We start from the raw sequence: 144,179 nt of genomic DNA on the forward strand, positions 1-144,179 counted from the left end.
CTGCAGAAGGTTGGGTGGGTCGGTCTACGGGCCGGTTGTCGAAGCTGTTGTGGATGTCAGCAATCTTGTTGTAGAAGAATGAAGCTAGGGAGTAGCAGAGGGCTTGAGAGGGGGTAATGTCGTTGGAGTTGGCTGAGGGGTTAGTAAATTCCTTGACGATGTTGAATAGTTCCTTGCTGTTGTGGGCGTTATCTAGTCGGTCCTTGAAAGCGGCTTTCTTGGCATTCCTGATCAGTTGGTGGTGTATACGGGTGGCGTTTTTGAAGGCATCCTTGGTGCTGTTGTTAGGGTCTTTTTTCCAGGCCTTCTCAAGGGAGCGACAGAGTTTCTTAGATTTCTTAAGATCATCGTTGAACCAGGAGGCCTTCTTGCTGTTTAGTTTGGTTTGACGTTTTTTCAGAGGAGCTAGGATGTCGGCGCTGTTGGATAGCCATTGGGTGAGGTTAATGGCAGCTTGGTCGGGGTTTGAGGAGTGGGCAGGGGGGTTTTGAAGAAGCGATGAGGCGATCTGGTCGATGGTGATTTTGTTCCAGTTTCTTTGCAGAGTAGGTTGGGGATGGTTGTTGGTTGTGGTCTTGTTGTAGGTGAAGTGAACGCAGCTGTGGTCCGTCCAAAGGAGAGCAGTGGTGTGGCTGAAGGAGACATGTTTGCTGGAGGTGAAGATGGGGTCGAGTGTGTGACCTGCGACGTGGGTGGGGGTAGTGACAAGTTGTTTAAGTCCGAGGTTGGCGAGATTGTCCAGAAGGGTGGTGGCGTTGCGGTCGTTGTTCTTTTCAAGGTGAAAGTTGAGGTCTCCCAAAAGAATGTAATCCTCGGAGGGGAGGGCGTGTGGGGTGATGAAGTCCGTGATGTCCTCACTGAATTGTGCACGGGGTCTTGGTGGCCTGTAGAGGAGGGTGCCTCTAAGTGTGGTCTTGGGGTCGATGTGGATCTGGAAGTGAAGGAGTTCAGTATTGGCGAGATCGAAGTCTGAGCTGGTTGAGATGCGGATGGATTTCTTATGGACGATAGCGATGCCTCCTCCTGTTTGGTCGGTACGGTCCTTACGGATGATCTTATAGCCTTCCGGGATGGCAATGGTGATGTCAGGGGCTGATGTGGAGTTCATCCATGTTTCTGTTAGGAAGGCGACGTCTGGGGAGATGGTGTCTAGTGGGTTCCAGAGTTCGATGGCGTGCCTGTGGACTGAGCGGGTGTTGAGCAAGATGCATTTTAGGTGGTTGGAGTCAGATATCTGTTTTGTGTTCGTGGATGAGGAGTTGTTCTTGGTGCTGTCGAACTTGCAGGAGTTGCAAGAGAAGGGTCCATGGGTGTGTCGAGGAGCGGCTTGGTCGCAGTTGGGGAGTCGGCCGGGGTTAAGGGCTAGGAGGGTGGAGGCGTTGTATGTAATGCGGGAGGGCTGGGCATTGCACGGACCAGGGGGTCTGGCGTGGGCGCGGTCCAGGCGCGGACGGGCGTAGACGGGCTTACCTTTGGCGAACCTTCGGCGTGGCCGTAGCGCGTGGACGCTGCGCGTGGGCGCATCTGTCATTAAAGCACTTTGAGGGGGGAGGGGCGTGGGAGGGGCAGCAAGGAGGCGGGAGAGGTGCGAGGAGGAAGGGCTCAGGGAGACAACAACAAACAAAATGGAGGTAGTGAAAAGTCGAGTGAGGCTGGGGCACTGATAAAAAGTTCACAAGCGCTTTTAAACAGGCAGCTTTAATGTTAACAGATAGAGCGCAGCTCCCTTTCCGTCGTGCTGATTAAACATAATAGTCTTAAGAATTCAGAATTCTTACTTTGGCTCAATGTATTTTTCCTGTTATAATGAACTTTAGCGATAGGTGCATTATTTGGGGAAGAGTGTAAAGTTTACTAGGAGCCGTTTTCACTTTTTAGGCCTGAAACTCTAAAGTCTACACATTCTTCACAATACGCAGAGCGGTCTTTTGCACCTATCAGGGTAGTATTAATTCCCTCTTTGATGTATCCTTTCCCCTTCTATTAAATGCTTCCATTGCAGTGCACAAAGGACTGTTTTACATCTAAAATGTAATTGTCACTGTTTTTTATCTCATGATGTATTGCATACAGAAAATGTTAGTTTTTTTATCACAGTAGTCTTTTTAAAATATTTTAATCGGTGCTCAATGTGCGAGCCAGGTCTATTGCCTTTGTCAATGCTTATTATCTTTGATAACAGCATATACTTTGTCCAAACTGGTGATAAACTGAGTGTTTGGATTAATTTTTATTGCTTGGATGTTAAAGGATTTAAATCAAAATAACCTGACCGATGGTAGAAATTGATTGCAGCAAAGAATCAAACGTGTCTATTTAATGTTACTCTTAAAACTTACCTCTCCGGTATGTCCCTCCGCTGACATTTTCAGCTATTCCATCTTTTATGTAATCCTGGCCACTTTAGGCCACGTTTAAGACCAAGATGGTGTTCCAGGTTTCGTGTTGTGCACATCAGCAACAATGTAGTTAAAAAAATAAAAATAAAAAAACACCGGCTTCAGTACTTCCGTATGAACTAGTCACACCCTAAAATCATGAGTCCAAGGAATACGCATTTCTGGAATGAGTGATTCTAAAACTGAATTGCTGGCTGTTGCTTCCAAGCTATGCTACTTCCGGGCTAGGCCACAAAATGACAGAACATACCCTTTGTTCAGACCAAATGTATGTTTCAGCGCTTTGGCACAAATACCCCTTCACCATCTTTAATATGATGCTGGTTAAGATACCTGACTGGTTTTCAGCGAGGTGCTCCTGTTTATGAAGAACTGAGGCAAGCGTGACAGATGGCAGGCGCAATTACTTTAACTTAAAACAGTCCTTGTATGTTTTTGGTCATTGATCATGCTCTGCCTAACTTCAAGCAATGGAAACCATGTCGAGGATGCGTGACTGGATTATTGCCTTGCTCTTGATTCTGTAAAGCGCTCGGATACCTTAGGGTCTAGCCAGCGCTATATAAAACTCATAAATAAATAAATACCTGATCCATTACATTCTTGTGTCCCTCGGTAGCTGCCTTAGGAGAAGATACTATAATCCTACAAACTTTTTGCTCATCTTACAAATTGTTGTTTGTCTTAAACCCTTGGCATTAGAACACTGTTGTTTATAGCCTCTTAAGTTGTATGACTTGAGCACCTTCAAGCCACTAGGATCTTCGATACATAGACACCTTTTACCAGGCAACATTGTATGGTGTAGAAATCTCAGACGATACAGCCCATATTGAAGTAATATTATGCCATACAAATTACACAATTTACAAAAAAGGGTAGTGATGGGAAACTGATCGCACTTCTTTTCACATGTGCAAATTTAAGTAACATTTCGATTCATTTGTATTTTTCACGGTGCAGTTGGGTACATTTGCATCCAACTACCCAAAATGCAAAACCCACTTGAGCAATGCCTCTTGTGTTACACAGAAAATCTAGAGACCAACGCACTCCTGTAGAAAAACTTAAAATAGTCAAACATACATATGTGTGATGCAGTCTGTAGATAGTTCAAGTTCAAGTACAGAAATTTGTATAGCGCACTACTCACCCAGAGGGTTTTAAGGCGCTTGAGGGAGGGTAGGTGCTTTACTTATCGAATAGCCAGGTTTTTAGTTGCTTTCTGAAGGAGAGGTGGTTCTGTGTAAGGCGGAGGTGGCTGGGGCGACAATTCCAGGTTTTGGCCGCTAAGTAGGAGAAGGATCTTCCCCCCTGTAATGGCTGACATTTTCTGGCTCCTTCGAGAGGGAGAATGATGGAGAGTGACTCCAGCCTATCACCTATCACCTATAGCATAGGGATTAGGACTATAGATAGGGTCCCTGTCTCTTATATAGTAGAGTATTTTCGTGTCCCTTTCCCTAGAGTAGGGCTTATGAATTTAAGTTAGGGGATAGATACATAAGTATTAATCATGGTTTGCCCATTTACTAACGTGTTAGGATATTTTCCATGGAGTTACGCATATTGCGGGCCCTGTAGGCCTTAAACGAGACAGACTCCATCTTGCTCTTTGCCTGGTAGCTCGAGAGGCCCTCTAGGTCAAGTGTAATGTTTTAGTTTCAAGCTGTTGTTCGCTTGGAGAGAACCGGCTCAGGCTGGCCCTTATCGAAGGAATGTATTTTTCTCCACTCCGAAGACACAACTTCAGGCCGGCCGGCTGGGAACGTGTCCTTGGTACGGGGAGGTACAAGAATTTGGTGGGCGGCAGGTTGCTGGCCGTAGCTTTCCATGAAGGAACAGGCTTTGATATTAGCGAAGGTGTTAGTTAGTCGACAGTCAGTTCGTAGGCGGCATCTAGCCGTTAGCATCTCTGCCATTAATTATTCCATGGCGGACAGTCGCCATCTTTGAAGTCCGAGAAAGATTTAAGACCGAAACTCTCTGAGAAAGACTGAAGGAGAATTAGCGCGGAGCGCACTGAAACAGAGAGAGAGAGAGAGACGGTAGTTAATAACCAGCAAGGTTCCAGTGGCCTGGAGGGAAGCAGACGAGGTTGAGCCTAGCGGTGCAGACGTGTACTTGTGACGGCTGGGGTGTAACTGCGAGACGAGCCAGGACACAGAGACAAGAAGGGAACCTAGATGACTGCCGAGTCCCGACTTCACGTTAATAAGGTGACATCCGTCCTCTTTACGATAAGCGCGCATTCTAACATTTACCTTTTCCTTTTCTTTGCATAATTTGTGTTGCATAGTATTGTGTTATATGTGATTGACAATAAATACCCTAGTTCTTAGTGAACTAATATGTGCCGTGTATTCTTGTTCAATCTTGGTAAACAGTGCTTCTAGGTGATTTTCGTTTATATGAATGGACGAGTAATCCCAATCAGGTAAGTGGTGATCACATAAGTAGGGAGTAAAGTGGACCTTCGATGCAAAGGATAGTAGGCACATTGAACTATTTGGAAACCGTACTAAATTCTATTATTATAGGTTTATCCCAAGTAGACAAAGGAGAAATTGTTCCGATAAGTGCTCATAGGAATGTGGTCGTCGTTGATATGCGGCGTTAGTGAGAACGCTGGGTTGGATTACCAGCGTGTATACCCACAGGATTGTGGCTTGTGTAAGTGAGAGCGTCAGGGGGGATGCTTGGCGTGTAGGTTTGCCGGATTGTAAACCGTTTGGAAAAAGAGAGCATTGGGTTCTGCAGGCCCATGTGTAGACGCACCGGATTGTGTGTCATATCTGCCCTGGGGTAGATCAGTCTGGGTCGGAGTGGCCGCGAGACTAACTGATGTGAATAAGATATAGTAGAAAATCTATGCATGTTTATTGCTATTTCCCCATTCTTAGGTACGACCTGTATATACATATATATATATATCTGCCCTGGGGTAGATCAGTCTGGGTCGGAGTGGCCGCGAGACTAACTGATGTGAATAAGATATAGTAGAAAATCTATGCATGTTTATTGCTATTTCCCCATTCTTAGGTACGACCTGTATATACATAAATATATATATATATATATATATATATATATATATATATATATATATATATATATATATATATATATATATATATATATATATATATATATCCATATCCATTGTGAATACGTTCTAAGGAGGGAGGTGAGTACGTTTTGGCTGGGTTATAGGGGCCCCTAGGCGCTGATCCCATCTAAGCGGAAAATCCGGCCATTACACCCCCCATGGTGGATCTATGGATGCGCGGAATTGCGGCAAGGGCTTGATTGGACGATCGTAGTTGGCGGGTGGGGGTGTAGAAGGACAGTCGTGTGTTGAGGCATTCGGGTCCTAGGTCGTAGAGGGCCTTGTGTGCGTGGGTGAGGAGACGGAACGTTATTCTCTTGTTGATGGGGAGCCAGTGGAGGTCTTTCAGGTGACCGGAAATGTGAGCTTGGCGGGGGATGTCTAGGATGAGTCTGGCTGAGGCGTTTTGAATGCGTTGGAATTTTTTCTGTAGTTTGGCTGTGGTTCCGGCGTAAAGGGTGTTTCCGTAGTCCAGTCGGCTTGTGACCAGTGCATTGGTGACCGATTTTTTTGAGCATGCGTAGGATGTTGAAGCATGATAATGAGACGGCGTTGACTTGTCTAGTCATCGAGAGGGAGGAGTCCAGGATGAAGCCCAGGTTACGTGCGTGATCTGTCGGTATGGGTGCTGTACCCAGGGCCGGTGGCCACCATGAGTTGTCCCAGGCAGAGGGGGATGATCCTAAGATGAGGACTTCCGTTTTGTCAGAGTTAAGTTTAAGACGGCTGTTCTTCATCCATTCGGCTACTTCTTTCATTCCTTCGTGTAGATTGGTTTTGGCGGTGTTTGGGTCTTTGGTGAGGGAGAGGATCAGCTGGGTGTCGTCTGCATAGGAGATGATGTTGAGGATGTGTTTTCACGCGATGGATGCGAGGGGACTCATGTAAACATTAAAGAGGGTGGGACTGAGTGATGATCCTTGTGGTACACCGCAGATGACTTCGGTGGCCTCTGATTTGAATGGGGGGAGGCAGACTCTCTGGGTTCTTCCGGCGAGGAATGAGATTATCCAGTCCAAAGCTTTTCCTTGTATTCCGACGTTGCTGAGGCGTTGTATAAGGGTGTTATGGCAGACAGTGTCGAAGGCGGCGGAGAGGTCAAGTAGGATGAGGGCAGCTGTTTCTCAGTTGTCCAGTAGCATTCGGATGTCGTCTGTAGCTGCGATGAGGGCGGTCTCGGTGCTGTGTTTGGCTCGGAAGCCGGACTGTGAGGGGTCGAGGGATTTGTTGGATTCGAGGAAGGCGGCAAGTTGACTGTTGACGGCTTTCTCAATGACTTTGGCAGGGAATGGGAGGAGCGAGATGGGGCGGTAGTTCTTAAGTTCAGAGGGGTCCGCTGTGGGTTTCTTCAGAAGGGCACTGAGTTCGGCATGTTTCCAGATTTCCGGGAAGGTAGAGGAGTTGAAGGAACAGTTGATGACATCACGGAGATGGGGTGCGATGATGGAGTCTGCTTTGTTGAAAATGTGGTAGGGGCATGGGTCGGTTGGCGATCCTGAGTGGATGGAGTTCATCAGGTGGATGGTGCCTTCAGTAGTGATTGGGTTCCAGGCGCAAAGGTTGTTGGAGTGCTGTATTGGTTCGGAAGTGGGTGGAATTGACTGGTCTTCGGACTGATTTTCAAAGCTGTTATGTATGTCGGCGATTTTGTTGTGGAAGAATGAGGATAAGGAGTCTAAGAGGTCTTGGGAGGGAGTGATGTCGTTGGTGCCGGCGGTGGGGTTGGTAAAATCTTTTACGATGTTGAAAAGTTCCTTGCTGTTTTGGGCGTTGTTGTCAAGTCGATCTTTGAGAGCTGATTTCTTGGTGGACCGGATCAGTTGGTGGTGTTTGCGGGTGCGTTCTTGAAGGTGGCCAGGTTGTCAGTGGTTGGGTTTTTTCTCCAGGCTTTCTCGAGGGTGCGGCAGAGTTTCTTGGATTTCTTAAGGTCATCGTTGAACCAGGGGGCTTTTTTGCTACCTTGCTTGATTTGATGGTTTTTCAAGGGTGCTAGTTCGTCGGCGCTGAGGGTGATCCATTGTGTGAGGTTGGTGGCTGCTTGGTTTGGGTCCGATGATTTGGCAGGAGGGTTTAGGTGAAGCGAACAGGAGAGCTGGGCGGTGGTGATTTTGTTCCAATTTGCTCTGGGGATAGGTTGTGGGGGGTTGTGAGACATGTTCTACACTGCAAATTCCAATGTTATTCAGATGTTTATGTATTTCTCTTAGCTGGTACAAGCAACAGTTGGCATGTGTTTCGTCACAACAGTGACTTTTTCAAGGCTAGATGGTCACAGTAACAGAAGCTGGTTCACACCTCTCAATAGTTCTTTTCACCCCATCCTTTCCTGCCGTGCTCCACCCAGCTATCAGAGCAGTGTCCGTGTGCGCTAATAAGTGCCTTCAGGACCAGGGCGTGCCAAGTGCGGATAGAATTATGGAAAACAAGCCAGCATCCATCAACGCCAAAAACAAAAAATGCCACAGCATCACTCAACGACACAAAAACAACAAAAGCCACAGCATCACTCAACGCCACAGCATTACTCCACACTACAGCATCACTCAATGGCACAGCATCACTCAATGGCACAGCATCACTCAATGGCACAGCATCACTCAGCTCTACCACAGCATCACTCAATGCCACCACAGCATCACTCAGCACCACCACAACATCATACAGCACCACCACAGCACCACTCAGCACCACCACAGCATCACTCAGCGCCACAGCATCACTCAGCGCCACAGCATCACTCAACGCCACAGCATCACTCAACGCCACAGCATCACTCAGCGCCACAGCATCACTCAGCGCCACAGCATCACTCAGCGCCACAGCATCACTCAGCGCAACAGCATCACTCAGCGCAACAGCATCACTCAGCGCAACAGCATCACTCAGCGCAACAGCATCACTCAGCGCAACAGCATCACTCAGCGCCAACACAGCATCACTAGTTCAAATATGTTTTCTCAATGTTTTAAAATTTATTCGAAATGTCAAACTAAATCTTAAAAATTCACTTCTGTTCTTGGATTTTCGCCACATTAAAATAAACATAATCTTCACTAAATATATTTAATAAACTTTAAGCTATTAGCAATATAAAATACAATCCATTTTATTTACGTATTAATTATTAAAATAAAATTAAAGCCATTGATCTTTTTTTATATCAATACATATAAGTCACGTTAATACAAAACATGTTGTTTTACAAATGCTAGAGGTGTCACATTTACAAAAATTATAACTATTGGCTTTGTAAAAGAGAAAGCTATTAATTTAGCTATTTAGAAAAAACAACACAAATAAAAAAAATAACACCTATAGCTCTAACTTTCCTACTGCGAGACCTATTGCATTTCCAATGCTTGTTTCTCCTGTATGTGTTCGCTAATGGTCCTTAAGTACTCATGACCGATTAAAGGTCTTCCCACATTCACTGCATATGTATAGTTTTTCTCCAGTATGTGTTTGCTGATGATTCATCAAGTTTGATAAATGAGTAAAGATACTTCCACATTCACTGCAGCTGGATGGTTTTTCTCCTGTGTGGGTTCGCTGATGGATCTTTAGTTTTGATGACTGACTAAAGTTCCTTCCACATTCACTGCACAAGTATGTTTTTTCTCCAGTATGTGTTCGCTGATGGTTCTTTAGTGTTGATGAACGTTTAAAGGTCTTCTCACATTCACTGCAGCTGTACGGCTTTTCTCCTGTATGTAATCGCTGATGGACCCTTAGGTATGATAAAGTATTAAAGCTCCTCCCACATTCACTGCACACGTACAGTTAGTTTCCAGTATGTTTTTGCTGATGATTCTTTAGTGTTGCTGAATGAGCAAAGGCCTTCCCACATTCACTGCAGCTGTACGGCTTTTCTCCTGTATGGGTTCGCTGATGGATCTTTAGATTTGATGACTGACTAAAGTTCCTTCCACATTCACTGCACAAGTATTTTTTTTCTCCAGTATGTGTTCGCTGATGGCTAGCTAGATTTGATGAATGAGAAAAGGCCTTCCCACATTCACTGCAGCTGTACGGTTTTTTGCCTGTATGTAATCGCTGATGGACCCTTAGGTATGATGAAGTATTAAAGCTCCTCTCACATTCACTGCATACATATGGTTTTTCTCCAGTATGTGTTCGCTGATGGCTCGCTAGATTTGATGAATGAGAAAAGGCCTTCCCACATTCACTGCAGCTGTACGGCTTTTCTCCTGTATGTAATCGCTGATGGACCCTTAGTTCTGATAAAGTAGTAGAGCTCCTCCCACATTCACTGCATAAATATGGTTTTTCTCCAGTATGTGTTCGCTGATGTTTCTTTAGGTGTGATGATTGGGTAAAGGTACTTCCACATTCACTGCAGCTGTAAGGTTTTTCTCCTTTATGAGTTCGCTGATGTTTCCTTAGGTCTGATGATTGAATAAAGCTCTTTCCACATTCACTGCACACGCATGGCTTTTCTCCAGTATGTGTTCGCTCATGGTTCATTAGTGTTGATAAATGTGTTAAGGTCTTCCCACATTCACTGCAGCTGTACGGCTTTTCTCCTGTATGTATACGCTGATGGGACCTTAGGATTGATAACTGGTTAAAGCTCCTCCCACATTTGCTGCACTCGTATGGGGTTTCTCCTGTGTGCATTCCCCGATGAATCATTACAGTAGATGAATTACTGACACACTTTGCACATTCACTGCACGGGTGTGGCTGCTGATGCGTTAGGCACATATACATTTTTCCTTTTGGTGTTCACACCCCTAAGTTGAGTATGGTTTTGACATGTGCGAGGCCTTTCACTGATGATTGGTCATCGTGGCTGATGAAACGTAAAGCTAATTCCAGAGTCATGGATCCCTAAACATGCTAAATAAAATAACAGTAGAGTTGAGATATCACTAATTTATTGTCACACCGTGGTCATCTTTGCCTCTTCACTCCTGGTCATCTTTACTTTTCTGCAGTATGATTTTAAGTATGTGTAGTTTGTATTTCACAAACCTAGCCAGAGCCAGCAGAGAGTTGTTAGGGTAAGAACTAACTACATTGAAAAATCAGAACATGTTAGGCCAGCACCCCTTCCTTTCAATCATCAGTTCTTTGGCTCACAATTTACTTCTGGTTATGCCATGGACCAATTTCTCGACTTTCTGTGGTTTGAGCTTAACTGGGACTTGCTTCTATCAAAACCACACCAGAGGATAATTATATAAATAAATGTAGGCAAGTCAGTGGGTGGAGTATATCTGGGGTTCAGATCTGAGTAGACGAAAAATCCAGTCTTTGTGTTGAGCGGATCTGGTGCACCTTGTAATTTCAGTATGTCATCTTCAGGTCTCAGGGCAATAGGAAGGGTGCTCCAGAGGCAGGATGTCTTTTAATAGAGACGTCTGCAACCAAATTGTTGATCCTCAGTGGATAGACGGCGGCATCAATATTAATTCTTGGAGCAGAGTCTTAGCTAGGCAGCCTTGCAGGGAAAGCTCTCTTCGATCATGAGCTGCTATAGCAGCCAAGGGCAAGAGTAAAGAGGCTATTGTGTCTTTAATCAAACTGAGGCAATCAGCTGTGTTTTTGGATAATTTCCCAGTTGCCAAAGATTTTCTTGGTAAGCCACTTTAGAATGTCGATGCAACAATCGAGGTGTGATGACTCTGTGAATTTTGGACGGCGCAGTAGGAAGAAGAGGATCCTCCTGACGCAGATATAGAGGGTGGAATATGCATTTAGTCACTGTGTCCACATAAAGGATGAAGAGACCATTGTCGTTCCATCACATGATGTCTCTTTGATCAGACTCTTCATCCCGTGGGTTGGTCTTGCCTTATTTCTTATTGAGTTTTATCTGCTGATGTGTGATATCTCTGCTATTACTGGCTTCAACAGTCTCTGAAATATTGAGTCTTTATCTTCAAGATCTCTTTTAAATACTTGCTAGCATTTTAGTATTTTCTTCATTCTTCAGGACTTTTTTGTGTGTTGTGTGTTTATAAGTCAACTCCCTGTTGGATAAAAGAGATCTGAAATCACTCAAGCGTAAGTGTGTGGAGTAAAAATAATATTTCTACAAAAACTATATAAAATACTTTTAATTAAATGTAATTAATTATATTTATATTGCAATATGTTTAAGAGCTCTCAAACATAATTTAACTAGATTCTTTTGAATTAAACAAGACAGTATTTGTATTACAGTAAACCACTCCCCTCTGTACTCTGGATCAGAAAAACCTAGTACAAGCATCAACAAATCTCCACGACAAGAAACAAAGTCCAGTGGCAAAGCACAGAAAAGCATAGATTGTTGCTTGGAATGTTATTAAATGGCTATACGGAGGTTAAGGAACTACAGCATAGTTCCCAAACCTGTAATAAAGGAAGAGAGCTATACTATTGCAGAATACTGAGCATTGGCATCCTGGAGCCTGCACTCAGACTGAGTGAGCTTATTTAGAACATGTCTGAATTAAATGCATCCTGGCAATGTTTACTTAAAGATCTGAAGAGCTGGCAGGTCATCTATACATCAGGCAATGAGGTGATGCATCTCACTCAACTATAGAAGGGTATATCCAAATCACCAAGCAACTTCAGGCAAATAATAGTAAAAAACATTTTAAGAATTAGAGGATAGGCGATGAAAGAAAATACAGTCGGATCAGAAAATGGTAAATAAGTAGACAATAGGTTGCAGAAAAGATGTCCATGAATGCTAGTTTTGGAACCTGTCGCTAGGGCTCTCCAGTGTAATCAACTTTCATAATATAGTTTCTAACATTTCTTTTTAAAGTTCATTTTGTGGCAGTGAGGATGTCATTTATGTATTAGCACTCTCACTTTTGCAACTCTTTGATGTCAGTACCTTCAGCCGACAGCCCACCAATGACGGCAGTGCTGCAATGAAGGCCAGGCGAGGCACTTTCTTATAACTTTAAAGAGCAGAGTCTATGTTGAGCAACAAGCTCTGTCCTCCCGACAACATTACTCTGTTTCCATGCTCGTACAACTTCTTGTGCTGCTAACAACAAATATCTGGAGTGTGAGTAATTCTGCCTCGATATACAAGACACACGGCCAACTCTATTGCATTGCCGCCATGGCACTAAATAGGAGAATTGCATATATTTTTTTTTTCAAACATATTTTATTAATTTTCATTTTTATCACATATTCATACAATGTTCCTTTCACAAGTTATTTCTGTTTCATGCAATCGTATTACACAATAACCACTAATAATATTCCAAGGATCTCCGCCAGTGTCAACATAATACCTGAACTTATTACATTCCCAACAGTTGAGTGGAACATGGAATATGTACTCTTCTTGATAACTTTCAACCCTCGTAACTTCCTCCCTCCCCAAACATCCCTGGTCACAATTCCGTTTTTACATTATCCCCGAACCATTTGCACCATACCAAAGTCTCAATTTGCATGCGATTATATATACAGTATCTCTGTATTACACATTGGGTTGAGGCATGGGCATGACATGTTACCAGTTGGCACACAACGCAGTTAAACATCTACATCTATATCAGTGGACTTCAGCTCTTCTAACATAGTCTCCCATTCTAGTGCTATTGGTGTCTTGCGCAGTACTCTTACTTCTTCCCTATGCAACGCTGCACCCTCAGCACAGCTCCAGCATAGAGCATTGCACATATATGTATACATTTTTTATTTCATTTCACTGCAGTATGTTCAAACAACAGTATTACAGAATGTAATTGGACGTATTTCTTGATTACATTAATTTACTTTTCAGACGTGTCGATATTGCATAAGCCTTAGAAATGGGGGTCTCTAATTGGCAGAGGAGGTATCTTTGTACTAATAGGGACCCTTGCTTCTAGTCAAGGTAAGAGGGTACACACTTTAGTTAACCCCTACCTACCCCCTTGGTAGCTTGGCACCAGCAGACAGACTTATCCCAAAGACAATGTGTAAAGTTTTTGTACCAACACTCGCAGTAACACAGTGAAAACACCACCAGTTTAGAAAATTAAAGTATCTTTATCTAAACTAAACAAGACCAACACAACAAAAATCCAACATACACAGTTAAATATATGACTTTCAAAAGGTTTCAAGAAGTTCTCAAGCAGCCGCAGAGTATGAAAACAAAGAGATGAGACTCTCCTGGGCGATTGGGGAGGTGATGCGACAGTTCAGCGACAAGCAGAGGACGAGTTGCGTCGAATCCGGTCTGTATGGGGGGGCGATGCATCAATTCTTTATGATGGTCCCGGTTCGCAGGTGATGCCCCGGGAAAGCGTACCGCACAGGTATGATGCGTGGGAATCCGGGATACATCAGCAATCGATGTGGTGGCGCCGATTTGAGCTGCGTCGGTCCTATTCAGCTGCGATCCTTCGATGCGTCGATTCTTGCAACAGTGACAGGCGCTGCAATGGTTTTCGCAGCGGCACGGCGATGCATGGAAATTCCTCTCACACCATGGAGATGCGAAGAGAAAACAGCTGCAAGAAGACCGGTGCATCGATTTATGTAGTTCTTCACGCTTCTTCTTTCTTCCAGCTCCCAAACAGCAACAAACTCCAGAGGCCCAAAAACTGGCACAGGCACCTCAAGGCAGGTCAGAACAGCAGAGTTCAGGGGAGCTGGGGGTGAAGTCTTTGTGTCCCTGAGACTTCTGAACAGGAAGCCAGCTCACTTCAGGCCCTTGGAGATCTCCTTCAAGCAGGAGACACAGCACACAGCAAAGTCCTTCTCCTTTCCTTGACAGAAACAGCAACTGCAGGCCAACCACAGACACACAGCAAGGGCAGTACTTCTCCTCAGTATCTCCAGCTGTTCTCCTTGGTAAAGGTTCCTCTTGAATTCCAGGAATGATCTAAAGTCTGTAGTTTGGGGTCTGATACTTAATACCCCATAATTATTTGTTCTCCTTGTGCAAGGGGCTCTGAGCCCAGTTCAAACCAGTTCTGGGGGGGGGGGGGGGGGGGGGGGGTACAACAACATCCATTGTCAGTGTGAGCCTTGGCTCCAGACACACCTCAAGGGGGTGGAGCCAGCATTGTGGAAGGCATGCACAGCCCTATTCAGCTACAGGTGCTATTCCTCCCACCTCTTCAAATGCAGATCAGGCCTATTCAGCCTAGTGCTGCCTCATCCAGTCGCCTGGAGCCACTGCACCACCCCAGCCCCTGTCACTCCAAAGCCAGACAGTCAATCTACAAACAGGCAGAGGCACACAGGATGGTTGAACAAGAAAATAGCCACTTTCTAAAAGTGGTATTTTCAAACACACAATTTAAAAACCATCTTTACTAAAAGATGTGTGATCAAATCTGAGTTAAGAGATACCAAACTCAATTTTTCTATCTTATCCCTATGGGAAGATATGCTTGTAAAATGCCACAAAGCATTCCCCATTCTGTCCTGTGGGGCAATATAGCCTTTGAATAGTGCAAAATTAAATTGCCAGTATTTCACTATCAGACGTTACACACACCAGTACGTCATACCTTTCACTTACACTGCACCCTGCCCAGGGGATACCTTGGTCCTACCATATGGGTGCCCTATTTGTAAGAAAAGTGATGGTTAGGGCCTGACAAGTGGGTGCACTTGCCAAGTCAACATGGCAGTTAAACTGTGCGCATGTAATGCAGTGACAGACCTGAGATCTTTTCAGGACTACTCATGTGGGTGGCACAATCAGTGCTACAGGCATACTAGTAGCATTTAATTTACCAGCCCTGGCACACTTAGTGCACATTAATAGGGACCTACTGGTAAAACAAAGACGCCAATCATGGATAACCAATCACAATAACAATTTACAGAGAGCATATGCACTTTAGCACTGATCAGGGGAAAAACCTGCAAAAAGGGCCATTTCCAACACAACCCCCTTCCAGCCTACAGCCAGGGTAGACCAATCAATACTGCAATGGGCTTCCCGGCTTGGGGTGACAGAACATGGAACCTGGCCAAAACAGCAGGGTCTATTCCTGTTCTACGCCTTCCTGAACCCAGTTGTATCCCTCTATTCATACTCTCAGGGCCCACTAGGCTAACCCATGGAGGAACCTTCTCTTTACCCGGGGACCCCATCTGTGCAACGCCTAAACTTATTTTGCTCACAGAGGTGTCCCAACAGCTAGACAGTACCCACATGGCAAACAGAGTGGTTTGGCCCAGTCCACTACCAGGACAACCAGCCACCGTGGCCACTGCCAGCTGTCAATAACAAGAGCAAGGCTGCATGCCTTTCAGGCCTCAATAACCTCTGTGGTGTCATAAAGTGGGGGGGGGGGCAGTAGCCCCAGGTGCCTGGCACCTTTTCTCCACTCTCCCTCGAGCCAAGTCAGGTATGGCATCCTGACACTAGCCCAGCGTCTGTTCCCTGCGGCTTGACAAGAGACTAGGGTGGGCTCTCCCATACCCGGTCTTCCTCCCTGGGGCTCTGCACCCTTCCACCTGTAACGGTACCCCCAGAAAACAACTTGGTAGGGGCGCTGTTAGCGGTCACCCCTTCTTCCAGATCATGGGGGACACCCAGAACCTGGTCCTCCAACCCAGGCTGTGCCTGGCAACCCAGGGCTTCCGGGGGAGTACAAAACCCCCCCTCCAAGGGAAACACACTCCTCATGAGTGGTGAGAGAGTCTGCCTGGCGCAGATCTCCAGCCTCCTGTCCACTTAACTGAGCATGAAGACCCCAAGGCCAGAAGTGGCCTCACCAGGGTCAGTCAATGGGTGCTCTGACCTCAGAGCTGGCATCTCATGACCCATTGGTCATTCCACTTGGGACTGCGTCACCCCTTACCCTTTTCTCTGGACTCATGAACCCTCCCCACTGGAGCTGTGCTGCCAGACACCAGAACTGGTGGGATGCTTGTTACAGCAGCCCCCCCTTGTCCACCAGACACTTTGGGATCCCCCTCAGGAAATGGCCTAACGGCACAGACTAGGCCCCACTTCGGGTGTTCACTTATGGAACCAACCAGGTCCTGGGACTGGGTTTCGGCCACCTTGGGACACAGCCCACTCCTTCTCCTCTGAGACAGGGCGTGGGAACCTACACCCCTCCCACTACACTGGGACCTATCTGGGCTACCACAAACCGCGCCTACTTCACTTGGTTGGGAAAAAACTGAGCCACCCCCTTCCCTTCAGGATCACTCCCAAAAGCTTCTTCAGACTCTCTGGAATCCACCAAAATACCCGCCTCCAGTGCAAGCTCCCTGGGGTCAGAGAACTTCACCAAGTGTTGGCGTAGCTCTGGAAAACAGGGACTTAAAATATGCTCTCCAACAACTGAATCACACAGCCCCACAGAGGTGTTAACCAAGCTACCCTTTGCCTAGCCATCTAGTGCCTCACACAAGTACTCCACATCACTCTCCTCAGACTAGCAAGACTGTGTCTGACTGTCTCTGTCACTCAAGCCACACTCTTCTGGGCGGTCCCCGCACATACATACCAGGACTTTTACCATGGGGGAACCCCTCTCCCTGCACCTCTAATCTAGAGTCAGTAGAGTGTCCCTCCCACCACTAGGAACATGATCCCCTATGCCAGTTCCCCTATTCCCTTCAGGGACACTGCACACCACTGGAGCTACATCATAAACCTGAACTTCCTGGTGTATGTTAACCCCTTCCCTCAAGTCAGTGCCACATCTCTGGGTGTGTGTACTTCTCCATCAGCACTAGATATCACAATTTTGCTGCTGCCATTTGAGCTGGACTCCACCTCCAAACCAGCCAAGCTCCCTTCCTGAGCTACATACATCTCTTTTTGCTTGGTTGAGACACTCAGGGCCTCAAGCCTCTCAAACTCCACATTGAGCTCTCTCATTCTCAGCTCATATGGCAAGATCAAAGTTGTTAGAAATGGGATTTCTGGTTGGCTAAAGCTTGCGCCAAAGCCAGGCAGAAACCGCCACTCTAGTCATGGCAAGGAAGTCACCCGCCAAAGATAACCCCTGCTCACCCCTTTGGTAGCTTTGCACGAGCAGTCAGGCTTATCTCGGAGGCGATCAGCGGGAGCGCCGGATCTGCGCCGGAGTCGTGCCAGAGTCCTGCCCGTCTGCGCCCGTCCGCGCTGAGGACGGGCTGCAGGGCGGGCTGGACCCGGCTCACACTCTTGCGAGTTGTGGCTCTTCCGGACGTTATTCCCATTCCGCCCTCCTGGCCCTCCGTCCCGTATCCCTGCCTTGCTCCCACCGTTTCTCCCCTGAGGGGATCTTGCATTCCCACAGGTGCTGGGCCTGCTCGGCCTCCCTCAAATTCTCGAAGGTTGTCGCTCCCTATGCACCCCTCTCGTGCACACAGCCTGTCCAACTGCGGAGATCTGGCTTTCTAATAAATGCTCGCTCTTTGATCAGGCATAATGTTGCATTTCACGACTTCGTCGACAGTCGACAACCAGACTGGGTATTCATTACGGAGACCTGGGCCTCTGACTCCTCCGGACATGATTTACTTATGGCTATACCCGACGGCTATGCCCTTTACAGGCAGGATAGACAACTACGCAGAGGGGGTGGCATCGCCATTCTGGTAAAAACTTCCTCTCTCTGTGTGATTAAACCTATATTTCTACCCCTATCTCGTGTAGAAGCACTCTATTTTTGCATTACCCCATCTCCCTCAATTTCTTTCTCTGGGATCCTTATTTATAGACCCCCTGGCACCAGGGCCAGTTTTCCTTCTGAACTTATGACTATTCTTGAACCGTATATCGGAAAAACAGCCTTTACCATATTGGGTGATTTTAATTTTCACCTCGATGAGACCAACTCTAAAGACACTATCTCTCTCGTCGAAACCCTCAAAGCGTGTGACTTCATCCAGCACGTAAACAGTCCTACACATAAGGCAGGACATATTCTTGATGGTCTATTTTCCAACGACGACAGGCTTTCCACTGGCGCTCCATTACAGGTGGTCTGGTCCGATCATTTTGCTGTACCATTTGATCTTGTCATCCCCGTCACCTGTTCCTCCAATCACAATACCACTCCCTTTATTCTCAGGAGAAACTTAAGGAATATCTCTGATGACACTATTGCCCCTTTGATTTCCACTTCCGAACTTTTAGCTGTCACGGATGCTTCAGAGGCAGCCCAGTCTCTGACTGACTCCATCTCCAAAGCAGTGGAAAATCTTGCCCCCTCATCTCTTTGCTATGTAGCACGCCTTAAACCTACGGCACCCTGGTTCTCTGACCAGCTCAGACTTATGAGACAGGGCTGCAGGAGTAGTGAGAGGAAGTGGAGGAAATCTTGGGACTCTAAAGATAGAGAGGCCCATAAATCCGCACTACGTGCCTATAAACACCAAGTGATAATCAAGAAACAGGAATATTTTTCAAATCTGACCAGCTCTCTTTCTTCTTCAAGGGAACTCTTCAAAATCGCTGACTCTTTATGTTCCCTGCAACTTCCCGATCCAGTAGTCAGTTCCCAACAACTCTGCAACGATATCTCTGACTTTTTTCACAACAAAATACATGACATTCACGTCTCTCTCGAATCTCACCGTCTTGCTCTTGATCATAACACTCCCCCTCTCATATCTAATCTTGATGCACTAGGCAAGGACCCCCCCTGCCTACTCACAACTTTTCCCTTCCTTTCCCTTGAATCTCTGAATTCACTTCTTGACAAAATCAAATCGGCCTCCCCCCTTGATCCGATACCCCTTAAGAAACTGAAAGAGTGTAGAATCTGCCTCTCTCCCCTTCTGCTTGACGTCTTAAATAAGGCCATCGCTCAAGGCTCTTTCCCTTCTATTTGGAAGAAGGCAATAGTCAAACCGCTACTTAAGAAGCCGACTCTGGACCCGGCCATGCTGAAAAATTTTAGGCCTATTTCGCTTCTTCCTGCACCCGCGAAGTTGCTTGAGTCGCACTTGAATTTCCATCTATCTGCCTTTCTCGAATCCTCTGAATACCTGGATAACACTCAGCACGGTTTCAGAAAACACCACAGCACAGAGTCCGCCCTTACCTATGTGGTCGATAACATCCGACGCAAGGTGGACTCTGGCCAAACCACGGTCCTAGTTCTGTTGGACCTCACGGCCGCATTCGACACCCTCTCCCCCGCCATCCTGTCATCTCGGCTAAGGGAGGCGGGTGTCACTGGATCGGCCCTGAGGCTCCTGAATTCCTTCCTGACCGAAAGGGAACAGAGAGTGATGCTTGGGAACCACCTCTCCCCTGCCAAGTCTCTGCAATGTGGGGTGCCACAAGGGTCGGCCCTAAGTCCGACCCTTTTTAACATCTATGTGGCCCCCCTTGCAAGACTTATCAAATCTCAGGGGATGGAGGTGGTATCCTATGCAGACGACACGCAGATTATGGTCTCTCTTGCTCACACCTCGGTTAGTACATCTGCCGCCAGCTTCAGGGTCTGCATGCAGTGTGTGGCAGACTGGATGACTATAAATTCCCTGAAGCTGAATGGTGAAAAAACCGAGGTGTTGATATTTGGGAAGAACCAGAATCTGTGGTCGAGCGAGTGGTGGCCCACTTCCCTTGGCATCTGCCCCACTCCCTCCCTTTCTGCCAGAAATTTGGGAGTGATATTTGACACCTCACTCTCTATGTCCCTGCAAGTCAACAGGACCGTTTCCACCTGCTGTGGTGTGATCCGGGTACTCAACAAAATCCGTGGGTACCTCTCCCCCCAGGCGCGTAAACAGGTTGCTGTCGCCCTGGTGGGTTCGAGACTGGATTACTGCAACTCCCTCTATATGGAAGTTAACAAAGGGTTGATCCACCGCTTGCAGACTCTTCAGAACTCTGCAGCACGCTTTGTTTTGAATCTCCCCAAAGCCTCTTCTGCCACCTTAGCCAGGAAGGAGCTTCATTGGCTTCCGGTACAGCACAGAATCGCCTTCAAAATTCTCTGTCTCACCCACAGAGCACTGATGGATGGTCCTGCGAGTGCCATTGGCTCTCTTCTCTCGCGCTATGTCCCCATAAGAAACCTGCGCTCTGCGGGACTCTGTCAACTAGCTGTCCCCCGCATCAAATTAGTCAGATGGGGAGCCAGAGCCTTTTCTGTCGTCGCTCCGCAATTGTGGAACTCCCTCCCGATGGAGATAAAAACTCTCCCTTCCATCGACTTTTTCAAAAAGGCTCTAAAAACGTATCTCTTTAAGAAGGCCTACTCATGATTTAACAGGACTAGGTAGGGTCTTAAGTTGCTATATTTAATCTAGGCGCCTTGACGCCCACTGGGCTAAGTACGCGCGGTTACAAGAATCTCCTCATTCATTCATTCAATGTGTAAAGCATTTGCGCACGCACCCCCAGCAACAACATCCCAGGCCCCCCACAAAAGGAACTCCACACAAGGTTATATAAAAATAGCCTTTGTATTATACCAAACACATTAGATAGGAAACACACACTTTACAGTGTGCCATAGGCACGGGCGGAATTTACAGGGGCTAATATACATGGGACAGGGCCACATGGACCACTGTCAGGAATAAGCACTTTTAGAACTAGCACTTGGTAGAACACAGGATACTTGAAGGAATAGCGCTTAGAACATAGGACAATAATCAACCAGTAACCACTGGTAACAGGTAAGTACCACCTACGCAACCCTAACCACCTTAGGACAATATCACGCAGGGAACCATGAACTCACTAGTATAACCTATACTATGAAAAACAACCACCTGAGCATAAAAATACATTTAGGGGTATAGGCCAGAAACTTCACACATGATGCATAAAAACACATTCAGAGGTGTCAGAACACGGGGTGCGCAAAACGTACTACACACAGTACATTTCCTAACACCCAAAGCGTTAGTGCATAAATCATAATATCACATAAATCACATTTAGCTCAGAAATCACATGTAGCACATAACTCACATCACAGTCCAGGTTGCGCCACTGCACCAAAACTTAAACGTAGCAGCTGTCCACTACTTGCTGGGCAGCTGAGGACAAAACTGCGACAGGGGGGGCTCTCGCTAGCCCTCAGGACAAAGACTGCGCATGTGGGAGCCTTCCAGGCTCTAGAAACACAGATTGCGCAACACGGTGGAGCCCTCTAGGCTCTAAACAAATCATGTCAACTGGGGGGAGTGGCCCGCTGCCAGCCGGGGTCACTCTACCTCCCGAAATGCCCCCCCTTCATTGGGGGGGGGCCTCAAGAACTCATGCGGCCGTGCTCCCCCTGCCCAGCCCTCACTTACCGGGCTCGGCAGGATTCCTCTTCCTGGGGCGGCGGTAGCGCTCGGTGGGGCTCGCTCTCCTCATGGGAGCCCCGCCTTCACCATGCACCCGCTCTTCACCCGGTCCCCCATCTCAGGACCGGGACTCTATGTGGAGCCTTCGTGGCTCCGGAGCAGCAGTTCCCTAATCAGACGGGAACCAGCCAATCACAGCGCGGCGGCGGGCAGAACTTCCTTGCAAAACCGGAAGTCCTGCCCCGAGTCAGGCACTTCGGGCCTGACTTCCTATTTTTGCGGCGTGAGGGCCACGGTGGTGGTTTTAACGGGGAACAGAGAGGGGTAGGCACCCTCGAAAGTCAAAACAACCGTAGAAACGGGGTGGGCACCCGTTAAGGCGCATTTGAAAAGGGGTGGCACCCTTAAATAAAAATATAACTGCAGCCATAATCGGGGTAGGCACCATAGTTTTAAAAATACAAATGCGGGCATACAAAGGGCAGGAGCGCTTCCCTCTGAGGGAAAACAACAGCGCTCTGCCCAGAAAGGAAAAGTAAAGCGCTCTCAAGGCGCTGGGGAGTCCAAGGGGTCCTGGGGCAGGGAAATGGAGCAGGCAGCTCCTAGTAAAGAAAAAGTCCTCCAGTCCCCCCAGGCAAGGCAGAAGGGCCCCACAGGGAGAGAGCTTTACATGTATCCAGGATATCCAGGGGCTGGGCAGGGCCCAGGGAGACAAGCCTTCCCCTGGGCCCCAGCAGCAGCACGCCCCTGGTAGATTCCAGTCAGAAACAAGAACATTTTACAAGAGGTCAAAGCCTCTTTTTATACACACAATTCCTTTGTCTAAAGAGGCAGGCAAGGGGTGGACCAGATACAACTGGTTCCTGAGCACCTTGTTTTGCTCAGGCCCCTCTGCCTATTCACAGGATGGGTCAGGGACATCAGACACCCCACAGGGAGTGGAGCCAGCATTGTGAGGAGAAAGCCCAGCCCTATTCAGGTCCCAGGTGCACTCCTCCCCAGCCATCAACATGCAGATCTCCCATTCACCACCGGGGCAGCCCCATCCTGACTCCAGGAGCCTGGCACACCAGCCAGCCCCAGTCAATCACAAGCCAGCACATTCACTGCACAGACAGGCCAACTTCTAGAAGTGGCACTTCCACACTAGACACAATAATGCCGCACACATCATCGAGCAGCATTTAATCACACGAGTCCGCACATACCAAACTCGCACCTGCACTCCCCACGCATCAGGAATTACCATGGACACATACATTCCCCATGCATTCCTATGGGAGGGCAGGCCAACTTCACACATGCACTCAGAGAGCGCACACACGTTGCACTGCGCCACAGTGCAAAGACCAGAAATCATTATAATTATGTAATACTAAAAGGCAAAAAGTTCAGGGGTGAACCTGCCAGAAGGGCCACGTCCAACAAATGTCCTTTCTTCCAAGGCATAAGCTCTCCTGCTCTCCTCTGCCTTGGCCTGGATTTCCATTTCAATCTGCTTTGTTTTGATCCTCAGGACTTCTAGCTCCTGTGCCCTGACCCTTTGGTTCTCCTCCAGTTCCTCTGGGGAAAAACTGCTAGAGAAATGATTGCTGCCGCCCCTAGAGGCTGCTCTTCCCACAGGCAGATCCTGTGATCTGAAACCATCCCCTTGTGCATTCTCGTCCACCTCTGCATCCTCGGCACCCCAGCCTCTCTGGGCTCCCACCAGGCTCTAATGGCCTTCTGTAGCTCCTCCTTCCTGGAGCTGCTCTTCACTGGACATTCAAAGTCCATGCAGAACTGCTTGAGTTGACCTACTTTGTAACTACATAACATTTCAATATCAAACTCCAGTTCTGCAACAACTTCCTGCTGGTTTACCCTTTTGAGACATGATGCGTGGATATTTTAAGGGTTACTCAAAAATAGAACCATAAACAAAACACAGTATGTGGTTGCGTGGTGGTCTGCATTAAACTAGTGATGTGGGTCAAGTACAAATACAGGATCAAATCCTCACCGCTGACCACCGATATTAGAAATGAGGCTCTCTAGTTTATAGAGGTAGGTACTTTCGTCCTAATAGGGACCCTTGCTATTGCTTAGGGTAAGGGGATACACACTTTAGATAACCCCTGCCCACCCCCTTGGTAGCTTGGCTCGAGCAGACACGCTTATCCTAAAGACAATGTGCAAAGTATGTGTACCAACCCTCACAGTAACACAGTGAAAACAGTACTACAAGAGTTTTATCCTTTGGGGAAAATATACCCGTTTGCTATATATTCAAACAATTACACTCATTCTCTGTCACTCACACCCTCTGCATTCTTTGGAAGTGAGACCAGAGAATGCAGAGGGTGATAGTGACAGAGAAAGGATAAAACTCTTATAATACTGTTATATTATACCCTATTCCTTTGGGAAGCAAGGGGTTCCTCTTATTTTTCTAATACACAGTGAAAACACCACAAAAGGACACCATACCAGTTTAGAAAATAAAGTATCTTTATCTAAACTAAACAAGACCAAAACAACAAAAATCCAACATGCCTTGATCAAGAGCTTCATGCATTGCCTCCAAAAGGTGTGGAGCGAATGTGTTCATGTGTGGTCCAAGGAACTCCATGGGGAATCCATTGGGGCCGGGGCCGGGGCCCCGCCCTGGGCACATAGCGGCCAGCACTGCACTGAGCTCATCTGTTGTGATGGGGGCATCAAGTTTTCCTGCACCAGATCTGTGAGCTTTCCGGGAGAATCTCTCTTAGGAATTCGGCTATTAATGCCTCCGATAACTGATCTTGGCATGCGTAGAGTGAGGAGACATAATGTGCAAACTCTCCAACCACCGCCCCAGGGGACGAGCGCAGGATACCATCTGCACCTTTCAGCCACGGGATGCCCGCAGGGGACCTCACTGCCTGGCATAGCCTATGGAGCATTTTGCTTGATTTGTCCCCCCCATTGGCAAATCCGGTGCTGCAACGCCATCCAGATTTCCTTGGCCTCACCCATAAGGAGTTGTTGTATGTGTTGCAGCGTCTGAAGCAGATTACGTTGAAGGGGAGGGCTGGGATCAAGAACAAACAGCGCTTCTAGGGCCCTCTGGCGAGTTTCCAATTCAACCAAATCCGCAGAGCGTTTAGGTTTTTCTTTAGAACAAAATCTGATATCAATCCCGCGGATGGTGGGTTTTTAAAGCTTCCAACGGGATACCCTTCGATGGGGCCGAGGCCACGTTGGATTCAACATAGTCCGAGTGTGGCAATTTTAGCTTCTTGAACGGCAAAGACATTTTTTTCAACATATTTTTATTGATAATAACAGTTAGACAGGTGCATATACAGCATTGAATAGGTCACCCCCCAATCAAAACATTTTGCAAATAGTAGACATCAACAAGCTTCTGGTGTATAGCCGTTCCATTTAATACGGGTTATCTGACATGTATAATAGATACAATGCGTAAAATATCATGCAGCTCGACGGCTTTGGGTTTACCACTGTGGTGCGTGCCAATGCAATGCGTTATCCAGCCATTGCATAAAGTTTTTAAGAAGACTGTAACAGAGTGACAGTACAGGATGACCCCGTATACTTTACATTGCAGGACATTGTTCCCTCTTCAACACCCCTCTTCTACCCTTCACAGAACGTCGAGACCACAGACAGCACGCAAGAGAGCGAGGAGAGACACTGGCCCTTTAACGAGGAGACAGCAGAGGAGTGGGCGGGGCTGTATGGTGAGGCGAAGACGTCTTATACGGAGGAACGCCAGCACCAGGTGTGAAGAAGACGTGCGGAGAGAAGCTGACGAGGAGCGGAGGAGTACGGGCGTGGAGGCAGGAAGGAAGAAAGATTTGGAGTGTGAGGAAGCTGTGATCTCAAGAACGGACGAGAAGCCAGGAGGCCAACGACTTTATGAGTCGCCCCGCCACACACCCAGGGAAGGTGTGTGGCTAATTCAGGTACGCAATACTATCCGGAACTGGGTGGGACGTAAGGGCGGTTCGCCTAATCAACCCTGATCCTTCCTTGACCCGGTGTACCTTTCCCCGAGCACTTTCCTGCACTTCCAGTAGTCCGACACAAAGAATGTTACACGGCTTAATGTGTCCTCACTCCCTTCCCCCTTCACGTAGATATATGTAAAGCACCCCTCTCACGAAAGACAATTTCTGTCTGTTTAATCCGAGAGCTAAAACGGATCCAGACGTAAAGCCTCGACGGAGTCCGGAGGTATTTCGACGACTCGATTCATCTGAACGTCATCACAGGAGGCCGAGTAGAAGTAGATCTCCACGACGGAATACCTCTTTAAGGAAGAAGTGTACTGACCACTTGTACAACACAATAAAACATGTTAAAAATAAGACCCGCCTGTTGCCGATTCCTCTTGACCCCGTCACAAAGACCTAACCTCATTTGAGAAGGGTATATCTGAGGGGGTGCTTACAGTATATGTCTCAACTAATTTTACTTTCAAAAGAACTAATGCATGGCGGCCACAATAAACTACTGATCTAGAAGTAGTCAAGGTGGAGCCAGTGGGTAGAGTGAGTGGGGTCTAGGGCCTCATCTTAAAACATACGTGTCATATGGCTTCCCCAGTATAATCATGTTTGTGTGGGAGCCTGGGGGGTAGGTGTCTCTCGTACCTCATTACATTTGGGTGGAAGAGGTGTGGTGCAGCGGCCAGGGCAACTGACTCCGGAACCCGGGGGCTCACGGTTCAATCTCCGGGCCCGGCAGCAGATCAGCCCAGCACCCTGTGACCCTGGGCAATAGCTTGCTTAATCTTCCCGAGGGCCCCCAGCGCCTTAACACCTTTGGGTAATGGTTTGCGCTTTACAAATACTGGACATTTACATTAATTTACATTTGTAAAGTTGAAATCTACTATTAGCGTAAAGTCTACTCTCTGTATCGTTAGCAATGGTCTTCCCTTCTGCCAGTCACCCCAACTACAAGTGTGTGCCTCCACCGGTCTGTATCTCACCTCTGTCTTTCACACCGAATCTTGTTCAGGGTGTTGCATGGAGTGAATGACCTCCTTCCACTGCTCTGCTATGCGACGTCATCTTATCTCCCCTGATTCCTCTCTAAGTAGAACTCCTCCCTCTGCCCCTCCCCACTGAGTCACATCTCTCATCCAGGTACCTACCACAGGCCCACCAATAGACTTCCAGGCCATTGCTATCCTCCTTCTGGCCAGTAACAAGGCCAGATCAAGAAACCTATTTCCAATCTTCCGTTTGGATGATCGAGGAAAAAGTCCTAAAAGACAGACCTCAGCAGTGGAGTCAAGTGTGCATCCTAGTGTGTCACTCAGTGTTGCCAATACTGCATCCCAGAACTGATGCAATATGGTGCATTTGCAGGTCTGTTCACAAAATCTAAGGCAGCAGCGCGGCTCGCCACCATAGACTACTTGCACTTCATGGGGCGCCATGTAGGTCATATGCAAAGAGTTAAACTGCATGTACTTTAATCTAGTGTTTCTTGAGACCATTTTAGAGTAGGCTAAGATCTTATTTCACTAGGAGCTCGAAATATCTCGATCTAAAACAGTCTCCCACCGCTGGCGCAATCCTGACAGAGGTTAACTGGTCATCTCTGACAGCGAGCTATAGTCAAAGTCAAAGTCAAATGATTTATATAGCGCGCTACATACCCAGAGGGTCTCAAGGCGCTTGAAGAAAGGTGGGGAATTACTTGTCGAAAATCCAAGTTTTAAGTTGTTTTCTGAATGCTTGGTGGTTCTGAGTGAGGTGAGGTTTTAGCTGCCAGGTAGGAGAAGGATCTACCTCGCATGGTGGTTTTGTTGATGCGAGGTACAGTGGCAAGGGCTTGGTTGGAGGATCGTAGCTGGCGGGAGGGGGTGTAGAAGGAAAGACATGTGTTGAGGCATTCGGGTCCAAGTTCGTAAAGTGCTTTGTGCGCGTGGGTTAGGAGGCGGAAAGTAATCCTCTTATTGACGGGGAGCCAGTGGAGGTTTTTCAGGTGACCAGAGATGTGGTCTTTACGCGGGATGTCTAGTATGAGTCTGGCTGAAGCGTTCTGGATGCGTTGGAGTTTTTTTCTGGAGTTTTGCGGTGGTACCGGCGTATAGGGTGTTTCCGTAGTCCAGGCGACTCGTGACCAGTGCGTGGGTGACCGTTTTTCTAGTTTCGGTGGGGATCCAGCAAAATGTTTTTTTGAGCATGCGAAGAATGTTGAAGCAAGATGATGAAACGGCGTTGACTTGTCTGTTCATAGAGAGTAGGGAGTCCAGGATGACGCCCAGGTTACGTGCGTGGTCCGTCGGGATGGGTGCTTTTCCAAGGGCCTCTGGCCACCGAGAGTCATCCCAGGCGGAGGGGGAGGTACCCAGGATAAGGACTTCTGTTTTGTCTGAGTTCAGTTTCAGACGGCTGTGCTTCATCCACTCGGCTACTTCTTTCATTCCTTCATGTAGGTTGGTTTTGGCAGTGTTAGGGTCTCTGGTGAGTGATAGGATCAGTTGAGTGTTGTCAGTGTAGGAGATGATGTTGAGGTTGTGTTGGCGTGCGATGGCCGCGAGGGGGCTCATGTATACGTTGAAGAGGGTGGGGCTGAGTGAAGATCCTTGTGGCACGCCGCAGATGACTTCAGTGGCCTCTGACTTGAATGGTGGGAGGCGGACTCTCTGGGTTCTTCCGGTGAGGAACGATGTGATCCATTCCAGTGCTTTTCCTTGGATTCCGATGTTATTGAGGCGCTGTAATAGGGTGCTATGACAGACTGTGTCGAAGGCTGCGGAGAGGTCGAGGAGGATGAGGGCGACTGTGTCTCCATTGTCCAGTAGAGTTCGAATGTCGTCTGTTGCTGCGATGAGGGCGGTCTCAGTGCTGTGTTTGGCTCGGAAGCCGGACTGTGAGGAGTCGAGGGATTTGTTGGTTTCGAGGATTTGTTGACAGCTTTCTCGATGACTTTGGCCGGGAATGGAAGGAGCGAGATGGGGCGGTAGTTTTTGAGTTCGGTGGGGTCAGCTGTGGGTTTTTTCAGAAGGGCGCTGAGTTCTGCGTGTTTCCAGCTTTCCGGGAAGGTGGCGGAGTTGAGGGAGCAGTTGATGACGTCTCGGAGGTGTGGTGCTTTGATGGAGTCTGCTTTGTTGAAGATGTGGTGAGGGCATGGGTCTGTGGGGGATCCTGAGTGGATGGAGTTCATCAGGCGGATGGTGTCCTCAGTGGAGATTGTGTTCCAGTCATTAAGGATGTTCAGGGGGGGTGAAGGTGTGGCAGAAGGATGGGTGGGTTGGTCTCCGGGTTGGTTGTCGAAGCTGTTATGGATGTCTGCGATTTTGTTGTGGAAGAATGAAGCTAGGGAGTCGCAGAGGGCGTGAGAGGGGGTGATGTCGTTGGAGTTTGCTGAGGGGTTGGTAAATTTTTTGACGATATTGAATAATTCCTTGCTGTTGTGGGCGTTGTTATCTAGTCGGTCTTTGAATGCGGCTTTCTTGGCAGACCGGATAAGTTGGTGGTGTATGCGGGTGGCGTTTTTGAAGGCGTCCCTGGTGCTGGTGTTTGGGTCTTTTTTCCAGGCCTTCTCGAGGGAGCGACAGAGTTTCTTAGATTTCTTAAGATCATCGTTGAACCAGGGGGCGTTTTTGCTGCCTAGTTTGATTTGACGTTTTTTCAACGGTGCTAGGATGTCGGCGCTGTTGGATAGCCATTGGGTGAGGTTAATGGCTGCTTGGTCGGGGTTTGAGGAGTGGGCAGGGGGGTTTTGGAGAAGCGATGAGATCTGGTCGATGGTGATTTTGTTCCAGTCTCTTCGCAGAGTAGGTTGAGGATGGTTGTGGTCTTATTGTAGATAAAGTGAACGCAGCTGTGGTCCGTCCAATGGAGAGCTGTGGTGTGACTGAAGGAGACATGTTTGCTGGAGGTGAAGATAGGGTCGAGTGTGTGACCTGCAATGTGGGTGGGGGTAGTGACAAGTTGTTTGAGTCCGAGGTTAGCGAGATTGTCCAGAAGGGTGGCGGCGTTGCTGTCATTGCTCTTTTCCAGGTGAAAGTTGAGGTCTCCCAATAGAATGTATTCCTCGGAGGGGAGGGCGTGTGGGGTGATAAAGTCAGTGATGTCGTCACTGAATTGTGCACGGGGTCCTGGAGGCCGGTAGAGGAGGGTGCCTCTGAGTGTGGTCTTGGGGTCGGTGTGGATCTGGAAGTGAAGGTGTTCGGTGCTGGCAAGGTTGACGTCTGAGCTGGTTGAGATGCGGATGGAATTCTTATGGACGATAGCGATGCCTCCTCCTGTTTGGTCTGTGCGGTCCTTACGGATGATCTTGTAGCCTTCCGGGATGGCAATGGTGATGTCTGGGGCCGATGAGGCGTTCATCCATGTTTCTGTTAGGAAGGCGACGTCTGGAGAGATGGTGTCTAGTAGATTCCAGAGGTCGATGGCGTGCCTGTGGACTGAGCGGGTGTTGAGCAGGATGCATTGTAGGTGGTTGGTGAAGGCAGTACTTTATGCGTCTTGTTTTCCTCACGGCCTCCTCTCCAAAGTCCTCTGAAAGTGGGAACCAGGGCCTCATCCCCGAGGAACTGACCATCCTGTAAGCCAGGGCCTGCAACGAATTCCCTGAAAGGGACATGGGTGTTTTGTTGGTAACAGTCCCTGTTGGACTTGGCCCTTTTCCCTAAAATGTTTAGCTTTTCGCTCCCCTAATTCACGATGTTCCTCCCCTCGTAATAAAGTTGTATAGGCCCTGTGAGGTTGAGATGCCCTGTGTATTATTAAAATCAATGCTAAGGTGCAGGTGCCCTCTTCCCCCAACATGGCTGCCACTGACCCCTGCTACTGCAGCGTGGTCTTGTTGACGCACTCTAGTAGCCAGGAGCTGACTGGAACACTTAAACAATGTTGCGAAACCAGGCTGCCAACCTGCCCATAGCTAGAATGAGGGAAGCTCCTGGAACCTTCTAAAACAGGGGAGGTGACACCAACTGCCACTGCCAACTGCAAACTGTCGCTATATAAAGAAAGGGAGGGAAACTTTCAAGTCAGTTGGGGCATCACTGACCTGGGGGACCCACGCAGGAGATTTAGGCGGGAGGGCCTAGTCAGGGACCTATGCCACTGGGAGTGACAAGGCTTAGGTGCTGCCTTCCAAGTAGAGTGAGGTACCCTGAACTAGCCCATGGATCTGGCTCGGCGGTAGGGGAACCCAGGGACCATCTACAGTGACCTGCTGGGGAATCCTGTCAGCAGCCCTCAACTCAACCCCCCTTCAAGAAACAAGGAAATATTCACAGGGGCGCCAAATCCATCAAGCGCCAAGAAGAAGTCTAACTTCCACAGGACTACTGGGGAAACAACCAGGTATTGGGCTGTGTCACCCCCTGCGCTCCCTGATGCCGCCTGGGTCCCCTTTGCTGATTTGCCACTGTCGTGTGGCCTGTCCTATTTGAACTGTGATCTGCCTCCAACTTAAATAAACTACCTGTGAAGCGCTATTACTGAAACTGCCCAAGCGCTGAAATTGCCGAGTGCTGCTCTGCTTTGTGCCCTGGCGTGGAGGACCTGAAGCGCTATTAAAGAAGCTGCCCAAGAGCTGTAGCCTGTTAACCTGTTGATTGGCCAGGCGCTATCTCTACCAAGCGCTGGCCTCTCCAGACCTGCGGTGCCTCCCCACAGCACTGTAATATTCCCCCCTGCTGGGTGCTGGGCTGCGTTGTGTCCCGCGAACTGCTGTTGCGCCTGAAGCACCGTGTTCTCCAAGCGCTGGTGCCAGGACTGCCATGAGGGGCTGTGAAGCCTAACGTCCCCAGTGCTGTGGCCCTGAGGCGCTATAGCCTCCCAGGAGCTCTCCGGCCTGAAGCGCTGTGACCCCCGTAAGAGCAAAACTCACCGCCGCTGCTCTGGATTGGGCGGTGCTGGGCCCTGCAGTCATCCTGCCTTGTCCGGGATCTCCCTCGCACCGCCCCGGAGTATGAGGAGGGCCGCTGCGGGATCACGGAGAGGCTGTCAAGGCCTTGGAGGCCAAGAATACCCCCATCACGTGACAGGGGACTCCGGCCGCGTCATCGGCCGCGCCCCCGTCATTGAGGCCTACTACTGGAAGGGAGGTCGGCCCGCCAGAGGGCCATGCTGTCAGTGGCGGCTCCGGCGTGCTTTCCCCAATCACTGCATTCTGATTGGTCCTGGGCCCAGGGAAGCCTCTGGAGGCCCGGGACCAGGAGAGGGGCCAGTGCTGACGCCCCGGAGGAGCCCAAGAGCTCCCACCAGCCCCAGGAGGAGCAGCGGAGCGAGCGGGCTCCCTAGAAAGGCTCCCTCCCTCCCGAGGCCAGCTGAAACCTCAGCCCGACTACACCGGCAGCGCGGGGCCCTGTGTGGCCCTGTGTAGCCCTGCTGTGCCGTAACCGGCTCAGACAGAGTGGTGCACATCGGAGGGCTCAGGGAAGAGAACGAGCCCTCCCCCAGCTTGCCATCACCGTCGCAAGGGCCTGGGAGGGCCGAGGAGTGAGGTAACTCCTGGAGTGGGGGTTGGAGGGACTGAGACCGCCCCCCCTGCTCTGGGGAACAGTGTTGTTGGGCCCCGTTGGCCCTAATTATTTAGAGGAAACTCCCTCTGAACGGGGCAGTAGCCCCTAGGGACTGGGTAAGAACCCCAAATTCCTCCTTGAGTGACTGGTCTGTGGAAGAAGTAGTCCCTGACTGTGGAATTGTTTTAGCCAGATTGCCTCTTAACCGAAGCGGAGTTCCACGAGGGAAATACCCTGCTGGGTCAATGCCTTACCTATACTTAATGATATGACTTGCCTACTAAAGGGTTTACTTACTGAATGGAATGTCTGCCTCTGCTGAATAAGTCAGCTTAATGCCCTGTTGGCTCCTGATTAAGGAAATGTGCTTATTCCTGCCTGATTTTCTCCTTTAATGGCCTGTTTATTCTTGGGGGATGGAATGTTGGTTTACCCCTGAGATGTTTATCTTTGCATAAGGAAATGTTTATTCCGGCTAAAAAGGGATTACTGAAAGGTTTACTCCCGGATAATGAAATGTTTAGTCCTGCATAATGGGGAGGTTGCCTGATCTTCCATAACAGGTTTTACTAGTGAAAGGCTATTCTTGCCTGATGAGAAGTTGATCCATACCTAAGGAAATGGTTTTCAGGTGCACTGGAAGATTTTACTAAGGCTCAATGAAATGTTCTAATCCTGTTTAAAGCAGTGTCTTCCGGAACACCCACAGGTATATGATGAAATGTTTACTGCTGAGTGATGAAGCCTATATTCCCCTGATGCAATGCTTATTGTTACAGGTCTAACTTTGATGAAATACCTTAATGAAATGCTAATCTCTTTATGAAATGGTTACTGCAATATGCTACCTTGATTTTTGAACTGCTCCCTTTACTCCCCTCTGATGAAATGCTTCGATGAATAGAGAAACTGTGATTTTTGATTACCCTGACTCCGCTCTAGATAAAATTATTTGATTGTTTTAATCAAACTCACTGGTGTGGTCTCAGTCATTGCGTGTGCGTTTATTGTCTCGGTGGATGCGTGTGCTGTGTAGTCACTTAACACCTAAGCTTTCGGGTGCCTACCTGCTCGTGCCAGGCTACCCCCGGGGAACTGGTGACCCCAGTTCCTACAGTCCCCTAAGGACTCCAGCCTTACGCCCGTTCAGGCTGATAGCTGTTCAGCTGTGGAAAATGTTAATGGGTCCCCATGTGGTAGGCCCACTAAGGGTAAGTCTGACACGTACTAGGGAGTCCTTTTTGGCTTTACTATATTGTGCTTCCAGCACTGCAACGCAGTAGTCAGCAATAGGGTCGGACAAGCAATCTCAACTGCTCAGTTGAGCAGTCTAGTCAACAATCGGCTGGTGTGTGCTGTGATCAGTGCCAGTTCTAACTCTTCTAGCCTCAGCCCGTCCAACTACTGCACAACCCACTGTGTTTGGGAGGCTAGGAAGTATAACTCAGAATTTGGCACTCCTAAACCACCCTCTGCAACGGGGCACTGCAGAGTTTTCTAAGGAGACCCTCTGCTGGCTCTTATCCCTGATCAGCTCTCATAGCAAAGTATCTAGCTGGTGAAACCAGCAGGAAAGAACAGTCACTGGGAGGTTGAGAAAAAAAGTACAGCAAATGTGGAAGCATGACCATTTTGAACAATGATACTCGGGCCATATTCAACAGACCACATTCACTGCAGGTGGTATAACATATGTCCTATGTGTATCCTCTAATGACTTGCTAGACTTGATGGATGACAGACTTTTCCCTCATTCACTGCAGGTGTATGTTTTTTCTCCTGTACGTGCTGGCTGATGAATCTTCAGCTCTAATGGCTGAAGAAAAATCTTCTCACATGTACTGCAGCTGAATGTTGTTTCTCCATTATGTGTTCGCTGAAATTACTTGAGGTGTGATGACTGACGAAAGGGCCTCCCACATAAACTGCACACTTATGGCTTTATTTCCATATGTGTTTGCTGATGTTTCATTAGGTTTGATTACGGAGTAAAGGTCTTCTCACATTCACTGCAGTTGTATGTTTTTTTTCCAGTATGTGTTCGCTGATGGTCTTTAAGTACTCATGACTGATTAAAGGTCCAACCAAATTCACTGTATATGTATAGTTTTTCTCCAGTATGAGTTTGTTTACTTCCACATTCACTGCAGCTGGATGGATTTTCTCCTGTGTGGGTTAGCTGATGGATCTTTAGTTGTGATGACTGACTAAAGGTCCTTCTACATTCACTATTCACTACACACATGTGGTTTTTCTGCAGTATGTTTGCGCTGATGTTTCATTAGGTTTGATGATTGAGTAAAGGTACTTCCACATTTACTGCAACTGTATGGTTTTTCTCCTGTATGGGTTCGCTGATGGATCTTTAGTTGTGATGAATGACTAAAGGTCCTTCCACATTCACTGCAGCTGTATGGTTTTTCTCCTGTATGGGTTCGCTGATGCATCTTTAGTTTTGATGACTGACTAAAGCTCCTCCCACATTCACTGCACACATATGGTTTTTCTCCAGTATGTGTTCGCTGATGTTTCGTTAGGGTTGATAATTGAGTAAAGCTACTTCCACATTCACTGCAGCTGTAAGGTTTTTCTCCTGTATGAGTTCGCTGATGTTTTCTTAGGTCGGTCGATTGAATAAAGCTCTTCCCACATTCACTGCACACATATGGTTTTTCTCCAGTATGTGTTCGCTCATGGTTCTTTAGTGCTGATGAATGTGTAAAGGTCTTCTCACATTCACTGCAGCTGTACGGCTTTTCTCCTGTATGTATACGCTGATGGTACCGCAGGATTGATAAATGAGTAAAGCTCCTCCCACATTCGCTACACACGTGTAGGTTTTCTCCTGTGTGCATTCCCTGATGAATCATTACGGTCGATGAATTACTGACACACTTTCCACATTCACTGCACGGGTGTGGCTGCTGATGCGTTAGGCACATATACATTTTTCCTTTTGGTGTTCACACCCCTAAGTTGAGTATGGTTTGGACATGTGCGAGGGCTCTCATTGATGACTGGTCATCGTGGCTGATGAAACGAAATGCTAATCCCAGAGTCATGGATCCCTAAACATGCTAAATAAAATAACCGTAGAGTTGAGATATCACTAATTTATTGTCACACTCACACCATGCGTACTGCCTCTTCACTCCTGGTCATCTTTACTTTTCTGCAGTATGATTTTAAGTATGTGGCATTTGTATAGCACAAACCTAGCAAGAAGCAGCAGAGAGCTGTTAGGGTAAGAACTAACTACATTGATAAATCAGAACATGCTAGGACAGCACCGCTTCCTTTCAATCATCAGTTCTTTGGCTCACAATTTACTTCTGGTTATGTCTTGGAACAACTTCTCTACCTTCTGTGGTTTGAGCTTAACTGGGACTTGCATCTATCAAAACCACACCAGAGGATAATTATATAAATAAATGTAGGCCAGTCAGTGGGTGGTTTTACCTGGGGTTCAGATTTGTGTAGCCTGAATAATTCAGTCTTTGTGTTGAGCAGATCGGGTGCACCTTAAGACCTCTTTGTAATTTCAGTAAGTCATCTTCCGGTCTCAGGGCAAGAGGAAGGGTGCTCCAGAAGCAGGATCCCTTTTGAAAGAGACCTCTGCCACCAAATTGTTGATCCTCAGTGGATAGACGGCGGCTACAAGATTTATTCTTGGAGCAGAGTCTTAGGCAGCCTTGAAGGGAAATATTTCTTCGATAATGAGCTGGAATAGTACCCAAGGGCAAGAGTAAAGTGTCTATTGAGTCTTTAGTCAAACTGAGGCAATCAGCTGTGGTTTTGGATAACGTCCCAGTTGCCAAAGATTTTCTTGGGAAGCAACTTTAGAATTGCGATGCACCAATCCAGGTGTGATGACTTTGTAGAAAGTACTAGGGTGAATTTTGTACAGCGCAGTAAGAAGGAGAGGATCCTCCTGAAGCAGATATAGAAGGTGGAATATGCATTTAGTCACTGTGTCCACAGGAAGGATGAAGGGACCATTGTTGTTACATCACATGATGTCTCTGATCCTACTCTTCATCCCATGGGTTGGTCTTGCCTTGTTTCTTACTTGAGTTTTATTTGCTGATGTGCAAGAACTCTGCTCTTACTGGCTTCAACAGTCTCTGAAATATTGAGTCTTTATCTTCAAGATCTCTTTTCATTTAAATATTTGCTAGCATTTCAGTATTTTCTTCATTCTTCAGCGCCTTTTTGTGTGTTGTGTGCTCATAAGCCCACTCCCTGTTGGATAAAAGATCTGAAATCACTCAAGCGTAAGTGTGTGGAGTAAAAATAATATTTCAACAAAAGCGATATAAAATCTTTTAATTAAATGTACTTAAATATATATATTTTGCAATATGTTTAAGAGGTCTCAAACACAATTTAACTGGCTTCTTTTGAATTAACCCCTTCCATGCTGATGACGAACCCCAGCCGTCATGCACTACGGTGCTTGTGTGCTGATGACGGCTGGGGTTCGTCACGGCCCGCCCCTGTTCGTGTTGTTTACAGCACACCAGGGGAATCGCGGCCACATGGAAGGGGTTAAACAAGAAAGTATTTGTATTCACAACAAACCACTGCCCTCTGTACTCTGGATCAGAAAAACCTAGTACAAGCATCAACAAATCTCCATGACAAGAAACATAGTCCAGTGGCAAAGCACAGAAAAGCATAGATTGTTGGTTGGAATGTCATTAAATGGATGTATGGAGGGTAAGGAATGACAGCATTGTTCCCAAACCTGTAATACAGAGAGGTATAGCTAGAGAGAAATAATATAAATCCTAGGGAGAACCTATTGCAGAATACAGAGCACTGGGATCCGGGAGCCTGCACTCGGACGAGAGAGCTCCTTTAGAACATGTCTGAGTTAAATGCATCCTGGCAAAGTTTACTTAAAGACCTGGAGAGCTGGGAGGTCATCTACACATCAGGCAATGGGGTGATGCATCTAACTTAACTATAGAGTGGTATATCCAAATCACCAAGCAACTTCAGGCAAATATTAATAGTAAAAACCATTTTAAGAATTAGAGGATAGGTGATGAAAGAAAATACAGTCTGATCAGAAAATGGTAACTAAGTAGACAATAGGTTGCAGAAAAGATGTCCATGAATGCTAGCTTAGGACCTGTCGCTAGGGCTCTCCAGTGTAAACAACTTTCATAATTTAGTTTCTAACATTTCTTTTTAAAGTCCATTGTGTGGCAGTGAGGATGTCAATTATGCATTAGCACTCTCACTTTTGCAACTCTTTGATATCAGTACCTTCAACCGATAGCCCACCAATGACTGCAGTGCTGCAATGAAGGGCAGGCGAGGAACTTTCTTATAACTTTAAAGAGCAGAGAGTATGTTGAGCAACAAGCTCTGTCCTCCCTACAACATTACTCTGTTCTCGTACAACTTCTTGTGCTGCTAACAACAAATATCTGGAGTGTGAGTATTCCTGCCTCGATATACAAGACACAAGGCAAACTCTATTGCACTGGGTCGATGGCACTAAATAGGAGCATTGCACATATATGTATATATTTTTTATTTCATTTAATTGAAGTGGAGAGGTGTGGCTCACTGGTTCGAGGCGGCAGACCTGTAAGCAGAGAACAGCCTGGGACCAGGGTTCAATTCCCGACGCGGCAGTGTCGTGGACCAGGGGTCAACGGACTTGATAATTCTCGCCTCAGTGCCTACTCTAACCAGGGAACACACTCGGTAACTCTGGACATTAAGCTTGCCTCATCTCTACAACGGCCCCCCACAGACGCCGGGGATGCCTGGTTTCACCCTGGAGATACCCATCAAGGGACCATCTCACAGGGAAAACCAGGACGGGTTATCCAGCGGTCTGCAGCGCCAGGACACTCAGTTAGAGTAACAGTGCGCTTTACAAATACTCCACATTTACATTTGTGTTCAAACAACAGTATTACAGAATGTAATTGGACACATTTTCTAATTACATTAATTTACTTTTCAGAGGTGTCGATAATGCATAAGTCTTAGAAATAGGGGTCTCTAGATGGCTGAGGTAGGTACCTTTGTACTAATAGAGACCCTTGCTTCTAGTCAGGGTAAGGGGGTACACCCTTTAGATAACCCCTACCTACCCCCTTGGTAGCTTGCCACGAGCAGACAGACATGTCCCAAAGACAATGTGTAAAGTTTTTGTACCAACACTCACACTAACACTGTGAAAAAACCACGAAAGGATACCACACCAGTTTAGAAAATAAAGTATCTTTATCTAAACTAAACATTACCAACACAACAAAAATCCAATATGCACAGTTAAAAATATGACTTTCAAAAGGTTTCAAGAAGTTCTCAAACTAAACAGCTGCAGAGTCGGAAAACAAAGAGATGAGACACTCCTGAGACCTTGGGGAAGGTTTCAAGAAACAATCGCAGAGTCGTAAAACAGAGGTGCAACACTCCTGAGACTGTCATATAGATGCTGCTTTTTTATATACTGTGTTAAGTTAGCATGAGTTTATTAAGTGTTTAAACAACATATTTTCCTTCGGCTTTAGTTTGCACACGACGCATAATTGTTATTGTAGCTTTCAACCTAGACGAAAGATTTATTTATTTATTTATTAATGAGATTTGTAGAGCGCGAACAAAGGCCCTTGGGCGTCTCGGCGCTGTAGTATCTGCAAAATTCAACCAAGGAGGGGAAGAGAGGGTCTACTGATTAAAAAGCCAGGTCTTAAGTTGTTTGCGAAATGACCAGAGCGAGTGGCTTGATTTAATCGATGGAGGCAAAGTATTCCAAAGTCTGGGTGCTGAGACAAGAAATCTTCTGTCTCCCCATGAGACAGATTTGCTGCGTGGGACCACCAAATCATTCAGACTGGAAGAGCGTAGGGTTCTGGGCGGGTAATAGGGGGTCAGATTTTGAGTGAAAAAAGCAGGTCCCATATTATGCATGGCCTTGAACACTATGCATAAAACTTTGAATTTTATTCTGTTCCTTATGGGTAGCCAATGTAGTTCCTTGATGGTTGCGGAAACAGAATGAAATTTAGGGATTCTGCCCAAGAGCCTAGCTGCTGAATTCTTGATTAATTGCATTTTGTTCAAGACTCCTTCTTGAGCATTCAAGAACAGGGCATTGCAATAATCCAGGGTCGACAATACCAAAGAGGTGACCAATGTTTTGCCGGCAGAATCTGGGAGAAAAGGAAGGATTTTCTTAATTAATCTAAGTTTGTAGAAGGCAGCAGAAGTGATCTGGTTAGCATGAGGGAGAAAAGTAAGACGGTCGTCAAAAACGACTCCAAGGTTCCTCACCTTGCTAACAGGCTTAGGGGGAAGGCCCAATGACGCGGGCCACCAACAAGAGGACCATTCCGGTGTCAGATGACCGAATATGACTACTTCCGTCTTATCGGAATTTAATTTTAGGCAATTGGAAGCCATCCAGTTTCCAATTGCCACCATGCCATGATTGAGGTCAGCTGCTTTTTTGTGTCCATCGTTCTTAATGGCAGGACCAACTGTGTGTCGTCGGCGTAGGAGGTCAAGCTCATCCCGTGGGCACGAATGGTATTGGCCAGGTCCGACACATAAATGTTAAAGAGTGTCGGACTAAGGGATGAGCCTTGAGGAACTCCACATGGCAGCGACAGAGTGGGAGAATGGAATGATCCCAGTGTAACCCTCTGTGTTCTATTGGCCAGAAAGGACGCCAACAGTTTCTTGGCGTTATGATGGACACCAATGTTTTCGACACGGCCGATCAAGGTGACATGATCGACCGTGTCGAAAGCAGCCGACAGGTCAAGCAGAATTAAGACTGCGGTCCCCCCAGCATCCCGGATAGCTCTTATATCATCCGCAGCTTTGATCAGAGCCGTCGCCGTCCCATGATATTGGCGAAAACCAAACTGGGAATCGTCGAGGAGGTGGTGTTCCTCTATAAAGGCCGACAGTTGTAAGTTCATGGCCTTTTCAGCTAGTTTTGCCAGGATTGGAAGATTGGCAATTGGTCGGTAGCTCTTTAAGTCGTCCATGTCAAGATGAGGTTTTTTTAGCAGGGGTTTGATGAGAGTTTGTTTTAGAATGGTTGGGTAAATACCTGATGTAAACATAGAGTTGCAAATGGAGGTGATGACAGGCAGCACCACATCAATTACAGGAAGTAAAACTTTGAAAGGACATGGATCCAGAGCTGACCCTGATTTTATGGTGGATATAAGATCCTCTACCTGAGAGCTGGAAATGTCTTTGAACTGCGATGTGATTTATTTGAGAATAATATGTTATTACTCTGATATCAGTCGCGCTTGGTACACTGTCTGAACAGTGAGTGCTGAACCCTCTAAGAATAACTTAACACAAGGTTGCTGGGAGCTCTGATCCTCGCACCACTAGACATAACATAAATACAGTTGCTGCCAACATTGGGCTCTAAGCGTGTTTAAGATAGAGTTACTGAGAATGCAAAAACACACTTGATGGTGCTTCGCATGCAGAGAGCTGGTGGCAGATGATGTGATCTTCTCCTCCTGAGATTCAGAGGTATGGGCCCGCCCTGCTAAAACCCAAAAGAGACCTTCTTAGATATAATATAGTATGCTAAATAGGGAGTGCTAGAAATAGGTGTTATTAATTTCTATTGATTTTTGCACTATAATATGCTATCACCGTTTGCTTACTATGGACTAGTAACTATACTGATAACTCTGATTCTTATAATATGTCTTCTTGTATTATATAAGATACTGCGTTTGAGAACCTTGCATTGAATAATAAATATTTCAAATGTGCACGTGTCCTCTTTTACTCCACGTTCTGGTTTGAAATGATTATAGAGCGAAAGAGTGTTTATATGTTCCACGATACCTGAGGTAACCTAAGTTCATGTTCTGGTTTGTCTAAGTCATTAGGAGTTTTATTATGACCAATGAGACACTGTAGCTAGCTTGGTAAGAGGATTTTGGAAACTGAGGTAAGTTTTGGGTCACCCTAATTCACTGAGGTTCCGGATCTCTATGCACAGTTGTGTAAGAGAACTTACGTCCGTACGTTGGTGGTCTTATATCATGACACTCGAGTAGTATATCATTCAATCCTTAACCCCTTCATTCCCGTTTCCGGAAAACGGAGGTGTTGGAAAAACCTACCTATTTTTGAAATAGGTCTTTTCAAGCTTGAATCTATCTAAAACGGTTTCCTTGAATTACTACCCAGTTGTGCAACAAAGTAATCTTTGTTTTTTCACGTTCCTGTGCAGTCATGGCACAAGCCGTGGACATTCCGCAACATAGTCGCATTGCAGTGCGTGATCATTTGCGGGCTTATAATGTTCCTTTGGAAGGCTTGGCTGTGATAATGGTGGTTAGTGCGGAACATGCTTATCCATACGAATTGTTTTATTCATGGGTGACGTTTCCGGCGGTGGACGCTAATTCTGGAGTGTTCCACACATACACTGCCACTGCTGTACCTGATGTGTATACTCCGTACAGAGCGCAGGAAGTACCTATTGATGTTTGGCAGCATGGAGTTTGGTTTGGTGGCGCCCTACCCCATTCTTTGACTGCTCCGAGGTTAGGTCCTTTGTCCATTCCAGGCGCAAATTGACCTGTTTTGGCTGGATTTACTCCTCACCCTCTACACGGCAATTGTAACTTAGGTGAACTTCGGCGACTTCATGTTGTCGCTATTGCCGTGATTAGAGTGCTAGTGCACTACACAAGGCTTCTTAAATTTCGGGAGAACATACATTCCGGAATATGCCCAGCATGTCAAGCCTTTGTATGCTTTGATACAACCATCTTTTTCAAAATCATGCTGGCTGCCTGAGCATTCAGCTATTCTGCAGTCTTTGCAAGCTGATTTGCTCGCTTCTGAATATTTACAGACTTGTGATAACCAGACCAACTTGGTGATAAGAATTGTCCCTGGGAAGGTAGGTTTCACGTACCTAACTTTTAATGAAGGAGATTCAGTACCTATTGCTTACAAGTCACACTTGTACACCTCGGCTGAAATGCGATTTTCCACTTTGGAGAAAGTTTTAACGGCTGCACAAATGGCAATTCTCAAGGAACGTGCCCTGTCACAGGGAAAACGCATGTTGGTTGTTACCCCGTGTCCTGCATTGGAGGCAGTTACGAAAGCCAGTGTACCAAATTCCAAAGCTTTGCACCCTCGGTGGATTCAATGGGCTGCATCCTTGCCAGGATGTCACGTTTATTTTTGACGCCACTTTACGGTCGCAGGAGTACTTACAGTATGAATTCGTTCATCCCGCTCCTTTAGCAATGCGGCCGTTGGAGGATTTCAATTGCATCATTTACACTGATGGTTCGGCGCAGGTGCGCATGGCTCTAAACATGCCTACGTTTCCGCATGCGCCATTGTGGTCGGTGCTATGGTGCACGATGAGTTCAAGTCCAGTGTCGTGCACACGCAGACACTTGGTGACTGCACTGCACAATTAGCAGAGCTTCGTGCTCTGATGCTTACATTGGAGTACGCAGATCCTTGTGTGACGACTTTAATCGTAAGTGACTCTTACTACTGTGTTCAGTCTTACAATGAAAACTTGTTCTTTTGGATTCAGAATGAATTTCGTGATTCCAAAGGTAGCACAATAAAACATAAAATGATCTGGGTCCGAGTGGCGGAACTTAAAGAAAAGTTGCCACTCGTGTTTGTGATTCATACCCTTGGCCACCAGCGTGTGGGAGTCCACGCTGTCTGTAATTCGCTTGCTGATGAAGCGGCGAAGTCAGCAGTATCAAAATACTTAGTTGCAGCAGTTACACGGTCCAAAAGTAAAATAGATGATGACATCTTGGCGGCTGTTGCTGCCACTGAGAAGGGAGGTAAATATCCTGCGGGGTTCCCTTCGAAGTACACATACCACTTAAGTCCTGATAAGGTTCCTTATGTGAAAATTCCGGAAGTTGCCGAACGTTTAATTCCCAACTCGGATCAGAGAGCTACTTTGATTACAGCGGCTCATGAAGGTGTGGCGTCTGCGCATGCGGGCGTCTCGGCCACTGTAACTCAGCTACAACAGAGGTTCTGGTGGCGGGGACTGTACAAACAGACGCGCGATTATGTCCTTCAATGTGACATTTCCCAGCAGATTAAGCCTTCAACTGCTGCGAGTCCGCCTCAGATACAGTTGTACATTTCTAATAAACCGCTAGGTTGTGTTTATTTAGATCAATGCGGTCCTTTTTCTTCTGATACTGCGTATAAGTACATCTTAGTAGCAGTTGATTCATGCACATGCTTTGTGTGGGTATGGCCCCATCGCAGCGCTGATTCCCGGACTGTCATAAAGGATTTGCGTGTCTTTGTAGGGATTTTTGCCTGTGGTACCTTCCATTCGGATCAGGGCCCGGCTTTCGCCTCTAAGGCGTATAAGGATGCTATGGTTTCGTTGGGGGTCCAAGTCAAGTTTTCGTCTCCATACAGACCTGAGGGTAACAGTGTAGTGGAACAAATGAACCGTGACTTAAAGCAATCTTTGACAGCTCGAGTTATAGGCACTGGCAGAAACTGGTTAGCCCATCTTAATGGCGTGCAGCGTGCTCTTAATAATCTCCCTAGAAGGTCTCTGGGTGGGCGGACCCCATACGAAATGCTCTTTGGTATCAAGATGTATGTACCTGACCTCGACGGTCTTGACTGCAAGGGCCAGGCCGCGGCCTTTGACGTAGATGAACATTGCAATGTTTTAAAGGATCTACAAAAGACCAGAGACAGTCTAGCTAAGGAACATTTGCCCTCCACATCGGATGATGCGTTGCAGATCCCGGTAGTTGGCTGGCTACCCCAAGTTGGAGAACTGGTTTGAGAGAAGATCGATAACAAGAAATAATTTGGTCCTTCATATCGTGCACCGGTTCGGGGTCTTGGAGTGAAGGGCACGAGAACAGTCATATTACCACCGCTTCCAGGTCGTAAGGAAAACAGATTTATCTCAATTGACAATGTCAAGATACACAGGGTGGCCGATTCTTCATAGCATGACACTGGCGGTATCCTGTCCTTCCATGGTGAGGCATTCTGTGTTGGCCTTTACTTCTGGTGCTGAGCCAGAGGTGTCCCTCGAGATGCCTGTTATTTCCAGTCCTTTATTAAATACTTTTCCTGTTAATGACACTGATGAGCTGAACTACACCAATCCAACTGATTTATCAATGCCGGATTTGCAGACTCGTTTGGCCACAGAATCCAGATTCTCTTTTGACTCTGTTTCAGTACATTCGAAGAAACCCTCAAATATATCAATTTATGCCACTTTATTTAAAAAACATTTTTTGATTCCCCTTTGGACATACATTTGGATGATTCTATTTTCAGTTTATCTTTTTATGTCAATTGGTTTTGTGTTTTACTTTTTCCGTCTGATCGATGGCCACTATGTCAAAGAAAGAACAGGAATTCGGTACCTTAATGGAACATTGGCCCCTCTTTCCTCTTCACATTCAGCACACAGACTGAAAAGAGATTTGAATACAGTTAACATCACTGCTTGGCCTGTTCTTGATGGGATTGTGTGGGATGCAGTTAGGTTTCAAATACATGGCCCCACTGAAGTGATTAATGTTCCGAATGTGCTTAGAGTAAACATGGGGGATGTGGTAAAACAAAATATACGGTCTGATGATTGGGATATTCAGGCCGTGGAAGGATTATTCTATGATTTAAAATATTATGCTGCCTTTGATGCTGAGGATTTATACTTAGATTCTGTTAATTATGGCGATTTGTTTTGCTTTCAACATTATGGTAATCATTTTCTGCATAAAACAAGTTCCAGAAGGGGTACTGTAAATTACACACAGTGGGAACATTGCCCAGCTCCATTGAGAGGCAGCTCCAGTACATTTCTGAAAAAATACACTTATTTTACAGACTTTAATCAATCAAATCCTGAGTCATTTTATTTCAAAATGACACAAAAGTCCATGTCCAAAGTTAGACTTACCGATACAAAATTGCTGTATTCGAAGTCCTTTCTAGACAAGTTAGCTGTGGATGGCTACGAGCTATGGAAGGAAACAATTGACCTTAAATCGGTTTGGGGTACCAAAGATTGGCAGGTACAAGGCACTGAGGCTTTGCACCGTGCATGTCTCATCCCGAATCACATGTTGTTTCTAAATTCTACTGTTTCCCAAACAACATGCTTTGGATTGGCTACTTCTAAAAAATTAAATACACCAACTATCCCCGAATTTGAAGAATATTCAGGTTGTAGTAATTATACTGAATTGTCCATTCGTGAGTTACAAACTCTATTGCATAATTCATCCTTTAATGTATCCAGTTTGGATCCGAAGGGTTGGCTGATGTGGCATAGAAGTGCTGATTCTTGCCAACGTCGTTTTCTGGGTTTGACTGAAGGGTTTACACAAGTAAGGCCTGATCCCCGTTTTGAAACTGATTATACTGTCACAACTTACTCTGTGGGCAAACTGTGTCAGAATTGGTTACAACATTCCACGTTAGCTGCAGTTAAACTACATCTATCCCAGTTAAATGATAATGTGGATTTAAATGATTTTATAAAAGGCCCGGCTAATGGTAGATCTAAACAGTGGATTTATGCGGTTTACAATGAAATTTGGAAATTTTCGCAAATTGAGGCGCTAAGCGCCTAAGGGCTATTGACCAAGCAAATTTGGAAAAAGTGCTTGCAGTAGTCGATAACAGTATTAACATGCTTTCTTCCCGAATGTACACGTTGAATAATATTGTTTCTTCTGTAGTTGACATTGTGCTTAATGAGGTGTCTGTATTATACCATGGTCAAAATCAATTGCGTTCTGTAATGCAGTTTGCATGGACATTACAGGCTCCTAAGGCGGGCCGTGTGCCCTGGAGTTACATGAACGTGTCCTCCCTTTTTGCCCCATTTAATTTGACTGCTAAGCAGCGCATGCTTTCAATGCGGGATGCATAATTTTCTATGTTACATATTGAAAAGTTAGAATCTTTACCCTTTTCTGTAGCTGAAGCCGCTGCTGCAACATGGCTAATCCATGGATTAATTACATTACCATTTGCTTTGTACAAATTCACTATTGTATGCGGAATATTGCAATAGGGTGATATGAACCACTAGGCAGCGCATTCCTCCATGAGGCATGGTCTCTACCATTCACATACAGATGTCTAAAGGATGGAAAGGAAGTGAATCTTAATGGTGAAGAATGCACGCAGTAGCCTGACCGTTCATTAATATGCAGACACATCCAGTTACACGGTTCTTGTAATCAGGACCGGCCTAATTTAGCCTGTGTTTTGAAAGGCACACCAGTACTAGCGATTGTTCCCACATTTACATTATTGACAAATGGTAGTTATTTGCTTTTGAATAACGAAGAGTGTTGTGGTTTAATTGTCGGTATCGCTTATGTGGTTACTGTATCAGAACGTGTGGTGTGTTGCAAGAATGTACTATATCCTCCCACACATGGGAATTCAGATGTTTCCATCTGGTCGCGCATCCCAACCTTGAAAGCCGAGTTCAATAGTATGAGTAGAATAGGAGCCCTTTTGTCTCAAAAGGAAGTGGCCCTGAGCTCGGCCCGTGAAACTTATGTCCTTCACATAGCTAACACACGCACAGAGGTGCAGGCACTTTTAAATACTGACTTGCCGTTTCATTTCTGCGAATTAGTTCATCAAATCTTTAATGCCTCCTCCACGTCTGGCTTAGCTCATTTTTTTAAATTAGTTAGCAGTGGTCTCGTGACTACCTTTGAAAAAAATTTTGGTGTCATCCCTGCGTTCTTCCATTCTATATTTTCAAGTTTGTTTGGCGGATTCCCTGTTTTGCTGGCTTTGGCTGCAGGCATTTTGATATTATTTTGCTTCCTAAAACATGGATGCCCGTCCTGCGCAAGAAGCCGCTCAGCTCCTTCTGACACTGTTTCGTAACCGGATGCTTGATTACTATGGCACCCTGCCGCTTGCGACTTTAAGCACGGCATTTGGATTATCGTTTGATTTTCCTATTTCACATGTGTCCAGCCTGTGTTTCATTGCCTGAGCTGCGATTTCGACTGGGCCATTGATTTGTGTCTCTGCTTGCCGATATCTCCTGACGTCGATTTTAATCACATGATGGGCCCCGTAGTTGCTCACGAGTTGGTTTGTTCTGGCGAAAGGATTATGGCCTTGGCAGCGATGCATGGACTAATGGGTCAGTGGGACATACCCGAGGCGGCTCATGAGTTTCTGGCACATAGCGTTCTTGAGAACCCACCGAGCTGTCCTCTGATGCTGCTAGAGGATCCGGTGCTGGAGGAGCACGTATGTTCTTTCCCATTGCTTAATTGGATGGCTGAACTGTTTTCTGATGATGACAGTGATTTCATGTTGGAAGCTGTTGCTGACTATTTTGCATATTCTGTCCAATCATGAGATTCCTTGGAGACTTTCATTATTATGGCACGTGACTTTTTAGTATTTTTGAAAGGTGCCTTTTTCTGACGGACATTTGACTTTATATGATCTAGGCCTATAACTTTATACTTGGCCTCGAGTTGAAGACTTTTGATGAAATTTTGTTTGGCCACTATAGGCATTCGTACATATTTTTATATATTTTTTTTATATATACATTTAGCTTGGCTCAGTATTGTTGAACTCTGCTTTCATGTTATGCCTCTATTCTAGTATTGGCTTGTTTTTTTTTGACCGTCCTCGGATCATTGGGGGGGTGTCATATAGATGCTGCTTTTCTGTATACTGTGTTAAGTTAGAATGAGTTTATTAAGTGTTTAAACAACATATTTTCCTTCGGCTTTAGTTTGCACACGATGCATAATTGTTATTGTAGCTTTCAACCTAGACGAAAGATGTGATTTATTTTAGAATAATATGTTATTACTCTGATATCAGTCGCGCTTGGTACACTGTCTGAACAGTGAGTGCTGAACCCTCTAAGAATAACTTAACACAAGGTTGCTGGGAGCTCTGAACCTCGCACCACTAGACATAACACAAATACAGTTGCTGACAACATTGGGCTCTAAGCGGGTTTAAGATAGAGTTACTGAGAATGCAAAAACACACTTGATGGTGCTTCGCATGCAGAGAGCTGGTGGCAGATGATGTGATCTTCTCCTCCTGAGATTCAGCGGTATGGGCCCGCCCTGCTAAAACCCAAAAGAGACCTTCTTAGATATAATATAGTATGCTAAATAGGGAGTGCGAGAAATAGGTGTTATTAATTTCTATTGATTTTTGCACTATAATATGCTATCACTGTTTACTTACTATGGACTAGTAACTATGCTGATAACTCTGATTCTTATAATATGTCTTCTTGTATTACATAAGATACTGCGTTTGAGAACCTTGCATTGAATAATAAATATTTCAAATGTGCACGTGTCCTCTTTTACTTCACGTTCTGGTTTGAAATGATTATAGAGCGAAAGAGTGTTCATGTGTTCCATGATACCTGAGGTAACCTAAGTTCATGTTCTGGTTTGTCTAAGTCATTGGGAGTTTGTTATGACCAATGAGACACTGTAGCTAGCTCGGTAAGGGGATTTTGGATACTGAGGTGAGTTTTGGGTCACCCTAATTCACGGAGGTTCCGGATCTCTATGCACAGTTCTGTAAGAGAACGGAATCCCTGCTACAAGACCTTAGGGAAGCGTTGCGACAGAACTGCGACACGCAGAGGACGAGTTGTGTCGAATCCGGTCTGTATGGGTGTGATGTGTCGATTCTTAATGATGGTTCCAGTTCGCATGTGATGCGCCAGGAAAGCGTGCCACACAGGTACGATGCGTGGGAATCCGGGCTGGGTTTGCAATCGATGAGGCGGTGCCGATCGGCGCTGCATCAGTCCTCTTCAGCTGCGATCCCTTGAAGCGTCAATTCTTGCAACAGAGACAGGTGTTGCAATGGTTTTTGCAGTGGCACGGTGATGCATGGAAATTCTTCTCACGCCACGGAGATGCGTCAAGAAAACAGCCAAAAGAAGAGTGATGCATCGATTTGTGTAGTTCTTCACGCTTCTTCTTTCTTCCAGCTCCCAAACAACAACAGCAACCTCCAGAGGCCCAAAAACTGGCACTGGCAGGTCAGAACTCACAACAGCAGAGTTCAGGGGATCTGGGGGTGAAGTCTTTGTGTCCCTGAGACTTCTTAACAGGAGGCCAGCTCACTTCAGGCTCTTGGAGATCTCCTTCAAGCAGGGGACACAGCACACAGCAAAGTCCATCTCCTTTCCTTGACAGACACAGCAACTGCAGGCCAACCCCAGGCACACAGCAAGGGCAGTACTTTTAAGTATCTCCAACTCTTCTCCTTGATAAAAGTTCCTCTTGAATTCCAATATTCCAATACTTATACCCCATAATATCTTTGTTCTTCTTGTGCAAGGGGCTCTGAGCCCAGTTCAAACTAGTTCTGGGGGGGCACTCTGCAAGTGCACAACAACATCCATTCTCAGTGTGAGCTTTGGCTCCAGACACACCACAGGGGGGTGAAGCCAGAATTGTAGAAGGCAGGCACAGCCCTAATCAGGTACAGGTGCAACTCCACCCACCACTCCAAATGCAGACCAGGCCTATTCAGCCTAGTGCTGACTTATCCAGTCTCCTGGAGCCACTGCACCACCCCAGCCCCTGTCACTCCAAAGCCAGACAGTCAATCCACAAACAGGCAGAGGCACACAGGATGGTTCGACAAGAAAATAGCCACTTTCTAAAAGAGATATTTTCAAACATACCCAACTCAATTTGTCCACCTTATCCCTATGGGAAGATATGCTTGTAAAATGTCACAAAGCATTCCCCAGTCTGTTACATGGGGCAATATAGCCTTTCAATAGTGAAAATTTAAATTGCCAGTATTTCACTATCAGAAAGTTACACACATAAGTACATGTCATACCTTTCACATACACTGCACCCTGCCCAAGGGGTTACCTTGGGCTACCATGGGGGTGCGCTATATGTAAGAAAAGGTAAGGTTAGGGCCCGACAAGTGGGTGCACTTGCCAAGTCAACATGGCAGTTAACAAACTGCGCGCAGGCACTGCGGTGGCAGGTCTGAGATCTTTTCAGGGCTACTCATGTGGGTGGCACAATGAGTGCTGCAGGCACACTAGTAGCATTTGATTTATCAGCCCTGGCACACTAAGTTCACTTTACTAGGGACCTACTGGTAAATCAAAAAAACTCCAATCATGGATAACCAATCACAATAACAATTTACAAAGAGAGCATATGCACTTTAACACTGATCAGCAGTGGTAAAGTGCCCAAAGTCCTATAGCCAACAAATGCAGGTCAGGTAAAAAAAATAGGAGGAAGAAGCAAAATGTTTGGGGATAACCCTGCAAAAAGGGCTGTTAGACCTGGCACCATTGGCGTGGGTGTCCCTTCCATTTTATTGCTATTGCCTCATGTATTTTTACTGGTGTTAGATGCTTTGGGCACTGTGCCACTGCTATCCAGTGCCACAGTGCAAGTGCTCCCTATTGTAAATTGATGTGTTAATCCGTAGTTCCATGTTTGGCTATTTGGTTTACTTGTCAGACCCTAGTACAGTGCACTGAGTGTGCCCAGGGCGTGTAATCCAAATGCTGCCGGTGGGCCTGCAGCACTGGTTATGCCACCCACAGATGCAGCCTTGTAAAATGTGTCTAAGGTCTGCCCTTGCAGAGCCTGTGTGCAGTCTGGTACAGTCATGCTGACTGGTCAAGTGAACCCACTTGCCAGTCCCTAAACCTTCCCTTTTCTTCATATCCGTCACCCCTATAGTAGGCCCATGGGCAGGGCGCATTGTAAGTATAAGGCAGGACAAGCCCTGATGTGTATGGCATGTCCTAATAGTGAATTACAGCCATTTTCGTTTTTCACTATTGCAAGGCTACCTGTTCTCCATAGGCCAGACTGGGCTGTTATAATTATTACATTGTATAATCCTGACAGGCTCAGAGAACATGGTAGAAATTCGAGTTTAGTATGCCTAAACTCAGAATGATAAGTTATTTTGTATAGTGCTGCCATAATTGTATACACTCCTGTCTGTACATATTATCTTTTTTAGCGTATATTGTATTTAATCTCGCATTATGCCCATTGTCTGTAAATGTATGGTCCTTTTACCTTTCCCTTTTGTATTGCATTTTGCTCTAGCCCTATTGAAACACTGCTCAAAATGTACAGCTGCCAGGAAACGTATTTTGTGCGATAATTATCTTTATTCCTGTCTGTACATGCATGACCCTTATCTATCTTTTTTAACTCTTTATCATATTTTTAACCATGTATTGTCTCCCAGTGTATGCTAGTATATGTTTCCTTTTTTTATGAAATATCTCTGAGATTATTTGAGTCACTATGTTTTTAGATTAATTGTGTATGCTAGGAACTGTTTATATGTCTATGCTTGTATGATTTGTATTTTCAAATCGAATAAAAGCTTATGACTTGATAAGTTATTTTAATATTCTGTGTTTGCAAATACCACTTTTAGAAAGAAGGTATTTGCTTGTCTAACCATTCAAACCTGCCTCTGCTAGGATGTGTATTCCTTTGTCTGGTTTTGTGAGTGACAGGGCTGGGGGATTCCAAGAGACAGGTTGAGTCACCCAGTGGTGAATAGAGAGATCTGCATCCAGATGGGAGGAAGGAGCTGCACCTGAACTCTGAATAGGGCTGTGCCTGCCTTCCACACTGCTGGCTCCACCTCCTGGGGAGCGGCTGATGTCTCTACCCTGCACACTGAAAGAAGAGAAGGATTCCTGTCAACAAAGTGCTCCAGGACTTTACTTACCTTTCACAATGCTGGCTTCACCTCCTGTGGGACTTCTGATGTGTATGCCCTACACCTTGAAAGGAAAGGAGAAGTCTGGTAAACAGAGTGCTTCAGAACTGGTTTGGACTGGGCACAGGCCCCTCTCCCCTCAGAGAATAAAGGATTTCTGGGTATAAATATTGGGACCCTGATCCCATGAAATTAGATCACTTTGGACAACAAGAAGAAACCTTGACTGAGGAGAGGAACCTGAAGAAACTGAGGAGAGAATATTCCCAAGCTGAAGGGCTGCTTGGGGGATTGGCCTGCAGTGGTTGCCTTACTGCCAAAGGTAGGAGAAAGGAACTTTGTGTACTTTGCTTTCAACTTGTGAAGGATCTCCAAGGGCTTGGAAAAGAGCTTGTCTCCTTATGAAGTCTCAGGGATAACAGTCTTCACCCCTAGCTCCCCAGAGTTCTTGCGGAAGTGCCTGCTGCTGTTTTGGACCTTCTGAGGAACTGAGTGTCTCAAGGAGCTGGAAGCAAGACTCAACAAGACGCATTGTGTCGCTGTGCCTGCTGTCGCAACTCCGGAGAAAGGAGGGTGTCGTCGCTGAAACTGTAGCACTGCACCGCATCGGAGAGAAGCGTGCTGCAACGAAGAGGAAGCGTGTCGCCGTTTCAACTCCGAAGTAGGGTGTCGCCGCTGTGGTCGCACTGCACCGCATCAGGAGAAGAATCTCGCAACGAGGTCGGAGCGTGTCGCCGTCGCTGTTCCTGCCGTTGCAACTCCAAAGGAGGGTGCCACCGCTGGAACTGTCGCATCTGTCGCATTGCACCACATCGACCAAGAGCACTTCGCATCCCCCGAGAAGCGCGCCGCCGTCAGAGATGCTGCCGTCGCATCTTGGATTTCGCCGTTGTAGTCCACGCATCGAACCGAGAACTTCTCGCATCCCCGAGAAGCGTGCCACATCTGCAAGATCTTCACGTCTTTATTTCTTTGCACCTGAACTTTGCCGTATTTCTATCGCTGCAACATTGTCTGTCGTGGAAGTGCAACGCAACTTAAGGTACATTGAGGCAACGTGTTGCATCTAAGAACTGAACTAAGCTTAAATCTACCATCTTAAAGTAATCATAGGTTGTATTTTTGTTGTTTATGGTCTTGTGGTAACTCTATAAAGTCTACCTATTTTTTATATAAAACCTGTGTGGTGTCCATTTGTAGTGTCACTGGTTTACTGTATGTGGTCACAACTGCTTAACTTAAAACGTCTCTAAAATAAGCCTGGACTGCTCGCACCACGCAACCTAGAGGGTGAGCAGGGATTATTTCAGGAGTGTAATCCTCTTGTCCTGACTAGAGGAGAGGATCCCTGCTTGTCAATCAATCAATCAATCAGAGCATTTATTTAGCGCGCTACTCACCGGAGGGTCTCAAGGGGCTTGGGGGAGGAGGGTCCTCTACTGCTCGAACAGCCAGGTCTTGAGTCACAAGTGCCTACCTGGGCCAACCAGAGACCCCCAAATCTAACAAGGGCCATTTCCAACAATAAGTAATCCACATATAGAGGCAACAATTCCGCTTCACCCCGCCCCTCTCAAAACCCTCTATAACCCTGCCAGTTCACCTCTGCTCAAGTAGAATGTGCTTTCTGCTTGTCTACCCCAGTCTAGGACATTTTCATAGTCTGCCACTTTAGGCATGGTTGGGGCTCCGCAGCATTGTGCAATGTTCTGTTTAGCCACTGCTGCAGCCAGAGCCAGCCATACCTGTATTTGTTTAGGTCATGCTTCGCTCCTGGAATCATCAGTAGGAGCCATTTTGGACCGCTACTCCTGCCACCTTTGCCAAAATCCTCCTACTGCCTTCTAATAATCGAGTATTGCCAGGCATTCCCACAACAGGTGATAATAGGTACCCTCCTGCCCGCACCCTCGTTGACACAATTTGGTGTTCACATGACCTAATCAATGTAGTAGTGTTCGGGGGTAATATCGAATGCGAGAAATGCCTGCCCTCTCCAGACGTCATCTAGGGACTCCAATCCTATACGTTGACATTTACTCTGAGGTTCCGTGATTCTGAACCCGTTCAATAAAGGTCGTCGCATCTAGACGATTTTGGTATCAGCGGACCGCAAATGACGAGTACGGTATGTACGAGTGTTTTCGTCCTAATCAATCAATGGAAACACTACGTATTCAGGGATTTCGGTCGAGCCTTCGGGTTCCATTTTGTGTTCGGCAGCCATTTTGTGTGGTTGCCCTCACATAGGCTGATGAATACGGCCAAAAGAGTCCTTGGGACACGTACACCTTTAGCTGACTTCTGTGTGACCTGAACGAGCGGACTCCCTTGCCCGAGGCTGACCTCGTTGAGCCAGTTCCTTCTTAAGCAGCTGGTTAGATAGAGATCAAAGAGCAGGACATTGCTGAGTTTATGGTACATGCACACACCCTTCTATCTTGTTTCTCATCTGCTTCTGTTCCTTCCTTTATGGCTTAATTACTGATTTGGGTTGAGGTCTTTTATTATGGGTCCGTCCGGCCTGTTCGAGCAGGAATGTTGGATTTTGCTTGGTCATTTCTGGTGGGCTGGACAACCAAAAGTGGGTTTGTCGTCATGCGATATGTACGAAATGTCATCATTTGATTGGTCCGTTTGTATGTAACTGATGCTAGCCAGGAATGTGAATTTTAGCATAAAAGACGATGCTCCGCTCTATGAATTTGTGCAGTCTCTAGCGAACCACCCGTGTTGTGCTTCGTAGACCTCTGTTCCTGGTTGCAGCCAATAAAATTTGGTATTTGACGTCACCGAGAAGTATCCCGTGTCTCTGTATTCTAAGACAGGTCAACCCGAATACATCGGGCGTTTCCCCTGGCGCCGCTGGGTTCTAAAACCCGGTTCTTCAGTTGGCGCCCACGTGGGGCGACTTCAGCGGTACCAGTCCAAGCCTGAAGATCGCGAGGAGCTTTGTGTGAAAATTCTGGAGGAAGGCCTGCCACTTCATCGACCCCTGTATGTCGTCATGGTCCGAAAGTCTTTGCTGCGAGGTTCCCCGCTTTCCGACGGCTACGAAGGACTGCTGCCCTGACTGTCGCCCTGTCTTGGAGTCATTCGACGATTTGTAGAGCGAGATGATAGACGGGTCTTCTGGCAACGCCATCGACATTTCAGTCAAATATAAGTGGAGCGTCTCCCAGTCCTTAGTTTTGTTTTGGTATCCCCTTGGGATTCTTTGATTTGAGACCTGCAGGCCTCAAAGCTGAGGGACTCGTGTATTCGCGAGACTATCGTTTTTGATATTCCCTCGAAGTTTGAAGCTAGACTAGTGAGCGAAGATGCCTGGTCTTAGCAGACTTGGAAAGATATTTTATTGTGGTTGTAATAGGGATTCCCGATTGGAGGACTCGTGTCCGGTTCCTCCGATTGGAACTCCGACCTATGAGCTCTATCTAAAACATGGTGTGGGCCCCATCGCGTATAATTAAGTATGGATTAAGTATACTAGAAAAGACAGTGTCCTACAGTGGCCCCGTTACGGTAGCTTTGAAACAGAGATTTTAGACAATCTCGAAGTTAGACTGTTCAAGAAGAAAGCCCGGCCGGCAATGTTTGACTCTTTCCGCTTATGGCGAAAGGAAGCCAAACAGAAAGAAATTAAGTTAGCGAAGCGAAATAAAAGAGAAAAAGGTATGTCAATGGTGCAAGCTGCTATACAGTTTAGGGATAACGAAGAAGAACGAGAAAGCGAACAGTTGCTTAGGCAACGTAAACTGGCGGTAGACAAGTGCTATCCAGCTTTGCCGCCTCAACAGAAAGAAGTAAAGAAAGATCTTCTGAAAGATCCTTTAATGTCGCACCTATTGAGTTCTCCACCCCCTTATGTGCAGAGTGCTACAGCACCTCCGCCTCTTGTAGTTGCGCAACCTCCGGTTGCTCTGCCACCTGTGGTTCCTCAACAGCCAGCTCCTCTTCCGTTGGCTCCTGTTCCTTTGGCGCAGCCTTCTCAAGGGCTGCCGCCTTTGCTACCTTCTTCGTCTGCTACTCCTACGCCTGTATTGTCTACTCCTTCTGATACTGCTCCTGTGCATGCTTCTGCTCATCCTGTTTTTCCTCCTGTTCTTTTGTCAACTTCTCCTTCTGTTCGACAGAGAATGACCGATACTGTTGCTGGTCTCTTTTCTCCTCTTTTTGGTTCATTGGGTATGTCTACCGTTACAGAGCGTAAGCAATTGCGTAGCCATTTGCCTGGTCCCTATGAACGGACAGTGTTGGATCACTTAGCGCTAAAATGGGTTACCTATCCTTTGCACTATAATCTCGAGTGTGTTATGGATGTTTTCCGTCAATGGGGAGCACCGACACAGAGATATGTCTTTGATATGATGTGTTCTTTCCTTCGCGAAGAATGGGAAAATGGTGAGTTAGAACAAGCTACGTCTGAGTTGTTCCGTATACGGTCCGAGTTTGCGAAGGGAACTTTAGTGGGTATTAAAGTTGAGAAAGCAGTTGCGACGTTGTTGTTGTTTAGGAGTGAATCTCCTTCTCAGCGACTGTTTGAGCCTGATTCTTCAGTTAGGAGAGAGGCGCGACAATACCCGATGCTAGAGGTTCCCCCGGTTTGGAGACCGGGTGATGCACAAGCTAATCCAGCTATTCCGCCACACTTTCAGCGGGTTTGGGTACATGTTCCATGGAAGCGTGCTGAAGTTTTAGCCCTTAAGCAGACTTTGCCTGATCCACGTAAAAATCCTGCAGGGTACTATAAGGAATTAGCTCAGACTGCGGGATCATGCATTATGAATTTGGCTGATATGGCCATGTTTGGAAATGTAGTTCCACAGCCTTTATGGGGATTGATTCGTCATACGGATCATGCGCAAGAGTTAGGTGGTACATGGAATAATCTTAGAGCCGCAGATGCTAGACAAGTTGGCGGTGCTAGACCAGAGGATGTGATTGCTGACCTCCCTGGTAGGATTATTGATAATATGAAGACTTTGATGCCTGCTATGCGCGTTAATTGGGATAAGTTGTCTGCGTGCATGCAGAAGAAAGACGAAAGTGTGTCCGACTTTTTCACTAGATTCGAAGAGACGTTGGTCGACCATAGTGGTCAGGATATGACTACAGAAGGTGGTCAAAGGCTGTTCGTTGACCAGTTTGTGCATAATTTGCTTCCCAAATTGTGCACCAAGTTGAAGGATTCTGAGAGTGCTTGGGCTGTTTCTACGTCAGCGCAGATTTTGGCTACTGCCCAGTACTACGAGAATAGAAATAAGGATGAGAAAGAGAAAGCGGATAGGAAGACTAAGGAATTGAAGCCTAAAGTTCTTCTACAGCAAGCTTATCCGCCTCTTAATAATCAGCGCGATTATCAGCAACCTCAGCAATATCAGAGGAACTCGCAAAGGTTCGAGTTTTCTCAACACCGTTTTCCTGTAGGCCCTAATCAGTGTGCGTATTGCAAAGAAGAGGGTCATTTCAAGAGTAGTTGTCTGGTTCTGTTACAACGCACGAATGGTGCTTCTGGTGTGAGAGGTTGTGGTGTTCAACAAGCTCCTAGAGGTAGAGGTCGTGGTCAAAATGCACGACCTTTGCCTCCACAGAATTCTATGAATAGTTTTGATCAGCAGAATGGTGCGTATGGTAGGATGGCTCAGTACTATACGGACGATTATTATGTCGAAGGTGAGAATGTGGATTGTGATGATTGTTAGGACAGCCATAGACAAAGAGAGGGAGTTGTTTCAGTTCCAGTAGATCAGAGTGGACCCTATGTTAAAGTGATTGCATCAGGTGTGTCAGAGCCTTTTCTGTTGGATACTGGTGCTGCGAAGAGTTCTATTATGCACTCTAAACTCCCTGGTGCACCTTTGTCTGGCTTCACGAATGTTTCAGTAGGTTTTTCTGGCGCTCCGGTTACAAATCCGATTTCTAGTCCGTTGTCTATTTCGGTTGGACATTGTGAATTTGAAGCACCCCTTATTTTGACGACAGGTTGTGGTGAGAACTTGTTGGGATTAGACTTGTTGAAGAGATTGTATGAGACGCTATATTGTTCTCGGTCAGGAGTACACCTTACATTGGGTAAGAGAGTGATCTCTCCGATGTATTTATCTAATGATCGACTTCCACCTGAATTGTTTTCTCTCCCTGATTCTCTTTGGGCTACTGGTCCTAATGATGTGGGTCTCCTAGAGATTTTGCCATATGTTGTGACGCTGAAAGCGAATGCTAGATTGCCACGTATTCCACAAAATCGGATTTCCAGTGATGGTGAAAGAGCACTTCTGGTGATCATCTATGATCTGATTGAGAAAGGTCTGATTGAGGAAACGAGAGGTAATGTGTGCAATAGTCCGGTTTTGCCTGTTCTGAAAAGAACTGATTCTTCACAGCCTCCTGTATATAGGTTTGTGATCGATCTCCGCGAGGTGAATAAGATTGTAGTTCCGCAATTTCCTGTTGTGCCTGATATCACCGCTTTACTGACTTTGATTCTGGCTACAGCCACGTGGTTTTCGGTGATTGACTTGAAGAATGCTTTCTTCAGCATACCGATTGCCGTGGACACACACACACACTGCTCACCCTACACTCACACAATGTTCACCCTGCACGCTCACACTGTTAACCCTGCATACTCGCACACTGCTCACCCTGCATGCTCACACTGCACACTCACACACTGCTCATCCTGCACACTCACACACTGCTCACCCTAGGTAATGCGAAAAGACCTAGCTCTGCCCTTTGGCCTGTGTTGTAATCGTACAGTAGGTTGTGAGTAGTTGCGCTTGATTGGTCGGGGCGTCCCCTCCTTGCTGCTCCCCTCACAGAGGGCCGGCTGCCTCTATGAAGCTCCCAAGACACGTGTTCAGCTGTTCTTTGTTTTAGCTCCTGTGTCTCAGTGCACCGTGTAAGCGCACAAGCATACCCTGCTCTCTCTGGAACACTCACTCTGCAGTCACTCTCACTCTGCAGGCAGTCTGCAGTCACTCTCACTCATGCAGTCACTCTCACTCTGCTGTCACTCATGCTGTCACTCTCACTCTGCTGTCACTCATGCTGTCACTCTCACTTTGCTGTCACTCTCACTTTGCTGTCACATGCTGTCACTCTCACTCTGCTGTCACTCATGCAGTCACTCAGGCTGTCCCTCTCACTTTTCTGTCACTCAGGCTGTCCCTCTCACTTTTCTGTCACTCATGCTGTCCCTCACTCTGCTGTCACTCATGCTGTCACTCTCATTCTGCTGTCACGCATGCTGTCACTCACTCTGCTGTCACGCATGCTGTCACTCTCACTCTGCTGTCACTCTCGCTGTCACTCTCACTCATGCTGTCACTCTCACTCTGCTGTCACTCATGCTGTGCATGCTCCCCCATGCAGTATTTTTATTTCAGCAATAGACATCTTTTGAAAAGCATGAGTAATCTGTATTAGACACTGTTTCCATATCGAGAGAGTCTAGTCTCCCTTTAGAAAATAATAAGATTGTGTGTGTTAAAGAAACAGAAACGGTGAGGGTGACATTTAGTGCTATACAGCCAATGAACATAAAGTTGCACATGGTCCTTTTTCAAAGATTGTTAAATGGAAAAAAAAATCTCAAATGCTTTCCCAAATATGAGTTTTATCACCTCCATCGTGATACAGTGTTCACTGGTGTGTGTGACACACTGAAATCTCTAGCAAGCACGGAGTATGTGGGAGGGAAGAAGATGGGACATAGGCCACACACGGCACTTGCAAAGCCCTCAAGACTCCCTCTGAGGGGAACTGGGCCGCGTGGTTGCTTAGACCCGTATACTCCAGAGGATTCTGGGAAACTCTTGCTTGCCTCACAGAGCTTTTTCTTGGAATCGGCTCATGCCATACAAGCCCAAGAGCAGACATTGTGGTAGAGGGGCGGGATGGAGGGTTCAGCAGGGAGAATTTGAAGAAGTCCAAGCAATTTTTCGGGAAGGAAATTGTACGACCATTTAAGAGGGAACAGGGTTAGCTGAAGATTGGGACAGTTGCTTATTATTATGGTAAACACGACATTTATATTTCCTTGGCACCCTTACTGTTCATTTAACCAGAAACTTCTCTCAAATTACAGACTTCTATTTCTGTGCCTTTATGTTAATCATTTCCCCAGAGAAATGGTGTTTAATTGCTGCTTAATTTGCATAAATATGCATATTAACATCCACACCTAATGAATATTCATAATTCTCATTTAGATTTTATTTTCTAATCAAAAAATTCCAATGTGATCACTGTGCGGAGCAGGTTTAAGCCTCTAATACCACCTTGCGTACTAGGAAGAATTACTGCCAACTCTCCCATCTCTTACACTTCGTAGAATAAACTTTTGCTTTGCTAATGACTTATTGAAAGTAATTTATGTCTATACCCATGAATATGTCAATGGAAATAATTTTAAACACGTTGTGCACCGCTCGAGAATTTCACTGCAGTATTTGCCGATCCGGTTAAGTGTCTAGCCCGCGCAGACTATATGCCAAGGTAACTACTAAGGTGACTGAAACAGTAGCAGACGGTGCCCCGTTTTTATTCAAGCCCCATTTAACGATCTGGCCTTGCTTTTGACGACCGGGGCGATACATCAATTTTCCAACGCTCAGTGCCGGCAAGGGAGGGTTGAGGGTCCTGGGGGGGGGGGGGGGGGGGGGGGGGGGGGGGGGGGGGGAGTTGGAAGGGGGGGGGCGAACGCAGGTGAAAAAGAGGGTTGGGGGTCGATTGTAAGCGCCGACTAGGGAGAATAAACAGAAGTAAAACAAAAGTTACCTACTGCTCGTGGCCGTCCCCAAAAAGTGACGCCCGGGCGGACAGTCTCACACCCCCACCCCCGCTTGTATTTGCGTTGCAGATATTTTAAACTGTAGCTTTCTTCTAAGCCTCATTTAGCTTACGAACCTAATTAACTAAGAGCTTAGAATTCAGGTAACAAAGCAGCCGTACCGACAATAGACCATATGCTTACATATATGTTAGAAGGGGACCAGGTGTGACGACGCACCATACAGAAACGTCCATACATTAAAAAAACAAGACGTCCGCGTTTACTTGCTTCGCCCTGAAATGGATGAAAAAAAAAAGCCTGCGAGTGGTGCGCGCGCGCCACTGCGAGCATATGTCTTTAATTACCGCTGCCTTGACGCCCGCGATAATTGAAGATATATGGCCTCTGGTGTGCCTAACAGACACCAATAGGCCATAGGTAGAGCTACACGACCGCCCATGGCCTATTGCGTATTCTGTTAAACAAGCATTTGCAATGCAATAGGGCTCGCATTAGTAAAGTTTGAGGGATTAGTATTGTAAATGACAAATTTATTATTTATGTTTTTGTTTTGAAATTTTGGAAATTAATAACTGTAATTTACAATGCGAATAGTGTTAACTTGTGGAAATGTGACACCTATAGCATTTGTAATGCAATGTGTTGTCTTTACATGACTTAGATGTATTAATATTCAAATTAGCAATGGTTTTTTTTCTTCAATATTTAATAGTTAAATTAAAGATATTGTAAGATATAATGGCAATAGCTTAAACTTTTGCAAATAATTTTGTGGAAGATTATGTTTATTGTTTTTTATAGTGAGGAAAATACAAGAACAGAAGTGAAAGATTACATTTTTTTGGTGACATTTTTAATACATTTTGAAAAATTGAGAGAACATATTTGAATCAGTTGTTGTTGAATTGTTGCCCATATTGATGCTTTGTTGGCTCAGAATGATGTTGTGGGTGTGCCGAGTGATTCTGTGGTGTTCAGTGATGCTCTGGTAGCGCATATTGATGTTGTGGTGCCCCTGAGTGATGCTGTAGTGGTGCTGAGTGGTGCTGTGGTGGTGCTGAGTGGTGCTGGGGTGGAAGTGTGCACTTCCGGCTGGTGGTGTGTGTGCCTGGTGGAGGTGTGCAGTGACGGCTGGTGGTGTGTGTGCCTGGTGAAAGCGTGCACTGACGCTGGTGGTGTGTAACTGGTGCAAGCATGCACCGACGGCTAGTGGTGTGTGTGTGACTGGTGAAAGCGTGAACTGATGTGGTTGTATGTGTGGTTGTATGTTGTATGGCGGGCGTGAAACTTATAGGAACGGCCGGCTGGAAAAAAATAATGAGGGGAGGAGAAGCCCTTTGATGTGGTGTCACGGCCTGGCGGCCGTGAAAAAATACAATTAGGAGAGGGGAGAGTGGTGAGGAGAGTGAGGGTGGGAGGGGAGAGTGGTGAGAGGGTAGGAGAGAGTCAGGCCTGGAGAGAGTGAGGAGAGGAGAGAGTGAGGAGATGGGAGAATGAGGAGTGAGGAGTGGGGAGAGTGAGGAGTGGGGAGAGTGAGGAGAGGGGAGAGTGAGGAGAGGGGAGAGTGAGGAGAGGGGAGAGTGAGGAGAGGGGAGAGTGAGGAGAGGGGAGAGTGAGGAGAGGGGAGAGTGAGGAGAGGGGAGAGTGAGGAGAGGGGAGAGTGAGGAGAGGGGAGAGTGAGGAGAGGGGAGAGTGAGGAGAGGGGAGAGTGAGGAGAGGAGAGAGTGAGGAGAGGAGAGAGTGAGGAGAGGAGAGGAGTGGAGAGGAGAGAGTGAGGAGAGGAGAGAGTGAGGAGAGGAGAGAGTGAGGAGAGGAGAGAGTGAGGAGAGGTGAGAGTGAGGAGAGGTGAGAGTGAGGAGAGGGGAGAGTGAGTAGAGGGGAGAGTGAGGAGAGGTGAGAGTATGGAGAGGAGAGAGGGGAGTGAGGAGAGAGGGGAATGAGGAGAGAGGGGAGTGGGGAGAGAGGGGAGTGGGGAGAGAGGGGAGTGGGGAGAGAGGGGAGTGGGGAGAGAGGGGAGTGGGGAGAGAGGGGAGTGGGGAGAGAGGGGAGAGAGGGGAGAGAGGGGAAAGAGAGGTAGGGGAGATAGGGATTGGAGAGTGAGGAGAGAGGAGAGTGAGGAGAGGGGAGAGGGAGGGGAAAGGGAAGTGAGGGGGAGAGAGGGGAGAGTGGTGAGAGGGGATAGTGGTGGGAGGAGAGTGGTGATAGGGGAGAGTGGTATATGAGCACCTGATATCTAAAAAGTAAATAAATAAAGATTCAGACAACGGTCCTGTGAAAAATTGCCATATGAGGTTTGTGACATAATAATTTTTACAATATAGTATAGACTGGTAGGAGGCAAGCCTTAATGATAAAAGAATACAGAAAGATTTGAATGGTTCGGGGGTTCGAGATGAACATATCAACAACAAGTTAGCAGGCAGTAAGCAGCGCTGCTGCACACGTTCTAACCCAAAATATCTACAACGTGACTAAAATAGGAATATTCATATACAATTTGTGCAAATAGAAAGGACTGTGCCCTATGCACTTTTGCTAACAGGGAGTTGGACGTTTTGGGGCAGAATCACGATGGAACGCAAAAATACGTAAAAGAGTGCTCGTGTAGTACTCCTTCTCCTAAAATGCTTTTGTGAGTCAGTTACAATTTATCCAAAAGACAAGATCAGTGTAACATACGACATCTGGCGTCATCTATTTCCATAATGGGACTGTATTACTTGAAGGGATTATTTGAAAGAGATATTCTCTGGGTGGAAAGACGAATACCATAAAAGAACCTCATGATAATTATAACAAATGGAAGAAAGACATTACTGATTTTTTTAAACTCTTCAAGGAAGAAATTATGTATATAAAGATACATTGGTTTCAGATTTCATTTACCCAATTCTCAATAATCTGAGATTTTTTTAGTCTGTGAAAGATTAAATATGTTATACTAAAATTAACTAGTTCCAGTTAGTGCACAAGGATCTGGGGAATGTATGCAACCAGAAAAGAGCTAATCGAAATAACTCCCAAGGCACGGGAACTAAAGTGAAGAACAACATGTATTTATTTGTAACAACCCTAATTAGACGTGTTCAGAAAGAACCTGAAAACCCTCCTATTTTAAGCAGTCATCGGCAGCCTGCAGAAAAATCTAAGCCAAGTCGGCCGCATCACACTCTTCCAACCTTGAGCCTCAGATACTTAGAGAAGTTTTCTGCTCCGGGAAGTAATGTGTTTTGGTTTTACAGTAAAAGACTTCTGCTGAAAACTAAGAAATAAATCAAGTCAAAAAAGTTAAGGCACATGCAGCAGTCACCTTCATTCCATTACTCAAATTCTCATTGTCAGCGGTGTGTCTTCGAGCCGGGTAAACACAATCCTTCTGCCCAGGCGTTTTGAGCTGCCCAGCAGAGAGCGTAAAATGCACAGATGGAGATGTGAAAAGCAGTGCGTGAGGGATGCCGGGTGGGCAAATTCCGTAGGATAAGGTGCTGCTGTGCACGAGGATATTCAGCAGTGACTCCCGCCCGCATAGAACAGCGAGGCGTGGCTATCGGAAAGGCATGCACCATAGAAAGGACACAAAATAAACACAGTTGAACAAATGACTAACTATAACAAATAACAAACACGCATCTCTCACACAAAACTGATATTCTAAGCATTGTTTGCACACCCAGTGATGAGTTTCTTATAAAACAAAGGTGAGCGAGGCACTTACACTTTTCAATCGTTAAATGGGACACATGGCTCGTCCATAGGAAATTATACTGTTGGTGAGAATCAAAGCAGGGTTGTAAATGTGACATGTAAGACAAGTGCAACATGTAGGCTGGCCAAAGAGGGTGGACACAGATCGCATATCAGTGCAGGACAGAAAGGCAAAACAAGCTCCTGGCATTGCTGTGGGGATGGGGGGTGGGGGGGAAGAGAAATGCACGGCCGTGAAAGTGGCTCTCGGGGCGCATTCCTTTGAAGTGTCGGGTCTGATGCAATTATGCGAGGCAGGCTGGTTAGGAAGCAAATGGCAAGGGAGGGAGGCTGAGGCTATGATGTGGGCAGTCACAAGTGAAGTGAATATTTAGGGGAGGAGAGCTGGCAGGCTGATAGGCAGAAGGCTCAGGCAAGCTCGTGCACGAGGCGGCGTGCACTTCCCAAAATCCTCTGAGAGCCCTTGGTCTTAAGAAATGGTTTGACTGCATTAGGGCTTGTTTCCTATTCCTGCGGAATAGGAAAGGACGAGCCCTAAAAACAGCACTCACGCAATGGCCAATGAAAATGGATCTTAGAAATAACACGCACGAGCTTCGTGGAATTTCCAGGTCCATTTTCAAAACGCCAGGAAAAGGAATATCGCTGCGCGACACTGCATGTGCAGTGTACGCTAGGCCCGAGCCCTAAAAAGTAAGTGAGGGAGATAGATTAAAAAAAAAGTACGGGTGAGGCAAAAGAAGAATAGGTAAGAGCCAAAATGAATTAACTGGAGGGTGAAAGGAAGAAAAGAATGAGGAAGAAAATGTAAATGGTAGCATAGAAGGGTAAATGGAATGATGGATATATATATATATGAGAGGTTGGATTGGTAGATGGGGTGTCCAGATTAATGGAAGACTAGATGGAAAGGTGAAAGGGCAGCTGGCTAAATGGATTGACGTGGTGAAAGGGTGAAGGGAGGTCTCTCAAGGAGGCTTAGGTTTGGTTGCTTCACGTGCTCTGTGTAATTAGAGGCATAGTTCAAGTGGGATATATTTTAATTTTCTAGCTACTTCCCTTTGTACGTGCAATCTAATTAACACCAGGATAGCTGCTAGGAAACAGCTGAGAACTGCATGAAAACGCACAGTTCTTTAAGGAGTTGGCAAACAAATGTTGGCAAATGATGACGACGGGCACCACATGTTAAAATTTTTAAAAAAAACACACAACTCAGACTCATAGAAAAATGGAGCATAAAGCGCTTGTGCTTACAAGGAACTTGATTAAAATCTATCATTGGCTAGATTTGAAGGAGCAATAGAGACCAGGTTAACAGTTTAAACTGTACCAGCTATTATTACTGATAAACAAGACACAGCCTAATAATTCAACCCATGCCCCGAAGAATGTTTGCGTGTCTCGTTTTCAGCAATAAAGGTGGCTAACAAGGTTGGACTGGAAAACAAAAGCAGACGTTGCAAAAAAATTCAAACCAGCCTTGCTGTTCAGGAGGCTGAGGCCGAAATGGGGCCATGGGGCATCCATGTGTCATGGCGGCCCATCCACCCTAAAAGCAGCCCCCAAACGTGCAGCCTGCTGGGGACATTGGCCAGTCCAGCTCTGGCCAACAGAAGAATAACTGATGAACATTTCTGACATTTCTAGATTCCACCAACACACCCCATCCTATTGCCACACCCAGTATTTCTATTTGCAATCACAGCCTAGATAGAACTACTTAATTATTTTAAAAGTCCACCTCTGACCGAGAGACATTTAGAGAGAGTCTTCGAACTGTCACAATCCATTTGCAGAGTTGAAGAATTTGAGGAAATCTAGCTTGATTATAAAAAAATAACTAACTTGATTATACCAAAAAAATCATCTACAACTGTGACTTTCCTCTACATTTTTCCAAATTACGACTTCAACAAAAGGCCAGGTATACGCTATTTACAACATTTCCTACGCTTGCTAGAAATCGGTACCTTGCATGTGATTTTCAATTATTTCTGTTCAATTTTATGAAAATTGAGAAAATGAGCAAGGCAGCTCTTTTGAACAATCCCATTTTCTTTAGGTAGCCACATACGGCGCTGTATGGCACGAATAACAGGATGTTTGTGAAACACAGACATTATCCTTCAACTGTATTCCATTCAGCGGCTTGTCTATTATCGCTACTTTATAAAGTTGAACAAAATAATTTCATGCATGGAACTGAAGCAGAATGCGGACTAATTTTAGTAAAAAATCATATGTCATTCCAACCTCCTGAATAGATAGAAATGTGCACTTTAATTGTTCAGGAAGCTTCAACATTAACATCTGTTAAACACGTTCAACAGCTTCATCCATTGAGTGAGATACCACAGTCAAAAAATACCACAATTTACAAGGAAAAAATATAAATTCTGATTTAAAGTTTTTGAGGAACTGGGATATTTCAAGGAAAAAGTGAAATTATAAATTCATCAACAATTTTTGAGGGTGAAAAACGTATAACTTCACAAACTTCAAAAATGTAATTAAGTATAGGAAATCTACGTGTAATTGAAAATTTAAGGTAGGAGCATGCAGAATTGATGCATTTTAGATCAGCAGTTTTTTTAAAATAGCTTTTTAATGTAAATTTGTATTTTCCTTCTGTGCTTTTTTGATTTACTTTAAATCGAATAAAGCTAATTCTGATTCTAAACTTGAAGTAGTTTCCCCTTCACCAGTTTGTGAAGTTGTAACTTTTTCACCCTCAAAAACTTTACTTGCAGGTGAAAGCTTCAGCAAAAAAAAGTTGCTGAAATATTTGTGACGCAAACACATTTAGAGATGAAAAACAAACTAGAGTGTGGGAGATCGAGTCTGTGGGGACTTCATACACCCCGGACCCTCACCGAATCAAGAAGCAGATTTAGGAGATAAAACACAGTAAGTGTATATTACACTTCTCCAAAACCACTGAACCAGTGAGACATACTCGGGTATTAGCAATATTATGTGAGGTGCCGCTCGAAGTTGGGAACTTGTGCCTCTGCTCTCTGCCCACCGAGGACCTGACCACGCTCACTCCGGGCTGAAAACGCCGTTTTGGGAGCACTTCTGCAGCACGGGACTGCGACTACCACTGTGCCTTGCGGCTGACTAACCTGCCGCACCTGTGGTGTCTTCTCACCTCTTTCTATAAAGTCACTTACCCGTCCACGCACGCGGAACGCGCGCCGGGCGAAGCCCGGGCCAAGGGCGGGTCTGTTGTAGCCCGTTAAGAGCCCGGACCGGGCCCACTCTCTAACTCCATTTACATTATGCTATAAGATTTTGTGTTCATGTTCTCCTGCCCCTAGTATTAAATATTGGTGTATGGTGTTATTTAAGAAGCTGGTTGGCTTAGTATCCTCTCTCCTGTAACAATGACCACACACGGAAGCAGGAGCAAAACTGCCGCTGAAGGGGCCAGATAGTAGGCCCTTTAGATAGTTTTCTCATAAAGGCAAATTCTTTTACTGACCAAGGCATTGCTGACCTTGAACGTAGAGTCTCTCAAGATCTAGCAGTTGCCCTCCAAAAACGATCTTCCTTGGGCCATTTAGCTACTGCTAAAACATCTAATCAAACTAGAAAATCTACCTTAATAGAGGTTAGTGCTGATGTGTATAGTGTACCAAATGTGGTGAATCTATCAGCTTCGGTATGCCTATCAGACTCTCAAATTAGCCTAGAGCTGGAAAAAACTCCTGACCTATCATTGCAAACCACACCAGAGGTCACAAGACAGTTAAGAGGGAATAGGGAGGGGGCTGTTAAGAAAAGAAGGAATCAACAGAAAAATAAAAGGGCAAAAAAGACACACGAGCTAGCTATGCACCAAGGAAAAAATTTAACTAACCTGGTACAGAAGAAGGGGGAAAATAGAAACACAAACTCATCAAACCCTGCTAGCAATGAGCAACTTGGAAATACGACCACAGATGTTTTGACTATTTCAGTAGGGGGTGAAAATGAAAAAGAAAATGAGACCGATCGAGGGGTAGATAACCTATTTCTGATAAAAGTGGGAGAGCTAATTAAATCCTACCTCTCTCCTTTAGAAACTAGTTTGTTACGTATTGAAAGACAACTAGTCAAATTAGTCGGTGTTTCCAAAAAGAAAGATCCATTAACATCGGGGATTTTAAAGCAGGGGGGAAACAAATTGACCACAAACAAACCTATGGTTTCAAAGGTAACTAAAGTAGTGGCTACAGGGCATTCTATATTACCTAAATCTCCTGCTGTAGCAATAGTAGCAGTGGAAAAAACTACTGAAAAATCCAAAGACCATGCTGTGCAGGATAAGGTGATCAGTAATACCCCCTTAGCACCCACAAGGAATCACACAAGACCTCCCGTCAATCTTTCCCCAGAGGCTAGTCCCTTTGTGGTAGTGTTGACCGGGGTTCCGGAGTTGTCTGACACCACAGATGGACCTCCCTGGGCACTAATGAATAAGGTTCGACACTGGTTAAATAAGAATAGTCCTTTACCACCTTACGCACGGAGCCAGATCTTAACGGTTCGTAGAGTCCCCTGGGTGGGCTATAGAAGGAAATCGACTCAGGGAGACTGCATACTGGTTAACTCCAAGGATCCCTGCACAGTGAATCACATTTGCTCTTGGGGCCCCCGAAACACCACTGAAGGAATAGACACAAAACGTCTTTCCTTCTTTTACCCTCCTGGGACATACAATGACTCAGGTTATAGACAAAATTGGCAAAGAGTAGGTAACCGAGCACTGGACAGAGACTGGGAAGATTGGGGTGGCAACCCCATTAGATATACTCCCAGGGTGGATTGGGGAGGAAATTCCATCAGATATCCCACACAAGAACCTTCCTTTAGGGACCACTGGAGAGGATTCCCTACCACAAACAGATATAGCTGTTTGTAGATGGTGGATGGATCACCAACTCCAAAGGGGTATGAGATGGACGGTGGGTGTCAGACTGCTGGTACCTTGCCACACGGTGAAAAAACTTGCCCCCGTCAGGTAGAATCTATTCCATTGGATTTAGGTAGTAGCCCATTGGTTGTGACCCCGAAAGCTGATGTGGTAACTCAGTTACAAGCAATAACACATATGGAGGATCCAGATAGTATGACCGATGGCCACTTATTTCGTCTGATCTCGTGGAATATAGCTGGTCTTTCGCGGAGACTAGAGGACCCGGCATGGTTAAAATTTGTGGAACCCTTTGGTATTGTTTGCCTCCCGGAGACATGGAGTAGGGTATCCCCTGGTTTGGATGGCTTCCAATCTTGTAATGTTGCAGCAGAACCCTCACAATCGGGAAGAGCTAAGGGTGGCCTTATGACAGCCATCTCTGTAAAATATGACAACATAAAAACTGAGATATTGGCGTCATGTCCTTGGTTCCTATTACTTGTGTTAAAGGGTTTGTTCTTGGTCCCCCTGCTCCTAATCAACTGGTATTACAACATTTTTGACCCCCAATCTACAGTGGTTATACAAAGACTAAGGATGAGATTGTTAAAGCAACAAATAGCATATCTCCTCTTTTTATTATGTGGGCAGGTGATTTTAATTGTTGTTTGTGTAAGTTCAGTGGCTCAAGGGTTTGTGGCTTGGTAGAACTAGACGAGCAGCTGCTTGCACATTTTAAGCATACAAAGCAAGGTGAGGCCTTAAATAACATCATAATCATAAATGATCTTTGTGTCCTAGATATGTCTAGCTTCTCAAAAATGTTGAGTATTCCTACCTTCCATGGTGCGGGAGGCCAGACGAGTGTTATAGATTTTGTTTTAGTTCATCTTGTTAAAGATTTACAGATTCAGGTTAATCCTGCAAGTGATCATAATCCACTTGTTTTGACCCTGTGTCCCGCGTTTAAGAGAACGCAGACTGCAGAACATCCAATTAAGTTTAGTCAGAATAAGGGGGTTACCTTAAAGTGGGATAAGGTTGACGCCAAACTCCAGGAGAAAGAGATTTTTAAATTAAATAAACAAAGGTTCGAAGTCTGCTTAATGCAGTCAAGTGAGCCGGATCTAATAATTGCTAATTTTGAAGCTCTTTTAACAAATGTGGCCTCCCATCTGTTGGCAAATAATGGAGTCTATGGGGTTCGAGGAGCCATTGGTCACATTACTTCGCAGACTCCACGCTGCCACTACAGTAAAGATCAGATTCGACCCGACAGGGGAGATGACAAAGCCCATACCATCAACTGAGGGTGTCCGCCAGGGGTGCATATTGGTCTTAATGACCATAACTGCAAATAGCATGCAAATTTGCTTAAATGCTTTTGAGACTTTTATGCAGGGGTTAGATCTAAGGGTCAACTTTGCCAAGTCTTTTGCTATAGTCTGCGGCCCGAAAGGGGTCACATCTCACAGGCTTGCGGTAAGGGACTCGACTATTAAGAAAGTTGATAATTTCAACTATCTGGGGAACTTATTCAACAAAACCCTAAGTTGGGATCCGTTAACAAAAAGCTACCCAAACTGTTGAAGCTATCTTTCGTTTTTCCAGCAAATTGGGGCAGAGGCCGGTTGCAGAATTGAAATCCCAATACAAAGCTAAATGCATCCCGGTTGTAACATACGGTGCGGGTGTGTGGGGTACTCAATCCTGCAACAACATCCAAGTTATGGAAAATAAGTTTATAAAACGCCTCTTATGTGTCCCACCAAGCGCTTCTAATCTCTTTTGCCATACTGAGGTAGGCTTGGAATTTGTGAGTGACATTATCCATGTTTCCCCTTTGCTGCTCGGGATCAAGGTTTGGCGCTCTGACGACCTGAAACTTACTAAGGAAATTCTACTAGATTGTCTTAACCTTGAACACTATGAAAAGATCCCATGGTTATCATATGTTAGGGATACTTTCCTTAGAATAGGCTTTGCCATATCTTTTCGAAAGTTGAGACCATTGGCGCTGAAACAAAGCAACTAACCAAAGAGGCGTACCGTTTAGACTTAGGGATGTTGCGAAGCAGTGAGAGTGCGGTCTACCATAGGGGGAGGCTGTATCACCAACCTTACCTTTCATATATAGGGCAGACACAATGGCGTTTGTATTTAACTAGGTTCCGTCTGAACACACTACACTTTTTATTTGCATTCCCACAACAGGTGGGTTGGTGTGAGAGTTTACCCTTGTGTGCTTGTAACAATCAAGTTTCTCAAAACACTCTTCATCTAATACTTTTTTGTTCCCTGTACAAAGATCCAAGGAATAGATTTATTAGACCAATTCTGTTATCTCTTGGATCCCGTAATTTTAAAGAGGGATACGAACATTTACCCTCATTATCAACTCCAGTAATATGCAATGCTGTTCTTAGCTTTATCAGAGTAGCACTCAGTATTAGAAATCGATATTAATTAACTACTGTTATGGACTGTTGACCCTCATAAATGCAATTAGCTCATAGTTTGGCACCAATATTTATTCATTGTATTTGTATTGGAAAATTGTTTTTTTTAATATACATGTTCTCCCCCAAATTGACCTGTAAATGATGTATTGACAAAATTTATAATGGTCTGAAGTTAATTGTAGGAACTTTTAAACTGTACAATGCTATGTTATACTTTTACGATTCTGTTTTTATGAATCGAAATAAAGTTTCAGATGAAATGTGAGACTAAATATCATCTTCGACTAGGGCTACATGGGAAGTCTCAATGAGCAGAAAGCCCCCATTTAGAACTCTTGTGCGGGCTCCTACCAACATCCTTGGAAGGAAAACTCTATCCCACCTCTACAGGATCCCAAGAGTGGCAAGGAATCAGGGTCATGCACAATAAAGAACATCCGGATGTGGACTGTTTCAAAGCATCGGAATTGTTTTGACGTAACTCATGGCTGCTCATTACCTTCAAGGCGGTTCAGCATTTGGTCAAATGTACTTTTAACGAGTAAAGCCCTGGTAGCCAGCCTTCGGCACCAGAGATCCACCAAAAAGAAAGAATTATAGATACATGCTATGTCGTATTGCAGCTAAGTAACCACTTAGAAAACAAGGTTCCACAGGTGCAGGCAGGCAGGCTTTACAGCAGGATGCCTCTGTAAGAAGTGAAAAGGTCATTGCAGGTGTGGAAAGTGAGGTTCGAATGTCTGCGTAGGAAGCAGTCCGCCTTTGGGTGTGGGGGTGTAAGCGGGCGTACCTTTGCGCGAGTCAAGATGTGTGTCGCCAGCTTTGGTCCGCTCCAGCTCATAGTATCCGATCCGGACTAGACCTGGCCCACTGGGTGGGTGTGCCGGGTGGGGGGAGCCTCCGCCATATCTTTCAGGGGGGGGGGGCAGGTGAAGGGGGTTCCGCGACAGTCACTAGAGCTGCTGGGGTGGCGGCTCGAACACCGGGGGACAGCGGAGCCGGGATCGCGGGGACCAGGGACGTGGCCCACGGGAATGACATCAACACAGACACTTGGAAAGCCTGAGCCGCAGAGCGTCTCAACTGATAATCTGCTCATGCTCATATGGGCGTAGGGAGCCCAAGGAAAATATTTCAGTCAGGCACAAGGTCATCACCACTTCATGGAAATATGGACAGTGGAGGGGAAAAGCGCGATGGCAGTGGGCATAACAAGGGTGGTAACAACATGCCGTGAGTGTGCAGATCGGCGTGAGCTAAAGTGAAAGCGGGGGGGGGTGGGCGTGAGAACAGTCGCTGCTAACGCCGCCGTACACGCTCACAGCTTATGTCTCCAAAAGCGCGCATTCACAGTGCCTGTCTCCAATGTGTTTCCACGCTCGTGCACCTCTCCTGTCCCACTTCGCTAGGCTACCCGGCAACAATAAGCATCGGTACACGAGACCTAAAAAGGGGTACAGAAACGAGGGAAACAAGCATTTGCAATGCAATAGGTCTCGCATTAGGAAAGTGTGAGCTATTGGTATTGTAAATGACACATTTTTTTAATATGTGTTGGCTTTGAAAATATATAAATTAATAGCATTGTTATTCACAAAGCCAATAGCTTACACTGTCCTAATGCAAGTCTTATTGGCTATGGCAATGCTTGTTGGTAGCAAGCAATGACAGTGCTGTTGTGGTGCTGAGTGATGATGTGGTTGGGCTGAGTGATGTGGGGGTGTCCCAGAGTGATGTGGTGGTGTCCCCGAGTGGTGCTGAGTGAGTCTGTGGCGCTAAGTGATTCTGTGGCGCTGAGTGGTGCTGTAGCGTTGAGTGGTGCTGTGGCGTTGAGTGGTGCTGTGGCGTTGAGTGGTGCTGTGGCGTTGAGTGGTGCTGTGGCGTTGAGTGGCGCTGTGGCTTTGAGTAATTGCAAACAAAACAGGTGATGGACAGAATGTGGATCAATGTCACACATTCACCCCAGTCCAAAGATCTCGACCCAAATCCATCGTTTTTTTGCACTCCACACCACCCTGGGTTAGACAATGGCGATATGCAAATCAGCTCTGACCCTGTGCCCCATGGGAACAGTCCAGTCCGAACTACAAAAGCCATGTCCTTCCCAGAACGGAATCAAGCATCCGAGGACCGGACCGGTTTCGAGGTAACACCTCTCATCAGCCCGGCTAGCTTGACTCCAGTGGTGTGGAGTGCCTGGGACCCACGTCTGAGCATCCCCAGCGCACTTATGGCGGTAATTGCAAACAAAACAGGTGATGGACAGAATGTGGATCAATGTCACACATTCACCCCAGTCCAAAGATCTGGGCCCAAATCCATCGTTTTTTTGCACTCCACACCACCCTGGCTTTGAGTGGCGCAGTGGCGTTGAGTGGTGCTGTGGCGCTGAGTGGTGCTGTTGCGCTGAGTGGTGTTGTGGCATTGAGTGGTGCTGTGGCGTTGAGTGGTGCTGTGGCGTTGAGTGGTGCTGTGGCGTTGAGTGGTGCTGTGGCGTTGAGTGGGGTTGTGGCGTTGAGGGATGCTGTGTATGATAGCGCATTTATTCTGAGGTCTAATACCTAAATACCTGGCACTCACGGTATGATAATATTGTATTGCATTAAAGTTTCATTTACATAGAGTGTATTACCTCTGACCGGGCTTTGAAGCAAGTGCTGCTTTTAGGGTTGTTTCGTGGTCTAACATTTATGTACATCATTTTCAGAATTTTCCCCTGGGCTATTTTTATAATGGAAGAGAGAGACACGCACACAATGTGTGTATGTTTGGCTGGTTAAGAGAATGAGTCCACTTCTGCAGGTAGGTACTGTTAGGGTGTATACACAGTGGTGGCTGTGATGTTTAAATGTGTTTCGAGGACGGGCCTAAATACATACCTTGAACTGGACAAAGTGAATGAGCGAGCCCAACTCTTTCAAAGGGGGAGTTGGATGGCTCTCCCCGAATACATTTTGAAAACATAGTGTACAAATGAGTACATTTAACAGTACATTTTGCACAAGGGAAGCCACCAGGAACTTGGCGGCCATAGATTGATGCACTATAACTAGTCACAGGCCATTTGCTGGAGCCAACTTTTAGCAGCGCCTGCCTGTTTAGACATCTCACCTAGAGCACATTTTATCAACTCAATTCTGGTGTAGTCTGCTGTAAACACGTTCAGATCCCCTTGGGGGTCGCACTGCCCCCACACATATCCTTTAAAGCGGCCTCTGTCACTCAAAACTAATTGGAACCTAAAATCCCTTTGCTAAAGGTTAAACATTCAAATATGTATTGCAGACCATCACTGACTTCATCCACTTAATAGATGAAAGTCTTAAGAATATATTAGGAAAATGAAAATGGCCAACTTTCTTGAAAGTAGAGATGCATGAAGGGTTGCACACACGACTGAGCGCAGGCATCTTTAATACTCATTTATTTCTTCACGTGTGTTACACTTTTCAGTTTTGTCCTAACAAAATAAATCCAGCTCACAGTGTAAATCTTGCGGCCAAACTACACTGTGAAATACTTTCTACCTGTCTTGCACAACGAAATGGGATGTTTTCATTAAATTGCCTTGGCCTTAATGCTAAATATGGAAACACGAGCCCCCTCAAGACAGGCATCATATTATTCAAATGAGATGTTCGACTTGTGGGGGCGAGCATTTGATCCTTACTGTAGGCGTTTTAATTTTATCCAAATGACTGGTGAGGGTGAGGCAAGCAAAACTTGGGAACAGCTGAAATGTGCCGATGCTTAATCCCTCATTACTAAATTCTACTCCCTGCATGCACAGACAGCTACCTCCTAGCACATCAGACTGTAATAATAATAAATCACTTCCGAAATGAAAATGATTTCATTCAAAGAAATTGTTATTTTCGCCTTAGATTTGCCCTTGACCGAGGCAATCGGAAGAAAAGAGGTGTATGGGTTTATTTACCTTTTACGGAGACTTGTGATTGTCGCTTTGAATGAAGGCAGTACGTGCAACAGGAATGACTCCTCTCCACAGTGAGTTCAACAAGTGGCTGGAATCACTTGGTCATCACGCACACTGTCATTAGCATGCATTGACAAAGTCCCTGTGTGTTGGACTTGGCCCTTCTGGCAGGTTCACCTCTGAACTTTTTGCTTTTAATCGTGACCTGGTGATGGTGATTTTTGGGTTCTGCGCACTTTCACTGTGTCCCAGTGGAAAGTGCGTGCGCACTCTGAGTGCGTGGAGTAAGGTTGGCCTGCCCTCCCATAGGAATGCATGGGGAATGTCGGTGTCCCTGGTAGTTCCTGATGCGTGAGGTGTGCATGCTCGAATTTGGTATGTGCGAACTCGTGAGAGTGAATGCTTCGCAATGATGTATGTGGCATGAGTGTGTCTTGTGCGGAAGTGCCACTTCTAGACATGGCTGTGTATGTGCTGTGAAGGTGCTGGTGTGTGATTGGCTGGAACTGGCTGGGATGCCAGGCTCCATGAGTCATGATGGGCCTGCCCGGTGGTGAGTGTGGAGATTAGCATGCTGATGGCTGGGGAGGAGTGTACCTGTGTCCTGAATGAGGCTGGGTATTCCCCAGACAATGCTCGCTCCACCCCCTGTGGTGCGACTGATGACCCTAGACCTGCCAGTGAATAGAGTGAGGTGATGAGCACATCAAGGGTGCTCCAAAACCAGCTGCGACTGGTTTCTCCCCCACCCTGCACGTACAGACAAAGGAATGTGGTGTATAAAAATGGGGCTGTGTCCCCACAGAAATGGTTCTCTTCCAGGATCCGAAGGGGGCTGCTGCTGTTGCTGGGCAGGAGGACCGCCACTTGGATTGTCTCCCTGCCTGGAGACCCAGTGAGCTGGCTCTGGGCCCAACCTTGCCCCCCTGCCTTGCTGATGGACTTTGCCTGGACTTTGCTGGCTTCCAGCGCCTGGAAGCGCTGCATCTTGACCCTGAGTGCCTGAGAGCGCTTTATTCTGCCCATAAGCGCTTGGGGAGCACTTCTTGCACAGCCGGTGCCCACCCGGCATTTGCCCGCCTATTTTGCCGATTTTTACGCCCCTGGCGAGTACCCACCTCACCAGGGACCTTGCCGCTATTTTTTTGGTGGCCCCCATAGCGAGAGCCCACCTGGCTTTATAGTTAAAATTACCCCCGGATTGCCACTACAAAAAGAGCTTCCCTCGGGCCGCCGCTCTGCCCACGGCGACCCGGAAGCACCCCGCTGGCCGGTCAATTGCAGCGCGGCCCCGGGAAGAAGGAGCGGAAGTCCCGCCCTCCCGCTGCCAGAAACAGGAAGCGGCTGTCTCCTCCGGGGCTCCCGAGGAAGAGAGAGAGCCCCGGTGTGTCCCGCCGAGGTGCCTGCCAAGGAGACTGGACGTGTGCCCCGGGCGGAGCACGAAAGAGAGGAGTTCCCCGCCCGACGGGAGCAGAGCCAGAGGAATCTTCAGAGCCCTGGGTGATTCCCTTCGTTGTCCAAAGACCCCGGGGCATTTGTTCTCAGAGCCTGCAGGGCTCTTGGGGGCATTCTTGATTGAGTCCACGAAGGGCTTCGGCGGCCATTTGCGGTAGAGGGGGCGTCTGGGCACATTGCCCTCCTGCCGTGATATTGTTTGGGCCCCCGAGGCCCCAACTTCCGGGCACATTTCTTGAGAGCCGGAGCGGCTCAGAGGCATTTCGGAGTCACAAGTCCTGGAGGGGGGACTCCAACGTAGGGGGCAGTGTGTTTCGAGCCCTAAAAGGCTCCAACGTCGTGCAGGGGCATTCCTTCTTAGAGCCTGAGAGAAGGCTCCCAGCCCCAGCCCATATTGTTCTTGAGCCCTGAGAGAGGCTCAGCAGCGCCCCAGTTGTTTGAAGAGCCCGAGAGGCTTGTGGCGCCATTTCTTTGAAGTAAGAGCCTAGGAGAGGCTCAGGGGGCCATCTCGGCGATCTCGAGCCCCAGAGGGGGGCTCCAGCGACCCCGCATTCTTGCAGGAGCCCAGAGAGGCTCAAGGGGCACTCATTGATTTAGAGTCCCCAAAAAGGGGGACTCCAACGTTGGTGCCACATTTGCTCAAGCACAGAGAGGCTATGGGGGACATTTTATTTCTTCAGAGCCTGTGAGGCTCCACATTGGCCCCCATCGTCTTCACAGCTGCCCAGCACTTTGTGGGCAGCTGCCACGTTTAGGCCCCTGACTCTGGGACACAGGGCGTCCTAGCCCCCACAGGGCCAGTTGCCCTATGGAAAGTCACAGGTGGTGACTTATGTGAGTTTGGCGCAATTGTTCTTTTGCTGCACCTCTGAATGTGTTTTTATACGTCATGTGCCTTGTTCTTACACCTCTGAATGTGTTGTTGATGCATCATGTGTTTTCCTTCCTTACACCACTGAATGTATGTTATGCATCATGTGTTATGTGCTTATACCCCTACAGGTATTGTGATACTTAGGTGGTTGTTTTCTTGCTAGTACAGGTGGTGCTAGTGAGGTCTTGGTTCCCTGCGTGACCTGTTCCTAAGGTGGTTAGGATTGCGTAGGTGGTACTTAACCTTTACCAGTGATTACTGGTTGTGTGCTTTATGTTCTATTTGATGCTAAAGTGAATATTATTCTATGTGCAAGTGCTAATTCTACCTGGTGCTAAGTTCTAAAAGTGCTGATTCCGGACAGTGGTCCCAGTGGCCCTGTCTTGTACATATCCCCTGTAAATTCTGCCCGTGCCTGTTGGCACATTGTAAAGTGTGTGTTTTATCTAATGTGTTTTGGTGTAATACAAAGGCTATTTTTATATATAACCTTGTGTGGAGTTTCCTTTGTGGTGGGCCTTGGGTGTTGTTGCTGGGGTGAGTGCTTAACTCACATCGCCTCCACGTTTAGCCTTGCTGCTCGTGCCACGTTACCTAGAGGGTGAGCAGGGGTTATCTTGGCGTGTAACTCCCTTGCCTTGACTTAGGAATGGTGGTCTCTGACTGACTTTGGCGCAAGCCCTGGCCAGCCAGGGATCCCATTTCTAATACTGTAATGTACAGTTTGCTACCTTTTGTATTTGTTCGCTCACAATTGTCACTTTTGCCTCATGTCACTTAAAGTTTGCTTTTGTAATTGCTTCACTTGTAATTTTCTCCTCAAGTATCAGTTCTGTTCCTATTGTGAAGCACTCGGACGCCTTCGGATAGTCAGCGCTACAGAAAAACGCATGAAATAAATAAATAAACAAGCATTTGCAATGCAATAGGTCTCACATTAGGAAAGTTTGAGCTATTGGTATTGTAAATGACACATTTTTTATTTATGTGTTGGTTTGGAAAATAGTGAATTGAATAGCTTTGTCATTTACAATGCCAATAGTTTTAACTTTCGCAAATGTGACACCTATAGCATTTGTAATGCAATATGTGTTGTATTTACGTGACTTAGATGTATTGATATTACAAATAAAAATGGCTTTTATTTTTTTAATAATTAATACTTAAAAGTTATTGTAATTTATAATGGCAATAGCTTTTGTAAATAACTTTTGTGAAGATTATGTTCATTGTATTTTATTGTGATGAAAATCCAAGAACAGAAGTGAACTATTAACATATTTTTGTGACATTTGTAATGAAGCTTGAAACATTGAGAGAACATATTTGAACCAGTTGTTGAATGGTTGCAAAGATTGATGCTGTGGTGGCGCGGAGTGATGTTGTGGTGGGGACAAGTGATGCTGTGGCGTTCAGTGATGCTGTGGTAGCGCATAGTGATGTTGTGGTACCCCTGAGTGATGCTCTGGTGGTGCCGAGTGATGCTGTGGTGATGCGATGGATAGATAGAGTGAGGGTGATAGAGAGATAGAGTGAGGCTGATAGAGAGATAGATAAATAGATAGATAGAAGGGTGATAGATAGGTAGACAGATAGATAAAGTGTATTTATGTTGCATTGAGTAGAGTGTAGGTATGAGGCATGTAATTATATGGCACTGAGTGGTAATATGGGGAGTGTATATTGTATTCAGTAGAGTGTAATTGTGTGCCGTGTAATTATGTGGCACTGAGTGGTATTTGGAGTGTATGTTGCATTGAGTGCAGTGCAATTATGTAGCGTGTAATTATGTGGCACTGAGTGGTAATATGGGGAGTGTGTGTTGCATTCAGTAGAGTGTAATTGTGTGCCGTGTAATTATGTGGCACTGAGTGGTATTTGGAGTGTATGTTGCATTGATTGCAGTGTAATTATGTGGCACTGAGTGGTATTTGGAGTGTATGTTGCATTGATTGCAGTGTAATTATGTGGCACTGAGTGGTATTTGGAGTGTATGTTGCATTGATTGCAGTGTAATTATGTGACACTGAGTGGTATTTGGAGTGTATGTTGCATATAACTATGTGATTAAGGAACAGTGAGCAACCCAAAATACCCTTGAGGGCTTGGTTGAGTAAGTAGAAAGGTATAGGTGCCTTCAAGGGGATTTGTTTAAAAAAATATAATTAAACGTGATTCAACTAACTCTTTAGGACAGGTCAATGGTCCTTATTCTTGAAAGGACCATTGACTTGTCCTAAAGAGTTAGTTGAATTGCGTTTAATTATATTTTGTTAAACAAATCCCCTTGAAGGCACCTATACCTTTCTGCATATAGCTATGTGGCACTGAGTGGTATTTGGAATGTATTTTGCATTGATTGCAGTGTAATTATGCGGCACTGAGTGGTATTTGGAGTGTATGTGGCATTGAGTGCAGTGTAATTATGTGGCGTGTAATTATGTAGCACTGAGTGGTATTTGGAGTGTATGTTGCGTTGAGCGCAGTGTAATTATGTAGCATATAATTATGTGGCACTGAGTGGTATTGTGTGGAGTGTATGTTGTATTCAGTAGAGTGTAATTATGTGGTGTGTAATTATGTGGCACTGAGTGGTATTTGGAGTGTATGTTGCATTGAGTGCAGTGTAATTATGTAGCATATAATTATGTGGTACTGAGTGGTATTGTGTGGAGTGTGTGTTGCATTCAGTAGAGTGTAAATATGTGGTGTTTAATTATGTGGCTCTGAGTGGAATTTGGAGTGTATGTTGCATTGAGTGCAGTGTAATTATGTTGCATATAACTATGTGGCACAGAGGTATTTGGAGTGTATGTTGCATTGAGTGCTGTGTAATTATGTAGCATATAATTATGTGTCACTGAGTGGTATTGTGTGGAGTGTGTGTTGCATTCAGTAGAGTGTAATTATGTGGTGTTTAATTATGTGGCTCTGAGTGGAATTTGGAGTGTATGTTGCATTGAGTGCAGTGTAATTATGTAGCATATAATTATGTGGCACTGAGTGGTATTGTGTGGAGTGTGTGTTGCATTCAGTAGAGTGTAATTATGTGGCGTGTAATTATGTGGTACTGAGTGGTATTTGGAGTGTATGTTGCATTGAGTGCAGTGTAATTATGCGGCGTGTAATTATGTGGCACTGAATGGTATTTGGAGTGTATGTTGTGTTGAGCACAGTGCAATTATGAAGCATATAATTATGTGGCATTGAGTGGTATTGTGTGGAGTGTCTGTTGCATTGAGTGCAGTGTAATTATGTGGCGTGTAATTATGTGGCACTGAGTGGTATTTGGTGTGAATGTTGCATTGAGTGCAGTGTAAATATGTGGTGCGTAATTATGTGGCACTGAGTGGTATTTGAAATGTACGTTGCATTGAGTGCAGAGTAATTATGTGGAGTTTAATTATGTGGCACTGAGTGGTATTTGGAGTGTATGTTGCATTGAGTGCAGTGTAATTATGTAGCATATAATTATGTGGCACTGAGTGGTATTGTGGGGAGTGTATGTTGTATTCAGTAGAGTGTAATTATGTGGAGTGTAATTATGTGGTGTGTAATTATGTGGCACTGAGTGGTATTTGGAGTGTATTTTGCATTGTGTGCAGTGTAATTATGTTGCATATAACTATGTGACACAGAGGTATTTGGAGTGTTTGTTGCATTGAGTGCTGTGTAATTATATAGCATATAATTATGTGGCACTGAGTGGTATTGTGTGGAGTGTGTGTTGCATTCAGTAGAGTGTAATTATGTGGTGTTTAATTATGTGGCACTCAGTGGAATTTGGAGTGTATGTTGCATTGAGTGCAGTGTAATTATGTAGCATATAATTATGTGGCACTGAGTGGTATTGTGTGGAGTGTGTGTTGCATTCAGTAGAGTGTAATTATGTGGCGTGTAATTATGTGGTACTGAGTGGTATTTGGAGTGTATGTTGCATTGAGTGCAGTGTAATTATGTGGCGTGTAACTATGTGGCACTGAGTGTTATTTGGAGTGTATGTTGCATTGAGTGCAGTGTAATTATGTGGCGTGTAATTATGTGGCACTGAGTGGTATTTGGAGTGTATGTTGCGGTGAGCGTAGGGTAATTATGAAGCATATAATTATGTGGCACTGAGTGGTATTGTGTGGGGAGTGTATGTTGTATTCAGTAGAGTGTAATTGTGTGGCATGTAATTATGTGGCATGTAATTATGTGGCACTGAGTGGTATTGTTTGGAGTGTATGTTGCATGAGTGCAGTGTAATTATGCAGCATATAATTATATAGCACTGAGTGGTATTGTGTGGAGTGTCTGTTGCATTCAGTAGAGTGTAATTATGTGGTGTGTAATTATGGGGCACTGAGTGGTATTTGGAGTGTATGTTGCATTGTGTGCAGTGTAATTATGTTGCATATAACTATGTGGCACTGAGAGGTATTTGGAGTGTATGTTGCATTGAATGCTGTGTAAATATGTGGCGTGTAATTAGGTGGTACTGAGTGGTATTTGGAAAATATATTGCATTGAGTGCAGTGTAATTATGTGGCGTGTAATTATGTGGCACTGAGTGGTATTTGGAATGTATGTTGCATTGAGTGCAGTGTAATTATGTGGAGTGAAATTATGTGGCACTGAGTGGTATTTGAAGTGTATGTTGCATTGAGTGCAGTGTAATTATGTGGCGTGCAATTATGTGGCACTGAGTGGTATTTGGAGTGTATGTTCCATTGCAGAGTGTGTGAGGGTTCTGAGTGTGAGGGAATGGTGGCATGCTGCGCTTTAGATGAATATGTTTAAAAGTAAAGTGACACTTCACTGAGACAGTACCTGCTAGAGGAGCACGGCGGACCTGCTGACCTGTTGCCCAGCGGATCCTTCTTCCTGTGATTTTCCTGTACTCGGCGCCACGACTCGCCGGACCCGCTTCGCGGGTCCCGCAGCGCGTCATCTGCTTGGGGTCTGCTTCGAGGAGCTGAGGAGGAGCGCGGGGTCAGGCAAGTGAGCTAGCGGGGCTGCGAGCAAGGCAGGGGACTCCAGTGACCAGGAGCCCCTGCGCGCCCAACCAGCAACACCTGGGCTGCTCTCCCCGCTGGCCACGCCCCCCGCCAACGGAGCCAAAAGCTGCCCCAACCCCAGCGCTTGTGGGACACTTCACTGAGACAGTACCTGCTAGAGGAGCACGGCGGACCTGCTGACCTGTTGCCCAGCGGATCCTTCTTCCTGTGATTTTCCTGTACTCAGGCGCCACGACTCGCCGGACCCGCTTCGCGGGTCCCGCAGCGCGTCATCTGCTTGGGGTCTGCTTCGAGGAGCTGAGGAGGAGCGCGGGGTCAGGCAAGTGAGCTAGCGGGGCTGCGAGCAAGGCAGGGGACTCCAGTGACCAGGAGCCCCTGCGCGCCCAACCAGCAACACCTGGGCTGCTCTCCCCGCTGGCCACGCCCCCCGCCAACGGAGCCAAAAGCTGCCCCAACCCCAGCGCTTGTGGGACACTTCACTGAGACAGTACCTGCTAGAGGAGCACGGCGGACCTGCTGACCTGTTGCCCAGCGGATCCTTCTTCCTGTGATTTTCCTGTACTCGGCGCCACGACTCGCCGGACCCGCTTCGCGGGTCCCGCAGCGCGTCATCTGCTTGGGGTCTGCTTCGAGGAGCTGAGGAGGAGCGCGGGGTCAGGCAAGTGAGCTAGCGGGGCTGCGAGCAAGGCAGGGGACTCCAGTGACCAGGAGCCCCTGCGCGCCCAACCAGCAACACCTGGGCTGCTCTCCCCGCTGGCCACGCCCCCCGCCAACGGAGCCAAAAGCTGCCCCAACCCCAGCGCTTGTGGGACACTTCACTGAGACAGTACCTGCTAGAGGAGCACGGCGGACCCGCTGACCTGTTGCCCAGCGGATCCTTCTTCCTGTGATTTTCCTGTACTCAGGCGCCACGACTCGCCGGACCCGCTTCGCGGGTCCCGCAGCGCGTCATCTGCTTGGGGTCTGCTTCGAGGAGCTGAGGAGGAGCGCGGGGTCAGGCAAGTGAGCTAGCGGGGCTGCGAGCAAGGCAGGGGACTCCAGTGACCAGGAGCCCCTGCGCGCCCAACCAGCAACACCTGGGCTGCTCTCCCCGCTGGCCACGCCCCCCCGCCTATCACCAAATCAACACATAGCAACAATATCTTAAGGAGGGTAGGACCTCCGCTTCGCGGGAGCGAGCGGGAGCGACCGGGAGAAGCCCGGGACAAGGGCGGGACCGTTTTAGGCCGTTCTAGGCCTGAGAGGCCTGGGCTGGGCCACGTTATTTGGCCCTACGAACAGCCATTGCACGTGAGTCTGTTACCATTATTACACGACAAGCCACCCACTAACCATCATGTGCACACGAACCACACGAAGTAAAACCGCAAGGGGACTTGGTGGCTCTAGTGGGACATTGGATGACTTTTTATTTAAGACTAATATGGCGATTGACCACGAAATTAACAAAATGCAACATAGGGTCTCTCTTGAACTTGATGCTGCCCGCAAATTGTCTCTTAATATTGCTTCCTCAAAAAAATCGTCACTTGGGAACCTTGCCCTAGCACTTACCCCTGAGAGGACAACTGGCCCTCGCCCCCTGTTAGCCACAGCTGATATACATCACTGCCCCTCTCAGCCCTTAAGTGACCTGGTTAGGGAACCTCCATCTACTCTGGTGGAGGACGCAGTGCCAGTAAAACCTGTAGCCAGCACAAGCTCTAAGGCGAAGAGCAAATCACCTAGGGCTGCAACAAGGGCCAATACCATTGCGAACAAAAGGGCGCTGCAGCAAAAAAAGAGCTTGGCTAGATCTGCCTTTGCTCGCAAGAAGGCAAAAATCGCGAGAGCCCAGTTCTTTAATTGCCGACGCCCTTTGTCTGCCTCAGCTCATGGTGAACCAAACGATGGCACCCACACTGACAGCACTGCTTGTGCCACTACCCATGCTCCAGATGGAGCTTCGACCGTCACTATGGCGGCGGCTTCCCCTGGTTTACACGTTGAGGGGTCAATGGGGGGAAGTTCGGGTGTGGCGGAGGGGGACAATGGGGATGATGAGGCATTCATATACACTGTCTGGGTCACTCTTAAGAAATTACTCACCCCCTTGGAGCTTAAACTTACTAAAATAGAAAACCATCTGCTTGAGATGGATAAGACGATAGTAACACTTGCTAGTCTTAGCCTCAAGCAAATGGAGTCTAGACTCTCACTGGGGGGGGGCTCACCAACACAATGTCTAGAAGTAAATGCATCTGCTTCGCTTAACGAACGACCCAAACCTGTACCTAAACCACGCACAATAATAGGGAATAGCACCCCCAACATTCCAAGTGCAAAAACGGGCCCCACCAAGGTGCCCCCTGCACCGCCCAAACCCAAGCCTACTGCCAACCCCAAGCCTAGTGCGCCTCGAGCAGTGGCCGAATCACACATTGTAGGACCAAAACCTAAACCTCCAACAGATCGGCAAACTATTCAGCCAGCCCCCAATGCCCAACAACCCTCCGATCCTAGCAGACCAAACTTCCGTGGGGGTTATATAGATTTACCCCCAGAAGCTAGTCCCTATGTTGCTGTCTTAGCCGGTGTACCGACCCTTGATCCATCAACAAAAGAGGACCATTGGTCCCTCAAAAACAAGGTCATACACTGGCTAAACACAAACAGACAGCTCCCTAGCCATCAAAGAAGCCGGGTTCTAATGGTCCGAAGGGTACCTTGGATTGGACCGAGCCACAAGTCCATTCTGGGTGATTGTATAGTGGTGACATTTGCTGATCCCAATACGGCACACCATCTCTGCTCATGGTCCCCTTGTATTAATGACCAGTCGGTTGTCGTCAGACCCCTCACTTTTTTCTATCCCCCTAGGAATTCGGATAGGACAGGAGGGAGTTGGTCTACAATCCAAAAGTCTAGAAATAGGGGTTATAGGTATACTGGACCTAGCCAGAGTAGTTGTTGGTGGGAAGTTCCCACGTCTAACATGTTTGGCTGTCTGGAGGAGGTTGACTGACTCGGGGGGGACATCATTATTAATGGGGAACTGACAGTTTCTAGTATGAATGCCACAAGCGATGTTAGTACAGGCTGCCAAACGTTGACTTCACCTGACCCAATTTGTGTTTTTACTGACCACTATTCCCAGCAAGCTGATATAGAAATCCTGGCCCACCCTGCTACCCCTTGTACCGATAGCCCAGTTAGCCAACTTAAAATAATATCCTGGAACATCGCGGGTCTTAGGGGTCGCTTGGACAATGATGACTGGGTTGAATACATCTCCGCCCACGATGTCATCATGTTCCAAGAAACTTGGTCAGTAGCCCCCCTCCATAGACAAGGCTATCTTAATTTCTATAAACCGGCTATTCAGGGCACGAAGGGTAGGGCGTCAGGTGGTCTCTGTACTTGGATAAAAACTAGCCTGGGTTTTAATATCAGAGAAATAGTAGGGATAAATCCCGATATACTTTGCATCTCATTAAGGAAGGCAAACTGCAAAGAAATACTCCTCATTAATATCTATGCCAGAGGGTGCCAAGGAGGCAAGAAGCAACCAATCCTTAACGACCTGGAAGCCCTCTTGCATGAGCATAAATGCGACCAACTCACCATAGTGGCAGGGGACTTAAACTGCTCATTTGAGCCCATTATGAACCTTGCCGAAGATGTTGGTTTAGACGAGGATTCCGCATGGAATATTCCCCCGTTAGCAATTACTAAGGCAGTCAGGGGAACGGAGGCTGCTCTCCATTGGCTTGGGCTGTGTCTGGAATGGGGACTACGAGCCGTAAATGGCCGCAGCTCATCTGACAAGGAGGGGATGCCAACCTTCGATAATGGGTCTTGCGCTAGTCGCATTGACTACATACTCATTAATATCGAATCTTGGGCATCTATGGCTGACATGATTGTAGACAGTAGGCCGGAGAGTGATCACAACCCCCTCTTTCTAGTACTTAAGGTCCCTGGGATAGCACCACCTCAAGAGGAAACAGATTGTATCACATCCGACCTCGTCTTATGTGACAACAGAAGACGGGTCAAATGGTCCAAGGTGATATCTGACCCTGAGCTTGTCAACCAGATTGAAGATTTGGTTTTTAACACCAAAGAAAAGATGTTGGTACCCCCCTCCAGCGACCTGCCCATGACAAATAATGTCGATCTACACGAGGCATGTTTTGAGGCAATCAAAGATCTTCTCACTAGACCATGCCGGAAATCAAAAGCTAAGCAAAGCAAGGGCTGGTATAATAAAAACTGCAGGGAAGCCCATGCTATACTCATTGAAATGAAATGAAATGAAAAAGGTTCTTAATAAAGCGCACTGTGACCAAGCGGCTTCCTGGCGCTAGAGGTAAGAGCTGAGGGAGATGGGAGAAGCCAAAAGCTATTTAGCAGGAATATGCAATAGAAAACAAATGGGTTTTTAGGGCCTTACGGAATTGGGAGTAAATGGTGATTGATCTGATCGACAGAGGGAGACTGTTCCAGAAAGAGGGACCCAAAACAGAGAATCTGGTGCCTCCAGTTTTGGATCTACGAAACCGAGGTACATTGGAAAGGAACTGATTAGAGGAACGGAGGGAACGATTAGGGGTATAGGGAGTGATGAGAGAGTTAATAAAGGCTGGGCCAATGCGGGCCCGAGCCATAAAGACCAGACAGCCCATCTTAAAGAGGGATCTCTGAGAGATGGGGAGCCAGTGAAGTGCTTTCAGAATGGGGGTAATGTGGGAAGACTTTGGGAGGTGGAGGATAAGGCGGGCAGCCTGGTTCTGAACAGCCTGTAGGCGGCGAAGTTCGTATGCTTGAATGCCCACATACAGGCTGTTCCCGTAATCGAGACGGGAAAGAATCATTGCCAGGATAATAAGCTTAAGGGCGTCAGACGAAAAGAAACGGGACACTTTTCGGATGATTCGGAGAGAAAGAAAACAGGAGGAAACAACCGAGCTGATCTGGGCATGCATAGAGAGGTCCCGGCTGACTTTAATGCCCAGGGTCTTTGCCGAGGTCGCTGGCAAAGGAGGGGGGCCAGAGATGGAAGGCCAAAAGGCGGTCGACCAAGGGGAAGAGGAAGGGCCAGTCAGGACCAACTCCGTCTTATCCAGATTGAGCTTCAGTTGATTCCGATTCATCCAGTCTGAAATAAAGACCAAAGTGGAGTGGAATTTGGGTAGGGAGTGCAAGGGAGAAGAAAGATCAAAAACAAGCTGGAGGTCATCCGCGTAGTTATACACGGAGACCCCCATGTCGAGAAGGGAAAGAATAAGGGGACGGATATAAAGGTTGAAAAGGAGAGGGGACAGGGAGGAGCCTTGGGGAACTCCACAGGGGACCAAGCGGGTGGGAGCGGAGTAGCAAGAAAGATGTACCGCCTGAGTCCGGTCTTTAAGAAAGGAGGCGAGCCAAGAGAGGGCAGTGCCCCGAACGCCCGCTGCGCAGACACGGTCGAGAAGGATGGAATGGTCGACCGTGTCGAACGCAGCGGACAGATCGAGAAGCACCAAGGCTTGGGGCAAGTTAGAATCTGCCTTACTCTTTAGCTCGTCTAAGACGGACAGAACAACTGACTCGGTGGAGTGAGCCGGTCGAAAGCCCGCTTGGTGGGAGGCCAGGAGGTGGTTGTCCTCGATGTAAGAAGAGAGACAAGAAGTGATATAGCTCTCCAGGATCTTTCCGAGGTAGGGGAGAAGGGAAATAGGCCTAAAGTTAGAGGGGAGGGAAGGGTCTAGGCCAGGTTTTTTTAAAATAGGACGAACTATAGCAGATTTGAAATGATTGGGGACTGAACCAGAGGAGATAGAGGTATTCAGAAGAGAGAGAGGAAGATCAGGGCAATGGGTGAAGAGTACTTTCAGAATGCGAGCTGGCGCACAGTCGGCTGGGGAACCAGACTTCACTTTCTGGAGTAGAGCCAAGAAAACGTCCAGGGAGATGGGGGGAAACTGATTAAGAGGAAGAGAGGACAAAGAGGGGGCAGGAGGAGGGGGAGACGGAGAGACTGAAGGAATATTAGATTTGATCTTGGCAATCTTTTCCAGGAAGAAGTCATTAAGAGAAAGGCAGAGGTCTTGGGAAGGAATAATGTTTGAGTTGGCTCTGTCAGATGCAACTAGGCTGCGAACTATAGAGAAAATCTCCTTAGGCTTATTAGCTGAGAGGGATATTCTCTCCGAGAAGTAGATGGTTTTGGCTCGCAGAATGGCTTTTTTATAGCTCGCCAAAAGCATTTTGTATTTAGCTCGCAAAACTGGACAGTATTTGCGCCTCCAAAGGCGTTCAGAACGTCTAAGGTCCAATTTGAGGATTTTTAGCTCGTCCGAAAACCATTTTTGGGCGTCATGGGGGCGGCAGGTCTTAACTTTCCTAAGGGGAGCAACTAGATCGCAGGAAGAAGACAGCCAGTGATTCACGGCGTCTATTTGATGGTCAATGGGGAGGTTGCATAGGTCAGGGCCCGAGGAAGCAAGGGAGGCACACAGAGAGTCAAGGTCCGCCCGGTTCCAGTTTCGGGCCATGACGTTTTTAGGTAGAGGGGGCTTCTCTTGCATTCCAAGCTCAATGGAGAAAGAGATCAGTGAATGATCAGACCAAGTGCAAGGAAGGACGGTAGGGGGAAGAATGGGACAATTGGCAGACCAGATTTGGTCCAAAACATGACCGTGGATATGAGTGGGAGAGTGAATGTGTGGGGAAAAATTAAGGGACTGAAGGGTAGCAGAAAAATCCTTGGAAGAGGAGTCTTCCCTGGGGTCGCCCGGCCAATAATTAAAGTCCCCCAGAAGGAGCACAGAGGAATTATTGACGACGAGCGTAGCCAGAAGTTCCTGCAAAGCAGGAACAAAGGAAGACATGTACTGCGGAGGGCGGTAGAAGAGGGCTATAGTAAGGGGAGCCCGGAGATTTACTGAGCGGGCAACTAGGAAATCTACTCCACGAATTGGAGAATAGGAAAGAGACTGAAACTGGAGGCTGGAGCGGGTTATCATCGCCACTCCCCCCCCGGGTTTACCAGCGGGACGATCCGCCCGAAGGGCGTAGTAGGAGTCGGGGAGGGCGGAGAGAAGATCGGGAAGTGAATCAGTAGAGAACCAAGTCTCCGTGAGAAATAGGAAATCGGGAGTGTCAGTGTCCAATAAATTAAAAATCTCCAGCTGATGTCTACCTGCAGATCTAGTATTGAGCAGGTAGGCAGTGGCCGTACTAGAAGGGGAGAGGGGAAAAGGGACCGGAATGGGAAAAGTCTGAGGCCCGAGGGAAGATGGCATATGTAGGGGTCGTGAAGCTGATGGGGAAGAGATGTCCAGTGCGATAATGCGCTGAAGCAGAAGAGGGTCAATGTACTGACCTGTATTGAAAGACAGAAGTTGGGCTGGGGTATAGGTTAGGAAATGAGAAGGGTCCATGGCCCCTGGTCCCTGCCGGTCGCGGACGGGCGCAGACGGGCTTGCCTTTGGCGCGCCTTCGGCGCGCTGACGGCGCGCCCGCTGCGCCCGTCCGCTGCGCGACCGGGGGAGACACATTATATATAGACAGAAAAACGGCGGAAGGGGCGTGGCCTGTAGGTGGTGGGCGTGGCCTGTGGCCTCTGGGGAATGGCGGCGAAAGGGTGGTGTCCCGCAGCAGCGCTCGATTCAGCTGCGCGGGAGTGCCCAGAGCATGGGGGTCAAGAGAAACAAGTGCCCAGAGATGGGAAAACCAGTAAGTGCAAGAACAGTTTTGATGCCAAAAGTATAAAAGCGGGCAATGGCCTTCTCCCAGCAGTGCCTCAGGAGAAAGTGTAACCTCTGGCAGACGCTTGTAGTCAGCGTAGTTAAATGCCTTCGGTAGGGGGCGTGGCTAGCGGAAGGTGGGCGTGGCCAGTGGCCTTAGGGGATCGAGCAACTAACAAATGCCCAGCAAGGACAGAACAGTTAAAACAAAGAACAGTTAAAACATAGACCATGAGCAATCTGTTTTTAAAAGCAAGTATTCAGTTTTAGCAAAGCGTACTCCTGGCTGCGCCTCAGGAGGTGTAGATGCCTCTGGCAAGCGCTCGTTATCAGCGCCGTTAAGTGCCTTCAGTGGGGGGCGTGGCTAGCGAAAGGTGCTGCAGTCAAGTCTAGGAACTCCCCGGCCATTAGAACAGCGAGACAAGTCTATAAGCGTACCCTTTGGGAAGCTAAAAGGGACTGGGATGACTCATACTGGCATGATCTTCTTCATGCATGTGAGTCTTCCAACCAAATCAGATTCTGGGAGATAGTTAGGCGAGGAAGGGGCTTGGACACATCATCCCCTGAAAATCATGTTCCAGCCGTAGAATGGGTGAAATTCTTCTCTGCTCAATTTTCCAACCAGAATGCTCCCCAGCTGGCCGAGACGCACTCACCAGGAAACCAATCTGTATTACATGAGAATAGACTTGTCTTTAGCTGCACTGACACCAAACACGCTTTAGGATCCATCCAGTCCGGGAAAGCCCCAGGCATTGACGCTGTACCAGCAGACCTTTTCAAGCTAAATTTAGATCTGTGGGTCCCCTACATTACTATCTTAGCTAATTCAATAGCAGCCGGGGAAAAAATACCGCAGTCTTGGAAAGGGGCCGAAATAATACCGGTTTTTAAAAAGGGGGATCGATCCTTACCAAAAAACTACCGTCCAATTAGCCTGATCGACACAATCCAAAAAGTGGTAGCACGAATGGCCCTAGCTCGAATACAGGGGTGGATTGAGCAGAACAACATACTCTCCCCCCTGCAGGCTGGGTTTAGGGCAGGCACTAGCACTCTAGACCAGGTCTTTCGGCTAACCATGCTATATTGGAAGGTGGTTTTATTGGGCGGGGGGGTCATATATGCGGCCTTTGTCGACCTGCGGTCGGCATTTGATATGGTTCCCAGGGCCAAACTTTGGGACGCCCTTAAAAGTATGGATTTCCCCCCAGACCTTTTAGACCTGGTGAAACGCCTCCATGAGGAAAACTTCGCGCGTGTAAGATGGGGCAACCAGGGTCAGGTGACTCCCAACTTCCCTGTCGAACGAGGAGTCCGGCAGGGCTGCGTGTTAGCCCCTACATTGTTCCTCTTGTTCATCAACCGGGTGGTTGCTTTTTTTAACGAAATTTACACTGATGCACCCACCCTGGGAAACACTAAATATCCTCTGCTAATATTTGCGGACGATACCCTGCTCCTCTCTAGGACCCGTAGTGGCCTGCAGGCGGCCTTAAACAGATTTTCTGAGTTCTGCACACAAAACGACCTCCAAATCAATACAGACAAAACGAAATTTATGATTTTTAACAAAAACAAGCCCATCTCCAGCTCATTCTCTTTAGAGGGCGTTCCGATTGAACAAGTTACAGTGATGTCCTATCTGGGTGTAACCTTGGACCACCAACTTACATGGAAACCCCAGTTGGAAGTGACAGCCCTTAAGTTCAATCGCCTTTCTGGATGCCTGTTAAAGGAACAGAAAAAATCACTAACAAAGCGTATTACACCTGCCCTAAAAATACACGATGCCAAAGTGAATGCAGCTACACTGTATGGTGCGGACATTTGGGGGTACATAGGTTTGTCTGCCCTTACCAACGCCCAGAACAAGTTTCTTAGGATGTTAGTGGGTGTCCCCCAATCTTCCCCCATTACTCCTTTGCTTTTAGACTTAGGATGTAAACCGCTGGGTGAGATGGCCCAGTACCGTCTTGTTGCTCTTTGGCGTCGCCTTTGGACGACTGAAGAACTAAGCTTATTTTCTCGAGAGCTTGGTGAAGTTAGAGCACTGTGGGGTGCCCAAAAAATCCCTTGGCTCAGGGAGGTAAAGCGTATTTTATATCAGATGGGCCTCCCAGAACTATGGCTACACCCAGAATGCTCAAACTTCCCTTCAAAAGCTGAATTCAAAGAGCTCTACTGGGCTGCTAAAAAATCTGCTTTGGTCTCCCTCTCAGCTGCTAACAACCTAACAGGTCAGTTTCTGATGCACAAACTAACCCCTTTCTTGGAACCATACTGGGACTTGATCGGTAAGACGCTTGATCGCAAGCTGTACCATCAGTTCCGAGTGGGATCCTTACCGATCAAGTCCTTTACTGCTAAGTGGGCACTGAATTCTAGTGATAAATGCCCCTTTTGCCTCGTTCATGCAGAAAGTCTGGGCCATGTATTTTTTGCATGCCCCGTATATCGACAGCCCAGACTAAAATGGTTGAGACCAATTTGCAAAACATTAAACTGTGGGGACAGCCACACAGCCCTTCTCAAACTAAGAGATCTACGCTCTACTAAATCTGTGATTTGCGTAGCCAAATTTTTGGGTTGGATGTGGCTTATCCGTGCAAAGAATCTGTAAACTGTTTTATCAATTTTAATGTGTTATATCAAATTCATTGTAATGGGGGTCTCTTTGTATAATGTTGTTATCTGGAACTGTTGTTTTTATCTGTGTCTTTTATGAATTTTTTTTTATTCGAAATAAAGACTAATTGACTGACTGAATATGTTTAAAAGTAAAGTGTTCCATACTCCGATTGCTACAATAGTTAATTGTGGATGCGTTAACAATTGATGGCTGGTGGTGTGTGTGCCTGGTGAAAGCGTGCACCGACGGCTGGTGGTGTGTATGCCTCCTGAAAACGTGCACCGATGGCTGGTGGTGTGAGTGTGCCTTTTGAAAGCATGCACTGATGGCTCGTGCTGTGTGTGTGCCTGGCCGGCTGGTGCTGTGTGTGCCTGGTGGAAGCATGCACTGATGGCTGGTGGTGTGTGCCTGGTAAAAGCGCGCATTGACAGCTGGTGGTGTGTGTGCCTGCTTAAAGCGTGCACTGACATCTGGTGGTGTGTGCCTGGGGGAATCGTGCACTGACGGCTGGTGGTGTTTGTGCCCGGTGAAAGCGTGCACTGATGGCTGGTGGTGTTTGTGCCCAGTGAAAGCGTGCACTGATGACTGGTGGTGTGTGTGTGACTGGTGAAAGCGTGCACTGACGGCCGGTGGTGTGTATGCCTGGGGAAAGCGTGCACTGATGGCTGGCGGTGTGTGTGTGTGTGTGCCTGGTGAAAGCGTGCACCGACGGCTGGTGGTGTGTGCCTGGTGAAAGCGTGCACTGATGACTGATGGTGTCTGTGCCTGGTGAGAGTGTGCACTGACGGACGGTGGTGTGTATGCCTGGTAAAGGCTTGCACTGATGGCTGGTGGTGTGTGCGTGTGCCTGGTGAAAGCGTGAACTGACGGCCGGTGGTGTGTATGCCTGGTGAAAGCGTGCACTGATGGCTGGTTGTGTGTGTGTGTGCCTGGTGAAAGCGTGCACTGACGGCCGGTGGTGTGTATGCCTGGGGAAAGCGTGCACTGATGGCTGGCGGTGTGTGTGTGTGTGCCTGGTGAAAGCGTGCACTGACGGCCGGTGGTGTGAATGCCTGGTGAAAGCGTGCACTGATGGCTGGTGGTGTGTGTGTGTGTGCCTGGTGAAAGTGTGCACTGACGGCTGGTGGTGTGTGCCTGGTGGAAGCGTGCACTGACGACTGATGGTGTCTGTGCCCGGTGAAAGTATGCACGGACGGACGGTGGTGTGTATGCCTGGTGAAAGTGTGCACTGATGGCTGGTGGTGTGTGTGTGCCTGTTGAAAGCATGCAATGATGGCTGGTGGTGTGGGTGTGCCTGGCCGGCTGGTGGTGTGTGTGCCTGGTGGAAGTGTGCACTGATGGCTGGTAGTGTGTATCTCTGGTGAAAGCGTGCACTGACAGCTGGTGGTGTGTGCCTGGTGAAAGCGTGCACTGACGGCTGGTGGTGTGGGTGCCTGGTGGAAGTGTGCACTGATGGCTGGTAGTGTGTATCTCTGGTGAAAGCGTGCACTGACAGCTGGTGGTGTGTGCCTGGTGAAGGCGTGCACTGACGGCTGGTGGTGTGGGTGCCTGGTGAAAGCGTGCACTGCCGTTTGGTGGCGTGTGTGCCTGGTGAAAGCGTGCACTGCCGTTTGGTGGTGTGTGTACCTGGTGGAAGCGTGTACTGACGGCTGGTGGTGTTTGTGCCCAGTGAAAGCGTGCACTGATGCGATGACTGATGGTGTCTGTGCCTGGTGATAGTGTGCACTGACGGCCGGTGGTGTGAATGCCTGGTGAAAGCGTGCACTGATGGCTGGTGGTGTGTGTGTGTGTGCCTGGTGAAAGTGTGCACTGACGGCTGGTGGTGTGTGCCTGGTGGAAGCGTGCACTGACGACTGATGGTGTCTGTGCCCGGTGAAAGTATGCACGGACGGACGGTGGTGTGTATGCCTGGTGAAAGTGTGCACTGATGGCTGGTGGTGTGTGTGTGCCTGTTGAAAGCATGCAATGATGGCTGGTGGTGTGGGTGTGCCTGGCCGGCTGGTGGTGTGTGTGCCTGGTGGAAGTGTGCACTGACGGCTGGTAGTGTGTATCTCTGGTGAAAGCGTGCACTGACAGCTGGTGGTGTGTGCCTGGTGAAAGCGTGCACTGACGGCTGGTGGTGTGGGTGCCTGGTGGAAGTGTGCACTGATGGCTGGTAGTGTGTATCTCTGGTGAAAGCGTGCACTGACAGCTGGTGGTGTGTGCCTGGTGAAGGCGTGCACTGACGGCTGGTGGTGTGGGTGCCTGGTGAAAGCGTGCACTGCCGTTTGGTGGCGTGTGTGCCTGGTGAAAGCGTGCACTGCCGTTTGGTGGTGTGTGTACCTGGTGGAAGCGTGTACTGACGGCTGGTGGTGTTTGTGCCCAGTGAAAGCGTGCACTGATGCGATGACTGATGGTGTCTGTGCCTGGTGATAGTGTGCACTGACGGCCGGTGGTGTGTATGCCTGGTGAAAGCATGCACGGATGGCTGGTTGTGTGTGTGTGTGCCTGGTGAAAGCGTGCACTGACGACCGGTGGTGTGTATGCCTGGTGAAAGCGTGCACTGATTGCTGGTGGTGTGTGTGTGTGCCTGGTGAAACCGTGCACTGACGGCGGTGGTGTGTATGCCTGGTGAGTGCGGGCACTGATGGCTGATGGTGTCTGTGCCTGGTGAGAGTGTGCACTGAGGGCAGGTGGTGTGTATGCCTGGTGAAAGCGTACACTGATGGCTGGTGGTGTGTGAGTGTGCCTGGTGAAAGCGTGCACTGATGGCTGGTGGTGTGTGTGTGTGTGTGCCTGGTGAAAGGTAGAAGGAAGCGCTGTGGACTGTGTGTGAAATCCAAGAAAGAGTTCAGAATGCAAAGGCAGAGGGCAGCTCGGGTTACAAGCTGCCTCTGAAGAAGATCAGGCAGCACTGGGCAACCATGCCAGCATTCCAAGGAGCAGATGGTCGTTCACGTTAGAAGTGTGATGCCTTTAGGACATATGGCACTGTGAGGAGCCTGGGAGACACACGTAGACGCCAAGTGCCGGAGGAGATAAGGAGCGGAAGGAATTCCTTTGAAGTGTGATGCCGAGGCTCGGGAGAAAAGCGCGTGCACAGGCATATGCACTGTGCGTAATCCGACTCCCTAAGACCTTGGTTTTAAGAGTTGGTTTCAACACAATAGTTTCGAGTAATAAATTACTCGACCTAAAAATGACCTGTCCTCGGGCTCGGGTCGTGCGCAGCGGATATTAGACCCCGGTCCTTGTCCGTACTCTCTTTCCGCGGCGGGCGGGCACGCGCGCGCACTCGCTCAGTGCGTAGGAGGGACGCACTGGTCCTTGTTCTCTTTCGCAGCTGTATAGGAGGCCGAGAGGGGGCAGGCGCCGGCAGTCAGTCAGATAGACGGACGGACCGAGCGCCATTGAGCCGCCGCTGCTGCTCACCACCTGGAGCAAGACCACTGACTCATTGTCAGTGAAATTGCTCTCCCACCCTCGCAGCTCCACCATTAAGTGAGGTGCCCCTGCCCCTGCACTCTTCAGTGTTGGTGATCGAGGCCCTCCTCCACCCACAGGTTTCCCTGCGCCTCATCCCTGGTGGTCCAGTGGACCTCTGTCTCCTTTCTTTCTTTCTGCTCCTTCACTCGTTTTTCTCCCCTTTCTATCTTTCACCTTTCTGCACCTCTGCTCTTTTGCGCCTTATTTCTGCCCATTCTCCCTTTCTCTCCCTCTGCTCCTTCACTCGTTTTCACTCGTTTTTTTCCCCTTTCTATTTTTCACCTTTCTGCACCTCTGCTCTTTTGTGCCTTATTTCTGCCAATTTTCCCTTTCTCTCCCTCTGCTCCTTCACTCGTTTTCACTCGTTTTTTTTACCCTTTCTATCTTTCACCTTTCTGCTCTTTTCTACATCTCTGCTCTTTTGTGCCTTATTTCTGCTTATTTTCCCTTTTTTCTTTATCCCTTCTTTCCTCCCTTTACCTTTCCCCGCCACTGCTGCCCCCGCGGCCCCTCCCCCCCCCAGCACGACCGGCCCAATCCAGCTCCCCTCCCCGCCTCCCAGCTGTCCAGCCCTCCCCGACCCCTACTTAATGGCGGCCACTGCGCCGCTGGTGCACCGAAGGCGCGTCAAAGGCAAGCACGTCTGCGCCCGTCTGTGACCCGTCTGCAACCAGCACCAGGAACCCTGGACCTCCGCCCGCCAACGCTACGACCCAGCAGCACTCCACGCACTCAACCCAGGCTGCAACAACAACTGCAAGCTAGCATCACCAGCCGACACCCATGGACCCATCAGCTGTCACCGCTGCCGGCACACCTGCAGCACCGCCAAGAACACGGATCCAGCACAACCCGCCCACAAGAACACAACCGAACCGAAGACCCTGCAATGCATCCTCCTCAACGTCCGATCCCTCCACAAACACGCAACAGAAATCTGGGACCTCCTCGACAGCACCACCCCAGACGTAGCATTCTTCACCGAAACCTGGACCAACACCACCTCGGGACCGGACATCGCCATCGACATCCCCCAAGGATACAAGATCTCCAGGAAGGACCGCCCCATCCACCCAGGAGGAGGAATCGCCATCGTCCACAAATCCAGCCTCCGCCTGAGCACACTCCCTGACGAGTGCACAGAACTGATGGAACACCTTCACTTCAAGATACTGGCCAGCCCCACCGCCGCCTTCCGAGGAACCCTCATCAACCGACCCCCTGGACCCCGCGGACCCTTCGCCAACTCCATCACGGACATTATCTCCCCGCAGGCCATCGCATCCACCAACTACACCCTGCTGGGAGACCTCAACTTCCACCTCGACAATCAACTGGACCCCAACACCACATCCCTCCTGGACAACCTCCACAACATTGGACTCCGCCAGATCGTGACCGAGCCCACGCACTCAGCAGGACACACCCTCGACCCCCTCTTCACTACAGGAAACTCCATCACCTTCAGCCACAACACCAAACTCCCGTGGACCGACCATCGTTGCGTCCACTTCACCTTCAGAACACCCACCATCCACAGACACCAGCACCTGCTTCCACAAAGAAACTGGACCAAAATCACAGATGACCAGCTCACCTCCTCACTCAACAACTCCACCCCAACCATCGCGGAAAACGACGACCCCAACACCGCAGCCTGAACCCTGCATAGATGGATCTCGGACAGCACCAACACCATAGCCCCCCTCAAGAAAAACAATACCCGTGCCAAGAAAGCCAGATGGTTTACCACCGAACTTCGAGAGTCCAGGCGCACATGCCGCCGCCTTGAAAAGGCCTGGAGAAACACCAAATCCACAGAAGCCCACAACAACTTCAGAGCCGCCACCAACGCCCACCATCAACTCATCAGAGAAACAAGGAAAAAAGCGATTGAAGACAGAATCTCCACCCACGCACACAACAGCAAGGAACTCTTCAGCATCATCAAGGAGTTCGCCCAACCCACCAGCGAGTCTACCGACATCCCTCCCTCACAAGACCTCTGCGACAAACTCAGCATCTTTTTCCACCACAAAATCAAGAGCATCTACGACAACTTCGACGAAGACAACCAACACACTGAACCCTCACCAACCACCCCCGACACCCGGAAACCAGCGATTGATGACTGGACAGCCCTCACCACCGAAGACACACTGAAGACAATGAAGTCAATCCACTCAGGGGCCCCCACGGACCCCTGCCCCCACCACATCTTCAACAGAGCCGCCAACACCATCGCACCCATGCTCCGCCAAACCATCAACCGCTCCCTGGCGACCGCCTCGTTCCCCGACGACTGGAAACACGCCATGGTCAATCCCCTCCTAAAGAAACCCTCAGCGGACCCCACCGACCTCAAAAACTACAGACCCATCTCCCTGCTCCCGTTCCCAGCGAAAGTCATCGAGAAAGCCATCAACAGCCAACTCGCCACATTCATTGAAGAACACAACATCCTCGACTCCTCCCAATCCGGCTTCAGAAAAAACCACAGTACGGAAACCGCCCTCCTTGCCGCAACAGACGACATCCGCACCTTACTGGACAAAGGAGAAACAGTAGCCCTCATCCTCCTCGACCTATCAGCGGCGTTCGACACAGTCTCCCACCGCACCCTAATACGCAGACTCTACGATGCAGGAATCCAGGACAAGGCCCTCGACTGGATCTGCTCCTTCCTCTCCGGCAGGACGCAGCGGGTCAGACTCCCCCCTTTCCTCTCGGACCCCACACCGATCACTTGCGGAGTCCCCCAGGGCTCCTCCCTCAGCCCGACGCTCTTCAACGTCTACATGGCTCCACTTGCCCCCATCTTCAGAACCTACGGACTCAACATCGTGTCATATGCAGACGACACCCAGCTCATCCTCTCCCTATCCAACGAGCCCAACACCGCCAGACGCAACTTTCGAGAAGGCATGGAAGCCGTCGCCAAATGGATGAAAAACAGCTGCCTTCAACTAAACACCAACAAAACAGAAGTACTCATCATGGGCCCAAACCCCGACTCCTGGAGCGACACCTGGTGGCCCACCGCCCTCGGAAACCCGCCAACCCCCACAGACCACGCACGCAACCTGGGAATCATCCTGGACTCCGAGCTCAAAATGGACCGCCAGATCAACTCTGTCTCATCTTCCTGCTTCCACACCCTCCGCCTCCTTCGTAAGACCTTCAAATGGATCCCCCTCGAACACCGAAAGACAGTCACTCACGCCCTGGTCACCAGCAGACTCGACTACGGCAACGCACTCTACGCCGGAATAAACAAAAACCTCATCCGCAAGCTACAGAACATCCAGAACGCCGCCGCAAGACTGGTCCTCAACCTGCCAAAACACTGCCACATCTCCCAGCACCTGCGCACACTCCACTGGCTCCCCGTCGAGGCGAGAATCACCTTTAAGATGCTCACCCACGCACACAAGGCCCTCCACGGCACCGGACCAGCATACCTGAACAGCCGACTCAAATTCCACGCACCCCAAAGGACCCTACGATCAGCCCAGCTTTCCTACGCCGTGGTCCCCCGCATCAGAAAGACCAGATCGGGAGGCCGCTCCTTCTCCTTCCTCGCGGCCTAAGCATGGAACGCCCTTCCGCTCCACCTCAGACAGACAACATCGCTCCCATCTTCGCAAGAAACCTCAAAACCTGGCTCTTCGACAGACCCCCCCCTCCTTGATGGAATGGAACCTGCACCCCCCCACCCCTAGCGCCTTGTGACCCTTACGGGTGAGTAGTCGTGCTTTAACAAACACCTGATTGATTGATTGATCCTCCTGCTGCTCGGCGGGGCCCGCGCCGACCTCTCTGGTGAGTGCGAGGAAAGAGGGGGGGGGGGGACACATCTCACCCCTGGGGGGGTGGGGGTGGCGGCGGCGGGGGGTGTGTCTCTGTATGTGTGTGTGTGTGTGTTCGTGTGTCTGTGTGTGCGCGCTCGTGTGTGTGCGTGCGTGCTTGTGCGAAAAGCAGTGGCTGTGGCTGTGTGTGTGTATGTAAGAAGTGCATGACGCTTCCAAGGAGAGAAAGAGGAGACAGGAGATGGTGAACGTGTGCGCGACCTGATCAATTCCGGCTGCGCGTGCCTATCTCCTGTTTCCTCTTTCTCTCCTTGGAAGCATAACCGCCGTCAATAGGCTCGCTCTGCGACATGGCTTTGCCATGTGCCGCAGGTGTGAGACCTAAAAACAATTGGAACAGAGGGCAAAAGAGGCACAAAAAAACGAGTGGAACAGAAGGCAAAAGGGGCATAAAAACGAGGGGAAAACGAGTGGAACAGAGGGCAGAAGGGCACAAAAAACGAGTGGCACTGAAGGCAAAAAGGGCACAGACATACAGGGGAAACAAGTGGCACAGAGGCAAAATACAGAATACAGAAATACAGGGGCAGCTAAGAACAGAAGGCAGAACAGGCACAGAGGCACGGGGGCAGCGAGGGGAACAGAAGGGAAAACTGGGCAAGAACACGGGGGCAGCGAGGGGTACAGAAGGAAAGACCGGCAGAGAGAGCACGGGGACAGCGAGGGGAACAGAGGGAAGAAAAATGGGCACGGACCACGTACAGGCAGCGGGGGAAGTCAGACAACAGCAGTCACAGACACAACAATGAAAATACAGGCAATACAATAAAAGCAATAATGCGGAGGATGAACAAACATACCTACGACCTACCACTGGCCACCAGGGATGAGGCGCAGGTGCGAGCCTGCAGGTGGTGGACGGCCTCGAACTTCCTCAGCAGCGGCAGCTGGAGGAAGGAAGACACAGGCGGTGCTGTGCGGAGGGGGAGCGATCTACCTGGTGGGGTCAAAGGTCTCCAATGAAGGAAGGCCGGTGGCCGACGCATTCCACAACTGAGGTTTGTAAATATTTTTTTATTTATAATTTTATTGCATGACGCCACCATAAACTCAAGCTAGCTCTGGGCCAGGCCTAAAAGGGAGGCGTGGCGGGCCGTAGAGGGCAGATCCAAGCCTGCCCGGTGCTGGCTGCCCCAGACTCACCCTGGCATGGCTCCCCCGCTGACCAGAAGGGCTGGTATGGCTTCTATTCCAGGGATGCTTCGGCTCTGCCCACCTCACACCCCGCCCCCAATTCCTAAGAGGCTCTCCCTCTGTTGCAGTCCCTGTCTGTGGCTCATTAATATGAGCCAGAGGACCCCCCACAGAATCCCAAGGAGACTGAGGAGCGCAAGGTGGGGGGGCACCAGAACAAACAGCAGTGCTTACACAAAGGCACTATGCGCTATAATAGTACAGGCAGCAAAGCAAAATATAAAAAGCATTTGCAATGCAATAGGTCTCGCTTTTGGGATTCTAAAAGACAATGCCTTTTATTTATCTTTTAAAAACAAAAATAGAAGGCATTGTTATTTGCAATGTCAATAGCTCAAACTCGCGTAAATGTGAGACCTAATGCATTGCAAATGCTTGTTTTTATTGCTGTCAAGCATGATGTGTTCACAGTGTCACACTAACCTTCAGCAGAGCGCCCCCTTGCCCAAGCAGTCCGGCCCAGCAGCCACATCTGAGTGTCGGATATGGATTGACCCAGCCCTTCGCTGTGTCAGCAAAACACACTCTCCACAGGATGATAGAATGTTTTTTTATCTGTTGGATTGAAAAGAAATAAGGTAATATAAAATGCAAAAACGCATTTGCGACACATTTTTAAGGAAAACAAAAAAGGAAAGTAAGAGATTTTACCCTGATGTACAGTATTTTGAGCCGACTCTTGCTAGGAAGGCAGAAGGTGTGTGAGGGTCTGAGAGGGGGTGTGTGAGAGGGGGTGTGTGAGAGGGGGTGTGTGACGGGGGTGTGAGGGGGTCTGTGTGTGGGTGTGAGGGAGTGTGTGAGGGGCTGTATGAGGGGCTGAGAGGCTCTGTGAGGGGGGTGTGAAGGTCTGTGTGAGGGTCTTGAGGGTTTATTTGAGGGTGTCTGTGAGGGGGTCAGAGGGTCTGTGTGAGGGTCTGTGAGGGGGTGTGTGAAGGTATGTGAGGGGTCTGTGAGGGAGTGTGTGATGGGCTGTGTGAGAGGGTCTGTGAGGGGGTCTGAGGGTCTATGAGGGGGTATGTGGGGGGTACGTGAGGGAGTGTGTGAGGGTCTCTGAGGGGGTCTGTGTGAGGGTATGTGTGGGTCTTTGTGAGGGTCTGTGAGGCTCTGTGAGGGGGTGTGTGAGGGTCTGTGTGTGGGGAGGTCTGTATGACGGTGTGTGTGAGGGGCTGAGTGACGGGGTCTGTGACGGGGGTATGTGAGGGGGGTCTGTGAGGGGGGTCTGTGTGAGGGAGTGTGAGGGTCTGAGAGGGGGTGTGTGCTGGGTCTGTGAGGGGATCTTTGAGGGGGTGTATGAGGGTCTTTGAGGGGGTGTGTGAGGGGGTCTGTGTGAGGCTCTGTGAGGGGGGTCTGTGAGGGTGTGTGTGTGAGGGGCTGAGTGAGGGAGGATGTGTGTGTGTGAGGGGCTGTGTGAGGGTCTGTGAGGGTGTATGTGAGGGGGGTCTGTGAGGGTGTGTGTGTGAGGGTCTGAGAGGCTCTGTGAGGGTCTGTGTAAAAAATAAATGTAAATTGATACTTGTATAGCGCACTACTCACCCGCAAGGGTCTCAAGGGGCTTGTACGAATACCGCTGTGGAACCCATCCTGGCTTTCCCTGTGAGGCGTCCACTCCTGGGCACCCCCAAGGTGGAGGCCAGGCATCCTTAGCATTGTGGGGGCCGTTGTGGAGATTAAGCAAGCTATTGCCCAGAGTTGCAGAGTGGGACTCCATGATTGGAACAGGCACCGAGGCGAGAATTATCAGGTCCGTGGCGGGGAATTGAACCCTGGTCCCGGGCTAGGCCTCTGCATCAGGGTCTGCCGCTCCAATCATTGAGCCACACTTCTCACACTGAGGGGGGTCTGTGAGGGTCTGTGTGAGGGTCCGTGTGAGGGTCTGTGAGGGTGTGTGTGAGAGGTCTGTGAGGGGTGTGTGAGAGGTCTGTGAGGGGTGTGTGAGGGGGTGTGAGGGGGTGTGAGGGGGTGTGTGAGGGTGTGTGAGGGTCTGTGAGGAGTGTGTATGAGGGTGTCTGCATGAGGGGGTGTGTGAGGGTCTGTGTGAAGGTCTGCGTGAGGGTCTGTTAGAAATTGGATTTCTGGTTGGCTAAGGCTTGCGTCAAAGCCAGGCAGAAACCACCACTCTAGTCAGGGCAAGGGAGTTACATGCCAAAGATAACCCCTGCTCACCCTCTAGGTAACGTGACACGAGCAGTAAGGCTTATCCCGCAGGCAATGTAAGTTAAGTATTTGTGCACACACCCACCTGCAACAACATCCCAGGCCCCCCACAAAAGGAACTCCACACAAGGTTATATATAAAAATAGCCTTTGATTTATACCAAACACATTAGATAACGAACACACAATTTACACTGTGCCACTGGCACTGGGCAATATTTACAGGGGATTATATACATGGGACAGGGCCACATAGACCATTGTCAGGAATAAGCACTTGGTAGAACTAGCACTTTGAACATAGAATAATTGTAGCACCAAATAGCAAATGTAGCACACAACCAGTAACCACTGGTATAAGGTAAGGACACCTATGCAATCCTAAACACCTTAGGCTAGAGTTCTTCAAACTGTGGGGCGCGCCCCCCGGGGGGTCCGTGGCTGCATTCCATGGGGTCGCAAATGGCTCTTGAAGTATTTGCAAATAAGGCAGGCCTGGAGGAGCGAATGTATTCACTTGCCTTTGACGCGTTTCCAGGCAATCTTGATTTGCATACAGCAGCTGCAGGGCTTTACCAGGGAGTATAAACAGTGATTCAGGATGCCCTGAGGCTGGATGTTGGGGAAAGGGCAGTGATTGGTGTGGCATGGTCAAGGATGTGGCAAAAAAGGGCAAAATATTCTGTAACAGGTTTATTTTTCTAACCTTCTGGTAACTGCATACAAAAATATGTGTACACTTCAAATGGAAAATAAACGCAAGTTAAACTAAGCAATTTTACTACAAAACCTCAGTTGCCTCCTGCAATCAAAGCAATTATCTGTTTGCGGCCAGAATGCAGCACAAATAGGTGTATGCAGCAGGAAAGGACCAAAGTAATGCGTCCGGGTTAAATGAATTATGTTTTAAGAAAATGCAAATAATACGACCTAATGTGGCACATTATATGATAGTATTTCACTATGTGTCCATTTGTACACATGTGAATACTGTCTGGGCAAAGATTTCACTTCATTATTACCAGTTTACCCCCGGAATACACCAACGAGCAACTGAAAGGAGCCTAATCCCCTTTTGCGAAGGGCTGTCCTCTGCTCGGCAACATGTCACTACATTTTTAATAACTTTTATTCCGTTTGAGCTGGAAACATATTTTGTTTGTTAACATTCACAGATTATGCAGCAGATGAATGATTAAGTGACGAATGCAGCAAAATACCTAACTATGCAGAAAATGACGCATAATGGCATTATTTCAGTGGTCCTACCAGAAAATCACAACACTGAATCCTGGTTGACGCAGTGGGAAATAGTGTAATGTGTATATATAGTGTTAAAAAATGAAACCCTGCGACAGAAAACATAGAAAATATGTAAGTCATCATTTTTACCTATATATTTTATTAAAAAGTAATCAGACTGCATCTGGAAACATTTCGATGAGAGTTTGTCAAAAAGATGCACTGAAGAACTTAACTGGTGATAGTGCAAACAAAATAAGATGAAGGACGGAGTGCTGAAACTTTTCAGACGCTCTGCCCCAGTCACATTAGATCTGGGTTGAATCCATCATTGTTCTTTTGCTCACTTTGTCATCCTAGTTCAGACCCAGTTATACGCAAATCAGTGTTGACCCTGTTCCTCATGGGAACAGTCCAGCCCGAACTGCCAAGCCAGGTCTTTCCCGGATCGGAAACAAGCATCCTGGGACTGGTTTCGGGGTAACACCCCTCATTAGCCAGGATAGCATGAATTCAGAGGCAAAGTGAGCAAGGGACCCACGTCTGGGCTTCCCCTGTCATTTTAGGGCAAACAAAGCAAAGACAATATGTTGATGGACAGAGCGCTGAAACTTTACAAACACCTTCACATTACATCTCATATTAGAAACATTCCTAGAGCTACAAGTGGCTTCATTAGTTCAAGCCTATGTTGGCTCCTGATGTTGACTCAACGTCCCGTTGGCAAATCACTTAATCTCCATGTGCCTAAAAACAAAATAAGTAATCTGACCCTGTGTATTGTAACTGGTGCTCATGTAAAGGAGCGCTGCAATACCCTTGGGCTGAGTTTGGGCTGAATAGTACACCCAAAAACAAATGGTACAGAGCCTGTTTCAAGACTGTAGTGGTTATGAGGCATTGATGGGAGACAGGTGAAAGAGACAGAGGAGATATCCTTTTACTCATGGCCGCTGCTATCTATCACTAGTGAAACAGGTGCAGTTGCAGTGGCGCCAGATGTGCAAGGTGAACACAACACACTGATTATGGGGAGCAGAATTTGTTGTCCAATTTCTGTTTTGGTTTGCTGAATTTGCTCTTTGTAGGTTTCAGATTTATTGTGGATTATGGGCTACTGAAAATGTATCCATGAAATTATCTCATAAGCCCCTACCCCCTGCACTCATTCCCACCATTCAACTCGCCAGTCATTGTCGTAAAGTTCAGAAGGGGGCGCTCAACTTTAAAATATTTTGGTTGGGGGGGTGGGGGGGGGGGGGGGCGGCCCTTAGGGGAAAAAAGTTTGAAGACCTCTGCCTTAGGCATATATCACGCAGGGAACCATGAACTCACTAGCATAACTATACTAGGAAACACAACCTCCTAAGCATAAAAATACATTTAGGGGTATAGGCAAAAAGGTAATGCATATATCACAATAGGCAAGTATCCCGTTTGCACCACAAAGTACACAGAACTGACCCCAGGCCAACCTGGCCTCTCAGGGGCTCACAGGCCCAATGTCCAGAATGTCTGGGATGGCTGCGCAGGCAGCCAAAGAAGAATGCGCAAGGGCCTAAACGCAGCAGTTGCCCACTAAGTTCTGGGCAAGTGGAGATCTGAGCATGGCACCAGCATGCCTTCTGGCTCTCCTCTGGGGCTGTAAATACAACAATGCGGCCAAACACAACGTGGGAGCCACGTGGGCTCTACTCAGAAAATGCCAAACATGTTGGAGCCTCGTGGGCTCGAAGTACAAAATGCCCCTGTGTGCGTTTGCAGTCCAGCTCTGGAACACGCGAGACAATGGCCCCCAGAGCCCTAGTGGGCTCTGAATGCTCCTGTGCCTCTCTCAAGCACAAAACAAATGCCCCCGTTTGTCGGAGCGGCCCGCTATCAAGTGGGGCCGCTCAAGGAATCTGCCCGGGCCTTTAAAGAACAATGCTGCCCCAAAAAGAAGATAGCAGTCGCAGGAGGGTGGGGCGGGCACCGGCAATGTGCCCCGACGCCCCCTCGGACAACAATGGCCCCCGGAGCTTCCCCCTGGCCCGTCGACACTCACCGGGCTCTGTCAGGTGTGAGCTGCCGTCTCCGCTGGGCTCTGGTCTGGCGGTGGCTGGGGAAGCTGCGCACGGAGCTCTCCCTCGCGGCAGCACTCTTCTTTCCTGGTGTGGCGTGGGGCTCTCTCTCAGTATGGGAGCCCCGACAACGAGTTTTCGCCTTCGCCTACCACTTCCGGTTCGTTGCAAGGCAACGCCTGCGGCTGGGACCAATCCCAGCGCGGTGGCCTCGTGACGTCGGCAATGGGTGGGGGGGGGGGGGGGGGGGGGGGGGGGGAGGCCTTCCCAAAGCTCCCAGGCCGTTGGCGGTGATTTCGAGGGGTAGGCCCTCTCGTTAATTTAAATATAAAGCAGGGTGGGCACCCGCTAGGCCACAAATGTAGGAACACACCCTGGCACAAGGTCCCTGGCGGGGTGGGCATCCGCTAGGGACATAAACCGGCAAAATTGCGGGGTGGGCACCAGTGCCGAGAAGCGAAGTGTAGGGGGATCCCCATGCTGAGGGAATACCTCAGACTGAAATCGCAGCTCCGGGCTTCTGGTCAAAATGAGGAGCACTGCTCAGGACAACCAGGCGCTCCCCTGCACCACAAAAGTGCTCCCAGGCGCTACAGGGCTGAGTCCAGGAAAAGTCCTTTAGGAAGGCAGGGGGGCAAAGGCTGGGCCCAGGGGACAGCTCACAGGGCCCTCCAGGGAGGGAGGCAGTCCCCAGTGGCGGTCCTCCTGGCGCCCAGCAGCAGCAGGCCCCCCTCAAGCTTGGATCAGAACAGAGCATTTTGCACGGGGTCACAGCCTCTTTTTACACACCTAAATCATTTGTCTTGGCTGCAGGGTTAAGGGAAAAACCAAGTGCAGCTGGTTTTGGAGCACTCTGTTGTGCTCAGCTCCTCTTCCCATTCATTGGACAGGCTAGGGTCATCAGTCGGACCACAGGGGGCGGAAAGCCCAGCCCTATTCAGGTCCCAGGTGCAGCCCCTCCCTGCCATCAACATGCATACCTCCCCATTCACTACAGGGGCAGACCCATCCCGACTCATGGGGCCAGGCACACCAGCCAGCTCCAGCCAATCACAAGCCAGACAGTCAAATCACCTTTATTACACAGACATGCCAACTTCTAGAAGTGGCACTTCCACACTAGACACATGAACGCCACACACATCATTGCGCAGAATTCGCTCTCATGAGTTCGCACATACCAAACTCGAGCTTGCACTCCCCACGCATCAGGAACTACCAGGGACACATACATTCCCTAAGCATTCTTATGGGAGGGCAGGCCTATCTCACAACATGCACTCAGTGAGCGCACAAACTTTACACTGGGACACAGTAGTAAAGTGCGCAGAAGCCAAAAATAACTAACACCAAGTCACATATCAAAGCAAAAAGTTTAGGGGTGAACATGCCAGAAGGGCCAAGTCCAACAGGGTCTGTGTGAGGGGAACTGTGAGAGAGTGTGTGAGGATCTTGAGTGAGGGAGTGTGAGAGGGTATGTTAGAGGTGTACGTCCGGATGACTCCGGCCACCCTCAAGCGCCTGGAAACAAACATCAAATGTGAAGAGAGGCACTTCTGTCTGATGCCACGAGGACCGAGGGCCCAGCTCGGCACGTCCAGTCCAGAGAAGGAGTAACCGGCGCTGGAAGGGGGGCTGGAGAGGGAGGGGGCGCTGGATGGGGAGGGGGCGCTGGATGGGGAGGAGGGGCTGGAGGGGGGGGGGTCTGATTCATTGGAGCTCTGGGCGATGATGTTGGCAGCTCTGTGGTAGATGTGGTAAGGGCAAGCATCAGTGGGGGCCCCTGGAGTGGGCTGACTTTATAGTCTTCAGGGTGTCATTGATGGAGAGCACAGTCCAGCTGTTGAGTGAAGGCTGCGTCTTGTATGGAATGGTGGGTGTAGGTCCCGTGTTTGGTGGTCTTAGTTGTCATAGATGGTCCTGATCTTGTGGAGGAAGAAGGCGCAAGTCTGTTACAGTGGTCTTGGAGGGGGTTGTCTCACTGTAACCAGTGGTTAGAAATTGGAACCTCCTCAAAAACTCAATGTTTGATTGGAAACAGCGGTATATATGTTTCATCCGCCCCACATTGATGTTGTGGCAGTTATCATTGAGCGTTCCAATATGTGCTTGGTGCCAGCCTCATCCAGAGGCCCTCTGGTATAGAGTGCAGTGTCCAGAGATATATGGGTTACCCACACCAAATGGTGAAAAAACGTTTCAAGAGTTCATGACAAAAAAAAAATGTTTTAAAAAAGAGAAGGTAACCGTTGTGTTTTATTGTGAGGTGAGATTCAATTGACTTAAAATAAAAGGATACTTCCGGGGGCAGAGTCAGCACAAGTTGGCGAAGGACGCACCACGCAGCTCTGCGCACTACACAGCGATACCCCCCGCTGAAGACTTGGACTCTGACAATACAGATTGTGGAGAGTGAATTCCTGTTACTGAGGACCAGAAAAGGTACACTCAAAATTAACTGCACGAACCGCGTAAGTGAAATACCTATATGTATGTAAGTCCTGACGAAAGCTCTATAGACCCTGTGGGGCCAAAGGGAGCTGAAACATGTCGACGAATCCATTGAAATACTAGAAAGATCCAGTAACTCGATCTTGTCATAGTATCCTTTTATTTTAAGTCAATTGAATCTCACCTCACAATAAAACACAACGGCGACCTTCTCTTTTAAAAAAAAAAAAATTCTCATGAACTCTTGAAACGTTTTTTCACCATTTGGTGTGGGTAACCCATATATCTTTGGACCAGAGGGCCTCTGGATGAGCTGGCACCAAACCAGAGGGCCTCTGGATGAGCTGGCACCAAACCAGAGGGCCTCTGGATGAGCTGGCACCAAACACATATTGGAACGCTCGATGATAACTGCCACAACATCAATGTGGGGCGGATGAAACATATATACCGCTGTTTCCAATCAAACATTGAGTTTTTGAGGACGTTCCAATTTCTAACCACTGGTTTAGATTTGTTACAAGTGTCCTTTTTTCTTTTGATTAACTGAACATTTACCATGGGGAAATAAATTGGACACAATAATTTTCCTCCTCCCTACCAGTTGATTGTATAATAATCTAACAAGCAAAGTAAGGCTTGGAACAGATGGCGAGTGCACCCCTTTCTTTGAAGTCAAGAGAGGCATCCGTCAAGGATGCGTACTCGCCCCCCTATTATTTTCTCTCTTCATTAATCATGTTGATACAACTTTAAGAATGATTAATGCAGACGCACCAACTATAAAAGGTAACCCTATCCCAGTCCTTTTATACGCGGACAACGCGGTCCTCCTCTCTAGGACCCATAATGGACTGCAACATTTAATTAACCAATTCCACGTATTTACAGAAAACAGGAAATTGAAAATTAATAAAGGGAAGACGGTTACCATGGTGTGTGGTAAGAAACCAAGAAAACACAAGCCTTTTTTTTTTTTAGAAGGGGGGAAATTAGAATCCGTTAATAGCTTCTGTTATTTAGGCATTACCTTCTCTGGAGATGGGAAATGGATAAATGAACAAAAAAGTGTTCTTTTTAAAATGGCCAGGAATACTAACTGTATTTTTAGATTTGCTGCTAAACTAGGGGATCGCAGAATTCATGAAATGCTAACCCTTTTTAACACCAGATGCATTTCGTCAGCTATATATGGGGCCGGAGTTTGGGGGTACGATGCACAGAGTGCCAAAACCGTCCAGGGGAAGGAAAATGTGTTTTTAAAAAGATTAATCAGCGCCCCAGCTACGGCTTCAAGGGAGTTAATACACAAGGAACTAGATTTGTATTATGTTAATGATCTAATTGCTCTCCGTCCCTTGTCCTTATGGCGTTCAATATGGGCAAAGGAGGAGACAAAGTTTACACAGGACGTAATAACTGATTGCATTAAACTTGATCATCGATCGAATATTCCTTGGCTGAACCATATACATTAATGGTATAAAACATTGTATGGTCTGGACATTTTTAATGATTTTAAAATGGATCCTATATTATCAAAGCGGGAGTTGAAGGTCTCGTTTTTGAAATATACTGCAGAGACTAGAGTGAAAAAATATAATAAACAAAGTACATTCAATCTCTACCAACAATATATCATCAATGTAGGTTTCCAATTTTACCTTGTAATAGTTAGTATTCCCTCCCATCGATTTGTGTTAACCCGTCTCCGCTTAGGAATTGTGCATCACCTTGTGGCTTTCCCTGTGTCTAAAAAACCTGGAACTTGTGTGTGCCCATGTGATGGCAAATCAAAACAGAGCACGTTTCACTTTGTTATTTTGCACTTTTTATACCTCTTTTAGGAAATATTACTTGAAACCCATCTTTTTAACCGCATCGCTGCTGCGGCGATTTTTGCGCTGTGCGGCTTTTTTTAAAAAGCCGCGTTACATGATGAGCTCAGCTCGTCATCAGGACACGCCACCCGTGGGTGATGACGAGCTGAGCTCGTCATCAGCATCGAAAGGGTTAAAATATAATACGTATCATTTACAAACAGCAATGAAATTAGTGTTTAATCTAGAGTCCCCAGATGTATGTTTTTATGCGGCCACTTATATTTTAAAATGTATTTCTGCAAGAAAATCAATTATTATATGAATTTTCCCAGCTGCTAAATGTATTATGCACTTTAAAACAAGATGCTGATGACATCATGTATTAGTATGTGTAACGGGGTGCCCCTGGCGCCCCCTGGGGTCGAAGTAACCTCTGGACCCCCCTTTGTGTTTCCACAGCCTAATCTGGAAACGCCGTGTTGGCACCAAGTGGAGGAAGGCTACAGTGACGAAGAAGAGGATCTGGGCAGCGGCCCCTTTAACTGGTCTCCAGGTGATGAAGGGGAGTGGCCTGACTATCCTAGAAAAGACGCAGGTGAGCCAGAAGAGGTGTGTCTGTACACCGGCGGAGCAGAGTGTCGGAGGAGAGGAACAGAGCGAAGCCGAGACGAGTGGTGGGACGAGGAACCCCCGGACTGGAGACTACAGCAACGGATTCAGACCAGGGAACCTACGGAGGAGGTAGAGACCAACGAGGGACTCCAGCGGAGGCAGGACGATCCTCCGGACTACCGACAGGACATCAGCCCCGCAGAGGAGAGGCGGTCGGGGAGACTCGAGCAAGACGACTCAGAGGACGTCCCGAGTTACGAGGAGGAGCGAGCGGATCGAGCGGAGCCCCGCCGAGACGAGAGACTGCCAGCGGCATCAGGAGGACCTTCGGAGCTAGGAATCGAGCCGGGAGGCCACCGACACCGTGATCCGCCCAGCCACTCCCCTGGAGGGGCGTGGCTTCACGAGGTACGTGAACGAATAGCGGCTTGGATCGGGAAACGGGCAAGGCGCTAGAGCGCTGACACGGGAAAAGGGGAAGGGTGCGGAGTGGTCACTATTGCCCTTAGAAGACTCACAGTTTCACGGGGGGGTACCGTCCTCCGAAGTTTGGGAGCACTTTATCCAAGTCCCCTCACTCCTCACTCCTTTTCCCCCCCCCTCACTGGTGAATGGGATTCTGAAAGAGAAAGGCCGTGACAGTAACGCGCTTTTTCTCCCTTCCTTTGCATAACTCCTGAATGAGAAAGCGACACGACGGAGCAGGACGGAGCAGAACGAAGGCGGACCTTAAAGACAAGGCGAACCGAGGGTGTCCTGTCAAAGAGTCGGGCTGAAAGGAGCCGGTCCCCCAGGAAGCATCCGGGCAGGCTCAAAAGCACCGACCAACTTTTGTCTTCAATAAAAGCTTTTCCTTTGCTTACTAAGACCCGCCTACTGCCTCTTCCTGTGGTCCCGCTTACAGTATGCTAATTTGCACATATATGTATGTTGGAGTAATTGCTGCTATTGTATAATATCTATTGTTGGAATGGCCTAGCACTTGCACTTTGTCATATTTATTCCTTGTGAATGGCCAGACTAGGCGCTGCTATCTGCATATTGCACTTTAGGAAGGATGTTGCAGAATTCTTCTTTAGAATTGCCAATTTGCACATATATTAATATAGAGATGATACTTAGCACTTTAACTGCATATTTGCACGCTATCAAAGGTCGTATAAATGTTAATATTACAGCTAAAAGCATTTTTTTTTTAATAGCCTAATGATTCACCTCAAACTTAAACCCTCCACACCAAACCAACAACTTTTTCGACTATTCCTGCTGAACTGCAGGTCTCTTCCTAGACACTGCACAGAGATTTCCCTATTAATCGAAGAGGAAAAACCAGACGCTCTCTTTCTAACGGAGACTTGGCTAACCCCTCACTCTGACCCCGAGTTGGTCCAAATCCTGGGGCAGGAATATCAAATTGTAAGACTGGACCGGGAACATGACAGAGGGGGCGGACTAGCCATCATTTTTAAAGATTGTTTCACCTGTCGCTGCACTCCCAACCCCTTTCCGGAATGTGAAAGCATGTCCTTTACCTTGGATTTCTCTCCCAATTTGAGCTTCTCCGGGACTCTTATATACCGCCCACCAGGCACTCCCAAACAGTTTTATGAAACTTTGCCACCGCTAGCCGCCGATCTGGCCCTATCGCCTTCCAACTACACGTTATTGGGTGATCTCAATATACACTTAGACGACCCCAATAATTCCATCGCCAACAAACTAAGTAGGGACCTATCTGCTCTGCAGCTGCTCCAGCTGGTCTCATCTCCTACGCATACGAAAGGCCACTTGCTGGATCCAGTTTTCAGCAACTGCACACATTTGAAGGCTTGTCCCCCTATAGCACTTCCCTGGACAGACCATGCCTTAGTCCCGTTGCTCTGGACAACAGAGAAATCTATACCCCCTACACCCACTGTCCAAGAAACTCGAAATTGGTCTAAAATACCGCTGGCCCAGTGGACCCAGGAATTACAAAAATCCATTCCCCCAATCGGTCAGACTCCCTCACAGGCCAATGAAACATTCAATGAATGGATTCTGAGTTCCCTAAACGCCACGCTCCCCCTGAAGAAAACAGTTTTCAAAAGATCCAGAACTTCAGCTCCCTGGTACTCCACTGAACTAAGGGAGAAAAAGCATTTTTGCAAGAGACTGGAACGTAAATGGCGACTAGGTTACGTGGAAACAGATAAAACTATCTACAGAGACGCCATCAGGTCATACAAAAAAGACATAAAAAGTGCGTAATCCTCATACTACTCCAACCAGATCGCAGAGGCCAGCTCCAGCTCAAAAGAGATATACAAAATAGTAAAAAGCCTCATCACCCTCCCCACACCCCCGTCTATAACGGAGAACCCACAGCTCCGCTGTGAAGACCTGGCCAATTTCTTCTCTCAGAAAATCAACCTTATATACTCATCCTTCCCTTCTACAGAACAGACTGCTCTGATCAAAGCAGCCCCTTGTCCCCCTCAAATCCACTCACCCAATCACCTTCCGGTGTTGGCGGAATTCCCACAGTTGCAGGCAGATCACCCACCCAATCACCCCCCGGTGCTGGCGGAATTCCCCCAGTTGCAGGCAGATCACCTCACTTCCCTCATGCACCAGGTGAAGTCGGGCTCCCCTAGAGACCCAGCACCCCCATATGTTCTAGTCTCGGCGATTCAAACCATCCTCCCCACACTGCTTGAAGTACTCAACACCTCGATCACCACCAGCATAGTACCAGCAGCGTGGAAGCAGGCTATGGTGAGGGCCCTGATTAAAAAACCAAATCTTGACACCAAGAACCTCAACAATTACCGCCCGATCTCCTTGCTGCCTTGGGCAGCCAAAATCCTGGAGAAACATATAAACAGCATAATAACAACTTTTCTCGAACAATACCAACTTCTCGATCCATCCTAGACTGGCTTCCGCCCCAAGCATGGGACCGAGACGGCACTGCTGGCAGTCACAGAGGAGTCCAGGAGAATCTTAGATCGGGGAGGATCGGTGGCAATCATCCTCCTCGATCTGAGCGCCGCATTTGATACCGTTAACCACGGTATCCTTCTGCAGCGTCTCCTGGACACCGGAATATCTGACAGAGCTCTGGAGTGGCTCAAGTCCTACCTGAGTGAAAGATCCTTCCAGGTGTATGAGGGCAATGTCACTTCCTCCAGCAAGCCTCTGGGATGTGGGGTCCCACAGGGATCTTCATTGAGCCCGACGTTATTTAACGTCTACATGAGGCCACTGGCTGAGATCGTCCGTCCGGTATCAAGATCATTACCTACGCGGACGATACCCAGCTGGTGGTCTCCTTGGCACTGGCAGGCGGTACGTCGGCAAATGTAGATCTCGCAGGCTGCCTGGATACGGTCAAAAGCTGGATGACCAAGTCTTGTCTCAAACTTAATGGAGACAAGACAGAGCTCATGCTCCTGGGTCACACTCTACCATCGACCATAGACAATCTCTGGCCCACCAGCCTAGGTCCGGCCCCAACACCCAAAGACGCCATTAAGAGCCTTGGTGTCTGGCTCGACAGGTCCCTGTCCTTTGACCAACAGGCTACAAAACTTTCTGCCACCTGTTTTGGTATCCTGAGAGTCATTAGGAAGATCTTGCCTCTACTCCCCTTTGAAGCAAGAAAAACCGTAGTCCTGGGCCTGATCCAATCGCGGCTGGACTATGGAAACGCATTATATCTCGGAGCTCCCGACTTCACCTTGCGCAAACTACAATTAATACAGAACTGCGCAGCCAGAACACTCTTACAAATCCCTCGCAGATCCTCAGTAAAGCCCGGACTGAGGAAACTGCACTGGCTCCCCGTAAAGGAAAGAGTAGACTTCAAATCACTCTGCATCGCACACCAGACTTTCTGGTCGCAAGGCCCGACCATCAACCTCCCTCTCATCACACCCTATCTACCCACTAGACAGCTGCGTTCCACTTCTGCAAATCTAGCCATTGTACCGCAAATAAAGTAATCAAGATCCGGAGGCCGCTCTTTCTCCTTCAATGTGGCTAAAAAGTGGAACGCCCTACCCCAGCATCTCAGATTAAACCCCGACATTCTCTCTTTTCGCAAACAGCTGAAAACGCTCCTGTTCACCACATAACCATGGTACTGAATCTGCCTTCCTCCTAACTCAAACCTCAGAGATATGCTTAGCGCTTGGACGCCTCAGGGCAGCTACCCGCGCTTTAGAAATCCGAATTCATTCATTCATTTTGTACTATTAATGCTGCTAAATGTTTATATTTTTAAGTGCCATCCTGTTACATGTTTTTCCTTTTTTTTTTGTAGCCTACTCCAGTATTGTGTAAATTTTTATGTCTGTTACTATATGGTTGTATTTTCTTTACAAACCGAATAAAGCATCTTTGAAAACAAAAAAAAGTCAATTGAACCTCACCTCACAATAGAACACAAAGGCGACCTTCTCTTTAAAAAAAAAAAAAATTCTCATGAACTCTTGAAACGTTTTTTCACCATTTGGTGTGGGTAACCCATATATCTCTGGACACTGCACTCTATACCAGAGGGCCTCTGGATGAGGCTGGCACCAAACACATATTGGAACGCTCGATGATAACTGCCACAACATCAATGTGGGGCAGGTGAAACATATATACCGCTGTTTCCAATCAAACATTGAGTTTTTGAGGACGTTCCAATTTCTAACCACTGGTTTAGATTTGTTACAAGTGTCCTTTTTTCTTTTGATTAATTGAACATTTACCATGGGGAAATAAATTGGACACAATAATTTTCTCCCTCCCTACCAGTTGATTAACTATGATTAGCAACCTGCACACATTTTAATTTGACAGTTCACTCCTAGTGAATATTAAAAGTTATCGAGTGAAAGGCGTGCCTGTCAATTTTATTATATTCCGTCACTATCACAGAGTGTGCTTACTTGGCACTCTGTTGCACCTACACACTTTTTCTTTGTTGTTTTTTGGACACTCTTTATTTTGAACAAAGTGACTACCGACGATGAGAGCAGTGGGCTTATCTGGCGAGTACCTGCCAGTTACCCCTTTGATGGTTTGCCCATGAGGGGTCACTTTTGTCTGTTTCACATTTTCACAGAAAATTTGTGTATATTACTTATCTAGAAGCAATTTGGGAGATTGAAAAGATTTGTAGTAACTCACTAATTATCTTCCTTTTTGAAAGATTGTCAAAAGAATGGAGTTTTTATATAAAAAAAGTTTGAGGCATGGAAGTGTGGCAACTAACCATAAGTAAGAAATAGGTTTGTTGCATGAAATTAAAAGCCTTGTGATGCATACATATCGTAGAGTAGAAAGCCAAAGCGATATACACACGATTTCCTTTGCCTTTGAGAACTTTTTTTTTAATTAATGTGCCTTAAAATGCCGGACAATCTACAAACATTGCAAGGACCAAGAATGTAGTGAAGCAATTAATTATATCAGAACACCACATAACTGCTGGGGGGTCTATGTGATCTGTCCCATAGTGGCAGGACTAGTATCTGCAGCTTCACTACAGCCAGTACATACCAGACTGTTCCAGGTGAGTGTTCCCTATCAAATCTGGTTTCCTGATCTACTTTTCCCCATTTTATCACAAGCAGCAAAGCCAACCACCTCTTTGGCAGTATCACATTCCCACTGAGTGCAAGAGGTGTGAGATTAAAGTAAAAAGCGTGCGAATAACTGGAGGCTCGATCCAGATGCCTGGCTCTGGTGAAGCACGGGGTCCCCTTGAGAGCAAGTACTCCCAGCTACCATATGGCTTCTGCTTGTCGCCCATGCTGTAAACTAAAGCACCACAAATTAAACACATTATTAAGATTAACCTTTGATGTGAACTATGATCCAGTGGCTGAATGACCAATGTCAAATCAGAAAACCTAGAATTTCTTCGTAGCTTCTCTGCTTGACCAATTAGTTAAGATGCTCGTGTCTGACGCATGAAGCTTGAAAACTTAGTTGGGTGTGTGTGCAAATCCTGCATTGCCAATCCCTGGTGAGTTGCCCTGCTACTGCTGAAACAAGACCAATGGTGAGGCGGCCTGGCCTCAATGGTCCTCAGTGACAGTCACTGTTGCGCTAGGGAGTCTGGGGATTACCTGGAAGAGTGGAGATCAACTCCAGTGTGGCTTGTAGTGGACAGGCCTTGAAGGTTAACCCACACTTCCACCGATAGGGTCCACCTGCTAGTGCTAAGACGCCAGGGCTTCTAAGGTCTAGCATGGGAATGTGCTCCCTCTGGATACCGGTCTGGTCATGAAGGCTTAAGCATGAGTCTTCAGTTTCAAATTCAATTGTGCCACATCCTCTCTCCTACTGAAGACCATCCTGCCCCCCCTGAGAGAAACTTGCAGTGCCTTCAGCTGAAGCCCACTTGTGCCCGCTGTAAACACCTGGAGGCGACTCAATTCAAATGATGCACCAGACGAGAGTAAGTAATGTGCAGCCTGAAAAATAAAGTCACAACATCCTCGAAAATGCAAAGACTGGCAGAGAAGGTGAGATGAAGGAAAGCGGGTGGAATATAAGCAGGAGCAATATGGTAAACTCAAGGCTGAATGAGTATGTTTGCCTTTCGAGTTAAGACCATGGCAGCAGCGTGGATGCCCCCCCCCCCCAGACAGAGCAGCGGCGCAGAGTGCACGAGCCAAAGAGAGGAGAGAGCTGAGAGAGCACATTACAAGACACCACCGCAGACATGAAGCGGGGAATGAAGCCCCTCCAGGGATGGGGGCGCCCCTCCCTCGGGGGGGGGGGGCGAGTCTTATCCACCGGCCTGAGCGGCCGCCGTCTCTCTAGGACTCAAGACTCTAAGAGGGGCTTCAGGGCCCCTCCCCTCCTCTCCTCCTCTGACGCCTTCGGGTAAAGTCCGCGCGAGATAAAAACGCATGAAATAAATAAAGCAAATACCTGCGGTGCCCCCCGTTTTCAGAGCTTGTGCTGACTCTTCCGTCACTGACCGGAAGCGGAAACACGTCATGTGCTGCTTGGAGAACTCCGGAAGTGGCGTCATCAGTGAGCGAGCAGCGCCTCCTACTGGTGCAGGGTACGACCCCCCCCCCCAAGCATTCGTTCATTCATTTATTTTATCTTATTTATTTTATTTTATTTAATACTTTACCCGAAGGTGTCAGAGCGCTGCACAATAGAACCAGTTACGTTACAAGAGAGATTTGTTGCAGGAATGGAACAAACAAAAATAGCAGGCCATAGAATCGAAAAATAGCATGAACAGAGTGTACAAGCAAAAATAAGAATAAATATGACAAATTATACAATGACTAAAGAACTTCCTGGCGAGAAATAGCAGGCCATAGAATCAGAACAAAGCAGGCAAACGGAACACAAAATCAAACGTAGCAAGCACAGGATGTACAAACAAAAATATAAATATATGTGACACATTTACAAAGACTAAAGAACTTCCCGGCGGGGTCAGGCAAGGAGGAAATTAGTTCTGAAAGTGTGTTTGGAATGGGGCGCTGGAGGGCGCGTGACCATAATGGCCGCACTTGTGTAAGGCTCCGGACTCCTGGAAGCAAAATCCTATATTTATCCTTCTTTACCGAAACACAGCACGAACTTGGGCACATAGAAAGACTCAAGGACCGGTCACCTCCAATCTACGTGAGTTTTAGCCTTATCGACGGAGGAGATCTGCATATATCGGGAAGACTTGTGCGCCCCAGACCTGCAACCTGTAGCGAGCTTACTGCTATACCGCCGGCGGTGGATGCCCTACATCATCCCAGAGTACTTCATGTTAGGGGAAGGCTGTGGCTATGCCTAAGGGCTCCTGCAGATAATTAAGAGGGAGACACAGCTTGCACAGAATTCACATCAAGGCTGCACCTGGTGAAAAGCCTGAGGAGAGAGTACATTTGTGACCCCACGGAAGATCGCAAGGTGAGGGGACTGACTGGGATAGCCGCTACACATTTGCGGTAAAACTGTCCCGCTACATGAGTCTGTAGTGACGGTATGGACCTGGCATATTGCATTGGCACGTGGGGAGATGCTGATGGCATGACCAGCTACCTGTGACGTGGGCATTGTGGTGCACGGGCCGGCTGAGAGGGACGGAGCAAGTGCTGGGTGAATGGTGGTGTGACCTACTGGGACACGGATAGCAAGCGGGCTGATAGCTGCGGCCACTGCTGCTTTCTCCCTTCCCTGGATTTTGCTGCTTCTGATGGTGCATTCTTAGCTCTGTCGAGCCTACAGGCTGAAATACCGGCTAAAGGCCCTAACAGAGTGCCCGGGGGCTGATGCCGTGGAACTGGCGTTAATGCACATACAATATAGAAGCACGCTGTTGATCTCCCGAGCTCATGTTCAAAACTCCTGGCTGCTGCTCCTACTGGCCTCAACATACATGGCGCAGTAGCTTGATCCAGAACATTGTGTGAATTGCTGACCCTGAGACCGTGCAAGACGCAGCTGGGTTGTGTATTGTGAATTGCGACGCCTATGAGAGCCCATGCCTGAACTTTTGATGTAAGTGCTCCTGTGGCGCTATCATTGTCATAACGTTGCGCAGCCACATCCGCTACAGGAACCCAAAGGACGAGGATAACACCTAGACGGCGAGACCATGGGGAAGCCGGATACGCGGCAGCCCAAACTCACGTTTGAGGCTGCTAAAAAGGGGGGGAAGATTACATCGAGAAACTGCTGGTGGCATCCATTGGGGAAGAAGCATTCTCTACGTAGCTGATTGTAGAACGTGCACACAAATCGCTTGGGCCCAAGCCCAAACCTGGCTGTCCCCCTCGGCCAATCATCGCCCTGTTATTGAACTATAGAGATCGCGATGTAGCTCTGCGTGCAGCACGATCCAAGCCATACTTGAATTATAATAGGGTCTCATTCTCTATCTTCCCGGATTTCACCCCGTTAGTACAGGAGGAAAGACGCAAATTTATGGAAGTAAAGAAGAAGTTGCAGGCGGCCCAAGTTGATTATGCATTGCTCTATCCAGCCCGCCTTCTTGTCACGTACCAAGGGAAACAAAAGTTTTTTACAAATCCACAACAGGCTGACGATTTCCGGCGAGAGCTGAAAAAAGCGCGCCGAGGAGGACCGAATCGCGAAGATGGTCGCCGGGAGCAAGAGGATGACATTGAAGATGAGGATTGACTCTTGGCTGCACATGGCAGTGTTGACCCATGATGATACTTATGGACTGGACTCTGGGGATGTTGCAAACCGTATTGATCGATTGTGATGGATGCAAGGAGAGGAGGGGGGCCCGTAGAATAGAAGGAGTCTCACTCCGATATAGTTGTTAAGGAGGTGTTTTTTTATTTTTATGTTTGTCAGAAAAACGAAAGAAAACAACAAGGGTCTCGGGGTTTTGAGATGGGAAAAACAGGTATGGTGTCTTGACATTCTTTCTTTCTTATGTCGGCCACTTTGGTTCCTGTAGTAAGAGGGGTCCACGTTTATCCCGATGGAAGGCTTCAAGGTGCCGAAGGCACTCGAAAAAAACAAAAGAAAAGAGACCCTGGGTTACTGGCTCTACCGGGACTCCGGTCATGAAAGAAGAGGGGCGGGGAGTGAGGGGATCACCAAGGACCGTAACCAATGTGACAAATCCACAACTTAGCGCTCGTGTGTACTCCGAACGAGGGGGGTGCTGTACAGCTCACACACGCATGTCCGGTGGCCACCCTCACCCACCCCTACCCTTTCCCTCCCTGTGAGAAGACCAGTCCCCTTAATCTGGCCCGTACCTTGTGGAGCCACACTTCTCCAGAAGCGTGGCGGGGCGGAGCGTGGTCTCGTTGGCCTCCCGGCTTACTCTCCTCCTGGGGCAACGCAGCTTCCAGGTCCGCTCTCCTCGATTCCTGGGGCGACGCAGCTTCTGTCTTCTCCTTCTGCTGGACTCCGAGGATCTCTTGAGGCTCTCTGGACGTCTCCTTCTCTCCTGTCCTGGTCGCGCTGTTCTCTTCCGGGTGTCGCACTTTCATCCCCTCTGTGGCTCTCGATTGGAGGGAGGTCAATGACGTCATCGGCGGAGTTCCCTCCCCTGGGAAGGCCCATGCTGCCTTAAAGGGACCATGTCCGTCCTGTACTCGGGCGGTAAGGAACACGAGTTAAAGTCCTCGCCCGGCCCATGGCAGGCAGGGACCCCCTGACATCGATGAACTGTGATCGGATGCCCAAGGTCGTTTGAGGCTGCACCTATGATAATGTATTCCAGGACCCGCCTCTGTCTCTGCTCCAAGCCCAGGGGTGGCACAGGTCCGGAGGCTGGAGGGAGAGAGAGGCGGTTGAGCGTGCTCTCTATGATGTCCCCCTGTGGATGTTCCCCGATTTACTGCTCTAAAGTTTGGTAAGGGACAATGTTGTTGGGTATGATGGGAGGGGGGTGAATATGCAGATCTGGCAAGTTGGGGGCGCTACAGTGGGAGGGGGGTGGACCTACGGTTGGGGGGTGGACGGGGGGGAATGTTGGCTAAATTTTTTCTATGGATAAGAGACTACAGAAGGACAATGACCACTATGGTCTGGCAATGTCAAGGCACTACGCGAGACGGTGCAAAAGGGTAGCGATGAGGAGATGTTCATGTGGTGGATGCTAATGCTGATATGGGGATGTACACTTCATTACAAATATGACTGATGGGAAAGGTAATAAGTTATTAACGATGGTGTCATGGAATGTCAGAGGCCTTAATAATCCAAGAAAATGTAGGCAGGTACTGGTTTACTTGGATAGACATGGAGCACAGTTGGTGCTATTGCAGGAGACTCACATTCCCCCACAGACCACTCTCTCCTTCGCAAGCCGGTGGGCGGGGTGCAGATACTTCTCCTCCTATTCTTCATACGCCCGTGGAGTTGCAATACTAATTAAGCGAAACGTCCCGTTCCTTCTCCAGGGTAAGATAAGCGATACTGCAGGACGATATGTAATTGTTTGGGGACGATTGGGGGAGGCTACGGTCACAGTGGTCAATTGCTATGCTTCAAATGTTGATGCACCAGAATTCTTTGTATTGTTGTGGGGTAAAATATGGAATATAGGATCTACTCACATCATCGGGGGGGTGATTTTAATGTGGCACTGGTGCCGGCAGTGGATAGGGCAGATGCACTGGCACAGTATCACCCTAGAGCACGAGAGGTACTACAGGACATACTGGCGGAGGGATTATTGGTCGACAGTTGGAGACACCTGCATCCCCACACACTAGAGGGCACGCACTTCACATCTCACACGGGGACCTGGGCGCGTTTGGATTACTGTCTATCAACGCATAGCCTGGCGGGCACCATGACATCTGCAAAACACCTGGCCCGCACATACTCAGACCACTGCCCTGTAGTGCTTACCCTGAAATTGCCCTAGACCACACTGGCGGCTCCAACCCACGGCATTGCTAGACCCGGTAATTAGAGAAGAACTGCGGGGCGACATTAATGACTTCTTTCCACGAAATCAGGGCTCTGTTGGAAGTGTTGAGAATGTATGGGAGGCCTTTAAGGTCACTGTGCGAGGCTGGTGTATAGCGAAAGGGTTCGGAGTACTGTGGGACATTCAGTGTACGATCACTAGACTGGAAGGCGAGCTGAGAGAGTTAGAACTTCAGATGCAGCAGGGAGACAGTTAGGAAGCGCAAGCCGAATTCAGATTAAAACTGTCGGAATATGAAACAGAGGCGGAGCGGGAAACACGATTCCGCAGTAAATACTGGACAGCTAGGCGTTATGGGGAGGGTGAACGGCCAGGAAAAACGCTGGCGACCTTTATACGGAATGCTCGAGGGACCAACACTATAATAGAGGTCGAGGACTGTGGGGGGGCACTGAGAAGGGATACTGCCCAAATCAAAGAGGTCTTTGCTGCCCACTTTAAGGAGCTGTATACTTCCCATGCCACGAATGATATAGACTTTGACTCATTTTTGGGTGATGTCGCGCTCTGTTGGCTGAGCGACGTTCACAGAAAGTTCCTGAGTGCCCCTCTGGAATTGGACGAACTAAGAGATGCGATTATGTCCCTGAAAAATGGGAAAGCGCCGGGACTGGATGGTATTCCGGCAGAATTTTATAAGTGCTATATCGATATCATGGCCCCGGTGCTGCGGGATGTCTTTGAGGAATCACTAGAAGTAGGCACCCTGCCTCGAACCATGTGTGAGGTGGTAATTACATCTCTCCTGAAACCCGATAAAGATCCCATACTGTGTGACTCCTACGGCCCGCTGTCACTCATCAACTGTGACGCTAAAATATTATTCAAGGTATTGGCCACCAGGCTGTCCCTGCTCATGACTAGGATAGGGCTCCCGGATTAATCGGGGTTTGTTCCATTCCGGGCCACGAGCCATAACCTTAGAACCCTGTTCTCTCTTGTCCAAACCGTGGTGCTGGACTTTCCATTAGCTGCTGTATTTTTGGATGCCTCGAAGGCTTTCGACTCAGTTGAGTGGGGCTACCTATTCACGGTGTTACAAAGAATGGGATTCCCCCCTGTTTTTATGGCTTGGGTTAAACTATTGTACACTGTGCCTACAGCGCGAATTCTTATAAATGGTCACCTGTCCCCTGCGATATCGCTTACAAGGGGCACCAGACAGGGGTGCCCACTGTCCCCTCTACTATTTGCCATAGCAATAGAACCATTGGCGTGCAGATTAAGGCAACTGCATAAGGATAGCGCCTTCCGCTGTTTTCAGAGGCAAATATCTGTATGCGGATGATGTCACGCTTTACGTCACAGATCCCCAAACAAAGCTTAATGCTCTACTACGTGAATTCCTGGTGTTTGGCAGAATATCAGGCGTGAATATAAATTGGAGTAAATCTCAATTCCTTCCGTTGACGCCTGCTGTGACCAGATTCCCGCTAGACTTCTCGATAGCATGGTGCGATACAGATTTAAAATACCTGGGAGTGCAGGTCTCGAGAGATAGGGAGGAAACACTGCGTATGAAATATGGCACGGCTGTTATGAAATTAAAAGAGTCCATTACGCGATGGATATCGCTGCCGTTGTCAATGGCGGGACGCATATCCTTGATCAAAATGGTGGTACTGCCGCGTTTCCTGTACTTTTTTCAGAACATTCCTTACTATCCGGGCGCTTTCTTCATCAAAACACTGAGATCTGAGCTAATCAGACTGGTATGGGGAGGGCGACAACCTAGACTCAAATGGAGCATTCTAGCACAGCCTTATGATAAAGGGGGATTTTATATCCCTGATTTTGAGGCCTATTACCTGAGTGCTCAGGCACATTTTTATACCACTGGCTCCGACCCACTAAGTATATGCAACAACTAGCGGCGGAGGACTGCATAGCACACCCGCTGCCTTTGACTGGCATTGCCCATGGGCCTGCTGGAGTCCTGGAAACGCCACCTATGACAGTTTATTGTACGATAGATGCATGGCACAGAATACTGCGTAGACTGCACCTCCCTTTGCTGTATGACACACGCATGCCTATGACATATCACCCGCGGCTGGCAGTATTACATGAAACTGGCTTCAAGCTAATGTGCAGGAAACTGCAGAAGACCACATTGGGGAACATGTTTCACAATGGAGTGTTCAGCACTAAGGAGCAATTTTTTGATGACACTGACCCCACTCCACTGGAAGTGTTTTACTATGTGCAGCTCAGAGAGGGATGAAAACTCTCTTGTCTGAGTATCCTACCGAACCTGAGGTAGTCCCTCCCTTGGTCGTACTACTTAACAGCACAGACAGCAGGAATCTGGTATCTAATATATACGGAAGCATTCGGACACACACACCGGAAGTTGTTGGGAAGGCGCAGGGATACTGGGAGAGGGATATAGGGGAGGACATCCCTGATGAGACCTGGGAGTATTGTTGTGAGTTGGCAGGACGTATCACCTCCAGTTGCAGGTTCAAGATCATCCACCATAAATTTCTACAGCGTATTTACTATACCCCAGCTCGGAAATATCGATTTCGGCTGGTAGATTCGGACCGATGTGAGAGATGTAAGCAACCAGGGGCAGATTTTTTCCATCTAGCCTGGCTTTGCCCAAAGGGGGCAGTGTATTGGGACCAGGTGCATGGGGCATTAGTGAGTATGACATCTACTGACTTGTCTAGGGATCCCCTGCTCTTCCTACTAGGATACACGGCGCATATACCCAGAACGCACAGGAAATTTATTGATACGGCACTGTTGTTGGCTAAAAGGCGACTAGCATGTTAATGGGGGAGGGGGTGGGCCCCGAAATTTAAGGACTGGTTTCAAGATATGATATATAGTCAAGACCAATATAACCTCTTTGCTGAAACACAACCTGTGAAATCTAGACCGACAGATATATGGGGTCCGCTACAATCCTACATATTACAAAAGGATGCAGATGATGAAGAGGGAGAAATGTAACAATTTAGGCTGTTATGCTTGTGTACCGTGTTTGATCGAGGGAGCTAGGGCCGGACATCGTGACACCAGGATGGGTCCTGATTCCTATGATAATGCATAATGAATGTTGTATATCTATACATTGTTAATATACATGCTATTTCTTTTTTTTGCTTGGACGACTGTTAACTAACCACCATACAGCAGAAATCTATATGTATGCAGAGGGCTAGACTCTCACTACCCGAATGTACTGACTGATTGACTATGTACTGTGAACTCGAAGAGCCTTCTTGATTGCCAATTGCTTATGTTTATGTGAAAAACTTAAAAATAAACTGTGACGAGGGGGACCCGGATGACCCTATGCGACATTACGTTAAACAACCACCCTTGAACAAAACACTGTTACTTTCACCCTTTTCTAACCAGCAACTGGAAAATTGGAAAGAAGGCGAAATCGTTCCACACAGACCCGAGACTGGTTTCCAAGACGAACACTGTTTCTTTAATTGGGCAGAACTCGAGCCACGCCACGCCCACGAGTTTGAGGTAAAGCCCAGCATTGAACACACACAGGTGTGTTCATCACCCGGAGGCGGAGTAGTTAGTTGGAGAGACGAGGAGAGCGAGGGAGCGGAGTGGAGCACAGGAGGAGAGAAGGAGAAGACGACCAGAGGAGAGACTGGAGCAGCTAGCGGTGACGCCGGAGGAGCCCGAAACCTCAAAGAGGAGGAGGCAACCGGAGGCGAACAGAGAGAGAGAGCAGACAACTACAGCGACAAGCCCAGAGGCCAACGAGAAGGCGCTTCGCCCAGCCACACTTCAAGGGAAGTGTTGCTCTCGCAGGTACGGTCACGGCGGGACGTAGATGGGCTAAACCTCCCTGAAACCTCACACGGCTTTCCTCTGCACTAAACCCCCACCTATTCACCGAACCGGCACCACAGGACACCGGGAATTTGGCTGTGCACGTGTGACCCTCACTCCCTTCCCTAAACGTTGTGTACCAAAGCACCAGGACTAACGTGTGTCCTACATCTCTTTTCTTTCCACATACCGCGGCCCCGAATCGGAAGACAACACGGCTGACTACCGGACTACCTGTCCCAGAAGTCCCCGGGAAAGGAGAGGAATCGGAGCAGAGAGACGCTAGGGTAGACAGTCCCTCGCGGAGACAGAGACCGAACTCCCCCTTCCCTACTACCGGAGGGTGATTCAGCGGAGACGCTTCCTAAAAACAATAAAGCCTGCGTTACCCCCAGTACCTGTCTCTGTGAGTCTGTTCCAACCCCCACATAAACGTTTATAGAAAAAAAATAAAAAATAAAGTGTGTTTGGAATAAAAGACGGATGAGATCCTGGCCCGAGGCTCACCCCCCCCTGTGATGGGGCTAGGCTACAGGATGCCCTGGGCGTCCTTCCAATCCGGGGCTGACCCGGCCCCTATCCTGCGGCAGCCGCGGCTACACTGGCGACCAGTGTTCAGTGGCATGGCTGCTCCGGTGCCAGGCGTACCATCGCTGCGCACCCAGGGGTTGCTGAGGCTCAATGGGGAGAGAAGAGACTTGTCTGCCAGCGCACGTTTAACTTGCATTTTTTTAGACAATGTAGCAAAGTAATTACCCCGGGCCCTACACATCTGTTACAGAGCTGGGCTCTTCTCTCCGGGGGCCTCTGGGGCTCAGCAGTATTTCCACTCCCCTCGTGGAACCTGGGACATGGTCTTAGTTTTTAACCAGACATCTAGCTCCATTTCTAGAATGGTTGTAACAACAGAGGAGGATCTGTGTTTATTGGAGTCTAATACATCTTTTAGTCAGGTTGGGTCCCTCAAGGTCGTTTCCTGGAATATTGCGGGATTAAAGGGTCGAATTGATTCAGAGGAATGGGCAGTTTTTATCGATACCTTTGATATTGTCATCTTTCAGGAGAGCTGGGCCCCCGACCCCATATATCGAGCAGGGTATCTTAATTTCTTCAAGTCAGCGATCCAGGACCCTAAGGGCAGAGCCTCAGGAGGTCTAGTGGTCTGGGTGAGGCAGTCCACTGGGTATAGACCGACAGAAATTAAAGTGGCCAACCCTGACCTATTAGGATTAAAGCTTAGTAGGGCCAATGAACAGGACATTGTAGTCATAAATATTTATGCCCGTGGACGTCCAGGCGGTCGTAGGCCGGTCGTTATGGACGATCTAGATTTACTTCTTGAGGCAATAGGTAGGGATACATTTATCCTCGTAGCCGGGGATCTAAATTGCTCATTTGAACCCTTGTTTAGTGTGGCTGTCTGGGATATACCGCCTTTATTTCTAAACAAGAGTGTAAGGGCTACTGAAGCGGCACTCATCTGGCTAGGGCTGTGTTTGGAGTGGGGTCTGCGCACAGTAAATGGGCGCACGACCTCCGACAAGGCAGGGCATCCCACCTTCAATAATGGGATCAGTAAGAGCAGAATAGACTACATCTTAGTTAAAATGGAATTTTGGTCTCTGGTGATTGATATGGAGGTTGTGGTTTGCCCAGAGAGCGATCACAACCCCCTTTCGTTAGGTTTGAAGCTTCAAGGTGATAGTGGCGGGCCTCCCAAAACCCCTTGTCTAACGTCAGAGGCTATTTTGACAAATGATCGAAGAAGAGTTAGATGGTCTAAGGTAGTCGAAGATCCTTCCCTAATAATTGACATAGAGAAGGAAGTCTCGGCAACATTGAATGCCATGAAAGATCTCCCATCCCTCTCGGGGGGTATCCCTCAGATTAGTGACCTGCATGACCAGTGCTTCTCGAAACTTAAAACCCTTTTAACGCAACCGTCAAATCCAAGGAAAGAAAAGGCACTAGGCTCCCAAAATAAATGGTATAACAGGAGTTGCAGGGTAGCTCACTGCAGTCTGATCAGGGCAATAAAATCTCGAGTCGCTGGTGACATTAAAATGGCGCAGCAAGCATATGGGCCGCGAAGAAAGAGTGGGATGAGCATCACTGGTCCGAGCTCCTCTCGGCGTGTCAATCTTCCAACCAAACCAAGTTTTAAGAAATTGTAAAGTGGGGTACGAACCCAGACTCTCGAACTCCAGTTAACCATGTCTCTCCTGATGACTGGGTGGCCTTTTACTCATCTCAGTTCAGGGCTTTAAACATAGATCATCACACAGAGCAGACGAAGGGAGTATTCTCACCCTCTAACTCTAGCCCCATGCTTGTTTTTACCACCTTCGATACAGAGCAGGCCCTCAGTGTAGTACAATCAGGGAAAGCCCCAAGGATGGATGCAATACCGGCAGACCTTTTTAAAATTAATACACACATCTGGGTTCCCTATATAACCATGCTCATTAATGCCATCGCTAAAGGGGCAAGGATCCCGGACTCTTGGAAAGGGGCGGAAATCTTACCAATTTTTAAAAAAGGGGACCGATCGGCCCTGGGAAATTATCGCCCGATAAGTTTAATTGTCTCAATCCAAAAAATAGCTGCTAGGATGGTCCTCGTAAGAATCCAGGGGTGGATGGAATATGATAACATTCTCTCCCCAATGCAAGCCGGATTTAGATCAGGCACAGTACAATAGATCAGGTTTTCAGACTAACCATGTTGTACTGGAAGGTTGTTCTGTTGGGAGGAGGAGCAATCTACACTGTCTTTGTGGATCTCAAGTCGGCTTTCGTACTTGTGCCCAGGGAGAAAATGTAAGATGCCTTTAGATCTATGGGCCTGCCGCCAGAACTCTTGGACATGGTGGTTAGGCTACATGAGGATAACTTTGCCAGGGTGAGATGGGGAAAACAAGGGCAGGTGACGGATAGCTTTCCAGTTACACGTGGCGTCCGTCAGGGGTGCGTGCTGGCCCCTACCCTTTTCCTTTTGTTTATCAATCAGGTAGTTAAGTTTTTTGCTGGCACCCCGACTGATGCCCCATCTCTGGGCGGGACAAAGTACCCAATGTTAATTTTTGCGGACGATACTTTACTTCTCTCAAAAACTCGGAGGGGGCTACAGACAGCACTCAACAGGTTTGATGAGTTTTGCAGGGTAAACGATCTGCAAATTAATGTTGGTAAGAACAAATTTATGGTCTTTAGTAAAAACCGCCCCATTAAAAGCTCGGTTAGTTTAAATGGTGCTTGTGTCGAACAAGTAGAGGTAATGACTTACTTGGGCATGACATTAGACTATCGCCTTTGCTGGAAACCCCAGGTTGAGGCATTATATCTTAAATTTGTACGCCTCACGGGTTGTTTAATCCAGGAGCATAAGAAGTCCTTCACCAAACGTATTGCTCCAGTACTTAAGATCTACGAAGCAAAAATAAATACAGCCACTCTGTACAGTGCCGACCTTTGGGGTTTTAAAGATCTAACCCCTTTGGTCAAAGCCCAAAACAAATTCCTGTGGATTTTGGTAGGTCTTCCTCAATCTACACCTATCAAACCCCTGTTGTTAGATTTGGGCTGTAAGCCCATTAATGAGTTGGCTCGGTATCGTTTGGTGACGCTGTGGCGAAGGCTTTGGACTTCTCCAGAGCTCAGCCTCTTCACCAACGAACTAGCCGAGGTAAAATCATTATGGGGCGCTTCAAATATTGCATGGCTGAGGGAAGTGAAACTGGTGCTGGAAGAGATGGGTCTAAACCAGCTTTGGGCCTCCCCGGGGACTTCCACGTTCCCCTCTAAACAGGATTTCAAAAATCTGTATTGGGCTTCAGTTAAGCATTCAGCTGTTGTACAGTCAGATGTCTCTAGCCTAACAGGTCTTTTTCTGGCCCATAAAGTGACCCCTTCCCTAGAGATTTACTGGGATGTGATTAATAAGACTCTCGACCGGAAATTATATCACCAGTTCCGAGTTGGGTCTCTACCCATTAACTCTTTCACAAAAAAATGGTCCCCCAACTCAAATGATACCTGCCCCTTCTGTTTAGACCATCCGGAGAGTGTGGGCCATTTTCTTTTCGCCTGCCCTGCATATCATGCCCCAAGATTGAAATGGATCAGGCCTATTTGCTGTAGGCTAGAAATTAAAGGGAGCACCGAAGCCATGAAGATATTTGACTGTACTGAGGTAATGGGCCGCCTCCAGACGGTCAATGAGTTCGTCGGCCCGGGGAATGGGGTGGCCATTCGTGCGCATGACGGCATTGAGTCCATGGTAATCCACGCAGAACCTTAGTTCGGGCGTGGCCCCTGAGGCGTCCGCTTTCGGGACTAGGACCACCGGGCTGGCCCACGGACTGTCAGAGGATTCCACAACTCCCAGGGCCAGCATTTTGGAGACCTCCTCCTTAATGCAGGACCGGACTCGGTCTGGGACCCGGTAGGCTTTGTGCCGCACAGGGGTGCTGTCCCCAGTGTCCACATTGTGGACACACCAATCGGTGACACGAGGGCCCAGAGAGAATAGGTCTGAGAACTGTCCCAATAGCTGGCGACAGTCTTCGTGCTGCTTAAGGGTCAGGGAGGGGGAGAGAACCACTCTCTCCATGGAGCCATCCTTTTCCTTAGCACACAGGAGATCGGGTAGGGGCTCGGTCTCCTCCTCCGCCCCATCATCGGTGGCTAGGAGCATGCTCACCTCAGACCGCTAAGGGACAATCTGGTCCTCAGATAATAAGTGACAGCGAACAGCCGTGACACCAGCACCGGTGTCGCGGAGGGCCTCTACCTAGGTGTCGTTGCCGGTCACCCGCTGCACGTACTTAGTAGTGTTGGGGGGTAGTGGGGTTCCGGGGACCATTTCCCCCTCACCTAGGGAAATGAGGGACATCGCTACGGGTTCCCACTCCTCGGGAGCTTCGAACTCCTCCTCGAGGGCCACCGCGGTCAGGTGACGAGGGGTGTTGCCAGAAATGGTGGGCTTTTTGAAAAAGGGACACTGGGGGTCGCTGGCATAGTGGTCTGGTTGTTGGCACTTATAGCAAGCTGTGGCGGCCCTCAGCCCCGGTCTGCCTGGGGGGGCCCCAGGACTTGGTAGGGGAGGAGGCTGTGATACTGGCTGCTGGTTTCCTTGGGGGCTTCGTTGGGGCCCTGGCGGGAACTCCAGCAGCCTACCTTGGCCTCCACCCCCTCGCTGTCGGGGGCCCTTCTCATTCCTAGCACAGTCACCCACGGGGACCCTGGGGACCCGGGTGCTCACCCATCGTTCGGCCTCCACAGCCAGCTTCCTGGGGTTGGTAAGCTTGCTGTCCAGGAGGTGCTGATGCAGTTCCACAAAGCAATTTAAGGATAGGTGCTCCCAGGCTATTGTAAAAGCACAAAATTTGTGAATAGGGACAAGAAGGGCACATACAAAGTTTCAAATGAAAATGGCTTTATTGCCAATAAGCTGCAGCTGAGTCAATTTGCAGGACTGCAAAGAGATCTGGTTTTACAGAGAGGAAATCAGTCTTTATATATGTTTCACAGACCCCATACACATTATTCATTAACTACTACATTGTGGTGTGACCATCTCAGCCACGTGTACATTACAACATCATGGTGCATTTCAGAAATATGTCTACGTTCACACTTTACATTATTCCTGACGGATCTGACCATGCAGATGCTGGTTAATCTTTACACCACTACCTCCTGACCCACAGCCTTTGGTCGGTTATCTTTGAAATGTCAATGTGCGCTGTTTGCTCTTATCAGCAGAGGCCCGTGTTTTCTGCTTTCCCCATACAAATGACGCACTTGCTATCTGTGCTGAGCAAACACTTTACCCTTTCACTTCACCGGGCAAGGGCAGAGCAAACCTGGCACGTCCTAGGTCAGCGAGCCCTTTCTGGGAATTGACTCGCTGAACTGGCTCTGTACACAGGTGAAGGCTAGTGAATCATTAAACAAGTTGGAGTTACAGCAGAATGGGCACGTACACGTTCACTTGCAATTCTTTTGGTTTCAGCTGAATTTCAGACAACTTAATTTTAACCATTTGTGCAGCATGGAGCTACCTTCCATTATGAGTGGCTCATATCATTTACAGGCAGATGTCAGACATAAATTAATATAAGCTACGGTTCACTTTAATGTATTCATTCAACAGAGGGCCAACTAATTTTTCATCTTTTACACTATCAAATCAAACAACTCTTCGAAAGTGGTGACCTTGCTGCCCTTGATGCAACATTCTAAGGCTCTACTGTAAAAGTTGACGTATTCCACCCAGGTGGTACCAGGGAGCTTTTTGCACTCCTGGAACCGCTGCCTGTACATCTCTGGGGTGAGCCCATACCTCTCTACCAGGGCCTCCTTCATATGGCTGTAGGAATTCAGTACCGTGGAGGGTAGATCTAGTGAGGTATCCCTCCCTTTGCTTAGAAACCGCCCCCACAACCCGGCCCCCCAATCCTTCTCAGGGACCCGGTGGGAGGTCATAGCCACCTCATAAGCCTTGAACCATTGTTGAATATCATCATTCCTATAGTATTCCTTTACTACGTCTTTGGGGATATGGACTTTGGTTTCTACAGGTGGAGGGGTACCTCGGCTTCCCTTGGACCCAGCTTCTTTACTCCTTGCTTTGAGCTCAAGTTCCTTCAAGCTCCGTTCGTGTTCTAACTGCAATTTCCTGCCCTCATGCTCCCTCTGCAACTTTTTCTCTTCTAGCTCCCCTTGCAACCTCAACTCTTCTATCGCCAACTTCTTTTCTGCTAATTTGAGCTCTTCTTCAATTTTTCGCTTAGCTAGCTCTAACCCGTGGGCTCTGGCGTTTTCTCGATCCGCCAGCTCCTCTGGGGAAAGGCCTCTCTCTAGCGTGCTGCTACGTGTAGGGGACCCTGCTCTCTCCCTCTCAGGGGTCCTGGTGTCGTGCTACCGTCCGTTCCCAGCACCGTTCCCTTCTACTTGTGGCGGGGAGCCCTGGCCTCTACCCCGGCCTTCAGGGCCTTCTGGAAGTCTTCCTTGGTGTGTAGGCCAGTGGTAGGGATTTGAAGGTCCTTTACAGAATTGTTTCAGGTCCCTATGGGTGAAATTCTCTAATTGGTCTTCCTGAAAGGTAGGGTTCCCGCTGGATTCGGTAAGATTCATGGCGCTAGGTAGTGTGTCAGCTCCTATACAATGACCACAAATGCTGATTCGGATCCTTTCCGCTGCTACCAGTGTTGGAGTGGGGAGGTCTCTGGGGGACAGAGGTAAGTACTCCTGACCGCCCCGGGACCCCTCTCCTCCAGGAACGTTACTGAGCACTAGAGTCAGACCTCCCTGAGGGGAGGATTACGCATTCATGGTCTTGTACACAGAGACACTAGCACACTACAAAGGGACACCGCACCAATGGGTTATAGGTAAATACGTTCTTTATATAGGACTTCTCATCAGATCAAGGATTATATACACTTGGATTAAGGTTCAGCTTTCCTACTTGACAGGTCAGGCCTCAGGGTGAGAATAGGCAGTCCTTAGTACCGAATATTCCAGGTTAAATTCAGGGCTGCTGAGCGGTGGGGATTGAGTGAGGTTGCTGGCTCACAATCCTCGAGCCACGGGGGTGGAATTCCACTGGCAGGTGGGGAGGGTACCAGCGTGGGGCTCTCAATCCTCGAGCTGCGCATCACGCTGACACCTCCGGGCAGAGCGTCCTCGACAACACCAGAGAGTTGTGGTCCAAAACTACACATGGAAATTTCGTTATTTGTGATCTAGTGAGTAAGGAGTGGGATATCAAAAATAATCCAACCGTACCGTAATTCTGTGTGGGGCTGAGAAATAAGTAGTACCGTCCAACTGTGGACATAAATTTGCCCACAGGTCTATTAAAGTATTATGCTGTGCCATATCTACTATGGCTCTGTGTGACCTTTTTTTCCTCCCGCTATAGCCTTGTCTCTTCTGAATCTCTATGTCCGAGGAACTATTAAGATTAAAATCTCCACAACAAATAATTGGCTCGGGCCAATTTGCCATTTCTGAATCAAGAAATTAAAATACATCTGGGTCATCCCCTGTGGATCCATAGACTGAAATAAAGGTAAACTTTTCACCCTTAAATCCTACTTCAATGATCACCCACCTCCCCCATTGATCCTCGAGCTTTCTCCCCACTATACAATCCCTATCTCGGCCCAAAATAGCCACCCCTCTTGTCTTAACCCCTTGTTTAGTGTGGGCTAAAACGGAAAACCCTAGCTGCTCGAGTAAATAACCCTTCCCTCCCTCCACATGAGTTTCCTGCAAACACACCAGATCAGGTTTCATTATCTTCAAAAATGCTGCAACCCAGATCCTTTTTTGTGCATCATTCAACCAACAGACATTAAGAGAAGCAATTCTGCAATACATTAGAAAACTACGAAAGGTTGACCCAGCTTCCCAACCAAACTCACAAAGTACGCAATGCTAAATTGAAGGTGCTCCTGTGTGTGCTGTGTGTGCCCCTTTACCCCACTCTCCCGTTCCCTCCCTCCTTCTAACCCACCCTCCCTATCCCCCCCCCCTTACAGGCAAATAGGCCAGCCATGGCCTATGTGTGGATGCTTGGAAATGCAGCTGTCGCCTCCCCCTCCCCCCTCCCCCCTCACATACTATTTCCAACAACTAATAGAAAGAGTGTTTACCACCCCAGGATACAAAGTAGTATAGTGAAGAAATTACCCCTGACTAATCCCCGAGCCTCATCCTCCCTTAAAACCCAATACATCCACCAAGTACACCTTGGCCTTAATTTCCGAAAAGAACATTTTCACCACCCCCTTAGTAATCACTTTCAGTTTTGCTGGGTAAAGTAAATAAGCTTCCGACCCCAGAGCCTGTATGGGAGCAATAAGCTGTCTGAGCCTCCATCTGCGCTCAACAGTGACATGGCAGAAGTTGGGCCTGGCAAAAAAGGTTATATTACTAAAGGAGCGCTTGAACTCTGGCTTGGCTTTTTCCAGAATTAACTGCCTCAAGAAAAAGTTGCCAACATATATCAAGATAGCTCTTGGTCTGCCCTCTTGAGTCCCTGCTTGGCCTTTCCTGATCGCAAATGGGAAACGGTGTGTCCTCTGGATTTCTACCTCCCATTGCCATGACGCTAGCTCCGGAAGGGCCCCCTTTAGTAGGTTCACAACAAAGAGTCTAACGTCATCCCCTTCCAAACCCGCCGCCACTCCCAGCAGTCTAATGTTATTCCGCTGCTGGCGATTTTCATAATCCTCCAGCTTCCATAGAACATCATCCGCCACTTTCTGCTGATCCTGTTTGAGAGTCCTGAGACTCTTAAGGTCATCCTCCAGCTTCCCAGTTCTTTCCTCAACTTGGGTAACCCTCTCGTCCACCTCGTCAAACCGCTTGTTCATCTTTCTCAGAGTATTCTGAATTTTCCTTGACTCTTGCCTTGCCCTCCGACTCTCAACTCTCGCCTCGCTCTGCATGGTTTTCTACGTACTGAATAATAACTCCAGAGAGACTGGCTGGGGCGATAAGTGGGGAGAGGCTTGAGCTCCGGGCATAGGAGTGACACCATCCTGCTCCAGGTAGGTCTGAGATGTGGCTGAATAGTCCCAGTCTAATTTCTTTGAGGGGTCTGTGGGGCTATCTGCGGGGATGGGTTTCCTCCTGGACAGTCGCTTTTTTTTTTCAGTACTTCTCTGGGCTGAGGCTACTCTTTGTATCCGAGAATTCCTCTGAACACTCCTCCTCACTGTCAACAGATTGAGAGCCTTCATTAACTGAGAAGAACCGGTCCGATGATGCAGCACCGCCGGCCCCCACTCAGTGAGGTTGCCCTGGAATGTGCTTAATTGTGGGGCATTGGTTGCTACTACTTTCTGAGTGCCGGAAAAACTACATTTCCCATGATTCCAGGTTCTCGTGAGACGCCTCTGGCCGATGACGTCACACGCGGAAACCTCAAGATGGAGCGGAGAAGGAGAGACCTTGCTGTTGATTCTGGTGATCGAAGAGAAGACACGGTAGGATTATTCCCCCAGGTATCCAGCGTATCCTTTGGTGTGTTCTTCTCTGGTTTTGGTTTCCTCGCGAGTGCTCGGGTTGAGCATTTCCGATCTTGGCCACGGAGCTAGTTTGAGCTCAAGGAGCCCTCGGCTGAGGCTCCGTTTGCTAGTCTCCTCAGAGGCTTTCTTCCGTGACTGTTTTCTTTTGCTGGCAGCTGCCGTGCACTCCCGCTGTGAGTGCGAACTCCTCTAAGTGGTGGATACTTCCTGGATTGTCATTTGAGACTTGTACTAAGCGCATGGTATTCTTTACGTACATTTTTGAGTCTGTTGCCAAATATCCCCCAGGCAGAGGGAGCCTTGACACTTTGGAATCTGTTTTGATACTAATTTCATTGCTATCGTTTTCGGAGTAATTCTGACTTCAAGGGTTGCTCACATCCTGGACAATGGTGTCATTCCAGTAATGCTGAAGAAGTATTCAGCATTCTATGTTCTGTGGGCTAAGGTACAAATACAGAATTGGTCCTCGGGTGAAGTTCAACCAGAGGTCTACTTGTGGATATTGAAGAATAACTATTGTTTTCTATTTTGTGATATTACAACAGGGTTTTATGAGCTTCGCCTGGCTGGCTATTTACCATTTGCCCTCTGTTGAAGCCTTAACAGTACTAACATTTGGTACGTGTATATCCTACAAATGTTTAATAAGCAATGTGATTCGGATTCAAAAGATAACGTCAAGGTTCTTGTGTTATAGATCAGAACTACATGTTCTACACTTCCGATTGCCAGGCAAAGCCAACCCTTTCCCTATTTCCAGGTAAATGCGCCTTTAGATAACTGTAAATGATAGGCTGTACACTGTGTTATTTGCTTGTATATATTATCGGTTTAGGTGTGTGCTTGACTCATAGTGCCTTGTTCTCATTTCAGCATCCTCTCCCTACTGCTCCCTTCATCCCCTTCCTGATACCCCTCGCTTGACCACTTCTGTGAGTCTGTTCTCATTCAGACCCAGGGGCTGTCGAGAGGTGGACCCCTTTATAGCATCGCACAATCCTGAGGACACCGGGACCTGACACTGAGCTACTCTCGGGTTCCTGCCTCTGCTCCGCTGCCGCCTTCACTGGTTGCATAGCAACGGCAGAACCAGCATCCACGAGGATCTTCAGACCACCCGAGTCCTTTCCACGCTTCAGCTTCCCGACGGTAGCGTCTCCAGCAGGTATGCTAGCGAAACTTTCCACCATCGTGGGTTGGTGCCGATTGTTTTCTTTGGTTCTTTGTTTAAGTGGCAAGGGTTTGCTGAGAGCGCTATCGCGGAGTGTACTCGAGGTGAGCGGTGCCTTGCTGCCTGCTTTTCTGCTCGAGAGTTTTCCGGCTGCGCCCTTCTATGTCCCGACCCCAGCTGGCGCTTTCGTGTCATTTTCTTTTTCCTTCCCATTCTCTTTCCCCGGCTCTTTCAAGCCTGCAGACTCCTTGCCCACTTCTTTCGCTTCGCTGCTTTTAACACCGCTCGGCGGCATACTGCAGATTCCTTTCTTCGCTAGCGTGAGAGCAGCCGTAAGCTTCCTTTGGGCTCTGAGTAATAAACTCTAAATAATATCCCCCGATATACCCCCGCCACAGTATACTTGTCCAGCGTCTGGCCTTGCTGCCTTGTATCTCTTGACCCAGAGACCAGGCATCCGCTTTCATCTCCTGGGGGGGTCACACTCTGTTCATCTGTGGGTTGAGGAGGGGAGGAGGAGTGGAATGCGACTGCTTACTGCAGCCTTCAGCGGACATCTTGCCCCGCGATAATAACCTGTTAATCAGTGCCAGGATATCCCTCGTGGTGACGGTGCGCCAGCACGCCCAGGTTAAGTTTGGAATAGACAATGCGGTAAGGACAGCGAACTAACACATGGCGAGCCAATGGATTTTGGATCTTGCACATCAGCAATAATGGACTGACATTTACTTTTGACAGGCCAGAGCGCAAACAATTGCATAGTTATTAGTCTTATGATTCCTCTAGACCTGCATAACATCACATATATTGTGCGTTCAGGACACATGCTATATATTCCACCTACCCGGTAGAGGGAGCCACAAATCTTCAGCAATGGTAAACATTATTGATCAAGATGGCGAGTAGTGGTTTGCATCCAGACACCTGCAGCAGTGATTGCCGCTCTGCAGCAAGGAGATGAAGGGAAAAAGGACTGGAAGTTCCCAATGGGTGCCTGCCACGTGGACACTTGCAGGTTATTTGTGGCGATTCCTTAGGGCATAGGAAGGGTCGTGGCAAAGTAAACCTGGACCGATTCACCTGCTGGGGGTGGTGGTGGTGGTCCCTACCTCTTTTCACAGGATCACTCCCTGTCGGGTCTATCTAACGATCATCCCAATTAGCATGTAGTACTGCAAGAATTTGAACAGGGTCAAACAGGCAGGGGACTGACTTGGGCAGGCACAAAAGACTGTCCCGCTAGGGTCCTGGACCATTCAGCAACATTGCTTCATCAAAGTTGTATCAACAATCCGGGGGAGGGGCCAACCTGTGGCCGGTTAACGGGATCATCCCTCAGCATAACCAGGGTGTGCACCGGTACAGCTACGCATCATCAGTCATAACCCTTAGTAGGATGGGGATTGGAGTCTGTCCCCCCTGTTCTCAGCACCCCCTTGCCGGCTTCCTGGTATACTCTAACAATGGTTTGGCATAGGGCCACTCACACAGGGTTGGGTCAGAATGAGGGTGACGCAGCAGCAATAGATCACTGTCAGACGGGGAGGAACCTGCAGGCATTTGAAAAAAAAAAACGGCAGGCTAATTGTGCGTATTATTTACTCCAGGGTCCCACTAGCCAAAGCATGGCCCCTGTTTGACATACCGCAGGCTTATGGGCTACATCGCTAGTTTTCTCAGTCAGCCTGGCGGGTTGCACTAGATTGTCCTGCTTATGAAGCAGAACACGGGGCCAGGTGCAATGCCACGGCATTATTGGGCCATGCAAGGGCAGATGGGTACAGTGCCAGGAACCGCATGATCTCTGAAGCCAGCTATGGGCAATCAGCAGCGGAGCGCATCAGGCAGGGGGGACAATGGGAATCCCAAGGTTTTAAAAGGTACAGCCGCCCGGAGCCACCCCGGGGAGTGGCCGTAAGACAGGTTAAGGTATCATGTGCAGGCAAACTTGGAGTATTCCAAAGGCACAATGTGAGGCAGCAGAAGCGCGATTGGGTGCAGTGTTATTGTGCAACTCTGTGCCAGCTGGAGTAGTTGTTTATACTGGTGTGCAGTTTTCAATAAAGGGTGTTAACAACCTAGCATACCTTTATTTTGCCAGGATCAAACGTCTGGGTGAAGGGTTGTCCGTGCGTCCTGTGATTGACGCGACGGGTGGAATTCTAGAAATGGAGGCAGGGGTTTCCACCACTGACTTAGTTGGTTGAGGGGCCCAGCGCTAGAACTGGTTGCTGGAGAAACCGCGGCACTCCACTGAGATAATTTGGTTGAGGTGCCCAGGCATGCGCTGGAACTGCTTGCTGGAAAAACTGCAGTACGGGCTGGGGGGGGGGTCTCCCCTCCCAACAGTATGGTCATACACCAGGGAGGCATGATTGTACTTTCTCGGGTGGGAGGGCACTGCGCCCAGTAATGAAATCCTCCTGGTGTAAGTTAGGCAACCTATGGTGGGCCTGGGTTTTATGATGGGCAGAGATAACCCCACTTGGAGTGTGGCGAGGGGCTCGGTCAGAGGTTGCTGGGGATTCCTCACGCAGGAGAGTTTACAGTGCCAGGCGCAGATTCGATGAACAGGAGGTTTGGTCCATCAGGCATAGCCTGCTGCATGCTACGTCCACTGGGAGTTTGAAAGAGGATGGGGCGCGCCTGCCAGAGTAGGCATAGACTTCTTTAGCTAGACATGGGAGATGCCCTGGAATCAGCAACATGGAGGTGAAGAGGCCTACCTTGGTGGGGGGCCCTGGTTGTGAATGTGGCCACACCCAGAGGTTTTAGGTCAAGCTGGCGTCGGCAGCGCACATGCGCAGTTGAGCTCGCGAGATTTAATGTTTTAGAGGTAGTTTCTCCCTAGGATGTTCTAGTGCCCATGTATGTACCCCTACCGCTGCCTCCCGGATCTGTGAGGCAGGACACCTCTTCCTCAGGCACCCTAGGGCACAGGATCGTAGTGGCTGATCCAAATAAGTAAGACAGACTGCATAGGGAGGTAACCTCCTGATTTCTGGTTATTTCACTAATTTGTTTACATGTACATTATCTGGTGCAATCTTCACCTTTGAAAAATGGTAGAGCATATTAATAACTTCTTCAAGTACTCAACGTCTATGGAAAGCACCACCCCACTCATGGACTCACCTGCACTTTAATCTACAAATCTCCTAAAACGTAATCGTAAATGGAAGCCTTGTCTACCGACCACCCGGACCACGATCTACCTTCACCAGCCTCATCACGGACTTCATTGCTCCCGCTTACAATCGACTCCAGAGCCTTCATACTCCTCATCGACCTCAACTTTCACCTGGAAGATAGAACCGTCCCCTGCTTCACAACACTCCTTGAAAGCCTTAGCAACATTGGACTAATCTAACGAGTAACTGAACCAACACACATTGCAGGACACATACTGGACCACATCTTCACCACAAATTATAGCATCACGTATAACTCCACATCACCATTCATATGGACTGATCACTGCATCTTCCACTTCCAAAACAACACACCAAAGGTCAACATGACCACCAATGCCAGCCTTAGAATACTTAGCCCAGGCCAACCAAAACCCCATGGATTACCTCAAAGATATCACCAACTTCATTAACTGGGTCAAACACTGTGGAGTCTCCCATTGCACCCATCAAACACAACAGGCAAAGAAGCCTGCGTCAACAGCATCGCACCCTCCCAAGAACTCTGCAACAACCTAACAAACTTCTTCAACCACAAAATCACAAGCATATAGCAAATTCACACAGCTACTAAGCCCTAACGATCTCATCACCAGCCTGTCCATCAACAACCAATTTATTTATTTGTCGGATTTGTAATGCGCATAGCTGCCCCAGTGACGGGACGTCCCAGCGCGAACCACAAACTCCAAGACAAGAACCGGAAAGCAGACGGGTTATACAGGGAAATGCCAGGTCTTTATGGCTTTCCGGAAAGCAAGATGATTCTGGATGGCTCTGATGGAAACAGGGAGCGATTCCAGAGTTGCGCAGCCAAACTACGAAAGGAACGGCTGATAAAGCGCGCAGGTCACCCGACCAGACATAATGCACACTCTGGCCCATAAAATACCTTTTCATATATACTTTAATCAGGTAACCTACACGCGGCTATCAGCAATTCAATTTCCTCCTTTCTATTTTTGTGTACCGGACTTACCAATCCTTGTAACAGGTACCTAAGCTTACAATGGATCAGGAGCTAGTTTGGGAGTAGGTAAATAGCATAAAAATACCATGCAACATTTAAAATAACGGTTGTACTTTATAATAACCACAAACGCAAGAAGTTTTCAAAACCTTTATCTTGTTCTCTTCATTCTCAATTGCCATGAGCCACAAATTTACACAGATCAAACTATCTATTACTAGGATTAAGAAGATGGTATAACTATGAATGAGAGTAAGAAACATTTAGAAATCTAAAAATAAAGGGAAGGGAAAAAATAAGGAACACACTAATTTTAGATCAGCAGACTTTCACAACTTCACTAAAGGCGGGTAAAGAAAGGGAACATACTAATCAAAGCAGACTTTCGGTTATTAGTACCGGTCTATAAGAAACGAAACTTATGCAGTTTGATTTGTGCAGCTGGACCTTTCTCTAAAGGGAGGGTAAGAATGGAACAACCTATATATGCAAACGATTCTGCATTTGACTAAGGGTAGGAAGAGAGTGGAACAAGCTAATAGACCAGTGTGCACATAAACCTTATTTATAGAAACAGGGTAAAAGACATAGGCAATTATGCTTTATTGGGGACAAGAGAGAGAGTTTAGATAGACAACACCCACACTCAATTATATTTACCTAGGATAGATTGAAGACTAACCCTGGCCACGGGTCAGTTGGAAAAACGGGAAGGGACCCTCAAGGACTTAGGCTGCCAGTAGGTGAGCAGGTACAGCTCATAGAGAGTCAGGACAAGATAACCTCAGGATTTTGGATCAGGACTGGGCTCACCAAAGGGTACGACCAACACCTGCAGCTTCGGATGCAACGCCTGCGCTACCCCCTCTCTGCAAGGAATCTGCCAATAACCCCGATTGGGTTGTCGAATCTCCCAGCAAAGTGCTTCGCCAGCACTTAAGGTTTCTCAAACTCCGACTGAGTCTGTGGAAATTACGGACAGAGTGCTCCGCAGCTCTCTGTATCAATCACCTATAGAGTTCGTTGGGCCAGTGACAAGTCAGCTATTCGCACAAGTCAGACAATTTCTCTAGCTAAACCTAGGCTAATTATACTGTTTTCGAGTCAATGTACCACCCACAAATGTTGCAAGTGAAAGGTTCCCTAATGTCTGATTGGGCAAGGGAGGAGGTTAGGTCATGGTACTTCCTAAAATTTAGACTTTCTCAGACTTAATATTCATTTTCGAACCCACC

At 47.9% G+C, this 144,179-nt stretch overlaps 1 pseudogene across 1 annotated transcript; it reads right to left on the bottom strand.

Moving 5' to 3' along the window:
* Positions 1-8,710: 8,710 nt before the first annotated feature.
* Positions 8,711-119,321, bottom strand: LOC147729400 (uncharacterized; annotated as a pseudogene). The gene is made up of 4 exons (XR_015309198.1): positions 119,239-119,321; positions 102,402-102,533; positions 34,255-36,427; positions 8,711-10,255 (listed from the first exon to the last, which is right to left on the bottom strand). The product of XR_015309198.1 is annotated as an uncharacterized LOC147729400 (transcript).
* Positions 119,322-144,179: the final 24,858 nt, after the last annotated feature.

The sequence above is a fragment of the Lissotriton vulgaris genome, chromosome 2_2 (assembly GCF_964263255.1).
Source record: "Lissotriton vulgaris chromosome 2_2, aLisVul1.2, whole genome shotgun sequence".
Classification (NCBI taxonomy): Eukaryota; Metazoa; Chordata; class Amphibia; order Caudata; family Salamandridae; genus Lissotriton; species Lissotriton vulgaris.